Source organism: Anguilla rostrata, chromosome 14 (assembly GCF_018555375.3).
Source record: "Anguilla rostrata isolate EN2019 chromosome 14, ASM1855537v3, whole genome shotgun sequence".
Lineage (NCBI taxonomy): Eukaryota > Metazoa > Chordata > Actinopteri > Anguilliformes > Anguillidae > Anguilla > Anguilla rostrata.
The window spans coordinates 40143619-40285563 of record NC_057946.1 but is presented as its reverse complement, the minus strand read 5'-3'; the positions used below and the strand labels follow the sequence as shown (position 1 = coordinate 40285563).

The 141945-nt window shown below is 44.2% G+C and overlaps 4 protein-coding genes and 2 non-coding genes across 7 annotated transcripts in view; 2 read left to right on the top strand and 4 right to left on the bottom strand.

Annotated features, from left to right (window-relative positions):
- Positions 1–634: 634 nt before the first annotated feature.
- On the bottom strand, positions 635–707 carry trnav-aac (transfer RNA valine (anticodon AAC)). Its single transcript has one exon. It is a non-coding gene; the product is annotated as a tRNA-Val (tRNA).
- A 146-nt stretch (positions 708–853) lies between these two features.
- On the top strand, positions 854–926 carry trnav-cac (transfer RNA valine (anticodon CAC)). Its single transcript has one exon. It is a non-coding gene; the product is annotated as a tRNA-Val (tRNA).
- Positions 927–20414: 19488 nt separating this feature from the next.
- LOC135239260 (uncharacterized) lies at positions 20415–75529 on the bottom strand. Its single transcript, XM_064307803.1, has 21 exons — positions 75167–75529; positions 56304–56391; positions 55810–56007; positions 47994–48140; positions 46209–46360; positions 45178–45295; positions 44794–44935; positions 42701–42846; positions 42177–42319; positions 41110–41250; positions 40652–40768; positions 39380–39530; positions 38622–38733; positions 35996–36171; positions 34225–34454; positions 33371–33455; positions 32026–32202; positions 31364–31400; positions 25150–27777; positions 23026–23168; positions 20415–22810 (listed from the first exon to the last, which is right to left on the bottom strand). The coding sequence occupies exons 2-21, from the start codon at positions 56362–56364 to the stop codon at positions 22713–22715; spliced, it is 5202 nt and encodes a 1733-aa protein (XP_064163873.1). The 5' UTR covers positions 56365–56391; positions 75167–75529; the 3' UTR covers positions 20415–22712.
- Positions 75530–77486: 1957 nt separating this feature from the next.
- LOC135239236 (transmembrane protein 230-like) lies at positions 77487–88791 on the bottom strand. 2 transcript variants are annotated; one of them, XM_064307768.1, is made up of 4 exons: positions 88587–88791; positions 85668–85805; positions 81002–81124; positions 77487–79272 (listed from the first exon to the last, which is right to left on the bottom strand). In XM_064307768.1, the coding sequence occupies exons 2-4, from the start codon at positions 85764–85766 to the stop codon at positions 79132–79134; spliced, it is 363 nt and encodes a 120-aa protein (XP_064163838.1). In that variant the 5' UTR covers positions 85767–85805; positions 88587–88791; the 3' UTR covers positions 77487–79131. The 2 variants fall into 2 exon arrangements, with proteins under 2 accessions (XP_064163838.1, XP_064163837.1); XM_064307767.1 differs by having other exon boundaries at positions 85668–85817; positions 88587–88790.
- A 22602-nt stretch (positions 88792–111393) lies between these two features.
- LOC135239778 (alpha-1A adrenergic receptor-like) lies at positions 111394–136603 on the top strand. The gene is made up of 3 exons (XM_064308730.1): positions 111394–112142; positions 122211–123888; positions 135021–136603. Exons 2-3 carry the CDS (start codon positions 122970–122972, stop codon positions 135488–135490), a joined length of 1389 nt encoding a protein of 462 aa, XP_064164800.1. The 5' UTR covers positions 111394–112142; positions 122211–122969; the 3' UTR covers positions 135491–136603.
- Positions 136604–139498: 2895 nt separating this feature from the next.
- Positions 139499–141945, bottom strand: part of LOC135239961 (dihydropyrimidinase-related protein 2-like) — a 37892-nt gene continuing 35445 nt past the window's right edge. The window contains exon 14 of the mRNA XM_064308983.1: positions 139499–141945. This exon is cut by the window's right edge and continues 1473 nt beyond it. The gene's annotated coding sequence lies outside the window, so the exon portion shown is untranslated.

The window sequence follows — 141945 nt, the reverse complement described above, 5'->3', positions numbered from 1 at the left end:
AAATGAAAAATAATAGTATTTATCTGAAATTTCTTTCTGCAGGAAAACATGCTTGAATCCTTTCACTTTGCACGGCTTATGTACCTTAGCACGAAAAGCAATTAGGCAAAAACTTGAGAAGGCACAGTTTCTGTAGTGCAGCTGTTATCACATCCCTCGCCTGCATCAGGACCCCAGGTCGGCAATGGGTGTAAACACAGGTTTTGGGATTGCCCAAATTACAATGAGGCATACGAGGAGACCTTATTGCTGTGAAAAAAGTCCTTGTCCCCATGTAGGTCTTGGAGCAGTTTGAGCTCCTTGATACGGAATGTCCTCCCCCTTGTCTCCAATATGCTCAACAGCCCAGCATGAGTCTCTATTGAAACACGCTTTCTCATGACAATTGTCCGCAGTACTTGATGCCAAGAGAACATATTTGTAATTCCTATCGATGTTTTCCATACTCTTCGAAGAAACATTCCACAAAAAGTTCAACGCAAGGCTTGTTATGTCTCAGCTTTCAAGCAGGGTCCTTGCATATCCTTTTTGCTCCAATCTTCTGGCGCACGGCTTTCAACCTGAACCTTTGTGTTTATCCACTCGTACTATTTCTTGGTTCTCGCAACTGCGTTTGAACATGTAGCGTAAAAGCTGTTTTTGCTCGGTTTCGAACCGAGGACCTTTTGCGTGTTAGGCAAACGTGATAACCACTACACTACAGAAACTTCGCGGACACCGCCATTTCGGAGATTTTTTTGCACGGGAAAAAGTACTTCAGTCCTATAAGATTGTGCAGTTTTCTTTCCTTAGCCCGAATAACCTTTAAGTCAAGAGCTTTCGACGAAGTGACGGAAAACCCTCCCGAGAACTTGTTTCCGTAGTGTAGCGGTTATCACGTTCGCCTCACACGCGAAAGGTCCCCAGTTCGAAACTGGGCGGAAACACGCCTTTTGGGATTGCACAGAACAACTTGAGGCATCTGTGTTGAACTTCATGGCCGATAATCCCCCATATGGCTCAATGTAGTTCTCAGAACAATTGAAGCATGTTGAAAAAGTAACGTCTTCTCTAATGTTTTCCAAATATGCTCAGCAGTCCCACATGCGTCTCCAACTAACAATCTGTTTAATGGTTATTTGCCCGAATACTATATGCCACTCAAACCGTCTCTTTAATAGAAATCGATATTATCCTCAGTTTAAGAAACAACCTTTCAAAAGTATTTCAATGAAAGACTTGTCTCTTCTCAGTTTTCAAGCAAAGTCCTTGCATCTCCATTGTTATTTTCATAGACTAGCTCACCATTTGCTACTTGAATAACCTTTGCGTGCAAATGCAATCGCGACTACGTTACATAAATGAAAAATAATAGTATTTATCTGAAATTTCTTTCTGCAGGAAAACATGCTTGAATCCTTTCACTTTGCACGGCTTATGTACCTTAGCACGAAAAGCAATTAGGCAAAAACTTGAGAAGGCACAGTTTCTGTAGTGCAGCTGTTATCACATCCCCTCGCCTGCATCAGGACCCCAGGTCGGCAATGGGTGTAAACACAGGTTTTGGGATTGCCCAAATTACAATGAGGCATACGAGGAGACCTTATTGCTGTGAAAAAAGTCCTTGTCTCCATGTAGGTCTTGGAGCAGTTTGAGCTCCTTGATAACGGAATGTCCTCCCTCCTTGTCTCCAAATATGCTCAACAGCCCAGCATGAGTCTCTACTTGAAACACGCTTTCTCATGACAATTGTCCGCAGTACTTGATGCCAAGAGAACAATATTTGGTCCTTGCATCTCCTTTTGTAGCGGTTTTCACGTTCACCACACGCGCCGGGGGCTAGCCACGTAGTGCTGTAAAAGGCTGTACGGTTACTCCAGTTCGAATCCACTCATGGGCAACAAAACTTTTTTAAAATTGATTTTTCTTTTTCCACAGAAGTGTCTCAAATCCTGTTTCTTCTTTTTTTTTAGGTTTTATATGTCTGAGAATTGTATTATGGAGGTGTTAGGTCCATTATTCCTTTCCCTGCAACCCATAGTGGTATATGGTGCTCTATTTTGATGTGTTCATAAATACATATGTTTTTTAAGTACATTGTTTTAACGTAACTTCAATGTCTTTTGCAAGTCTGCAAGAAAAGAGTTTGCACCGAATCCATCAATGAAAAAAAGTCCCTTTTATATAAACCCTTTTCTGCCAGATGCCCTAAGGGATGGTTTAGGAATGGCATAATCACATCTGGTTACCTTCATAAGGATAGGCCCCTACAAGCATTTCCAGTCTCTCCAATATGGCAGTGCTAAAAAAGAATTTTTGAACATACTTTCAAATACATCATTATATATCTATCATTACAGTGAGAACAGCTATTACCTATGAATGCATTACCTTTAGATAAGCTGTTGTGTGGCAAACATTGTGCAAGAGGACTTACAACCCCAATTCCGGTAAATTCATGAAAATAAAAGCAGAAAGCAGTAATTTCACTTTGACTTGTATTCAAACAAAAACAGTATAAAGACAAGGCATTTCATGTTTTACCTAAATAACTTCATTGTTTTTTGAAGATATACGTTTATTATGAAATTTATGCCTGCAAAACGTTCCAAAATTTTTTTGACAGGGGCAATTTAGGACTAATAATGATGTGACAAGTTGAAATATTACGGTGATGTGATACAGGTGATGTTAAACAGGTGAGCTAATCGTGTTATAGTATACAAGGAGCCTCCAAAAAAGGCCTAGTCCTTCATGAGCAAAAATGGGTCGAGGCTCGCCAATTTGCCAACAGATGCGTCAGTGAATAATCCAGCACTGTGAGAACAATGTTCCCCAAAGACAAATTGGTAGGATTTTGGCCGTTTCACCCTCTACCATGCACAATATAATTGAAAGATTCAAGGAATCCGGTCAAATCTCAGTGCATAAAGGGCAAGGCCGAGAACCACTTCTGAATACGCATGATCTCTGATCAGGTCTGTAATGGATATCATGACATGGGCTCAGGAATGCTTCAGTAAACCTTTGTCAGTCAACACCATTCGCCGCTACATCTACAGATGCAAGTTAAGGCTTTATAATGCAAAGCAGAAGCCATGTTGATTCACCCACCTGTACTCTTGCTGCAGACTTCCCTAACTTACTCGACTGTCTTGGCTTAAAACAACATGTTGATACCTCTACTCACAAAGGTGGCCACACACTGGATCTTCTCATAACCAATCACCTTCCTCTAAATAACCTGCAGATCTCAGACCTTGGCTTCTCTGACCACATGGCTGTGTCGGCAGATCTGGCATTTCTCCCACCTCCAAGAAACTGCAAACGTGTCATTCATTTCCAAAACATAAAATCAGTTGACACAGTGCAGTTTGCCCAGCATCTCCAGACTACAGCCTTTCCTCCTATTGGTTTATCTGCCGAGGAATCTGTCTCCCACTACAACAAGCTTCTGGGTAACACACTCAACCAGTTCGCTCCCCTCAAATCACGCACTGTATCCTTCTCTCGCTCTGCCCCCTGGTACACCCCTGAACTACGAAAAATGAAGTCGGCTGGACGTAAGCTTGAACGCCTATGTCGGTCTACATGTCTCACTGTTCACAAGATCACCTTCCATGAACATCAGAGGGCATACTCGCTAGCACTAAAAAATGCACGGTCATCTTTCCTCGCCAACCTCATTGACCGTGACGCTGGCAACCCCAGGCACCTTTTCTCTACAATTACCCACCTCCTAAAACCAGCATCTCAATCCCCTATTGAAGCATCTGAGTCACAGTGCAACAATTTCATTAAGTTCTTCAAGAACAAAATAAACAATATTAGAGCTCTCATATCCTCATCGCCCGTCCTTTCACCCCCCCTTCCTACCCCTCCCCCGCCATCTACATCCTCAACTTTCACTTCTTTCTCTGACATCACCCCCCATGATATTGAAGAAATCATTACCAAAATGAAACCTTCTACCTGCCCACTCGACCCCATTCCCACTACTCTGCTGAAAACCTCCATCCCTGCCCTCTGTCCTCTCATCGCAAGCTTAATTAACATCTCTCTCTGCAATGGTAGTGTTCCTTCCTCACTAAAAACTGCAGTCATTACCCCCCTCCTAAAAAAAACCCAGCCTTGACCCCGAAGTCCTCCTGAACTATAGACCCATCTCCAACCTCCCGTTCCTGTCCAAAGTCCTGGAAAAAGTGGTTGCTGTTGTGTTTTGTGAAATGTCGTTGTGTTTTGACCCTCAGGGCCACCGTACAATATGCCTAGAATAATATATATAAGAAAAGATAAACTAGAAGGCACACTCACTGTAAAAAACAGTCACCAGCAATTGAGTTACAATAAATAAGAAAAGTAAAGGCACTGTATTAGTACTAGGAGAAGCCACCGCAAGCATCGGTCACGCCGCCATCTTCACATGCCCCCCAACAGGAACGGGAACAGAATTCCATACAGGAACGTATGCCATATTCCTGACACTACTGGCCTATGGAAAATGGTCATAACCATAGCATTCTTTAATTTAATGTGGTGAGCTAAGTTAATTTTGATATCAATGCCCTCAGATCACACTTGAAACTACCACGATACCCACGGAGATGACAGCATATGCATGCTCTTGTGCTGCTGGGAGGTGCCTGTGCAACCATTTGGTTGCCTTACTGTATCAGACTGCCCATTTCTGCACACTGGGAATCAAAAATGTTATAGCTGCCCTTGCATGCACAAGCAAGCCTCAGACTTGGCACCGGCCCCGTGCCCAGGTAAAAACAAAAACAAATGGCTTCATAACCAGTTCTTTAGAATGAATGACACTAGATAGCTGACTAGGAGCTCATGCAGTAATTTTTTATGCCATCTCAAAGACAAAATTACATATCTTTCCAAAAATTTGGTTTGTCAGGGCATCAAACCAGAGCCAGCCGATGAGCTTAAGGTGCGCCAGCCTGAAGCATCTGGTGGGAACGGTGTGTAATCCACACTGTACAGAGCATATGGAGGTAATTTTTATCCCAATATTTATCTATCACTACCTAATGCAAATTTACAGAAAAAAACCTTTATTTAAGACCGTTACCGGATCAAGATGTTCTTGCTGGTGCAGCATCGTTGACTTGCCTTAGACCTCAACCACTTTGTGGTGTGGGGATGGCTGGTTTAAGCAGCCACACCTGCCCTGGGTCAAGCTAATTAGACCTGGCTAGTTAGATAATTGGTTATGAATTAGATAATTGGCCAGGCTAATTGGGCCCGGGAACAGGGGTGGCTGCACCTGTGCGTAGTGAGGTAATCAGTGCGCACAGGTTAAATCTGCCATCCCCACCCACACAAGGGAAGCCTCTCTGTCATGACAGTGTTTTACATCTGCTCCTTGGTGGTAACATCTTGCCAAACCTTGTAAATAAATGTGGACTATTTGAAAATCTTCTCTCCTGTGTCTCTGTGCTGGAGGGCCCCTAGGAAAGCCACTTCGGTGGCCTGTGGCAAGCGTGTTTGCCACACACTTATAGCAGAAATTGTTGATGGCATATCTGAAATCAGTCTTGTGCCATCAAAATTTGGCGATGTTCCCAAAGGCTCAATACTGTCCTACCAGTGCCCCCCAGTGTTGCCCAAAGATGTAATTAAACACCCAGATGCCCAGATATTTCCTCCATTGCCTGTGCCACACCACACACTCCCACAATATCACTTTGTGCCTGGAAGCTTAGCAGAGCTCCTGCACATGCAAAGTCTGGAGGTGTCATCTGAGCTTTCTGGGATCATCAAGGAAGGAACCCAGGATCAGTCCAAATGCCCTCTCTGGGTAAGCATGCGGCGTCTTCGTCTTACTGCCTGCAATTTTTTATGAAGCTGCTCATGTGAGGTCAGAGTCCACAGCAAAGTCACTCTCTGTAAGGATAATCAAGGGTATCAATCAGACCAAGGCAATGAAGAGGAGACAACAACTGGAGCCAGAAGTTCTTCGCCAGTATGCCGAGACCTTTAATGTGAATGTCTATCCATGTGGTCTGATCATCCACCCTGTTGCTCCTCATCTTGGAGCCAGTCCTGATGGCAAAGTAGTAGACCCAACTGAGGATCCTCCCTAAGGCCTGGTGGAAGTCAAATGCCCTGATATTGAAAGTGTTGCAGAGGCAAAGCACACTGCACTGTCTGGGGGTCAAGCAAAGCTCAGGAAAAGCCACCAGTATTACTGGCAAGTCCAGGGCCAGCTTGGAATTACTGGCCTTGCCCAGTGTGATTTGGTTACAGATACGAAAAGTGACTTCACCGTGGCGAGAGTGTGGATGGATGATGAGCTCATTGAAGACATCAAGGCCAAGGCTGATGCCTTTTACTTTGGCACTTTCATTAAAGTTTTACTAGAGCGGAAGTAAACACATATGATGGAAGGGAGTGGGGAGGAGTTTTATAAGAATCTATGTATGGTGTTTATTTTGTCTTCTCTTTCTGTAAAGCACTTTGTATTACAGACATGTAAGAAAAGTGCTATATAAATAAATAAATAAGTATAAGTTTTAAATTAACAGTGGGCAACTACAATTAACTAAAACAATTAGTGCTCTCAGTCCCAAAATATTACTGTTGTTAAAAGGAAAGGTGATGTAACACAGTGGTAAACATGCCCATGTCCCAACTTTTTTGGGACGTGTTGAAGGCATCAAATTTAGAATGAGCGTATATTTACAAAAAATAAATAAAGTTGATAAATTAAAACATTAAATATCTTTTCTTTAAACTGTTTTCAATTAAATATATATAAAAGAGATTAACAGATCATTGCATTCGGTTTTTATTTACATTTTAAACACTGTCCCAACTTTTTTGGAATTGGGGTTTGTAGTTGCACCATAGGAGCTTGGCCAGGCTCAAAAGCGTACCAGTTAAGTTTTTTTATGAGCCAGTATAGGCACTTGAACCCAGCAATGATTGCATCAAGCTCCATAACAATGGTGGGCTCAAAGGAAGCCATCACTGAGAAGCCTGTAAATGAGAAAGTGATTAGGAATTAATTTGAATATACTGCATAAGCTAAGTCCATATCTTCTGTTAAAATTGGAATGTCCCAGTTTCAAGAGATGCCTGGCATGTGATGCTGTCCTTCAGCCCTCTTAGAGAGACCTTTCTTCAGTGTAGGCTTGTGCTGCCTTTTTTTAAAAACCACACATACCTGATTATTTATTAATTTTTGTAATAAAAAGTTTTTATTTAAAATTACATACCCAGAAAAGGAGAGGCGAGCCCAGTGTTATTGGCTGGAGAGGTGAGCCTGGTAATCTTGGCTGGAAAGGAGAGGTGAGCCTGGTGTTATTGGCTGGAGAGGAGAGGTGAGCCTGGTGTTACTGGCTGGAGAGGTGAGCCTGGTGTTATTGGCTCGACAGTTGAGCCTGATGTTATTGGCTGGAGAGGTGAGCCCGGTGTTATTGGCATGGAGAGGAGAGCCTGGTGTTACTGGCTGGAGAGGTGAGCCTGGTGTTATTGGCTCGACAGTTGAGCCTGATGTTATTGGCTGGAGAGGTGAGCCCGGTGTTATTGGCATGGAGAGGAGAGCCTGGTGTTATTGGCTGGAGAGGTGAGCCTGGTGTTATTGGCTGGAGAGGTGAGCCTGGTGTTACTGGCTGGACAGGTGAGCCCGGTGTTATTGGCTGGAGAGGTGAGTCCGGTGTTATTGGCTCGAGAGGTGAGCCTGGTGATCTTGGCTGGAGAGGAGAGGTGAGCCTGGTGTTATTGGCTGGAGAGGTGAGCCTGGTGTTACTGGCTGGAGTGGTGAGCCTGGTATTATTGGCTGGAGAGGTGAGCCCAGTGTTATTAGCTGGACAGGTGAGCCTGGTGTTATTGGCTGGAGAGGTGAGCCCGGTGTTATTGGCTAGAGAGGTGAGCCTGTTGTTATTGGCTGGAGAGTGGGGGTGAGCCTGATGTTATTGGCTGGAGAGGTGAGCCTGGTGTTACTGGCTGGAGAGGAGAGATGAGCCTGGTGTTATTGGCTCGAGAGGTGAGCCTGGTGATCTTGGATGGAGAGGAGAGGTGAGCCTGGTGTTATTAGCTGGAGGGAGCGGTGTTATGCTGGAGGGAGCCTGGTGTTGGTGGAGGTGGCCGTGTTATGCTGAGAGGTGAGCCTGGTGTTATTGGCTGGAGAGGTGAGCCGGTGTTATTAGCTGGAGAGGTGAGCCTGGTGTTATTGGCTGGAGAGGTGAGTCCGGTGTTATTGGCTCGAGAGGTGAGCCTGGTGATCTTGGCTGGAGAGGAGAGGTGAGCCTGGTGTTATTGGCTGGAGAGGTGAGCCTGGTGTTATTAGCTGGAGAGGTGAGCCTGGTGTTATTAGCTGGAGAGGTGAGCCTGGTGTTATTAGCTGGAGAGGTGAGCCTGGTGTTATTGGCTGGAGAGGAGTGGTGAGCCTGGTGTTATTGGCTTGGAGAGGAGTGGTGAGCCTGGTGTTATTGGCTGGAGAGGAGTGGTGAGCCTGGTGTTATTGGCTGGAGTGGTGAGCCTGGTGTTATTGGCTGGAGAGGTGAGCCTGGTGATCTTGGCTGGAGAGGTGAGCCCGGTGTTATTGGCTGGAGAGGAGAGGTGAGCCTAGTGATCTTGGCTGGAGAGGAGTGGTGAGCCTGGTGTCATTGGCTTGGAGAGGAGTGGTGAGCCTGATGTTATTGGCTTGGAGAGGAGTGGTGAGCCTGGTGTTATTGGCTAGAGTGACTGTGATTGGCTGAGAGTGACCTGGTGTTATTGGCTGGAGAGGTAAGGTGAGCCTGGTTTGTGAAAGTGTACCTGTCATTGCCTAGAGGATGGTGAGCTTGCATTGCAAGGTGACCTGTGGGTAGAGGTCTGGTGTAATTGCTGACATGGAGCACAGGTGGGAGCCTGTGTAACATCCATCCTTGCCTTTGCACTTCACCTCAGTGGAGACCTGGTATACTGAAACAGTGAATATTGTTAGTCCTGCAAGGATTGGTGAATCCCTGTGGTACCTTCCCTCAATTGACCGTTCAACCAGAATACGGAGTCTGGCAATGGCCTGGGTCCCCTCCATTTCCTCTCTGCTGAACTGACTCTTGTGCTTAAACGGTGGTATGATTTGTTTGGCCCCAACTTCCTGCAAGGACTTTTCAATGATGAAGCCTTTGTCTGCCATAACCTCATCCCCTGGCTCCAATAAAGCCAAAATGCCAGACTCCTTTCTCAACTCCTGGTCAGATATTGACCCAGTGAACAATTTGGACACAAAAGTAATAGCGCCACAGGGTGCAACACCGATTAGAGCTTTGAAGGTGGTATGGCTCTTCGGGAACGTTTCAGTATGCAGAGTAATGGCCTCTGGGCTCTCACATCGAAACTCGGTCCAATCGATGATGACTCTGAGATTTGGGCTGTACTGCTGGAATTTCAGTGGCATGGGCTTCCTCACTTGCTCACGTGTCATCCATAGTGGAACAGATCCCAAAATGAGATACAAGTGGACCATGCGATAATAACACGGCTCACTGTTGATGTGCTCACCCAAAATATCTCTGCCAAAACCCTCTCCAGAAGGCCAGTTGCTACACGTAAGCAGTACATAAAAAATTCATCAAGAAAATGTAGTTTACGTGTGGGGCTTGGATGAATTATTTCCCTCTCCATGTTATCAATGCCAACTCTCCTCACTTTGGACCAATACACAATCTGTGATTCAGATAGCTGAACGGAACCCCAAAACACATAAAATGTGCGCTTTGATGGAAACCTGGTGAAGTACCTGAAGTCTCTCCAGGAGGGGCCCAGAGAGGGTGAGGCGTGAGACCAACCTCCAACATCCTGATCCTCTCCAATGCCTCATCAAGTGCACCTAATGAAAAATAAGCAACTAATAAAAACTCAATCACCTGCCAATTTAGCAAAAATAAAGTTTGGGGCAGGGCATTCTTAAGCAAATGACAGTCACGTTCATTTAATTTGTTTCCTACTCGGATAGAGTAAGCTACTATCCATAGAAGAGTAAAAATCTAAAAGAAATTATTTAAAAATAACTTTGCAGAACAAATGCAGTGTTACAATTACTTGGTCAGTTTCCTGTACATTTGATGGCATTTTCTGATTAAGACTAATTTCATAGTGTATCTGAAAAATGTAAATATCCCTGACATCAATTTCAGAGACATTATGTTTACCTAGGCAAACAGTAGCAAACAACATTAACTTAACCATGCTTGCAGTTTACCGAAGTACAGTGGGGTCCAAAAGTCTGTCACAATTTATTTTATTTAATGTTATTGTCAAACAATATCCAATGCAATGTATCACAGCATTTATAGCATATGCTAATAACCATTATATGCACTACCAAGCTGTTTGTTTTCATCTTTGATAAAAAACTACCCACACATTTTTAAATCAGCTGATATATCTTAAGTTGGCTTGTCGCGATGCCCGTCAGTACATTTTGTAAGTGCAATTAACAACTAAAATAAAAGAGCATCTACAGTTTCAACATTGAATGTCCAAATAACGTAGCTACGTTAAACGTAATTTGCTAATCATAACATAAAATATAGCTAGCTAACTGATTTTATAACATTCTTGAGTAACAAATACCACATAACTGAAACTGCATTAGTTCTTCGACATTTGGACTCGACTGTATGTGAGGAGAAAAGTTTAATATTGAGTTTAATCTAATTCACAAAGCAGTAGCTAACTAGCTAGCTATTGAAATGAGTTCGTTTATGTTAGTTTGCAACATCATAACACAGTCATGCTACCTAGCAAGCTTTTACAGTCTAATTTTCAACACAACTACAGCTATTTGTACTAACCAACCATAGACCGTATAAAAACAATAACAAAAACAAAGTGCAGTCCACACACGTAAGTGCTGTACCTCCTAACAGTGAAATCTTCTCCCTCATCTCTCCTAGTCGCATGAATCCATTTCTTTTTTTGGAGTACATCGGTGGGAAAGCTGTGAAAGGAGAAATAAGGCTGTTTCTTCTTTGAATTGTTACACAGGGGAACGCTACAAAACTGGTTCCTCTTTGTCTCTGCCATTGTTTTGGTGGCATTTAAGATAACCGGAAATGAGAGACCCCTACATCCAGTTTACATACCTGGAAATGTGAAATAGGCCTATCGACAGCAATGTTCCCAAACTGCCACACATAGCTGTTAGTGCAGGTCCACATCTCAGGAACTTGGTCGCACAAAGAACTGACAATCCCAAATGGAAATACCGTTCAAAGTTGTGCAGTCAGCAAACTCAAGCAGAGGGCTCAGCTCTACTCATCGAAAGACAAAACACCACCCATTGCCGAAACCCGGGATTGAACCAGAGACCTTTCAGGGTTTCCCCCAGAAAAGTTGTTAGGCCCGATGGCAAGTATCTTTTGATGGGGGCCGGTGGCCAAGTGTCTTTTTTGATGGGGGCCCGGCGTGGGCCAGTGACAGACTGATGGCAGCATTAAGGTAGGGCCCTATAGTTTCTGTGATAACAGAATCACGTCCGAAATCGCGGAATTGAGAATTTTAAAAAGCTATAACCCAGATTCCATAGGGCCCTACATTAAGTCAGTGCTAAAAGCTGACTGGAGATTTGAAAATATGACTACGTAATGTCAATGTTGTTATAAATAAGTCATTTATTCAATACACAATCAACAACTATGTACAGCATAGCAGAGTCTTACAAAGAATCTGACAACAATGTACAGTCTTGGAATGCTGTGTTTTCAAACACAACAAAATAAGTTAAATTAAATTAAATTAAAATTAATAATATCAAATTTTTTGCACTCTTGAAGAAAGTCCTTATTGGCTACTGATTCTTACAGCCTTGGAATGCTGGGCACATTTCAACAACAACAAAATAAATTAAATAAAATTAAAATAAATAATATAAGTTTTTGCACTCTACAAAAAACTTGTATTCAAGTCCTGATTGGCTACTGAATCTTACAACAAGCCTTGGAATGCTGGGCACATTTAAACATTTAAAAAACTGTCTAAGGTTTTTTAGCTTTTACAGTACCTTTCCTCCTTGGCATTATCCCTAAATGTCACAAAGGAAGTATCTGTGTTACTGACTGTTTGGCTAGCTAGCTACATTAGCTAAATGACAACGTCATAAACTGCCTGACATCTGGATAGATGTGGCTCTTGAGTAAATCTATTGTTGTTACCATCACAGCACAGTCACAACAAAGTGGCACCATACAAAATCAGTGTTTCCCACAGGATTTTTTTAGACTATGGTCGGTGGACCTGGGACCCTCTAGGGGGGTCTGGGGGCATGCTCCCCCGTAAAAGATTTTGTAGATTTTAAAGTTAAATGCATCAATCTGGTGCACTTTGAGAGCAAAATTAAGAGGCTAGATCTATTAAGAACTTTGTGCTCTTGTAAACAATTTTGTGCTCTAGTAAAACAATTTAATCATAAACACGTTGGTCAACACATAAACACAAAAGTCCATATTTCTTGCGTGGGGGCCTTTAATACCGATTTATGATTTATCTTATAGGTAGCGGACATGGTATTCATCAACTCTCATTGCCTTTTGTAGCTGACATTTGTATTGTACCTCTCCAAAAATGAAATGCTTTTTGTCCATTATAAAGCATATAAATGAGCCCCTTATTAAGGTTTACATTGCTATCAGATTAAAAAATAATGCAAAAATGTTGTCACACAAAGCGGTACAGTACCTAAATGTGTAATAATTAACTCTTTTATGTATTTCTATACTCTGTACTCTCGTATGTTTTCTTGTATGGGGATGGGACAATATGAAAACAATTTTCAACCGTCAACCACGTTTTGGCAATGTTCCAACTCTCACGTCATCACCGTTGCATGTTTCATAAAAACTATTACACCACTAACAAACCCTTACATTACAGTGTGAAATATCCAAATTATATAACACCACTAACCTATTTAAAGATACTCAATTTCAAAAATAACGTATATAACCGAAATATTTTCAGCAGTAATTCTAGAAATGATGAAATCTTATCTATGTTCAGTACAGATGGAGACAGAGACAGTAAAGCAATGATACTGTTCTATTCGCTTCCGTTTTGCTCCAGAAAACGATGTCAGCTAGGTCTATCAGCAAACATATGGCTTAGCTATGTTCAGAAGTCCTCAACAATAATAATATTTTCCAAGAAATTTCGAAAAATCGTTGACAAGGTTTCGTTAGCAGCGTCTTTGTTTTACTACTACCACGTGAATGCCTGAGTGAATGCGATGATAAGAAAAAAATTCGGTTATGCTGACCTAAAAAACGCTATTCCAAAAGCAAAATTAGACCTGTTATACATCGTTAGAAAGCTTATACACTCACCTGCTGAATAAATGTATTGTCAATCAAGCCAGACTGTGCTAAAAAGGGCGACAACGCCGTAAACAACAGGTGTTGTGCGCACAGCTACGGGGCGCCACAGTCTAGGTCATTAATGGGAAACACTGAAAAAGTCTACTCACATCTTTCAGGAGCGACATGCGACAAGTAGCTAGACAGCCGGGAATCCGACGAGGAGACTTCTTCATCATGAGACACGCACGTGTGTAGTTGGCTGCTGCTCAGCTACAGCTCCGCTCCAAAGCAATACAAGATCTTCTTCTCTGGGTGTTTTGGCAGGGAAAACACTACTCTGGCGCATTACTGCCTCTCAGGTTTAAGACTGAATTGCGCCTATACACGGAAGTTTGGTTTACTCGTCAAACGCTTCAAATTAAGTCCCGCCTCTGACTGGGCAGATAGCCAATCATAGTTTAGGATAATGGGGTGGCACCTGGAGTGACCAATCATGATTCCAGGCACCCCAGACCACTCCCTGGACACGCCCCTGCAAGAGTGCCTGATCCTCAACCATAGCATTTTTTCCCTAAAGATGGTATTTCTAGATATAGCCTAATTTGGCTGCTGTGTTAACACATTTCAACGGTTGCCGGTCAGGCACTATTCACCCTAATAAGAAATTTTAGGATTTTTCCGATATTACTTGTGTCGAAAGTACTGTGACAGAAACAGCGATAGATTTACTCAGTCGCCACATCTGTCCAAAATGTTAAAAAGTCAGGCAGATTTCATGGTCGGGAAAAATTTTATGAGAACGTTGTCGTACACATCAATGTCATCAAGCTAACGCTATTAATAAACAAGTGAAGTCGTTAATTCGATGGCGATTAATAAGTCGTGATGTTACAATATATCGAACATTACATTCATGCTACTAGTTTAACGTTACCTACACACTGCGTCCGTTAATATAAAAAGAATGTAGGCCTACGTACCGACGAGATGAAGTGATAATGCCGTTTGTAACGAGGTTAGTTAGCCTACTAAAGAAGAAATGGTGGCTTGCTAGGTAATGTTAGCTTGTGATAGTTGGAAGCGTCAAGTGTTGAACGTCACTCTACGCACAATGATGGTAAAGAACACTGATCTCAGACCTGCTGTTTTCCTATAGTGCGTTCACGTTTTAACCAACAGATGTCGCTGGTGTGCTTTCCAACCGAGCCGCCACACTGTAACTGTGTAACTGTAGTTTTAAAAACATCTTTAAAATACATTAATTAATTAATTAATTCCCCGATGCTTAGGCCCGGCGGGGGGTCAACTTACGCCCGGCAGGCCGCTGGGCTTGCAATAAAATGGCGGAAACCGTGCCTTTAGATCTTCAGTCTAACGCTTTTCCAGCTGAGCCATTTCGACCACGAAGCCTGCAGCAACCCTCGGATCTGCCAGGGGTGGACCAGGTAAGATGTACAGAAATCTTCTCCCAAGGCTCCGGTTGGAGCAAAAGCAGCCACATTTCTGCACAAAGCATGCTAAAGTATGACATTCTTGCGGAAGACTGCAGCAGTTTCTTTAAAAAAAAATACTTTACTGCATTTACCCTCTTAACAATTCTTGCACAAATATGAGAATTTGCCATTTTGAAGATATTACACGTGTGTTGTAGTCTGTATTAGTATCTGTTTGCTGTTAGTGTTTGTTTTGTGTTTCTGTGGGTTTATTGTTTTCCACATCCTCCGTCCCAGTGTTTTCGTTCTCCCGGTCACTTGTCTCCCCAGTGCCGTCTCTGTGTCTGTGTTCCCTGAGCTGCTTCACTCCCCAGTATTTGCGTGATTTCACTATTCGGGTGGTTCCGGGTTTTCGTGGTTTCCCCCCTTCTTTCCAGTCTCGTTTTCCTGCTTATATCTAGTTTTACTAATTTCTACTAATCCTTACTAACTTATAGATTGTAAAGTACTAACCTCATTAATATACTAACATGTGAATATTACTAATGGATTAACAAACACTAGTTTTGGGTTTTTGACAGTTTAGATCACTATACTAATACATTAACCATTCTCCCCTTTTCCATGCTGCGCTGTAGCTCCGCCCCTTTTCTTTCTAGTCTGCCCTAACGCTGAGTTCTGCAATTGCCTGCACCTGTCTCCTGCTCTAACTGCACCTCTCTCTCTGCACGTATTTTACCTGCTAAACCCAGGCCGTCTGTTATCATTGTTGTCTATGTGATTCCAGTCCGCGTTTTGTCAGTCCCCTGTCATTTAATTAGTTATTCTAATGTTCTTCACCTGGATGTTGTTTGTTACTCCGCCCTCACTCACGTAACCCCTCCTTGATTGTTACCTTCCCCAGTGTATAAATGTCAGTCTTTTCCACCAGCTCCCTGTCAGAACGTTGATCGTATTCACTGTGCCGATGTGTTGTAAGCCTTTGTTTATCGAGATTCCTGAGACACCCTTTCCGTACGACTTCGAGTTTGCCTGACCCTTTTGTTTGATTGCTTTCTGGTTTGACCTTTGCTTTGTTTTGACTTTTCTTTTACCTGTTCCTTTGTACCTTCGCCTATCTGATCTCCTGGTTTTTGATTTTTTGCCCGTTTACCACTATTCTTTTGGAAACTTGATTTTGTACCGTCCTGTCTCTGATTATCTTTGAACTTTGGACTGAATAAAGACAAGTTTTTTGGATTTCCCTGGTCTGTGTTTGGGTCCTTGCACAGAACATTACAACGTGCGCTGTGTAATTTTCGGAATGGAACGAACAGAGCCACTGTCCTTGCGCGGCATGACTGTCTTTTTTGAGAGCACCATTACCAAAATGCTTGTCTGCTATGCAGTACTTCTCCCTGGTATACATTTGTGCCAGCCAGTTCTACTTAAGTTGCTTTGTTACCCAATGTAGCAAGCTGGCTAGCATCACTTATTAATGGCAGACTTATTCAGCTATTTAACCTTGCTGACAGAATAATTTTTTCCACATTGTACCAAAAACAACTGCGCATACAAATAGGTTAAATGATTTTTAGCTGATATACATGCTTCCATTGTTTACCTAACATGAGCTTTTTGGGGTCATATAAATGTGTGACATTGGTCAGAGATGTTGCCATTAGTTATCTTAAAACTATCACTCAACTGTGTTGTGCTGGTGGCATTTATATCCTTGCTAAGGCTAATATTAAGTGAAACGTCTGGCTGCTTTTAAAGATGAACAGCAATGTTGACACAGCAATGCTACAGGTTCTATGTGTGAAAGGGGCTCATGATTGACAACGATGTTCCCACACTTTCACAGGCTGCTTTCAGTGCATAGAACCTCAGAAATTTTTATAGCATGGAGCAGTAATGTTTTTTTTTCATCTTTCCGAGCCAATGGAAACAGGGAAGGTATTGGGATGGCAGGTATGCCATCCCGCCAAGTTACGCCATGGCGGGGGTATGCCCCATACCTATACAGCACCGAGAGTTTGGCATGTTTCAGGGTTCCCCACAGAAATAACCACAACAGCCACAGACAGTCAGCCCTTAAAAAAATTTAATTCTGTACATTCTCACCCCATTTCAACAGGCAGAATTCGTAAACAACTTCACATGTCCACACAATAAAGCCCCAAACTAAGGGGATATTGCATTTTCTCCTTCTCCTCCTTCTTCTTCTCATTCTTATTTTTCCTGCCACCTATCCCACAAACAAAATGTCTCCCCATTGGACATTTTACCGACACCAGCCAAATATTCACCTACACGACCCAATCAAAAACTTGCATACGCACGCAAAATACCCATACCCATTTTTACTCTGAAACATTTCCAGTTTCAATAGCTAGTCTGCCTGTGGCCTAGTGGGCAAGGTTACAGTCTTAAGAACCTGGTGTCTTGGGTTCAAGCCCACCTAGGAACATGTTTCTTTAACCTGCTTTTACCCTCACTAATAATTGTCTACTACTTCTCAATTATTGCTTTTGCACCATATCTACCCGCCGTTCACCGAACGTATACACTGCATTATGACGTACCGTCTGCACGTTCAGTTATTAACTGGCTACAATATTGCAAAGCCATATGGATTCAACGGGAGCTCTTCTGTACTTACTGGCCTGTGTTCTTCTTTAGAACCATGGACAGGTTTGCTAATGATATTTCACGCATTGCATAGCTGTGTCACGGTGCTGCACTAACAAAGTCACAGACTGGTAAACCTCCGGTTGAAGGATTGAATCCCGCCTCGCCCTCAGGCAGATAATTTCCTCTTTTACACTAACGTTTTCTTACACTTATATTTGCTTTACCAAAACTTACTCACGGCCACCCATATGCATTTCATGACGGCAAATGTATTTTATTAAAAAGTTACACCAGTTCACCACTGTGCCATTTCTACTAACTATATTTCTTCACTTGGCTACTGTACAAAACCTTCTTATCAGCAAACGCCACGTTTCTACATTCATGTTACCTCGCCCTGTTCTCTATCTAGCCACATACAAACAATTACTACGTATGTACGTTCTGCAACTCCCCATTAAAACATTACATTTAAAATCATGACTCACTCATAATTATAACTACTAGTACTGAACATGAGAAAAGCACATCAGTGCAGTAGATTTCATACATTCCTTAACCCTCCACTTTAACAACTAATGCTTTATACCGACTGTTATATATACCGTTCGATAAGGAAACTAAGCTCACTCATGGTCACTTCATTTACTTCGCACTATAGTCTGTGACCATGTCAACCTTCACCTACATGCCCATTCTGCTAAAAACATATTGTTTCAACTACGCAATTTCATAATTTCTCCTAATTTCTCTCACACTGTTGTTATTTTCTCATATGCAAAGCCTGCTGGGACATATGCGTCTACTCCTATTCTCCACTATCAAGTTTTCCGGTTCTAGCTTAGCAAAACAGCGAAGAGGATTCCTACCTGCAGATAAGCCTATCAAAATGCCGTATAAACCTTACAAACACTAAATGCATCTCACGAAATAACAGAACAGGTTAGTGACAGGGTACCATAGTGCAAAGTTGGTCAGTAGGTGCATCAATTCTATGGGCTTGCTGATTCTTTTGTCAATCAAGGCTCGTTGGATGGCCGTCAAATCCGTGAGTACATACGTTGGCCATATTTCACCTGCGTTTCTGATGCATTTACACTTACGCCACCGCACCCTTTGTCACAGCCACTGTTTTACATATATAGCAAACCAAAACTGCTAAACGGTACACGCTCATCGGACTGTACAAATTCACACAAGGATAGCCATAATCCACAACCGTTTCTTACAGGGTCACTTCGCATTTCTCACTCTCATAATAAAACGCTTTGCAAAAAGAAATGATATCTCATAAAAACACGTTTTCAACGTACAAAAATGCCAAGTTACTCACACATACAAGACATACACCATCTATAACTCATTCATTCAGACTGCCAAAATCCAGGCCTGCCATTAAAAGTATTGATATCAAAATGACGCCAAGTTACGGTACTACAAACAATATAGGCTATCTTGCCTCACCGAAATTAGGCTACATAAGATGTATTCCAAAGCAATGCTACCCAATATTTCCTCAATTCTTTCAAGTCACTTGGCCCTGTGTGTATAAGCATGCACTACATGGACAGGCCAAACATATGTGTGGATGGCTTTCTCACAGTCAAGATTGATTGAATAGGGGTCTATATGTCCAATTTGTATTGGTATGTATATATTTCGCTGCCCAGCCTTTCTGTTGCGTGAATGATTGTATGTTTCTTGGTATAAATGTCTGTTCGTAAATGTGAATGTAACATGATGCGAGGGAAATGTTCCCATGGGGATAAAGAAGTTCTCTATGTATGTATGTACAATATGTATTTTACATGCAGTATTTATTGTACGTAGAAAATATACAATCACTTGTACATTTACTCAAATTCAGTTCAGAAGCAAGTATAAACATATGTTTTCTGGAGAAATATGCTTCCTGTAGTTACTCACCAGCAGTTTTCTACATGAATTTCAATGTGTTCCATGAGGCAATTCGAAATATTTGACACTTTGATCTGACACAAAGTTTGCATGACGTTGTAAAATGGTAACATTACAAAACACAGGGCCAAGTGACTTGAAAGAATTGAGGAAATATTGGGTAGCATTGCTTTGGAATACATCTTATGTAATTTCGGTGAGGCAAGATAGCCTATATTGTTTGTAGTACCGTAACTTGGCGTCATTTTGATATCAATACTTTTAATGGCAGGCCTGGATTTTGGCAGTCTGAATGAATGAGTTATAGATGGTGTATGTCTTGTATGTGTGAGTAACTTGGCATTTTTGTACGTTGAAAACGTGTTTTTATGACATTGTATATACAGTGAGCACCATAATGTCGGGGACAAATTCTCAGCTTTTATGAAAGGATATTTTTTATACACTTTGATTTCACCATATATAAATTACAGCATTTTTATACATAGTCCCCCCATTTCAGGGCACCAAAATGTTTGGAAAAAATGGCTTTACAGGTGTTTCTGATTTGTCATGTCTGTACAGTTGGTTCCTTGGTGCGGGCATGAGATCTTTCAGTATCTAATCTTGCCTCTAGGCTTGTGATTGCCTTTGGAGTCTGTGACTGGCGTTTGTAAATATGAGCACCAGAGTTGTACTAATGAAAGTCAAGGAACCCATGATGAGGCTGAGAAACAAGAAAAACTGTCAGAGATATAGGCCAAAACTCACACTTACCAACATCAACGGTATGGAGCATCATTTAGAAGAAAGAGAGCTCTGGTGAGATCAGTAGTCACAAAATAAGGACCAAGGAAGACCTCTACAGTTAACGAAAGAAGAATGCTCAGATTTCTCAACATAAAGAAGAAAAACCCAAAAACGTCTGTCTGACAGATCAGAAACACTCTTCAGGAGGCAGGTGTGAATGTGTCAGTGACTACTGACCTCAGAAGACTTCATGAACAGAACTAGAGAGGCCACACTGCTAGATTAGAACTACTACAACCATAACATTGACTCATTTTTGGATTTTTCGTCATGAACTGTAAACAATGTAAACAATGAACTGTAATCAAAAAATGGTTAATTCTTGAAGAAGCATTAAGAAAAGCCTACCATAATTTTGTAATAAAACGGACAATGCACAGACTGATTGTATTGCTTTATTTAATCCTTTTTAAAAGAAAATATATAAAAATAGTTTTAACATCAATAACAGCAACAGAAAACCCAAACCCACACACAATCAGCAGAGCACAACATGTGCACCTTATTTTTCCTTAAAGCAGACACTAATACATTTTGTATACAGAATATTTTTTCAAAATAAATTCACCCTTTATTTTTATATATAGTTATATATCGAACCTGCATAAAAGTAAAAATATGGTTCAGTAATTTAAAAAATGAAAACATCTACATAAAACATAAGCCATCAGATACAGCAGATAGATTAATCAGAAGACAGTTAATGCATAAACTTGATTGCATCAAAACCACTGCTAAAACCAGACAGTATTGAAAGAAATTAATGGAAAGATCTCATTAATGTGCCTTTCATTAAAAGAGAACAATGGCTTCAGAACCCTGATACCAGCATTTACCGCAAAAGCTAAAACATATGAACAGCACATTCTGCTCCTCATAAAAAATAATCCTCATAATGAACAAGATAGAAGTTATTCTGTGAGTGTGCTAAATGGCTTCAAAACGCACACACAAAGACAGAGTACCACAGTATCTGAAAACTGAAATTATTTTAGCTGAACTGTAATTCCACAAACGTGTCACTACCCTTACTTTCACTCTTGAAAATAATTTGGAGGCAGCATAGGGCAGCTTCTGAAACCCAAAGAGAGGCGGATCCCAAAATTTTGTCATGGAGAAAGACATCTGATCGGTTCTTACAAGTGAGTGATGAACAATGAGCAAACAGTAGTACCATTCAGAATAAGGCTCACGCTGCCAATCTTTCCTCGATGGACAGATTACTTGTGGCTGGATGACATTGTAATTGGGTGATTTTATAGGTCTCTTGTACTAATGTTTTTTCATTCAGTGGGATATGACTGTAATTGCGGAATTTCTGGGACATGGGCTATACATCTCACAGTCCAATCAGCAGTCCTGGAGTCATACGGCATCCAATTAGCCCTGACAGATCAGTGATGTCACTGGTGATGTCACAGGTTTGAAGATCTGCTCCTAGTTTTTCATTTTGAACAGTAATAAGAGAAAAATAGACAGACAGCATACTCAACAGAACAGACTCCTCGCCGTACAGACCATCGCAGGAGTGATCACAGACCAGGGCTGAATCCAAAACAGCACACTTGCCTACTATTGACTATAATACAGTATGTAAGTTGAGTACACTGGATGAGAAAGCTGTTAAGTAGGCAACGTTTTCTCTAAATATAGTGAAGTTAAAATCCCTAGATGGTATACTTCTTTCCGGTGGTTTCAACGTGCGTATTCAGGACCACACTTTTCAGGAAGTAAATCATATTTTTAGGAGGTCCCACAGAGAGGAAAAGGTGGAGCCATCTTTGGGTCCCACATATCAGAGAGGAAGAGGCGGGGCCTTTTTACTACAGGGGTGGGATGTGCTACGACACTTCCGTAGTACCGTTGGAGAATAGGATGAAGGATTATTATATTTTTTTGCATACAGCCTGTCTCATACTAAAAAAACTGTAGGCAGCATATTTAGTAGATAGTACATACTTTGAGGACACAGTAGTTAGGAGGCTGTTATGAACACAACCAGGGTCACCCATGCAGATAGCATACGGTACATACTGTTTCTCATGTCTAATAGCTTCCAAGATGTTATTTTCAAATGATGACACAAATCATTATTTCCACTGAAAATTTATATATGATTTAAATATATATATATATATATATATACACATATATAAATGCATATATACATTTTTTGTGGAAATAATGATTTGTTAAAAAAGCCTCTCAGTCTGAAGCAGGGCATGGAAAACTAGTTAATTGTGATTTTTGCAGGTCTACAGTTCCTGGTAAGTATTTCCATACTGTGGAAACATTGTGCTCTCCCAACATCAATGCACAATTTACCTTTCAATTTCCTCTTGTTTTATTCACAGAAAGCAACTCCTGTCTTTGTTTCTAGTATTATATCAAGCTTTAACATCTGGATCAAAAAATATTTATCTTTAGCTTTGACTTACAAATAGCGTCTTCCTTACATACAGTATGTATAAGTTTTCTTTCATTTAGTTGACTGCAGAGCTCACCAAACCATGATTTAGAGGGAAAAAAATGGCAGTTGCATTTAAATGTGGGTCAGTTAAGGACATCTCCTGACTCAACACAGGAATAAGAGTCTAAAGCTACAGGGATGGTAGAAGGACACGGGTGCTAGCAGGGCAGACAGACAGACACGGTTGGGCAGACGCGTGCGTGTGGGCAGTCAGAATAACACAGAGTCAAGGTCACGAGTTCTGGAGCAGGGGGACCCAGGAGAGAGCTGGTACTTCACCACACAGGACGAGAGGCTCACGCGGTCACCTGCGGATCAGAGGCAAAGCAGCAGGGGGCGAAGGTCAGGGGTCAGAGAATGAGCAGAAGATGGAGGTTAGAAGTTTGCTTTTAAATGTCATTCTTACAGCAGAATAAAGTTTGAGAAAAGGTGTACACACACACACACACACACACACACACACTACTGTAACCAGAAGTACAGATTAAATTGGGACTGTCTGGATATGATGTGACGGACTCACCTTTGCTGTGGAGGTCTGGAGCTCGCGGACAGTCCCACGCCCCGCCCTCCTGGTTTGGGTGGGGGCGTGACGCCTTGCAGGGGTCAGACTCCAGGTGAACATCGGCTGTGTCCCATTCATAATTCTCATCCACTGACACCCTCCTGCAGGCAGAGAACAAACATCAGGCATAATGGTAGGAAATACTTTATTAACCTCTTAGCGCAAAGCCCCTAGTGGTCAGCACGCCGGCGTGCCTAGATTACGCAATTCAGACATTCTGTGCTCCTGCAACCAAATTATGAGTTGAAAACACCAACTCAGTGTTCTAGCTTTATTAGTATACGATTCAGGCAACTATACCGAATACGGAGTTTCGCAGCGCCACCATTGTCGCGCTAGTCGTGCATTTACCAAGCACCCCCTCCCTGCAGCCTCATCTGCAACTACACCCCCCACGCATGACACACTGGACAGTAGTGTTGATCTGGGCATACATGAAAACATTCTTTTACCACTAAAAATGTGTATTCCGTCGTAGCAACAAGATAAAGCCAACAATAGCCGAAGGTGTGCCAGTACAGCTGTGAAAAACGCTGCTCACTGAACACTGAAATAAACAAGATTAATTTTTCAAAAATGATACCACGTCATTCTAGTGCCAATATCTGGGACTAAATATGGAATAAATATACAACCTTATCATTGGTTTTACGCATAGAGATAGAGTGGCCATATATTGACTTGAACAATCCGTTTGTGACATATACGCTCATTTGTGACACCTGGGTACCTTCCAAAATAGCTGTGCATAATACCACATGTTGTTTTCGGGGTTGTCGTCCTTTGTAGTACAATCTGGCTTGATCGACAGTTAATCGATCTAATAGATGACAGAATAAGCTTTTTAACGATGTATAATATGTCTGATTTTACTTGTGGAATAGCGTTTCATAGCTCAGCGTAACTGGAAGTTTTGTCTCATTATAGCTGCAATACGCATTCAGTCTGTGGTAGCAGTAAAAGACACTGCACCTGATGAAATTTTATCGATGACTTCCGTTATTTCTTGGAAAAAACTATTATTCTTGAGAAATTCTGAGCATGGCTAAGGCATATGTTTGCTGATAGACCTAGCTGATATACTGTTTTCTGGGCTAAGTTAGAACTGGGGAGCGACAGCAATGATTCTGTCTCTGTCTCTATTTACTGAACACAGATAAGATTTCATCATCCAAATGTAAGTGTTACTGCTAAAAATATAGTGGACATTGAATATTGTTTTAATGGCATACCATCCCCATACAAAAAAACATTACATACTGTAGCGTACAGAAAAACATACGAGAGTTAATGATTACACATTTAGGTACTGCACCACAGTATGATAATGTTTTTGCATTATTTTCTAAATCTGATATCAGTGTTTCACCTTAAACCTTCATGAGGGGCACATGTATATATATGCTTTATAACAGACAAAAAGCATTTTATTAATTTTTGGAGAGATTGTGTATGTTTCAGGACCCCTAACTATTTTAGACCACCATACTGACGGAAAGCTTGTAATTCCCACTTGAAAATGATGCAACAGTGAGTTACTTCAGTCAAACTGTTGATTTGTAGTGAAATACATGTTTATGTTGTGATTTACAGCAATGCATAATTTAGACATTTTGGATAGATTTGGAGACACTTGGTACACTGCTTACTTTTTGATTCATAAATCTTTAGTAGTTCTGCGTATCCACCCTTCAATTTGACACACTGTGGTCAAGGAGTTTTTGATCCAGGACATGTATAGTTTAACCTGCTGTATATTTGCAATCTCTGAGTATTTCATTGAATACTAAAAAAGAGCAAATTGATTTCAGATTTATTGCCTAGACAGTTGCATTTGTGGCACTTTTGTTTATCGTAATTTAGGAAGAAGTTAGTATTGTAAATGGTACAAATGTCTTGCTTCATTTAAGCCGTTTTTCAAGTCTCTGTGATTCTCACATCTGAAGTTTTAAAAAAGCATTAAATAGGGTACCCCTTAAATGGGCAAGGATTGGCCAGATTTGGCATGTGTGCAAATGGGTTTAAAAAATTACTATTAATAATAATAATAATAATAATAATAATAGTGGAAAGCAGACATACCTTCCTCCTGCTTTGCCCTCCTGAAGGGTGGGTGGTGAGCTGGGTTGGGTGGGGGAGGGGCAGGGGGAAGGGCAGGGGGTGTGACCTGAGAGGGGTCCCAGACTCCCTCTACCGCTGCTCTGGCTGGCATAACTCCCCCTCCCCTCCTCCTCCTCGGACCCCTCCGTGGCCTCCTCCGCACCCGGCTGCGCCTCCCTTTCCTGCTTCGGACCCTGCCGTGTGAGGGGGGCGTGGCCAGGCTGAAGTGGCGCTGGGCGGTCCCGTGCAGAGTTTGGAGGATTGGAGGGGTACCGGGGTGTGGCGGAGCCGGGAAAGGGGGGCGGAGCCTCCTGGTAGCACACGGGGAACCTGGGAACTTCTGGAAGAACGGTTGCCTGGCGACGGGGATCAGGTGAAACTGGGAGTCTCTGATGCCCCGTAGCTGGAGGCGAAGGGGTGAGGGGCAATGAGCGAGAGGGGGGTTCCTCAGAACTGTGGGGCGCACCCCTGAGAGGGTCCAGCCTGGACATGGAGGTGCTGCCCAAACTGAGTGAGCGGACCCACATCTCAGGGCTGGGGAACGCATGGGAGACGGGATGCGGCCTACTTTTCAGACTGGCCCACTTCCTGACCGGCAGGTTTGGTGGTACATCCCGCTGGGTCCTGCTTGGCCCTCTGCTGGCTGCCTGGCCGCACCCCTGAGGTGCAGCATCACACACAGAGGGCAAGGGGTGTGTCCTGCTGGCCTGAGCTCTGGGGCCTCCTGTGGTCTGGGTCAAAGCTGGGTCTGTGTCCTGCCCAAAACTCAAACCCCAGCTCGCTCTCCCCCTGTGCAGGTCTGAGTGCCCGGTCTGGCCCCCCCGCCCGCCCCGCCCAGCTGGGGCTTCCCGCGTCAAGCTCCGTGAGCGTCTGAGCGGCCTGCGGAGGGTTCCGCCTGAAGACCCTGCCCTCCCTCCCCAGCCAGCAGCTCCGGGCTCAGCGGGGTGATGGCGGCTTTCTCTGAGCGTCGCTCCGCCGGGTCTTGGGCCTGGGCCTGTGGCCAGCGGCTCTCCCGCCCGGGTGCCGCGACTCTGACCGGCCGCCCCACCCGCAGGAACGCTCGCGTCCACGGGCTCATCCACGTTCATCTCCACAAACCCTGGGAGGCTCAGGTACCGCAGGACTGGGCTGCTGTGCGGCTGGGACGCTTGGTAGGGGTGCGGCTTCGGGTCCGGTCGTGCAGAACCGGAGGTTCGGCTCACGGAGGAGTCCGGCCGACTGCTGCCGTCGCCACTTCCTGTCGGGCTGGTGGAAGGCGTTTTGCCACATGAACTGTTGCGGAGGCACTGGTCAGCGCTCCAGAGCTGAGCCCTGATGACCTCTTTATCAGTCTCAGGGAATGACGGGGTGCTGCTGCCACTGGGGGTCATTCCCAAACTCTCTGCCCCTCCAGTTTTATGTGTCCCCCCTCCCCCTCCTCTGCTATACGGCCAGGTGGAGCCCGGAGAATACCCCCGATCAACCCTGCCCCCCTCCTCCTCTCCTCCCTGGAGAAAGTGCCGCTGGGACGGGTGAGTAGAATTCTGGGAAAAAGAGTCCGTTTTCCCCTTGTCTGATCTAGCCTCTGTTGTTAGCATAGAAACAAACCTGCCCGCAGACCCCTTAGAAGGGGCCCTCCGATGGCTGTGCCCCGCCTCCATGCCATCTGAAAGCAGGCATGCGCTTTCAAGATTGGTGGGCCCTGCGCCTGGGTCCTCCCACCGGAGATCCTGTGGCCATGCTGTCCCCTGCAGGCGGGGGGCTGGGACGCTGCCGGAGACGGAGGCAATGGGGCAGCTGTCCCTCAGGGTGCAGGACACACTCGGCTCCGCCGTATCGGCCCCCAAATGGCGCCCCCCTCCGGCATCAGGCGGAGGCCAGTCGGTTCCCCTGAGCTGAGAGTCCTCCTGAGCGGAGCCGGTGTCCCAGCATTCCTTGCGCCAGGCCCGTGCACTGAGCCGCGCCTCGCAGAGCTCCAGCTCCCTCTCCAGGGCCTCCCGCTCCCGCGCCAGGGCCAGACACCGGCTCAGGTGTCCCGACTCCCTCTCCCGCTCCATCTGTGTCACCAGCGCCCTGCCGTCCTGGGGCAGGAACCCCGGCCGTGGGAGAGAGGGGGTGCTGAGCCCGGTGGAGCCACAGGGGTCCGCGCCGGAACCCGAATCGGAGCAGGACCCCGTGCTGGCGTCAGGCAGGTCCACTGAGAGCACCACGGCCAGGTCGTCCTGCTCCGAGCACAGCGAGCACGACCTGCTGCAGTCCCAGCGCGACGTACGCCCGTTTTCCAGAACTCCGCCTCCCCCTGGAAATTCTGGGATGTCCTCAACGCAGCTGGAGGCGGAGCCGTCCTCATAGGGCCGGACCACGAATCGGCCGTCGGGCCCTCGCGAGATGGACTTCAGGGCGACGGCAGACGGGACGTCCGGCCCCTGGCCCACTCCGCAGCCCCACAGGCGGCTCTTGGGGCAGGGCCGAGACAGCAGCTCCCTGTCCTGCTCCTGACACTCGCTCCAATCGCCATTGTCCGAGGGGGAGGGCTCAGAGCGGGACGCTGGGAATTTGGGGAAAATGGTGTTCAGCAGGCAGGCCTTCATCTTCAGGACACTGTCAGGGCTGTTTGCCCGAGAGGAGCCCCTTCAGAGAGAGAGAGAGAATGAATTTGGAAAAATCTTTTTGAAAACCTTTATGAGCAAAGTTCACCTAATAATCTAAATTATGAATAAAAACAAATCCAAGAAAAGTTGCAAATCCTTGAAGCAACTATCAAAAACTCAGAACCCACTTGATTACAAAATAACAATGAAAGACAACATTAAAAAGCTAAAACCTGGAAAAGCATGTGGACCTGACAGCATCAGGACAGAGATGCTTAAACACAGCACCCCTGAGCTGTGACAGGCTCTGCTCAAATTGTCCAAGCTGCCTGCTTTCCTGATATCTGGAATCAGGGGCTTATTTCCCCAATTTACAAGAGTGGAGACAAATTTGACCCAAATAACCACTGAGGCATCTATGTGAGCAGAAATCTGGGGAAGATTTTCTGCAGCATTACCAATGCCAGAATACTAGCCTTCCTTATCAAGCACAATGTCTTGAGCAAAGGACAAATTGGCTTTCTATTTGGCAAGAAGGATTATATTATTTATAAGGGGGTAAAGATTATGACATAATGAAATCTATTTATGGCAATAATAAATGTGGAGTAAAAATTGGGAATAAAAGAACAGATTTCCTCACTCAAAGGCGAGGTGTTTTTCAGGGATGCAGCTTGTCACCAATATTAATGATTTAGCGGTGCACTTGCCTCCCTTGGCCTAACCCTAAACAACAAGGTTAACAAAGTTAAATTCTGTATGCGGATGATCTGGTTTTGCTATCGCCCACAGAACAAGGGCTACAGCAACATTCGGATTTGCAAGAGCAATACTGTCAGAACTGGGCACTGACAGTAAACTTAAAAAATCTAAAATAATGATATTCCAAGAGAAACTCAGATCTCAGGAAACTAGACATGTGTTCACTCTAGGAAACACCGCACTAGACCACTCCCTGTTCTATGATTACCTCGAGCTCAAAATCAGTGCCTCAGGAAACTTTGGTCTGCCAGTGAATACACTGAAAGAAAAAGCCTGCAGAACCTTTTATGCAATTAGAAATTTAAAAATAGACATACCAATTAGAATCTGGCTTAAAGTCTTTGACAGTGTAATCCAACCAATTGCCTTATGTGGAAGCGAAGTATTGAGTCCGCTCAGTTATCACGACTAGGTGGGACAAGCATCCTATAGAGGCCTTGCATGTAGAATTTTACAGAGCAATACTAAACATCCAAAGAAAAACACCAACCAATCCAGGGCATAATCAGGCAGATACCCATTGATAATTAACATTTAAAAAGAGCACTTAAATTTTGGATGCACCGCAAATCAAGTCCCCAAGACACAATGTAATTTCAAGCACTGAAAACCCAAGATCTGAAACCCAAAAAGAGTCCTCTCAGTCAGCTGGTCATGAAACTCACTAACCAACTAAAACCAAACACTGACCAAACTGACCAACAGCGCTGCTTTAAAACCAAATAATTAAACAAACAAAAGATGCCTATCTGGAACATTGGAATAATCAAACCAAAACACAGAACAAACTTAATTGTTATTTGGCCCTAAATTGAAAATACATCTTGGCAGAGTATCTCATCTCTGTTATAGATACAAAGCAGAGTCAAATCTTGACCAAGTACAGGCTCAGTGACCACACCTAAGCAACTGAAAAAGGAAGGCACAAAAAACATGGCCACCCAAAGAAGAACGTACAGTGGTCACTGCAAGACAGGAGAGGTAGAGACAGAGATGCACTTCTTGCTGTATTGTGAAAAATATTCACAGAAAAGAAAAACACATTTTAATAATATTCAAAATTCCAAAATTTCCCTCTCTCACAAATTAACAAAAGCCGTGAGTCCTATTAGGAGAAGGTATTTATCGCAGCTAAATATGTTTTTGCCTGTTACAGCCCGAGGGACAGTGGGTAAACTAACAAAAAATCTAACTAATAAAAAATTATTATTATTTTATTGAGAACATTTTTTTTTTTTTCTTTATTAATAGAACATAGCATAATATAGTAACAGTATAGCAGCGTAATAGTATTTAGTAGTTCATTTTAATAGCAAATAAATGTTATGTTACTGTCATTTATGCTGTTGTTGTGGCTGCTTGTTTTTTTTTGTTGCATTTTTTAAATTTTATTTTTATATATATTCTTACTATGGTTCATTCTTGTTATCACTATGCTTTGGCAATATGTATTTTTATATATATATTTTATATATGTCTTGCCAATAAAGCATTTGAATTTGAATTTGAGAGAGAGAGAGGGAGAAAGGAGGGGTTACAGCTGAAAAAGAGAGAGAGGGAAAGAAAGAGGAGGGGTTATGGCTGAAAGGGAGAGGGAGAGAAAAAGGAGGGGTTACGGCTGAGAGAGAGAGAAGGAGAGAAAGAGGAGGGGTTACAGCTGAAAGGGAGAGAGAGAGGGAGAGAAAGAGGAGGGGTTACAGCTGAAAGGGAGAGAGAGAGGGAGAGAAAGAGGAGTGGTTCCGGCTGAGAGAAAGAGAGAGAAGGAGAGAAAGAGGAGGGGTTAGGGCTGAGAGAAAGAGAGAGGGAGAGAGAAGAGGGGTTACGGCTGAGAGAAAGACAGAAGGAGAGAGAGAAGGGAGGAATCAGGGCTGAGAGAGAGAGAGAAGGGAGGATCACATCTGCATGCTTGCGTTTGTTTTACACTTATACTGCGGAGAACATGTAAAAATGAGTCTGCATACGGGTTGTGCAGAATGTGCGGCATGTGCGAAGGGTGCAGAGCACGTCCGCGTTGATGTCGCGTACCTCCCCAAGAATTTAAAAGCATGTAGTTAGCAACCAGAGCCCGCATGCGCCGCACTGGCTGACTGCTGATATGAAGTCACTCTGGCAGATGGCTCTGGCTAACAGGTTATAACAGTTAATTCACAGAACTAATAAGCCAACGTTAAATATGCAGCTAAAAGTGGTTTTATCAGGCAAATGTCTAGCTGAGCATTTTTGTGGTTATTGGTGTAGTATTTAGTAGGTATGGAAATATGAATGTAAGGTAGTCGTGTATTGTATTATCTGTCTGGTTAGCATTATTCTGGCTAATTTTTTGTTTTCAGACACAAGCTACTCGTTTTCTGTAGAACTATAAAGGTCAGTAACAAAATCTAATCACGTGGCCTATGCAATCTGTGCAACATGCCACACAAGTATAAACGATCTGCCCGTTTACGAGTGCCACACACACAATGCAAACTGTGCAGACTCCGTAGAAGTATAAAACAGCCTTTCGTCTTCTCTTTTTATATGAATTAAAGAAAATAAATGAATGATAAATTACAAGAAACTGCAACCAAAAATGTTTTTAAAAGTCCCTAAATGTGATTTTTGGCTGGACCGCAACAGCGGGACCAGCCCTACAAATGCAAATGTCTGTGACTGACTGAGTGAGTGACTGAGTGAGTGATGAAGTTACACCATTGCTCGGCCGGAGAGGTCCAGCCATATACTAGGTTTTGGCCTGGTCTTGTTAAAAAGAAAGCAATTGAAACAGACCCTTTCAAACTGTAATTTAGAGATGCTGGTTTATCCAGTAAAGCCACAGAAAAAGGAGACTGTGTGTGGGGGGTGGGGCGGGGTTGGGGGGGACTTACTTGCCAGGGGGGCATTTCTGCAGGGCATCGGGGATATCTGAAAATAGAGCGATGGGGGGGGGGGGGGAGAGGGAGGGGTACACGTCACATAATGGTGTCACAAATTAAATTGAGAACAAGACCCAGTGCTGACACAAGTTAGAACTGTAAAAGCATCATGGTAACCAAGCTGTAACTACAGCACCTGGCCTGACATGATCCATAGTAACCTATATACTTTATGGCTTGCCCACTAAACGCTCACACTGGGACCCCAGTGTTATGATACCACAGCACATTCCCACAGCTAGCTTTGTATGAAGTTGCATGTATGTTCTGTCTTTTGCTTTGTACTAAGTATATATGTATGTTCTGTCTTTTGCTTTGTACTAAGTATATATGTATGTTCTGTGGTCAATGATTAGGCCAATGCCCTGCCAGAAAAGTTTAATGTTCCTGATGCTGTACTACTTTAAGCCATTCTGTATAACAGTGTTTGTTAATGAACAAATTGTAACTGTAAATTGTAAACTTAGGAACGAGGCAAGACTCCTAGTGTTTTTCTAACACATGCTTTCACAGGCCTTGTATTCCTGTGCATCCTAGTGGAGTTATGTTGTTAGCGGTTTGTAGCTCAGCAGGCTTGTGGCCCCGGGGCCCATAAGCAGGCATGGGTTCCTCACCTCCGCTCTTCTTGCGGCGTTGGTGGCGGCGGTGTTTGCTGCGCTTCAGGAAGCATGCCGCGCCCAGCAGGAGGAGCAGCAGCGCGCACAGGACGCCCGCCCCAGCCAGAGCGCCCGCCAGCTGCGGCTGCTGCTCGCCCTCCAGGAGGCGGGGCCTTGCTGGGAACGCCCCCATTCCTGCAATGACATCACAGCTCTGTCAGCATCACGCCAGGCGCGGTCAGCAGCACAGGAAGAGGTGTGGCTTTCACATGGTGGCAACAGAGAGGGGCGGGGTTATTTAAGCCGGGCTCAGACAGACTGTCAGTCCAGGCATCACTGCCCAATGGGGCGACATAGCTCAGGAGGTAAGACCGATTGTCTGGCAGTCGGAGGATTGCCGGTTCAAACCCCGCCCTGGGCATGTTGAAGTGTCCTTCAGCAAGACACCTAACCTCTAACCCCTAACTGCTCTGGCGAATGAGAGGCATCAATTGTAAAGCCCTTTGGATAAAAGCGCTATATAAATACAGTCCATTTACCATTTACTAAGCAGCTCTAAGCAGCCACTTTGCTCTGGTTTGGCACCAGTATATGGACAAGCCACAGTCTGCCTATCTTATTAAATCCAGGGAGAAGCAGGAAGTGCACTTTCTGTCTGAATCAGCACACAGACAGTCCTACACATGTGCACCAAACTTTGTGTAATTAAAGGGAGAGAGTCTTTTGCTCTGAGCCCTGTGTGCTCCAGCATTCCTTATTTCGGGCTAGTCCCTGTGTAGTTGTCCAGGTAAGGAGTCCTGCTCTATAGTTTTATTGTCCTGGTTGTTGAGCACCTATTTAGTCCTCTTTAATTCAGCTAGCTGGAAGCACGTTGGGCATCTTCCTTATTACATCATAGTACCACACCTTCTTCTATAATGCTGGAATCATCAATGCATAGACAATGAGAGTATGTGAATGAGAGTAAAGAAAATGGTTGGATGACTCAATGAAGACAACTAAAAAGGTATCTGACATACAGCATTCTAGGACATGTAGTTCTGTTACCTATACACAAAGCACTCTGGGACATGTAGTACTATTAGTGATGCACTCTGGGACTTGTAGTACTGTTAGAGATGCACAAAGTACTCTGGGACATGTAGAGCTGTGAGCGATACACAAAGCATTCTGGAACATGTACAGCTGTGAGCGATACACAAAGCATTCTGGGACATGTAGGGCTGTGAGCGATACACAAAGCATTCTGGGACATGTAGAGCTGTGAGCAATACACAAAGCATTCTGGGACATGTAGAGCTGTGAGCGATACACAAAGCATTCTGGGACATGTAGGGCTGTGAGTGATTCACAAAGCACTGACCAGCAGTGGAGACGTTGAGTGGCTGACTGGGGGCACTCATTAGGCCGTCCCGGAGAGACAGCATCCTCAGCTCATAGCTGCGGTCCTGAGGGCAAAGGAGAGCAGGATATCAGCCTGAACTACTGACCAACACAAACAGGGCCCAGCCTTTCCAGCTTTAAAAACTCAGCCTTTCCTGCTTAAAACCCAGCATTTCCTGCTTTTAAATCCAGCATTTCCTGCTTTAAAACCCCAGCATTTCCCACTTCAAAAACCCAGCATTTCTTGCTTTAAAAACTCAGCCTTTCTTGCTTTAAAAACCCAGCATTTCCTGCTTCAAAAACCCAGCATTTCCTGCTTAAAAACCCAGCCTTTTCTGCTTTATAAACCCAGCCTTTTCTGATTTATAAACCCAGCATTTCCTGCTTTTAAATCCAGCATTTCCTGCTTTAAAAACCCAGCATTTCCCGCTTCAAAAACCCAGCATTTCCTACTTTAAAAACCCAGCCTTTCCTGCTTTAAAAACCCCGAGTTTCCTGCTTTAAAATCACAGGAATGTATCATTTAAAGACAAAATACAGTGAGCCAACAGAATCTAAACATCATGCACAACACATGTTAAATCCAAGATCTGTGTGTGACAGAAACATACTGAGATTTGCGCTAAGAGGATAAAGAAACAGACAGCTTATGCTGCCCAGTGTCTGGGCAAGTCTATCCCAGTGGGTGGAGGAATAGACCTGATTCTCATTTCTGCTGAAAGACTAATGAGGAAAGACAAGAGTTTAAATTCCTGTTTGAAAGTCAGAAAGTCACATGGTTGTTGTGGTGTTTATGTGGTCGGTCTGTTTGCGGGATAGTAAACTGTGTTTTACCCTCTGCAGTCCCTGCAGCAGGATCTCACTGTCATTGGCTCCGATGTCCCCTTCTAGAACATTCCACTCCTCCTCCCCTTCCTGTCGTAATTGGAGGATGAAGCCAGAGAGGGGTGGGCCCTGAGGTGGGGGTCGCACCCACCGCAGAACAATCCCATTCAAGCTCTGATTGGCTGAGAGTGATGTGGGTGGCGCCAGTGCGGGAACCATAGTAACAGCTGGAGGCAGGTCTGTAAGAGGTATTGTGAGAAAGTGAGAGGTTATTTATAACAAACACAAAAAGAGTCTTAAAAACACTTATAGCCATACATAAAGAGTCTTAATAAATATTCATAACCACACATAAAGAGTCTTAATAAACATTCATAACCACACATAAAGAGTTTTGAAAAACACTCATAATCATACATAAAGAGTCTTCACAAACACTCACAGCCATACATAAAGAGTCTTTATAAACCATCATTAAGTACACATCCATAGGTTTTTATTTATAGATGTTCTGGTGGTTCAGCCCCACAGAGAACAGATCCTTATTGTGCTGTGAATGAGATAGTACAGAGCCAGTACCCCACAGTGTAGCAGCACTGACCAAGGGTTTGAATGACCCACAGTGTAACAGAACTGACCGAGGGTTTGGATGGCTTACAGCGTAACAGAACTGACCGAGGGTTTGGATGACCCATAGTGTAGCAGCACTGACCGAGCGTTTGGTTAGCTCACAGTGTAGCAGCACTGACCGAGGGTTTGGTTAGCTCACAGTGTGCAGTACTGACCGAGGGTTTGGATGACCCATAGTGTAGCAGCACTGACCGAGGGTTTGGTTAGCTCACAGTGTAGCAGAACTGACCGTTTGGTTAGCTCACAGTGTAGCAGCACTGACCGAGGGTTTGGATGACCCATAGTGTAGCAGTACTGACCGAGGGTTTGGTTAGCTCACAGTGTAGCAGCACTGACCGAGGGTTTGGATGACCCATAGTATAGCAGTACTGACCGAGGGTTTGGTTAGCTCACAGTGTAGCAGCACTGACCGAGGGTTTGGATGACCCATAGTGTAGCAGTACTGACCGAGGGTTTGGATGACCCATAGTGTAGCAGTACTGACCGAGTGTTTGGTTAGCTCACAGTGTAGCAGCACTGACCGAGGGTTTGGATGACCCATAGTGTAGCAGTACTGACCAAGGGTTTGGATGACCCATAGTGTAGCAGTACTGACCGAGGGTTTGGTTAGCTCACAGTGTAGCAGCACTGACCAAGGGTTTGGATGACCCATAGTGTAGCAGTACTGACCAAGGGTTTGGATGACCCATAGTGTAGCAGTACTGACCAAGGGTTTGGATGACCCATAGTGTAGCAGTACTGACCGAGGGTTTGGTTAGCTCACAGTGTAGCAGTACTGACCGAGGGTTTGGTTAGCTCACAGTGTAGCAGCACTGACTGAGGGTTTGGTTAGCTCACAGTGTAGCAGCACTGACCGAGGGTTTGGATGACCCACAGTGTAGCAGTACTGACAGAGGGTTTGGTTAGCTCACAGTGTAGCAGCAGTGACCGAGGGTTTGGATGACCCACAGTGTAGCAGTACTGACAGAGGGTTTGGTTAGCTCACAGTGTAGCAGCAGTGACCGAGGGTTTGGATGACCCACAGTGTAGCAGTACTGACAGAGGGTTTGGTTAGCTCACAGTGTAGCAGCAGTGACCGAGGGTTTGGATGACCCACAGTGTAGCAGTACTGACAGAGGGTTTGGTTAGCTCACAGTGTAGCAACACTGACCGAGGGTTTTGACGGTGGCGATCTCGCTGAAGGGCCCGGTTCCCACTCTGTTGTGGGGCAGGACGCTGAACTGGTATTCGGTGCCCGGGAGCAGTCCTGTGACCAGCAGGTGGGGGACAGGCGGGGGGACGGGCACGGACACCCACTCCGGCTTCTGCCCTGATGTCTGCTTCCTCCTAAGAGAGAGAGAGAGGGGGAGAAAGAGATGTAAATAACAACAAACAATGAGCAGAGAACACTGAGCTTGTCTGTGGTCTATTGCTCTTTTCATGGAAATATACAATCACCGGCCACTTTATTAGGTACACCTGTTCAACTGCTTGTTAACGCATATAATCAGCCAATCATGTGGCAGCAACTCAATGTATTTAGGCATGTAGACATGGTCAAGATGATCTGCTGAAGTTCAAACCAAGCATCAGAATGGGGAAGAAAGGTGATTTAAGTGACTTTGAACGTGGCATGGTGATTGGTGCCAGACGGGCTGGTTTGAGTATTTCAGAAATGGCTGATCTACTGGGATTTTCACGCACAACCATCTCTATGGTTTACAGAGAAAAAGAAAAAGAGAAAATATACAGTGAGCGGCAGTTCTCTGGGCAAAAATGCCTTGTTGATGGCAGAGGTCAGAGGAGAATGGCCAGACTGGTTCGAGCTGATAGAAAAGCAACAGTAACTCAAATAACCACTTGTTACAACCGAGGTATGCAGAAGAGCATCTCTGAACGCACAACACGTTGAACTTTGAAGCAGATGGACTACAGCAGTAGAAGACCACACCGGATGCCACTCCTGTCAGCTAAGAACAGGAAACTGAGGCTACAATTGGCACGGGTTCACCAAAATTGGACAATAAAAGATTGGGAAAACGTTGCCTAGTCCGATGAGTCTCGATTTCTGCTGCGACATTCAGATGGTAGGGTCAGAATTTGGCTTAAACAACATGAAAGCATGGATCCATCTTGCCTTGTATCAACGGTTCAGGCTGGTGGTTGTGGTGTAGTGGTGTGGGGGATATTTTCTTGGCACACTTTGGGCCCCTTAGTACCAACTGAGCATCGTTTAAACGCCACAGCCTACCTGAGTATTGTTGCTGACCATATCCATCCCTTTGTGACCACAGTGTACCCATCTTCTAATGGCTACTTCCAGCAGGATAATGTGCCATGTCACAAAGCTCAAATCATCTCAAACTGGTTTCTTGAACATGACAATGAGTTCACTGTACTCAAATGGCCTCCACAGTCACCAGATCTCAATCCAATAGAGCACCTTTGGGATGTGGTGGAACGGAAGATTCGCATCATGAATGTGCAGCCGACAAATATGCAGCAACTGCGTGATGCTATCATGTCAATATGGACCAACATCTCTGAGGAATGTTTCCAGCACCGTGTTAAATCTATGCCACAAAGAATTAAGGCAGTTCTGAAGGCAAAAGGGGGTCCAACCCGGTACTAGCAAAGTGTACCTAATAAAATGGCCAGTGAGTGTATACTGTCAGCAAGGTGAGGATTAATTGAAATATGTTTCATTTTTCGAACCCAGCATTTTTATCCGTTAAAGGAGTACCATGGTGATTTTCACACTTTCTCGGTTTTATGTGCTATTTGCACAAGAGGCATTGAAGAAACACAATGAGTAAAGTATTAAATATGTCCGTTCTGTATTTTTGGAGCAATATGCGTTTAAAATTTATCGTCCTATTTTCAACCGGTTGAGCAAGTTGTCAACTTGGTGCATCACGAATACAGTAACCATTCCTCTTTCCACGCCCTGTAAACCCATGGATAACTCGAGACCCATAGTTTGCGCCGCTGGCTTACAGGCAAGACAATGCAAATATTTGACTAACGTTAGGTTCACTTAAATTAGAGTGCCTTTTAAGGACTATTAGATCATTTCTGGTTATATTCATTTAGCTAGCTACCTAACGTTAGCTAGCTAGGTAGTTTGCTTTCATAAGGCAATGTTATCGATAACGTTAGCTAGCTAGTTTGCTTTTATGAGGACGTTATAGTTGTGCTTTTATCTTAACATGGCTAGCTTGACAGCAAAAATTATAATTGGATATAAGTCAACGTCCTTACCTTAGCTATCTATCGATACTTGATATAATACTAAGCTAGCTAGCTTGTGAAAATTCAGTCTCCCAAAAAGAGCGCATATCATGGGGGTAGCTATGGTAACGGGGCACAGTCTGTCAATCATAGCTAACTGACAGTTCTCATTACCACACCCAGATGGTTCGGGTGAACCTTTATAGTGGGAAATTTAGGCTTAGAAAAATACGTTTTGAAGTACATTGAAATGACTGAATAATGAAAAAATTATGCACATTTGTTTTGTTGTTGCCTAAAGACAATTGGGAAGTGTCACGTTCAACCACCATGTTACTCCTTTAACATCCTTTTGACGTCTGGTGCTCTGAATACTGAACGTAAGTGCATCAACCGTTGAAACATCTCACTTCACGGCAGTCCTACTGCAGATAATTATTTCAGATTTTATATTTTGAGAAGTGTGCACTTGCCATGACAGCTTTCCATATGGAGACAGAAAGAGAGGGGAAAGTCACAGTCAGTTCTAGTGTCATTCCAGGCAGGCAGAAGTTGTGGAGACTTACCACACAGTGAACTTCTGGGAGTGTCCTCCATCAAAGCCTGGTACCCAGGACACGTTGGCCTGGTTTGTCCCCGGATCAACCGACAGAGTGGAGACAGCATGGGGACTGGTGCCTGGGGGGTGGCAGGGGGGTGGATGTAATGCAAGAGCAGGGGGAGGGCAACAAGTTAAAGCATGTGATAGCATATGTCAGTATACAGGCAGCTTACTACTCAACTTTAATAAACAGCAAGAACAGGCCAGAAAACATGTTTAACAAAACTGAGTGGCTCTTCAATGCCATATTTGTCTGTCAGTTCATTGTGTGTGTGTGTGTGTGCACGCGTGTGTGTGTGTGCGTGCATGTGTGTGTGTGTGTGTATGCGCACGTGTGTGCATGTGTGTGTGTGTGTATGCGCGTGTGTGTGAGTGTGTGTGCATCCGTGCGTGCGTGTGTGTGTGTGTATGTGTGCATGTGTGTGCACGTGTGTGTGTGTGCGTGCGTGCGTGCGTGTGTGTGTATGTGTGCATGTGTGTGCACGCGTGTGTGTGTGTGTGCGTGCGTGTGTGTGTGTGTATGTGTGTGGGCATGTATGTGTGTGTGTGTGTATGTGTGTGTGTGTGCATGCATGTGTACGTGTGCATGTGTGTGTGTGCGTGCATGTGTGTGGGCATGCGTGCGCGCGTGTGTGTGTGTGTGTGTGCGCACGCGTGTATGTGTATGTGTGTGTGTGTGTGTGTGTTTGTATCTGCGTATGCTGGGTTGCAGTGCAGTCTCACCCAGCACTGAAACGCGGGTGCTGGCTCTAATGGTGGCCACGCGGTTGGCAGCGAGGCACTCCCACGCCCCATGGTGGTCCTTACTGAGCGGCTGCAGAACCAGTGAACCGTTAGCTGCCACCATGTAAGGCGAGCGAGGGGCGGGGCCAACCTGCAAACCGACAGCGAGGGAGATAGGGAGATGGAGGGAGAAAGAGAAAGAAAGAGAGACAGGGAAATGTGAAAATATGAATGAATACTGGATATAGGTTACAATGAAGGCACATCAGTTCTGAGGTAATGATGTTAGGTACTCATGATACAGTTATGTGCTTTAACCCTTTGAAGAGCAAGTTTTTTGGAATGTTTTTTTCAAAATTCTAAGTCAGTGTTTTTGAACTCCATTTCATTCAATTACCAGTAGTGATTGTTACATCAGCATTAGAATGTTCAGTTAAGAACATTCCAATCACAGACTTATGATCTTACACCTAAAAGCAGGGCAGCCCAACCCTGTTCCTGAATATCTACCATCCTGTAGGTTTCATTTCAACCCCAATTTGGCACCTAACTCTACTCATTCTATAGATCTCATTCAGCAGCTGAGATCTATAGCTCAGTGGTGTCAATCATGTGCCATGGAGGTCCAGGAGTATGCAGGTTTTCATTCCAACCAATCACTTCAACTGATGATTTCACCAATTAGCTCCCTCCTCCCTGGTTGAAGGTGTGTTAATTAGTGAAATTAGCAGGTGTAGAGATTGGTCGGAATGAAGACCGGCATACTCTCGGCCACCATGTCACATGATTGGGCAGCCCTGCTCTAGCTGTTGAATGAGGTGTGATTTATTAGGGTTGGAATGAAAACCTACATGACAGTAGATCTCCAGGAACAGGGCTGGGCTGCCCTGCTCTAGCTGTTGAATGAGGTGTGATTTATTAGGGTTGGAATGAAAACCTACAGGATGGTAGCTCTCCAGGAACAGGGTTGGGCAGCCCTGCTCTAGCTGTTGAATGAGGTGTGCTTTGTTAGGGTTGGATTTAACACCTACAGGATGGTAGATCTCCAGGAACAGGGCTGGGCAGCCCTGCCTTAATGGGTTAATATGTAAACTGCCGCAAGCCGGTTATGGCCACTAATATAATATATCAGAAGATAAATAGCACGCTTAAGAATATTTTCCCACAGAGGAAAGGGGGATTTCCAAAAGAATAAACAAAAGCCGAATCAGGAGCGCTCTTCAGTCAGAGCTCTGGCCACCTGGCGGCTCCAGGGGACCTGCTCTCTCTCACCTTGGCCCAGGTGACGCTGGGGGAGGGGTCTGCATGGGCATGGCAGGGGATGACCAGCTGGGTGCCCACTTCCTGTTTATACTCCTCCTGGGGGAGCACACTGAACGAGGGGGGGTCCTACGTATGGAGAGGGGAGTTAGAGATGAGACCGCAGCCTTATACAAGTCTACCTCCAAACAAATACATGCACGCACACGCACACACACACACACACAGACAGACACACACACAGGTCACAAGTTTACATCACAAAGGTAGGTCAGCGCATACACACTGAACTTTATGCACAATCAGCCACCAAGAGATTTACATGCCATTTCCCTCAGCTCCAGACAGGCAGGCACAGGAGACCAGACCACTCCCTTGTGGCTTCAGTGCTTGGAAACAGAGCGAGCGAATCGGAGAGCGCCTCCTCACCCCTGTGGGTGTGGCAGGTAGCAGAACCCTACAGGGCTCACCTGGAGGACCACCTGGGTGGGCTGGGAGGGGCCCATGGTCCCATAGCTGTTGTAGGGCGTGCAGGTGAACGTCCCGACCGCATCCTCATTGGCTGCTGCGATGAATATGGATCCGTCTGCCATGAGCATCCAACCGGGGAACTGAATGGGGAGAGAAGCCAATGACCTACGACCTCTGACACACCTCTGCATCAAACATCTGTTAGCTGGATATCTGTCAACAGCTGAAATGCCTACTCAGGTTAAGTGCTCGTTACATTTATAATAAAATAAATGTTGGGTATTTTATTTGTATTAAATGATCATTAATTTTCACCAAGCAGAGGTAAGCATTACAAGTGAAGACCCTGTCTCCATGCACAGATCCTGAATCAGGTCCAGATTTTTTACTCATAATGGGTTAAAGTCTAGATTTGAGTAAAGTAAACTAATCCTGGTATAGCTTATCAAAACACAATTCATTGAAGTGGAATCTGAGAGCGCTCAGAATAGTTCAGTCAGAAGTTAATTACATTGATTCATTGCCTGCTCGCCTCTGCTATTAAACATAAACAACAGTGACCATGACTACCCAGAGCACCACTGTACAGCAGTTATGACAGGTGAATGTGCAGAACCAGAGGAAGGAAATACTGCTGAGATTCTAGAACGTGCAGAACCAGACAAAGGAAACATTGCTATGGTTCTAGAACACGCAGAACCAGAGGAAGGATACACTGCTCAGGTACTAGAATGCACAGAGCCAGAGGAAGGAAATGCTGCTCTTGTTCTAGAACGTTCAGAACCAGAGTAACGTAAAAATGCTCTGGCTCTAGAATGTGCAGAGCTAAAGGAATGAAACACTGCTCATGTTCTAGAATGTGCAGAACCAGAAGAAGGAAACGCTGCTCATGTTCTAGAATGCACAGAACCAGAGGAAGGAAACAGTGCTCATGTTCTAGAATGCGCAGAACCAGAGGAAGGAAACGCTGCTCATGTTCTAGAATGCACAGAACCAGAGGAAGGAAACGCTGCTCATGTTCTAGAATGCGCAGAGCCAGAGGAAGTAAGTACTGCTCAGGTTCTACCGTGTTCAGGTCCAGGACTTGTCCATCTTTGGTCCAGCGAACAGAGAGGAGAGGGGGCTCGGCGCTCACAGGGCAGACGATTCTGCCCCCCATGCCTGCAGGCAGGTAGGTCACCGGAGGCATCTGCACCACCTGGGCAGGGTCTGATAGAGAAGAATAGACTCACCCGTGAAGACACACAGGTGCAATATTATACAATATAACAGAAACTACATAGATATACGGGTATATTTGCAGTATTAAATGCATACACATACACATGCACACACACTCACGCACACACACAGGTACAATATTATACAATATAACAGAAACTACATAGATATACGGGTACATTTGCAGTATGAAATGCATACACACACACATGCATACACACAGACACACGTGCACACACACACACATGCGCACACACGCACACACACATGCGCACACACTCACACACACATGCGCACACACTCACACGCACACACACACACATGCGCACACGCACACACACACTCACACGCATGCACATAGCCACTTACGGTTCACAGTAAGGTACGCTGAGGCAGTAGGCGGAGTCAGTAGCCCATTGGTGGGCATACAGGTGTAGTTCCCAGAATCCTCTGGAATGAGGTTGGGGATAAGGAGGGTGCCATCCACCAAAATCTTCACACGGGACTTCAGTGAGCTGTGACAGACCCACACAGTCAGACAGAAGGAATATATATTATAAAAGTACAATATGACACCTAAAAACTGTAAAACTGTAAAAACTGTTCGGATTTCCACTTTAATATTTTTTTTTCTATACTTTCAAAAAATACTCCACTCAACTGTAATTTATAACGGTCAAAACGGTTAAATTCAGACGTATTGAGACAGTGACACAATTTTGGTTGTTTTGGCTGTACTCCAGCACATTGGATTTGAAATAAAACAATGAACATGAGGTTAAAATGCACACATTCGGCTTTAATTTGAGGGTACTTAGATTTATAACGGGTGATCCCTGTAGGAATCACAGCCTCTTTTATACATAGTCCCCCATTTTAGGGGAGAAAAGTAGACACCATCAGATGCTGGGTCTCTTCCATGATGGTGCATTTTGCCTTCAGTCTTGTGTTCAGCAAGTGAAACACTCATTCGGCTGGATTCAGGACAAGTGACTGACATTCCACTTTTTGGCCCTGAAAAAATTATTTTGCTTTAGCAGTGTATTTGGGGTCATCGTCCTGCTGCAGGGTGATGTGTTGTCCAATGAGTATTGAGGCATTTGGTTGGATCTGAGCAGATGTCTCTGTACATTTCAGACTTCATCCTGCAGCTGCCGTCAGCAGTCACATAAATGAAGGTAAGTGAGCCATAACACGGCCTTCACAAATGGAGGGCAGGGTGTGTAGTTTGGACCATGAGTAGTTCTTTTCTTTCTCCACACTTTCCCCTGTCCATCACTCGGATACAAGTTAATACACATCTCACTTGTCCATAACATTTTGTCCCAGAACTCCACAGTTTGTTAAATGTACTTTTTAAGCAAACATTTGCTTAGAACTCCTGTTCGGTTCCTGAGGTTTACCAGTGGTTTGCATTTTGCGGTGAGGTTTCTGAGGGTATGCGGGTGTAGTCTTCTCTTCAAGGTAGTCTTTGACACATCTATGCCTACATCCTGGTGCTCTTGCTTCCTAACAATGTACCAAACAGTTGATCTTAGCAGACTCCGTGTTTTAGCTCTATCTGATATATCAGCCTTATGATGGCCTGCATTACTGGCATTGACACTCATTTGGTCCTCGTGTTGAGAGACAACAACAGAATTCAAATACAAATTTCACAGCTAGAATCAACTCTAGACCTCTCATTTCAGCTTTCTTGTGCATGAACTAATGATGCACAAAGCTGGCCAAGAAACAGCTGAGCAGCCATTTGTCCCATTACTTTTGCTCCCCTAAAATGGAGGGACTGTGTATAAAAAAGACTGTAATTCCTGCAGGGATCACCCATTATGAATGTAAATAGCCTCAAATTGAAGCTGGCAGTCTGCACTTTAACCTCATATTCAGTGTTTCATTGGAATCGCTGGAGTACAGAGCCAAAAACTGTGTCACTGTCCCAGTATTTACAGACTGCACTGCATGAACTGCAGCAGGGAATACCTAAAGCTCAAGGAAATCTGTAAATAACTTCGCCTGGGCATTTAACTGTATATCAGAGTATATCCAGGTAGCCAGTGTATCCATTTTATTATTTCCTATGCTGGGGCTGTGTTTTTCTGTCTTCTTGGACTTGGACTCTACTCTGTGTAATGAGACCAAAAGCAAAAGATCTGCTGTTGTCTTCATCTGTCTCACGACTGGAATCTTCACTCTTGTTAGTCTTTGTTACTCTTTTCTTAATTATTCATATAATGGAATAACAGCCTGTTCTCTGCCCCTAACTGAAATTCAGAATATATGATAAACGAATTGAATTGACTAGAATTGAAAATCTGCTAACAAATTTTATGTGCTGACGCCCTTTTCGTAGCATATAACTGGAATATCAGGACTAATCTAACGAGTCCAATCAACATAAGGCCAAAAGTTGATTGAATCCCAGCTGACGATGTTTCCCTTAGAGGGGAATGCTTTTCACTCACTCTATGTGGTAGACGTTCTCTCCGTGTCGCCACCAAACGTACGTCATGTTTGGGGGATAAGCCTCCGCCCGACACTGCAGCTGTGCATTCTGGGATATGTTGAGCGTTGTGTTCTTTGGAGGAAGGAGGATGGCTGGAGGACCTGTTTTGTAGCAGAGGAGAGGGAAGTACACTATGGAGCAGCTGTTATGCTACAAGCCAAGAGGCTGACAACCTACAAGCCAAAGTACTGCATGTTCTCATCTGTCCTCATTGCTGCACTTCACAATGTTGCCACTAGGCAGCGCTGTTGTATTCATGGCCTGTGGAAGCTCAGTTTTTACTAGGAGGTTGTCCCCCAGTCAAACAGGGACCCTGTGAGAGGTGACAGGGATGTGGGCTGACCTTTGACCCTGAGCTGAGTTGCGTGAGTCAGACTGCCCTCCGTGTTGGAGACATGGCATTTGTACATGCCCCCCATCCGCCTGGTCACCTGCCCTGCTGTCAATGTGCCATCCACCACCTGAAGGGAAGCAGGGAGAGGGAAGGAGAGGGAAAGATAAAAAGAGGGAAAGAGAGGGAAAGTAGAGAGGAAGACAGGGAAAGAGAGGGGGAAAAGGAAAAGAGAGGGAAAGAGAGAAAGAGTGAAAGAGAAGAAAAAAGAGGAGAAAAGAGGGGAAGTGTGTGGGAGAGGATTTATTTTACATATACATGTATGATCATGATTAGGCTTATCGTGAGGACTTTGATGATTATTACCATTATTGTAGTTGTTACTTTATAGGGTATTTCACAACTGCATTTGAATTTGAACTTGAATTAATGGGAGTGGGAACAAAATTTAATTGTGGTCAAATTATTTTCATGGTGCATTAACTGGTCCTGTTCTTGGGTCTGAAACCAGTGAAATGGAACAAAAGTTGTTTAAGCCGTGCATTTGGTTTGGGTTAAATTGACCCATTTTTGAAGAGGAATTACTTTTTTGGGAGATGTATTTCACAGCCTGCACCTAATAAGTGTACATTTGGATCTTTTTTGTTGCTCATCATCTGCACTTGCTTCATGTCTTTTGCTTTCATGGTTTCGTAGAATATAACAAGATGAAGATGAAAAATCATTGAGAATGTCAGTTCAAAACAAATTTAAATAATCTACTGCATGAAAACTGTATAATTAACATTTTTCAAAGATAAACTTGACTTATGCCCGATGCCTTCATTAAAATTTATTTTTAGAAATATAAATCATGTCTTTCTCACTAATTAATGACACTTTCATTGTTAAATGCCAATCATTAAACATATATATTGAGCATTTATGCACACATTTTATTTCAGTATTCCTTTAAAATCGCAATTCTGTGCATATTTGACCCAGGCTAACAGTTTCACACGTTTAACAGCACCACGGTTAAACGGTCTGGGAGATAGGATTACCTTGGTCTCTTCTGTCTTCCCGACTGGCATGCCATCCTTTGTCCAGATTATGGTTGGTGGAGGGTTGCCATGGGCACTGCAGGTAAGGGTCAGCGAATCACCTTGCATGGCTTCGATGACAGGGGGCGGGGTCTTGGTGAACTCGGGAGGAGCTACAGTGGAAGAGAGTTCAAAGAGTGAGCTGGGATTCAACCGGAAAAAGGCATTGCTGTTTAAACCCAGCAATCACATAGCCAGGACACCAGCCTGGTGCTTTTTAAGAACAATCAGACGTCCTCCTCCTGGGAGAGGGAAAACCTCGGGCATTACACAGCTGGAGACATTTTACGCTGTCTATCTAGACAGCTGGTTGATCACTGATCTTTGCAGGCATCTCAACCTAAAGAACTAGTGACGGGTTATCATGTTTTTTATTATTATATGTTATTGTTATATAAAATGATGTATTCTGTCCAATTCAGCATTGCTTGTCATCTTCTATCCAATCAGGGCTGGCTGAGAAACAGTCAGATGCCAAAACATCACAGGCCAGAATCTTCAGCTCCTACAGGCTTTGAACAGGAAGCAAAAAGGGGAAATACAGTTGGATGATGGGAAACAAAGTTTTATTTACCTACAGAGTGATCAAGCCCACTTATAATAAACACCTTTGCACTTTTTCCCCCAAAGTAGCTTGAAAAAATCAGTTGCAGGTTGCAGTTAACCGCAGCTCAGATCTGTCTGTCGGTCGGTCGGTCGGTCAGTTGGTCCACAAAAAGTGTCCCACCCCGTAGTGGCCACAGTTTTCGCCCCAGGAAAAAAAATGAGGTGTAATATATGATACTACAATAATGGTCATAGGCAGAGGATTCTACTTCCAAATAAATTTAATGCGACTACAACACACTTTGCCCATTTATTTGCGGTTGGCATTTATATTCTGAGCACCACACCCAGCGTTTGAGTGGACTTCTCTATCAGGGAAGTGGGACGACAGAGCTCTGCTCTGTGAGACACTGAACACCAACAGCAAACACACTGGCTTCCTTGTCTGTGTCCTCGTGACCTGAGTGACTCATGTCTAGTCATAGTCGCTGAAATCTGACGCTCCACACCCAGGCACAGAGAGGCAAACACAAACCCTCCATCATCACAGGGTACTGAGAGAGGTGTAATCCTCCCGCACATTCTCACTTCAAAACCCCTTTTATCCTCAAACCACAGCTCACGGTTTGGCAGCGTGCCCGTGGCAGTCAGAACGCCAGCACAGAGTGATTTTGGCCGGGCTGACGGTCAGAACGCCAGCACAGAGTGATTTTGGCCGGGCTGACAGGGTGGGTCCATGTCTGCATCCAGGGAGGTAAAAGCGGACACCATTTATCCTCCTGTTGTGTCACTTCTGTATGTGTGAGCAGAGTGGAAAGGGTTTACAGTCTCTTACACTGCAGATCTGATCCATGGAGACTGTATGTGTGTGTGTGTGTGTGTGTGCTATAACAGCCCAGCCCTGTGTGTGTGTGTGTGTGTGCTATATCACCCCAGCCCTGTGTGTGTGTGTGTGTGTGTGCTATATCAGCCCAGTCCTGTGTGTGTGTCTGTGTGTGTGTGTGTGCCTGTGTGTGTGTGTGTGTGTGTGTGCTATATCAGCCCAGTGCTGTGTCAATGAGCTTGCTTACCATCATGAGCCACTCTTCTCTAAATACCCCAGTACCACACACACCACACACACACACACACACACAGGGCTGGGATGATATAGCACACACACACACACACACACACACACACATACACACACACCCTCACCTGAGACAGACAGGAAGACCCAGGTTCCATTGACAGACCCTCCCATGGTCCTGTTCAGCCGCAGGATCTGACACTCAAACCAGCCCTCGTCCTGCAGTCGCACCTGCTGCACCAGCAGGGCGGCGCCACGGGACAGAGACACACGGCCTGGAGACATGGACACAAAGGAGAGGGTCAGAGAGCATGTCTCACAGCTAAATCAGCACTGACACAGTCCTATCACACAGCTAAATCAGCACTGACACAGAACTATCACACAGGTAAATCAGTACTGACATAGCCCTATCACACAGGTAAATTATCACTGACAGAGACCTATCACACAGGTAAATCAGCACTGACACAGAACTATCACACAGGTAAATCAGCACTGACATAGCCCTATCACACAGGTAAATTATCACTGACACAGAACTATCTCACAGGTAAATCAGCACTGACATAGCCCTATCACACAGCTACATCAGCACTGACATAGCCCTATCACACAGGTAAATTATCACTGACGGAGACCTATCACACAGGTAAATCAGCACTGACATAGCCCTATCACACAGCTAAATCAGCACTGACACAGAACTATCTCACAGGTAAATCAGCACTGACAGAGACCTATCATACAGGTAAATTAGCACTGACATAGCCCTATCACACAGCTAAATCAGCACTGACACAGAACTATTTCACAGGTAAATTAGCACTGACACAGACCCATCACACAGGTAAATTAGCACTGGCACAGACCTATCACACAGGTAAATTAGCACTGACACAGACCTATCACACAGGTAAATTAGCACTGACAGAGTCCTCTCACACAGTTATATCAGCACTGACACAGCCCTACCACAGAGCTAAATCAGCACTGACATATCCCTATCACACAGCCAAATCAGCACTGACACAGACCCACCACAAAGGTGAAACAGCACTGACACACAGTACTACCACAGACCTAAACATTACTACTGACATACAGTATCACATCCAACCCTCCCTTGCATGTGTACATTCACCTGGTTTTCTGTTGAACATAAAAAATCATTTCTGCATGAACAGTACATGTATATTTATAGTGCAACACACACACACAGACACAGACACACAAACACACACACACACACACACACATGCACCCACAAAGCACTTGTTTGGGCTTTGAAATATGATCTCTGGTTGCTTGGTAATTGTAGCCTGGTCTTCGGAGCACTGATCTCCTCCCTCTTCTCCCCCCCCCCCCCACCCCACCCCCCCCCCCCACCCCGTCTCTCCCTGTCTGTGTTTTTTCCCAACCCCTTTCACACAGTCTCTATGATGATAACAACATGTTTTATGTCCACAGAACACAGGTCCAGCCAATGTCAGGGCAGCCATATCAGTTTGAAAGTAAATATGATGTCTCCTCACATCCATTGTTTGTGTGACATGTATAGCTTCACTGCTCAGAAGAGCTAACAGTCGCTGTACCGCGGTCAGGGCAGGTCATACTCCGTGAAGGTTACAAACATTTGCTGCCTGAACCATGAATCTGGGATGAAATAAACAGTCACTTTCGGGATAAAAAGAAAAACCCCAGAAAAATACTGATGGATTACTCGTGAATGATTTACACAGGGAAGATCCACTGTGAACTTTCACACCCAGTTTGAAGTCATAAAAAACATGTGACAAGACAGACACTGACAGCCTACAGAATGGATCTGTACTCACAGATATAAGACAGCCATAATTCTTCTTTAAACTTTCTAATAGTATTTTAAAAGCTGCTTTTATATAAGCCAGTTCTCATTAGCCGAGGTGAGCAGGCATGCGCAGACGCAGGGAGGGGGATTATTAGGCCTGAGAGCTGGTTTTGTAGGAAGAAGGTGGGCATATGAGTTAATGTCTCACACTACAGCTCTTTAGACTGCCATCCTGAGGACCTGCAGCTTCAAAGGGCAGGGAGCGGCATTAAAGTGGCAGGAGCTGAGCTCACTGCCGTTCTCTGGAATGCCAGGGGGTCTGTGCTGATAATTACTGACCTCAGCAGCCAAACCCTGAGCAGGGGGTCTGTGCTGATAATTACTGACCGCAGCAGCCAAACCCTGAGCAGGGGGTCTGTGCTGATAATTACTGACCTCAGCAGCCAAACCCTGAGCAGGGGGTCTGTGCTGATAATTACTGACCGCAGCAGCCAAACCCTGAGCAGGGGGTCTGGCCTGATAATTACTGACCTCAGCAGCCAAACCCTGAGCAGGGGGTCTGTGCTGATAATTACTGACCGCAGCAGCCAAACCGTGAGTGGACAGGGGTCTGTCCTCGCCATGGCAACCAGGAAGCAGGAAGGGCGAGGTGTTGACAGAGGTGTGTCTCTTATCACAGTGAGGTCACCCTCTCTCTAACCCGTTTCCTGCACTCTTTTCCAAACACCCACAGAGTGAGTGACACCCAGGACAGCTCACACACACACACGCTCACACACACACAAATTCTCTCACGCTCACACACACGCTCACACACACACTAAAACACACACAAATTCTCTCACACTCACACACACGCTCACACACACACTAAAACACACAGATTCTCTCACGCTCACACACACACTAAAACACACACAAATTCTCTCACGCTCACACACACACTGACTAAAACACACACAAATTCACTCACGCTCACACACATGCTCACACACACACTAAAACATACACAAATTCTCTCACGCTCACACACATGCTCACACACACACTAAAACACACACAAATTCTCTCACGCTCACACACACACTAAAACACACACAAATTCTCTCACGCTCACACACACGCTAAAACACACACAAATTCTCTCACGCTCACACACTCACTAAAACACACACAAATTCTCTCACGCTCACACACACGCTCACACACTCACTAAAACACACAAAAATTCTCTCACGCTCACACACACGCTCACACACACACTAAAACACACACTAATTCTCTCACGCTCACACACACGCTCACACATTCACTAAAACACACACAAATTCTCTCTCACACACAAACGTTCACACACACTAAAACACACACAAATTCTCTCTCATACACACAAACATTCACACACACACTAAAACACACACCAATTCTCGCTCACACACACAAATGCTCACACACTCACTAAAACACACAAATTCTCTCACTCACACAAACGTTCACACACTCACTAAAACACACACATTCTCTCACGATCACACAAACATGCACAACCGCTTGCACGCTCACCAAAAACACACACAAATCCTCTCACTCTCTGCCACAAACACACCCACACACCATGCTGTGTTGATTTTAAAAGCCCAGCTGCAAGCACAATGCAAATTGTCCAGCCAAGGGGAAATTGTGTAGTGTTTCACTTAACCCTATTTACCTCCTGTCCATCTACACTACCACTACTGACTGCCTCCAATTCAGTGATATTATGTTACTCTGTGTGGCACAGGGTGAGAATTCCCAGGGCTGGGAGTTTGGATTTAAATTCAGTTGCTATGACAGCTAAAGGGGGAGGGGTATCTAGCTGGGGGATGGAACTTTCGTGCCTGTGTTGTGACTTGAAAAACAATATTGTTCAAAAAGGCATTTTTACTGGATGATAGAAAAATTGCTCAAGCAGATAGCTTGAGAAAGACAGCACGTGAGGAGAAACTATGGAGAGGAGAGTGAGAGAGGGAGGTAGAGAGAGAAAGAGAAAAAGGAAATTGTATACCATTGACAGTACAATACGTAACGTCATTCCACAACCTGAGGAGCAGTGAATAACTGCAGTAATTCACAAGTTATTTTCTCTTGCATCAATAGTTAATCATTGTCAGCTTACTGACTCACGACTTAATTACTGTTATCCGCTTTTTTATGATTGTCAGTAAATTTACCTCTCAGCAAAATAAAATCTCCCTTGACATGCCAATTAAGCATAACCAGCACTCTGCATGTCTCTCTCTCTTCAGTGCAGTCAGCTTTTCTGCATGTCTCTCTCTCCTCAGTGCATTCAGCTTTTCTGCACGTCTCTCTCTATCTCAGTGCATTCAGCTTTTCTGCATGTCTCTCTCTTCAGTGCAGTCAGCTTTTCTGCATGTCTCTCTCTCTTCAGTGCAGTCAGCTTTTCTGCATGTCTCTCTCCCTTCTCAGTGCAGTCTGCTTTTCTGCATGTCTCTCTCTCCTCAGTGCATTCAGCTTTTCTGCATGTCTCTCTCTCTCTCAGTGCATTCAGCTTTTCTGCATGCCTCTCTCTCTCTCAGTGCAGTCAGCTTTTCTGCATGTCTCTCTCTCCTCAGTGCAGTCAGCCTTTCTCCATGTCTCTCTCTCTTCAGTGCAGTCAGCTTTTCTCCATGTCCTCTCCTCTCTCACCCACAGAATCCCCAACATGCTTGCAGGTCAGCTGAGAATCTTTGTGTGTCGCAGACTCTGTGAGCCCCTGAGTCCCCCAACTGCTAGCTGCAGAACCTTTTATTCACCTCCTCATACCAACCAACCAACCAACCACCAAATGAGCAAGCGAGCAGGCTCCTCGCCCCAACCAAACACCGAGTGGGCTCCTCACCCCAACCAACCAACCACCGAGTGGGCTCCTCACCCCAACCAACCAACCACCGAGTGGGCTCCTCACCCCAACCAACCACTGAGTGGGCAAGCAAATGGGCTCCTCACCCCAAACAACCAACCACTGAATGGGCGAGCGAGCATGCCAGTTCTCCCAGCATGCCCAGGCCTGAGTCACCAGCACTTGCTGCAGTGATCGTTTTTATGGTTTTCTTATCTTTATGTTCTCTGGAGTCTTGCTGTCTACCAAACATATCAAACATGACACCTGGGCAATACTGCTTCAGCCTCCTATAAATACTGTACTTATACAAGTATGGTTGTATTTATATATATATACACAAGCCCCTGTGGACAAGATGGCTGACTTGTTTGCCTTCTGAATTAGGCACCATCCTGCCTTCAATCCATGCAGGAGTTTATATATGGAGAAATAAGTCTGTTGTGATGTAGGCTAGCAATTCTGGGAAATAAAGGATTCAACTTCTTACAACTGATGTATTATTTCATCACCATATCTCTTTAGACATGAGGGCACCAGACTGCTTCCATGGCTTTGACATTAATTCAACTGTTGTTTCCCCTCTGGGTCTGCTTTAATATGAGCCCTGTTCATAACACGGAGGCTCATAACGCGACCATACGCCCTTCGGCCTTCCTTTTAGAGAGCGCGGCGTGAGAACGCTAATGCCGCGCAATCTGAGACTGCTGCATCAGGCCATTGTCTGAAAGCACAAAGCCCTACCTGCTCAGTGCTATTGTCACAGAATCCGGATAACAGTGACAGACAGAGAGCGAGAAAAACATTCACAAAGAAAGAGAGCCGCGTTTACAACCACATTCTCCTCCCAGCGATACCCTAAACCCAGGGAGAGTTTTACAGAAGCTCAGAGAGCTGTGAAACAGGTTCCATTTTGGGGAACTCCTTCATGCCAGGGTTCAGAGTTTAGGCATTATCAGGGTGAGGTTAGCCTGAGGAAATAACAAGGCTATGGTCAATTCCCAGTGAGGCTGCAAAGAAGCTAAGATTGGGTCACAATGAGGTGGTGAGCTGGTAAGATTGGGTCACAGTGAGGTGGTGAGGAGGTAAGGTTGGGTCACAGTGAGGTGGTGAGCTGGTAAGGTTGGGTCACAGTGAGGAGGTGAGGAGGTAATGTTGGGTCACAGTGAGGTGGTGAGGAGGTAAGGTTGGGTCACAGTGAGGAGGTAAGTTTGGGTCACAGTGAGGTGGTGAGGAGGTAATGTTGGGTCACAGTGAGGTGGTGAGCTGGTAAGGTTGGGTCACAGTGAGGAGGTGAGGAGGTAATGTTGGGTCACAGTGAGGTGGTGAGCTGGTAAGGTTGGGTCACAGTGAGGAGGTGAGGAGGTAAGGTTGGGTCACAGTGAGGTGGTGAGGAGGTAAGGTTGGGTCACAGTGAGGTGGTGAGGAGGTAATGTTGGGTCACAGTGAGGTGGTGAGGAGGTAAGGTTGGGTCACAGTGAGGTGGTGAGGAGGTAAGGCTGGGACACAGTGAGGTGGTGAGGAGGTAATGTTGGGACACAGTGAGGTGGTGAAGAGGTAAAATTAGGCTATGGCCATGGTGGTGGTGAGGATTAGGTGATGGTGAACTACAGTGCAATACTACAGCTACAACGTTGGTCAGAATCAGAGACTCAGCGCTATACGCACTACCTCAGAGGAAGGGCCACTTCAGCCCTCTTGCTCCAGACAATGCAAATTAAACTGCTCCACAGTTCAGAGATAGTGAGTTTATTCAGGGATATAACATCACCATAGTTTACAGTGATAGTGTGTTTGACATGGTGAGCAAACAAAGTGAAAAGGGGCCAAACAACTCCTTCCTATTCAGTATCCTCCCAAAAGGCTTCAGGACTCAAAAGTTCTCAATTCAACAATCTTTCGATTCCCACTATGTCAAAACCCTATGCAAATGCACATTCCCATGAACCCAAGATGCCCACGAACCCAAGATGCCCATAAACCCAAGATGCCCACGAACCCAAGATGCCACCACATCTCCACACACTATCGCGCACGTTGGTCGTAGCCAGTCGTGTGTAAAATGTGATGGTGGCGCCATGTTGTCATGTCCTGGATGTGCCACCAGGAGAGCCAACGGCGCGATACAGCACAAAACCAGCATTTTGCCACCCAACCACCATTCTGAGAGTGTCCAAAAGTAACGATTAGTATCCTGCATTGTTGACTGGGTCCAGGTGAGGATTTCAGCAGAACACAGGAAGTGAGGAGTCTGCATGAAGCTGAACAGTGGAGAGTCCCTAACTTCCCCACCTGACGTGTACCGGTCCCGGAGGAGTGATCATTCACATGGGTCATGATTATAAAAAAAATGTGTGTGTGTGTGTGTGAGTGTGTGTGTGTGTGTGTGTGTGCATGCGTGTGTATGCATGTGTGAGTGAGTGCGTGTGAGTGCGTGTGTGTGCATGTGTGAGTGTGCATGTGTGAGTGTGTGTGTGTGTGTGTGTGTGCATGTGTGAGTGCGTGTGTGTGTGTGTGTGTGTGTGTGTGTAAGCATGTGTGAGCGTGTGTGAGTGCGTGTGCATGTGTGTGTGTGTGTGTGAGTGAGTGTGTGTGTAGGTGTGTGTGTGGGGAGTGTGTGTGCTTTGGTGTGTGTGTGTGTGTAAGCATGTGTGAGTGTGTATGAGCGCATGTGCATGTGTGTGTGTGTGAGTGAGTGTGTGTGTAGGTGTGTGTGTGGGGAGTGTGTGTGCTTTGGTGTGTGTGTGTGTTCTAAGCATGTGTGAGTGTGTATGAGTGCGTGTGCATGTGTGAGTGAGTGTGTGTGTAGGTGTGTGTGTGGGGAGTGTGTGTGCTTTGGTGTGTGTGTGTGTGTGTGTGTAAGCATGTGTGAGTGTGTATGAGCGCATGTGCATGTGTGTGTGTGTGAGTGTGTGTGTGTAGGTGTGTGTGTGGGGAGTGTGTGTGCTTTGGTGTGTGTGTGTGTGTGTGTGTAAGCATGTGTGAGTGTGTATGAGCGCATGTGCATGTGTGTGTGTGTGAGTGTGTGTGTGTAGGTGTGTGTGTGGGGAGTGTGTGTGCTTTGGTGTGTGTGTGTGTGTGTGTGTGTGAGTGTGTGTGTAGGTGTGTGTGGGGAGTGTGTGTGCTTTGGTGTGTGTGTGTGTGTGCTTTGGTGTGTGTGTGTGTGCATAGGGCATGAGTAAAATTTACATAATCATTCCTAATAATGACATCCCGGGGGCTTTAGTGTGAGGTCCGGATCGTGGTGTGGACTCACCCTCAAAACTCGGATGCACGCGGGGGGCGTATGGGCCGAACTTGATCAGGACCGGGACATCGAAGTCTCGCCGCACCCACTCCACCACATGCAGGGGGAAGAGCGGTGGGGGCGTGGCATCCGAGGCCAGCCTGCAGCCCAATTCTGCCACTCCTCCCACCTTAGCATGGACAACTGACTCCTCCCCTCGGGCCAGACCTGGGGGGGTGGGGGATATACACATTTGAAAAATTCTGTTAGCCTGGAGCACGAGTTCTGTTTACTGTTAGCAGCATAACTCTGACTCTGCACTGCAAATGTTCCATCTCAATGATTCATATATTCATATGGTCAGAAGAGCTAAGCTAATATGCTGAATTAACTATAAACAATGTTAGTCAACACAACAGTGTTAAATGGCTGTGTTAGCTTGTCCTGCCTCACATGACCGCTGATAAAGCAAAGTGCTGCATGCACTTCTTCACCCAGGAATGAAATTAGGCGGGGTTACTCACGGAGCAGGCCGACGGCGCACGCCACACAGACGGACAGGAACGGAAGCCTCGCAGACGCCATGGCAACAGCTCACGCGCATGTCCCAACCTGCAGACACAAGCGCGGCCCCCGTCAGCCCCTCCGCCAAACGGCACGCACCTGGCAGACTCGGCCAAGCAGGGTCACTGGGTACGGGGGAATCACATTTACAAACTGCGCTGGATCGAGGACAAGCAGTCCAGGTTCAAGTGCCTCCCTCAGGGTACAGAGACACACCCCAGCTCCGCTCAGTTAAAGTGAACCCATTTCCTCCACAGTGAGGCTTTCAGTGGGGGGGGGGGGGCGGGGCTAACTTGTCAGATGGTCATCACTGTTCTCTCAGGCCAGCCTCCACTTACTCCTCCCTTTGTGACATCATAATAAGGGAAACCATCACGTTTCAGGCAGGTCAGAAGCATGCTGGGTACTAGAATTGGGCAGGGGGAGGTCTAACAGAAGGTCGTGGGGGAGGGACAGATGGGCATCTGTGCTTCAAACATCTGGTCGCTTTAACACCACGCCCTTAAACCTATATGTCCCACTCAACAGCCCAATTCAGTTAGCAAATCTAATCACATAAGAGCTCCTGAGTCAAAATGCAACTGTGGACCAAGGGATGGAGTAATCAGACCCCATCATATTTTTGCATTTATTTTTCATATCATATTTTTATTCAGTCCTTCACTGAAAAAAAAAAGTTTAATTGGATTACCCTTAAAATTTTATTTCATTTTGTTACACCTGTATATTTTAGGCTCAGCCGAAAATTTGAACGAACCTAAAAATTCAATATAGGTTTAACAAACTTTATTCAGTTTAGTTTTACAGGGACAGTGCACACTGATAAACGTTTCAGTAAATGTGCCCGTATAGCCAAACATGAAAGCATGAGTCAAGCTGTAGAGATGTTTACAGAGCATGGGCACACATTTGGTTGTCTTCTACCAACAATTTCAGGTAAGCTAGGTGAGCGATATGTGTTGCAGTTTTTTATGTGTGCAGGAAGTGTGTTCCCAGAGTGAGCTTCCCTCACTGAAGAAGATGACTGTCCAATAGCAGTCCTCCTCTTAGGAATTATACAATCCCCGACAACTGTTTAAATTCAATCTTCGGTTTATCCAATGAAACATTCTTTTTTTTCAGTGCATAGTGGCAGGACTTTCAGGACACATTTGCATTTCAAAACCTTGTGTCTTCTTTAGCAGGATGGTCCCAAAAGTAACTCGATCTGGATGAACTGTATCAGTGCCAGCTGACATTTAATACGCGTCTTTGTGTCCATCACCTGCCATCTGGCAACCACTGACAGCCAAGCACTCTGCACATGACATCACAGGTGGAAGATACCAACTACTTGTTGGGGGTGACAGCCTGTACCATTATGGAACCAGACGCTGCCATGCCTCCCTGTCCTTCTATTGGCCAGGTAACTGAAGCAGTGAGAAACAGATCTTATCTATAAGCTGCTTCACGGTTACAGAGGTTTATGGGATGTTAGGCAGCAAGCCCTGCAGATGAGAGGCCACCTTTGCCTCATGTGTACATAAACACTTTATATAATCCTGCCCAAATGTTTACATGTAGTATGTATTCCTGAAGCGTTCATAAAGCACATATACCACCTTTATTAGCAGGATTTAATATCTTTATAAAGGACGGATATAAAAAAGCAGCACTTTTCTTCAAACGTGTCTTAGAGCAGGAGTAAGTCTCTGAGTAAAATGGCTGCATAACATGCTTCTGAATGATTCAGAGCCATGCATGCACTGTGATAGAGTTACGCACTCTGTGCAAAGTGTAACCCAAACGTGTTTAATAGCTGTGCACATATTAGTGAGGTGCAGTGCTCACGTTTAGCCGTGACTCACCAGGTACGCACAGTGGCAGGACTCTCCCGCACAGCGAATTCTCAGGTGGCCGCTTCCATCAAATTTTGGGGTGCCACAAAATTCTGACCGGTGTCAGCACAAAAAAACATTATAAATACTAACGCTGCATTCAGTGGGTTTCTATCATTAGTAACGGCAATGGCAGCTTCACTCCAATGTGGTGCTGTATGATCATCAGTGCAATGGCGCTATCAAAGAATGAAAAGCTACAGCACGATATGCATGGAGGACAGGATCAGACATTGAGTTCGCTGCGTTCAGAGAGGTAGCCTAAATCCTGGTTACCTTTGGACCCAAGCACATCCAATATTTTCAAAAGAGTTTCCTAAATGACACCCTATCAGATTAATGTTGTCAACCTTGCAGATATGGCCCGTAGAATAACCTATTTCTTTAGAAAGCGAGCTTGTGAGGAGGAGCAGGTGTATAGTCATCATCTGATCATTACTGACTGTTAAAAAGTATAATTGAAGATGAAGTAAATTTGATCACATGATTATGATTATAGAATCACCTCTGCCTCATTTTGGGCAAGAAAGTCCTGGAGCGGTTGTTTTTAACAAATTAACAAATGTCCACTGTGTGGCGTGTGCCATCTGGAAAAAGTGACACAGTGGAGAATTCCCTTCCAGGGTGTGCCATTGTGCTCTGTTGCTTTTCCACATCGGGCTTTACAGAACAGCACAGAACAGATCAGTGGCAATTAGGTATCTCTGAGAGGACCTGTATCATACCCTCTTTCCTACCCTCTCTATCCCTTTCTCCTTCATTTCCCTCCATGAATGCTTCTCCTGTCTCTCCCTCACTCTACTCTCTCTTCTGTGTCTAATTTCCCCTCAAACTCCCTCTGTTAAATTCAGTTTAGTTCAATTTTGTGTTCTTTATTGCCATGAACTTAATTTAGCAAACACTCAAAATATAACAGAGAGATATAATACATGGCGAAACTGTAATTAGGAAAGTGAAAGACAACTCTGAAAATATATTGAATGGATTGTTTTTATCTGCTGATCTAATCTTTTATTTGCTATGTGTCAGCATTGGGCATTCACTCACAAGCCTTCGTTCAGTGGCATTTTATTACTCTCTTTGTGTCCCTCCCTTCATCTCTCTTCCTTTTTCTCACTCTCTTCACACTACTTCCTCATTGCACTGCTACGTCCAGGTGCACTGTCTCACACTGCTTCTCTAGAACTTTCACATATTTATTCTAGAGATGTCTTTCACACTCAGGGTCAAGGTTAAACGCAACAGCGAGCGCCATCCAAAGGCGATGGGGCAACGGCTTGCGTCGCCCAGTTTAACAGCCCCTTCCCTTTGTGACATCATAATGAGTGCCATCATCAGGCAGTGACAGAGAGAGGGGCATCGTTAGACACGAATAGACATCTGTGAGTTTCAGCCACCTAATCACTTTAACACTCTGACCCGCGTGTCCCAATCAACAGCCCAATTCAATTAATGGCTAAATCAAACCTAATTAACTAAGAAGGAACAAAAAGAAGAAGAAGAAGAAAAACAGGTGACACAGCGTGCTCCCGGGAGCGGAAAAACATCCCGGCTGTGCCTGGAGCAGCTGAGCCCACAGCACCGGCGCGTACGTCTCAGCCGGGGAAAGAGAGCAAGAGCAGCTACCCGCAGAGGAGTGAGCAGCATTGAGCAGCTGAAGGGTGAAGTTCAGCAGCATATTACAGATCAGTGATCAGGGGAAACGAGGGGGGCTGGGAGGAAGGGATGGCAGGACAGTAAAATGCTGGTAAATGAACATCACAGAGCCACTCAGACGAAGTCTCTACTGCTGACACAACCAAAACGGTGGCAGGAACCTGAACGGGCTCAGGTGGTTAACCCTCCAGTCTACCTTTACTATCAACAGTGTTGTGCATGAACGCGCTAAAAGAGCGGCGTTCATTGAACGTGCTCATATTTCTGGTGAACGGTGAACTGGACGTATCCTTTTGCAGCTAATGAACGTGAACGTGAGCGTCGTTAACTCTCGCGAGAGTTAACTACGCTCTCGCGATAGTTAACGACGCTCACGCACTGCTTACCATAGACATATATACATTTGTTCATAAAAGTCTTTCAAATATTCATATGAACGGGCTTTAGCAGTACTTGTTGCTGCGTTGCTAAAATTACATCTGGTTGCAGTAAATCCTCGTCGGGTGCCGTAAGCAGCATAGACATAGGCAACCTTTCTCATAGAAAACGTAGTTCGTCCACATTTCACTTCACAGCAGTGGTGATAAAACTAGCAAGAAGTAAGTGCTAGTGTGTTGTTAGCCTTTACTGATCCCTGTATGAGGTTTATATGATATAGCTAGCATAAGCCAATAGCACTAACCCATAAAATTTGCTTTTTAACGGTACTTGGTCAGTCGAGCGATAAAAATGAAAGCATTCGATTACGGGCAACGGCACCGGAAATTTCTGTTGCACCTTCAATAAACGGCAAAAGTCCCACTATAGGATTGATCATAGCACATCTTTCAGCTAGCGACTGTAATGAAGCCAGTGGTGGAGCCTGTACCAGCTCGCTTGGAAGCATATGAATCTATTTTATGTTTTTGAACTTCTGCATAATTTGGTTCATGCAGGCTAAATAAAATTTCCATTGCATCTACAGTATACCTTTACAGCACCTCTTTTTTCACTTTCTGCATAGTATGATGTATTGTTTAAGTGGTACAACATATACTCACATTGTTTTTTCTTGGCTTTTAAAAGTAATCTTGATTCTATAGTAGTATACAGTAATTAATTTAGTTTGGGAAGTGGGCAGTGGCAATGATTGGGGGCTTGGGGTGGATGGGTAGGAGGAGGTTCTACTGAAAAAGAATAGAATAGAATTTAAAAAACGGAAGAAATGAACATGAACTAGTTCATTTTTGGGACTGTGAACTTAGTTCAAAACTCAAAATTGTGAACTATGAACGTGAACTAGTTCATTTTAATCTGTGTGGACTGAACTTTGAGCTTGCTCTTGTGAAGTGTGAACTTGCACAACACTGACTATCAAACCATGGCTCAGAGCAGTCTCAGCTACACGAAAGAACCATCAATCATACAACCGTATTATACGCCTGGGAACTGCAATGCAACACCCAAAAGTAAACATAATAAGTGAAATTCTTATATTTCATTACACACAGCCAACACCCAATGCATCACAAGACTTCTTCTGTCACGTCAAGGTCTTCGCATAAGAAAACAATAAAAACAAGATCATGCACCACACAAAATATATTTAGATCTTTATGTCAGACAAAATCCAAAACAAAACTTTGCTTTACATCAGTCAACAATCAATAAATATTACATTCTGTACAGTCATAACATGGCCCTCCAGGACCAGGGTTGAGTGGCCTACTGACACTGTGGCCCTCCAGGACCAGGGTTTGAGTGGCCTACTGACACTGTGGCCCTCCAGGACCAGGGTTTGAGTGGCCCAACAGAGACTGTGGCCCTCCAGGACCAGGGTTTGAGTGGCCCAACAGAGACTGTGGCCCTCCAGGACCAGGGTTTGAGTGTCCCAACAGAGACTGTGGCCCTCCAGGACCAGGGTTTGAGTGGCCCAACAGAGACTGTGGCCCTCCAGGACCAAGGTTGAGTGGCTTACAGAGACTGTGGCCCTCCAGGACCCGAGTTTGAGTGGCCCAACAGAGACTGTGGCCCTCCAGGACCAAGGTTGAGTGGCTTACAGAGACTGTGGCCCTCCAGGACCCGAGTTTGAGTGGCCCAACAGAGACTGTGGCCCTCCAGGACCAAGGTTGATTGACCCTACAGGTACTGTGGCCCTCCAGGACAAGGGTTGAGTGGTTTACAGGCACTGTGGCCCTCCAGGACCAGGGTTGAGTAGCCTACAGGCACTGTGGCCCTCCAGGACCAGGGCTGAGTGGCCTACAGGCACTGTGGCCCTCTAGGACCAGGGTGGAGTAGCCTACAGGCACTGTGGCCCTCCAAGACCAGGGTTGAGTGGCCCTACAGGCACTGTGGCCCTCTAGGACCAGGGTGGAGTAGCCTACAGGCACTGAGGACCCCAGGACCAGGGTTGGGCAGCCTACAGGCACTGTGGCCCTCCAGGACCAGGGTTGAGTAGCCTACAGGCACTGTGGCCCTCCAGGACCAGGGCTGAGTAGCCTACAGGCACTGTGGCCCTCCAGGACCAGGGTTTGAGTGGCCCAACAGAGACTGTGGCCCTCCAGGACCAGGGTTTGAGTGGCCAACAGAGACTGTGGCCCTCCAGGACCAGGGTTGAGTGTGCCAACAGAGACTGTGGCCCTCCAGGACCAGGGTTTGAGTGGCCCAACAGAGACTGTGGCCCTCCAGGACCAAGGTTGAGTGGCTTACAGAGACTGTGGCTAGGACCCGAGGTTGAGTGGCCAACAGAGGACCTGTGGCCCTCCAGGACCAAGGTTGAGTGGCTTACAGAGACTGTGGCCCTCCAGGACCCGAGTTTGAGTGGCCCAACAGAGACTGTGGCCCTCCAGGACCAAGGTTGATTGACCCTACAGGTACTGTGGCCCTCCAGGACAAGGGTTGAGTGGTTTACAGGCACTGTGGCCCTCCAGGACCAGGGTTGAGTAGCCTACAGGCACTGTGGCCCTCCAGGACCAGGGCTGAGTGGCCTACAGGCACTGTGGCCCTCTAGGACCAGGGTGGAGTAGCCTACAGGCACTGTGGCCCTCCAAGACCAGGGTTGAGTGGCCCTACAGGCACTGTGGCCCTCTAGGACCAGGGTGGAGTAGCCTACAGGCACTGAGGACCCCCAGGACCAGGGTTGGGCAGCCTACAGGCACTGTGGCCCTCCAGGACCAGGGTTGAGTAGCCTACAGGCACTGTGGCCCTCCAGGACCAGGGCTGAGTAGCCTACAGGCACTGTGGCCCTCCAGGACCAGGGTGGAGTAGCCTACAGGCACTGTGGCCCTCCAGGACCAGGGTTGAGTAGCCTACAGGCACTGTGGCCCTCCAGGACCAGGGCTGAGTGGCCTACAGGCACTGTGGCCCTCTAGGACCAGGGTGGAGTAGCCTACAGGCACTGTGGCCCTCCAGGACCAGGGTTGAGTGGCCCTACAGGCACTGTGGCCCTCTAGGACCAGGGTGGAGTAGCCTACAGGCACTGAGGACCCCCAGGACCAGGGTTGGGTAGCCTACAGGCACTGTGGCCCTCCAGGACCAGGGTTGAGTAGCCTACAGGCACTGTGGCCCTCCAGGACCAGGGCTGAGTAGCCTACAGGCACTGTGGCCCTCCAGGACCAGGGTGGAGTAGCCTACAGGCACTGTGGCCCTCCAGGACCAGGGTTGAGTGGCCCTACAGGCACTGTGGCCCTCTAGGACCAGGGTGGAGTAGCCTACAGGCACTGAGAACCCCCAGGACCAGGGTTGGGTAGCCTACAGGCACTGTGGCCCTCCAGGACCAGGGCTGAGTAGCCTACAGGCACTGTGGCCCTCCAGGACCAGGGTGGAGTAGCCTACAGGCACTGTGGCCCTCCAGGACCAGGGTTGAGTGGTCCAGTAAGTGCCTGCACTGAGTAGCTTTGCAGGTGAGGGCCCTACAGGACCAAGGCCCGGAAACAGTCACCGGTGTTAAGCGTGAGTGTAGAGCGCTGCGTAGAAGCCAGGCTGCACTAAGCAACATCACGCCTCCTGGCAACCGCCAATCCCCTTCCTCCTTAAGAAACGCACAGCTGATCCCCAGGGGAGGAGCACCAAACTCACAGGAAACACCCATGGGAGGGGAGAAGAGCTGTGAAGACAAACACCACTGCAGCATGGCCGCCGGTCTGAGGGCTCACGGCCAGCGACACACACAGCTGTGCCCGGAGAAGACATCCACGCCACACATCAGACCCAGAACACTGTGTTACTCCTCTGAACAGTCTGTATTATTATGCAATCGGCTGGGGACCACAGAGCAGCAGCGCCTCTCGGTCACATTTGTTTGCGTAAACAGCGAGCTTTCCCTGAGCGCTGCCGCTGGCCTCCACCGCAGCATCGGGCGCTCAGTACATTCACCCTCACAGATCACATACAGTCTGTGTGAGGCTGTTTCTGTCCGTCTGAACACTAACCACAATCAGCACCACACCTGTGCAACAACTTCAGTAATCTACTTGTATACAGCCACTGATCCACCAGTCAGTTACCTGCAGTCTATATTTTACTTAGCATTCTTTAAAAAACTTTTCTCATCTGTCTACACATGCACGCACATGAGCGTGCGCACGCATGCACGCACACACACAGACACACACACATACCACCTCTATGGCAATGTCTATGTAACAAGCATGAACATGCATGGAGGTAAGGTACAACCTTTAACCTTTGACTTTTCTTGGCTGGAAGGGGACAGCATGAGCCACAAAACTGGCAGAAGAGCTCAATGGTTCATTTCTCATGGTCTTTGTGTGCTCTCAGTAAAGGGTTTGACTCAGGAAAGGGTAGAGACATCTCATGCACACAAAAATTCAAAATGGGGCGAGAAACTCTGACCTCTAACCTTTGACCCAATCATCTACAAACCGCATAGCCTGAAACCTAAAGGTCAGATTTCTCTAACCTTCTGTAAGATTAATGTCTCACAGGTGGAGCAAGGAGTGAGTCATGCACTACCTCTGGAAAAGAGCCCTACGCTGTGTGGAAGCTGGCCGCAGATATTTGCAAGAATTTGTTTTTTCTTTACACTGCAGGAATACGTGCTGCTGGTCTCCAGGAATCAAGGCCGTGGTGAACTAATAGTGAAAAGGGGGTCAAATTTATAGTGAAGCAGAGCATAAACTGAGAGAGAGAGAGTGAGAGAGGGGAGAGAGTGAGAGAGTGAGAGAGTGAGAGAGAGTGGGAGAGAGTGAGAGAGGGAGAGAGAGGGAGAGAGAGAGAGAGACAGAGTGAGAGAGAGAGAGAGAGACATATTTATGAGGTCACAGTCCATTAGTCTGCTCTCTTTAAACTCAGCTATCTCCACCTGCATTGTGGCAGGCTTTCTCGGGCTGAGCGTGGGGGTCACACCGGAAAGGGACAGTGAGGAAATTTTCCAGGCGAGGTTCATTGCCCTGAATCATAATGGTGCCATTGCTATAAATATCTATGTTACATTTTGTATAATCATATTTAATAATTCCGTCATCATTCTCAATGTATAGCTGTCTCCCTTTAGAAATGCCTCTCATTTTAAGTTGGGTAAAAGTTGTTCAGAGGGCTGTGTGCCAGGCACTGGGATAGTCAGTGTAAAAGAACAGGTTTGTTTTAGTCATCTTATCCGCTTTACTGCAGCAGTCTGCAGTTAGGGTTTCTGGTGACTCTCTCAGTACTTTCTCCTTATGATGTTTCCTGGTCTTAGCATTGGTGACATTGCCCGGGTATCTGCTCATCGTGCAGGTCAGTCCTCTACCTTCCTGCCCTGTCAAACCATAACATTCCATTGTGGAACTCTGAGCTTCAACTGCCAAAATGGCAACTGTCATAATTTAACTGTCTAATAGAATGGCTATTACCCCAGTATAGTGAGGTAACCAGCGGGACAGGAAACAGCGGCAGGACTCGCTGTACTGCCACCTACGCAGTCTGATCCAGTCACAGCCTTATCTAATTCAAATGGCCAATCAGGCAGCCTCAAACCACGCGTCAGCCATGTTGGCTCCAAACACACATTCATCACAGACAGTGCACATTTCTCACTAATGATATCTGACCTAAATCACAATGACCACAATAAAACAGTTAGTGAGGCAGGGTAAAATGCCGGGGAAAATATATTTGAAAACCAGGGCGCTTGAGAGTGTAAGTAAATATCTCCATACTCTGGGGACTGCCTCTTCTCCCAAAGCATGGCGTCAGCGCCAGCACAATCAGGAAGCCAGGAGCGTGTCACGGCAGCCTGCACTTGCAGGAGTAGTACTCGGGTGCTCTTCTTACGGCAAGGCTTGTTTACCGGTGTAATTCCACCCCCTGAGAGGGACTTAAGCAAGGAGGATTGGTCAATTATACCTGCCTCTAGGTCTCTGAAGGCTTTCTTCATAGGGAGGCATCTGATTGGCTGTTTTAAGGAGCTATTAGGTCGCACACCTTTGGGTGGAGATGCGATCTTGTGGATCCTGCAGCCACAGAGCAGTTTTGAGAGAGTTTGAGCAGCTGTGAGAGAGTTTGTACATGCTACAGAGCAGCTGTGAGAGAGTTTGTACATGCTACAGAGCAGCTGTAAGAGAGTTTGTACATGCTACAGAGCAGCTGTGAGAGAGTGTACATGTGACAGCTGTAAGAGTGTACATGCTACGAGCAGCTGAGAGGTTTGTACATGCTACAGAGCAGCTGTGAGAGAGTTTGTACACGCTACAGAGCAGCTGTGAGAGAGTTTGTACATGCTACAGAGCAGCTGTGAGAGAGTTTGTACATGCTACAGAGCAGCTGTGAGAGAGTTTGTACATGCTACAGAGCAGCTGTGTGAGAGTTTGTACATGCTACAGAGCAGCTGTGAGAGAGTTTGTACACGCAACGCAAACTGGACTGAATATAAAATGCTTTGTATTTGACAAAAAATATGGCCTTCCAAAGAAAGGCTAAGTCTCAGGAAAACAGACAAAAACTTTAGGAAGCACTGACCAACAGCATACACTAAGTCATGATTACCTTGAACTAAAAATCAATGCATCAGGGAGCGTTGGTCTAGCAGTCAATGCATTAAAAGAAAAAGCCTGTGTATCTTTTCATGCAATCAAAAAAGATTCCAGAAAATAAATTTTCCCATTTGAAATTTGACAAAAATATACGAAAGGTGTTATCTAGCCAATTGTGCTATATGAAAGTGAAATAGGGGGTCAACTCAGTCAGCAAGACTACAGTAGATAGGAAAAACATCAATCTGAAATTCTGCATGCAGAATTTTGTATAAAATATATATATACATATATACACACACACAGTGAGCACCATAATTTATTGGACAGCAACACATTTTTTGTTATTTTGGTTCTGTACTCTAGCACTTTGAGTTTGAAAGGATACAATGACAATGAGGTTGAAGTGCAGACTGTCAGCTTTAATTTGAGGGTATTTTCATACATGTCGGATGAACCGTTTAGAAATTATAGAACCTTTTGTACATAGTCCCCCCCCCCATTTTCGGGCATCAAAAAATATTGGACAGTTTAACATAATGTAGAATAAAGTACTCATTTTTAATATTTGGTCGCATATCCTTTGCATGCAATGACTGCTTGAAGTCTGTGACGCATAGACATCACCAGACGCTGGGTATCTTCCCTGGTGATACTCTGCCAGGCCTGTACTGCAGCCATCTTCAGTTCCTGCTTGTTTTGGGAACTTTTTGCCTTCAGTCTCCTCTTCAGCATGTAAAATGCATGTTCACTTGGATTCAGATCCGGTTATTGACTCGGCCAGTCAAGGATTTTTCACTTTTTGGCCGTCAAAATCCCCTTCGTTGCTCTAGCAGTATGTTTCGGGTCATTGTCTTGTTGCATGATGAAGTGCCGTCCAATGAGTTTGGAGGCATTTGGTTTTATCTGAGCAGATAAAATATTTCTGTAGACTTCAGAATTCATTGTTCTATTTCTGTCTGCAGTCACATCATCAGGGAAGACAAGTGAACCCATTCCACTGGCAGCCATACAGGCCCAAGCCATAACATCCTCTCCACCATGTTTCACGGATGAGGTGGTATGCTTTGGATCAGGGGCATTTCCTTATTTTCTCCATGCTTTCCTCTTTCCATCACTCTGGTACATGTTAATCTTTGTCTCATCTGCCCCAAAGACTTTGTTCCAGAACTCTCTTTAGGTGCTTTTTAGCAAACTGTAATCTCACCTTGCTGTTCTTCAGGCTTATCAGTGGTTTGCATCTTGTAGTGTACCCTCTGTAGTCCTGCTGGTGTAGTCTTCTATGTATGGTAGACTTTGACACATCTTACACATGCATCCAGGAGAGTGTTTTTGATCTGTTGGGCTGTTGTCAGGGGGGTTTTCTTCACCATAGAGAGTATTCGCCGGTCATCCACTACAGTGGTCTTCCTCAGTCTACCGGGTCTTTTGACATAAATTAATTCACCAGTTGTTTTTTCTTGTTAATGATGAACCAAACTGTTGACTTGGGCATGCCCAGGGTTTTTGCAATGTTCCTGATTGATTGATTTTCATTTCTGAGCCTTATGACGGCCAGCTTAATTTGCATCAACACTGCTGTCTTCCTCATGTTGTCACACCCCAACAACAATCTCCAAAGGCAATTGCAAAGTCTAGAATCAAGACTAGACATCAACAGCTCTCTTCTGCATTCACTTACGACACAAATGAATACACCTGCCTAACGAAACACATCTGTGAAGCCAATTCAACAAATACTTGTAGTACCTTAAAATGGGGGGGACCATGTACAAAAGGTGCTGTCATTTCTAAACGGTTCATCCGACATGGATGAAAATACCCTCAAATTAAAGCTGACAGTCTGCACTTCAACCTCATTGTCATTGTATACTTTCACTGTCATATATATATACACTCACCGGCCACTACATTAGGTACACCGGTTCAACTGCTCGTTAATATATCTAATAAAAATATATAATCATCCAATCATGTGGCAGCAACTCAATGCATTTAGGCATGTAGACATGGTCAAGATGATCTGCTGAAGTTCAAACCAAGAATGGGGAAGAATGGTGATTTAAGTGACTTTGAACGTGGCATGGTTGTTGGTGCCAGACGGTTTTGTTTGAGTATTTCAGAAACTGCTGATCTACTGGGATTTTTTAATGCACAACCATCTCTAGGGTTTACAGAGAATGGTCCAAAAAAGAGAAAATATCCAGTGAGCGCCAGTTCTCTGGGCGAAAATGCTTGTTGATGGCAGAGGTCAGAGGAGAATGGCCAGACTGGTTCGAGCTGATAGAAAGGCAACAGTAACTCAAATAACCATTCGTTATAGCCGAGGTATGCAGAAGAGCATCTCTGAACGTACAACACGTCAAACCCTGAAGCAGATGGACTACAGCAGCAGAAGACCACACCGGGTGCCACTCCTGTCACCTAATGAAGTGGCCGGTGAGTGTATATCCCACAGGTACAAACGAACACTCCAAATAATGAATACAGGGCTGAATTAGACACGTTCTTATTCAAAACCACATGGGAACACCCAACATGTGAAGAGTACACGTGAAGTATAAAAATCATCCCATTTATAAGATTAGAGTGGAAAAAGGTAACTTACGCTATTCCCAATCAAGTGTGCTGTTTTCACATGTGACAATTGTAATTCCCAACTAAAAAAGTCACTCACATATGGAAATGTAGTATTTCAAGTAATTTCATGCCACATGTTTTGTTTTCACATTGTGTACATTTTCATGAATAAAGCCAATCACGTGACAAATGTCCAGTTCAGATATGACTTTTTTTCACATATGAATATTTTAAATCACACATGAAAAAGTGAAATTCACGTGACATTGTAATTTTCACATGTGAAAAGGCAAATTTCAAGTGTTATTTTGTCATAAGGTAGAGAAGGGCACTACATTTTATTGAGGATCTAAAACCTAGCCCAGAAAACTCAATACAATATACAATATAAGGCCCTAAAAATGCAGTCAGCTGGGTCTGAACCTCTCACAAACTGAGAGAAATACACTGATATCATAAAACATTTAAGAAAATTTTCCAAATTAATAAACATATTTCCTTCCCTATCCTTCTGGGTAAAGGGTCGACAGCCCCACTCATAGCAGACTATAGCCGCGTTTCCACCGCAGGAACTATACCCCGGAACTAGGAACCTTTTGAGGAACTCAGTGCGTTTCCACCGCAGGAACTAGGGTCTAAATTTAGTTCTGGGGGCTTTGTTTTACCCCCAAAACGTTCCTGCTCGGGGGGTAGTACTTTCCGAAAGTACAGGAACCTTTTGGGTGGAGCTTGCAGCGCTGAACATTTCTGATTGGTCGAGTACTCGTAGCATTTGTGTTGTATTTATTTTCCGCCATTACCCGCCATGTTTGAAAATATGCAGCGGCAAACCAATTTATTTTCATAATAACTTCAAATCAAACTTGTATGTTATGCGGCGCAGTAGCCTACTTTTGGTTATAGCCTGTCAACGTCTTGGAATTATAACGTGTGCTCTTCTGTTCTTTTCTTGCTTTAGTATTCGTTTTATAAAATGCTAAGCATTCGTGCTGGGACAGCATATTACGTAGGCTACCAAAACATTCAAACGGATTAATTCGGTTGCTGAATATTTTATTCCGGATTTTCTTTGTTAGGCCGTTGTAATTGACTCAAAACGTTTGATACAGTTATGTGAGGTATGCGGTAGTTCTGCATAATTAACATTGGTGATACAGTACAAGCAAACTGGAAATCACCTTCCGCACTTTTTATCCGGGTAAAATAACAGGTTAATTCTAGTAATCTTCCCTTTAGCTTTTTCAGACTGCCGTAATTTCACTCAATTTTACTGCCATTTTTCAATTCCACGAAAAGACCAGGAAGACTATGGACTCATTTATGGTGCATGGTTCGCATCTGGAGGGCACACTTCGCTGCTCGGCTAGCAGTAACTTTGAAGGAAAGCAAACGGTGCTGTACCACTACTAATTTACATTTTCACGCAAGTCCGAGTTTTCGTTCTATTCTTGTCATTTTGCGATTAGCCTATATGGGATTGACGACGAGAAAGTAATAAAACAGCAAATTGTTTACAAGGTGTGCATGTTTTCTGCTGTTAATGAATGTGTTTGAGAGGATATATGAAAATCAATAAATACAAAAGTAACCATATATAGTCATTGTTGGTAACCCGTTGTATATAAGTGGAATAAACCCCTCCGGGCTGTCCCGGTTATTAGAAAATAATGTAGGCTACTTCGGTGGTAGTATGGGGTTACAGAAGAAATCATATGACAGATGGACCGACGACAACGTCAGTGGGCTAATTTGCCTAATCTTCGCGGTACTTTAGACCCCGGTGGAAACGCAGACAACCATTGGCTGAAGGAACCTTTTAGTTCCTGGTAAAGTAGTTCCTGGGACTGAAAGTTCCGGGTAATTTTGGTGGAAACACGGCTTATGTTTCAGCCAGTCACAACCTGACGAGCAGTAAGTAACCATTCAGCAAGAGTACAACCACTGTGCAGATAAACCGTACAATGTGTCACCATTTCAACCTGCAAAAAGTATAACTGTAGTTAATAAACAAATGCTTTCAATAGTTTTTTTCCCTTCTTTTGAGGGACCAAGCATCTATTGTAATTGTTAGAATTTTACACTATTATAGTTTCTGCCATGGGAGTCTATTGAATCCCACAGAGCTACTTGGTGGATATTTGTGAAATAGAGGACAGGCCAAGATATCCAGTCACCAAGTTTGGGGTCATTTCTTCCACCACTCTAGTGCCAATAAGCCAAATTTCATGCCAGATTTTTGCTAGTAACATTTAAATTAGGTATTTATCATCTAGGGAGAGCTATGAACAAAAGCTATCAAAAGATAGTTGCAAGGTCATACAATATGGCCATCGTAAGCCAATAAAAATTGATGTGTGTGTGGCTTGCCACAAAAATGCAAGTATCTCCAAAACAATTCAGTGTTTCCCATACAATTAACTTATTTGGGCGGTCCACCCAAATCGATTTCCCCCTGCCCAAAAAGATGTTTTAGTTGCTTATTTCGAAACGCAACACACTACTTTTGTGTCCGTTGTTTTTTTCTTTTAAATGTCAAAGTGACATACAGCCGACTCTCGTTTCACTGCGTGAGCTGGCCCACCCCCCTCCCCCCTCCCCCCTCCCTCTCATAGCCGGTGTATGGAGAGCACAGCAGGGAGGACAGTGCCTGAACATGAACATAACTGGAAGTACAATTGTACAACCGTATCTTTGCCAGGTAACAAAATATTTTATGTTTGAAAAAATCTGTAAAATTTAGTCATTGTTATGCATCGTTTCTTCAAAAGAACGTGTCTGCTGCCCTAACCAAGACTACAAAGTTATCAATGTTCTTTAGATGAGTGTTTGCTAGCATTAAGCAAGCATCACCATTCACCCAGCTAATGTTAGCATACATAGCTAATGAAAACATTAACTTTTCACTTTTGACAGAGATGAGAATAGAAAAATTATTTTTAAAAAGAAGGCTAGAGGAGGAGGAGGGAGAAACTGCACCACAGATAGGTTGCCATACCATTACTGTTATAGTAACAGTTAGAATTAACAGATAGGCCTACTTTAATTGAAATTAATGAAAATTATTTTGGATATCAGGCACCAATGACTTTAAAGCCTTTAACGTATGTTTAGAATTTGTATGAGATTATATCATCCTGATAAAGGTTTGTCTGAGACCATTACTGCAAATATGTTTTTTGTTTGGGTTCTTTTATAATTCTGGTCATTATCTCTGTTGCCAGAACAACTTGATGCGAAAAGTTCCGTATAGACTTTATTTTCATCTGAAGACATGAGAAAAGTAAAAATGAAATTCCCCTAACACAAAAAATAAATAAAGTGCCCAAACACAAAATGTGAACTCTGTCTGAACAGACAGATTAATAACCTCTTAATAGTTGCAATACAATTTAATGAACAGCACAAACAACTGCCCCGAGGTACACTGCTACTCACATCATGAACTCAACCCTAATGTGTTTCTGTCATCTTGAAGTGCTGCCGTTTTGGAAATGCTATTAGCCATTTTCCTCCATCCCCAGTTTTGACCTAACCATATAACTTGACACATTCATGAAGGGCATGTCCGTACAGCCATAAAGTTATTTTGCCCACTCGGTGATGCTATCATCATGATTTGAATTTTCAATATTCAAACAATCATAACCCCGTCCCCTTTTGAACAAGAGACTTGAATCCTACCCCACAATACTTCTTTCCTCAGGGACAACTCAAATGCTCCAGAGACATAATGTCCTCCAGTTCAGATTTTTTGAAAAAAACATTCAAGACATCTCCTATAGATCACCACAAAATTTTGCATGGTTCATCTTGAGAGAATTGTGCAACCAGCAGAATTAGTCACATGGAGGCGCCTTAGCGCCTGGTCCTTAAAATTGCTACATGCAGCTATATTTTAAATTGTTTTAATATAATGCTTTGGGAATACTTATTGTATGTATTGCATGCTAATAAAGCATATCGAATTGAACTGAATTGAGAAAATTGCGAGAGATTGAAACAGGTATCAGGTATTAGTATTCGATGGCCAGAGTAATTTCTGTGATTCTACAGGTACCATTTAAAAACCTGTCCCAGCAGGAAGCGCAGAGGCATCCGGCATGACTTTACCAGCATTCAGAGGGACCTTTGATCGTAAACACCGGCTGTCGGTTCAGCAAACACTGGCGTTGTGCACAGATAATCTCGGAGATCAAACATCACCATAGTGCCGTTGATTTCAATCAGGGCGGTCTCACTCTTAAAATTAACGCAGCTCCGCATGGAGGCGGCTCTTTAGGAAATACCAATAAACGATGTATAATAGGCTATCACTTGATTGAGCAGAAAACTACTACTAGCAATGGCTGACAAACCCCCACCTTAAGCTATTTAACTTTTCTGAAGAGGGAGGGTGGGTGGCAGAGTTTTTGTTTCCTCGGGCAAAGTAACCGTTCACGGTTAGCGAGACACCTGCCATACTCACTTGGCAACCGGCTAAGGTTTCACATAATCAACGCATCACAACTCAAAGGTTTCTTGCCAACGTTAATGAAGCTTCAAGTGTCTGTAGGTTAGCCACCTAGGCACCGTCTGCGCTACTACCCCGCACAGCATAACAGCCCGGCTATAGGTGTACTGTAACATGTGGGCTTCTTAACAGTCCACTCCATTTGCAACCCCCCACAGATGCAACGCAAGGAACAAAGACTCGGATCTTGAAAGGAGCCAAGCCACATGAATGGACAACAAGTCTTTCTTAAAAGAAAGAGTAACTACTTTTGAGAGAGAGAGAGAGAGACAGAGAGAGAGAGAGCGCTTTAATAAAATTACCCATCGTGTAAAACACAAAAAACGGCATATTTCAGCGAATAGGCGTATTTTCTGATACAAGCTCATTTATGCACTCATATTTAAAATATATGCGGTTTATAAAAACAAGTTCACATATGTTTAAAAAAACGCATACAGTGTCAATAATCAATTGTCTAGATCATGTAAAAAAAAGTCGTACATTTTCACATAACCAAGCCAATATCCAGATGGTGATTCCTCACTTTTTTATTTACAGTTCATCATATTCATTCCTTTCTCAAGTGTGCTGATATTCACATCATGGAACTTAAAACAGAATGAACGGATAAAATAAAAATACACACTACCAAGCGTACCCCGTGCTTTTCTGTGCCGGGACGATCCAAGACCAGGAAAGGTGCACGTACACCGACAGAGTATGTCGTTTTCTTCCTTAGACTATTCTCTCTTAGAATATACTCTTTCGTCATTGCATTGTATCTTCGTGTAACCTAGGCTGTAGAAATCATGCAAATTAAAAAATTGTTATTTTTTAACAACCACAATATATTCTAAACTTTCAACCTTTAGTCCAGCAGAATGTGTTTGTTAATTGGCAGTGATATAATTTAAGACCCAATCTGTTTTTTTATTATTTTTTTATTTTTATTCTCGTTAACATCTCCGCGCTGCTAAGCAACATGGTTATAGCCTATATGAAGTGCATGGTCACCTATAGTTTTCACACATCATGAGATTAAGATAGAAGTTAATATTAATTATTTGCAGCCAGCATGTATTTTCTCTATTGCTGTTGGATTTCCTCTATTTGTAGGACATTTACGATAGATAATATACAAATGTTGCTAACTATATTCGTCTTTCAACTTAAAATGGTAGTTGTGAGAGACATGGAAATCCTAGTCTCTGTTAAACAGTCAACCAGCTACCTCAAAGACTAAAAAAAAGCCGAAAGGATAAACTTACCTATAACGTAGAGGCGTAGAAACAAGTTTTAGCCGAAAGATGAAAAAAACCTTGTTGGATAGCGTGACATCCTAGGGCACTGTCGATCCGGTAGCCTACTAAACGGCTGATTAACAGGTTGAAAGTTGCAGTTTACTCCTTTCAGTACTAAGCAGCCTACCACAGAGTCCAAAGTAAAAGTACAGCTGCACCCCGAGAAGCACCGATTCACACTGACAATCTTCAATATAAAGCGATATTTTTTTCGTGTTTAACGACGGAGCTGTCCTCCCTCGGTCCCTCTGAATCCACAGTTCCCTCGTCCCTTCCTCTTCTGTCGATTAACCAACCACTTCACAGCTGAGTGTCACACACACGCGCACACGCACACACACGCGCGCACACGTACACGCTCACACACGTGCACACTCACACGCAGCTAGGCGAAAACTTTGAATTTTTTTTTTGTTGTTGTTCGTTAACGCTCTCTGAACTGACTTTTATTTAATTATTTATTTATTTATTTATTTAAACACAAAAGAACCAGGACAGTGACAATATATTTGTTTTGCTCTGTACTCCAGCACGTTAGAGTTGAAGTAAAACAACGAATATTACGTTGAAGTGCAGACTGTCAACTATAATTTGAGGTATTTACATCCATATTGGGTGATCCGTGTAGCAAAAGTCATGGAACAAATTAACAATCTGAGATGAAATTGTCATGTTTAGTACTTGGTTGTAAAGCCTTTGCATTCAAAGACTGCCTGAAGTCTGCAACCCATAGGTATCATCAGACGCTGGGTATCTTCCCTGATGATGCTCTGCTCGGCCTTACTGCAGCCATCTTGAGTTCCTGTTTGTTTCTGGGGGGTTTTGCCTTCAGTCTTGTCTTCAGCAAGTGAAACGCATGTTTAGTCGGATTCAGGCAACCAAATTGAATACTAGTATGAAAGATGAAATACTTAAGAGAACCTCTTCAAGCTTAGTAAAAGGAGACTCAAGGGTGATTTGATTGAGGCTTTTTCATAAAGGAGATGAACACAGTGAACTACAAGAGATTCTTCAGGTTGAATTCTGTTAGTAGAATGAGGGAACATCAATGGAAATTAGCAAAAGGTAAACTCCGTACTGACATTAGGAAGAATTTTTTTGGGCAGAGATTAGTCAATGTGTGGAATAGCCTACCAGGTCACGTAGAGGAGGCAGACACGCTGGGGATTTTCAAGACCAGGCTGGATAGTGTTAGATACCATCGAGTCTGTCGATAATCAAAGCACTAAGTATTTAGTTTGGAAAATGGTGCATTGTTTGGCTAAATGGCCTGTTCTTGCTATGATGTTATGTTAGGCAAGATTTTTCTGTACACTTTAGAATTCATCTTGCTGCTGCCGTCAGCAGTCACATCATCAACAGAGACAAATGAGCCAATTCCAGTAGCAGCCATACATGCCCAAGGCATAGCACTATCTCCACCATGTTTCCCAGGGAAGGGGTGTTTTGGCTCATGAGCAGTTCCTTTCCCCACACTTTCCTCTAGACTATCGTTCCTACAGCAATAACCTATTAGGAGTGTAAATAGCCTCAAATTCTAGCTGCCAGATTGCATTATAACCTCATATTGTTTTATTTCAAATCCAATGTGCTGGAGTACAGAGCCAAAACAACAAAAATTGTGCCACTGTCCAAATACTTCTGCATTTAAGTAAGCAAATCTTATTTTCAGTAATTAATCATACTGCATACTATCTCAAAACGCATTAATGTAAATCAAGTAAATCAAGTTGAGAAACGAGTATTGGTTTGTTAAAATACACCATATATCATACAGTAGTGATTCATTTCTAAATCTGACTCAAGTCAGGTTCATTTATGTGTTCAGTAACTCCACAGTCCTCTCAATGCAACGCAAAACTCAATTCCTTTTATTACCACAAGAGGGTAGGAGTTTACAACAATTTCATAAAATATGGGAAACGTTTCAAATGTTTAATAAAATTGTTCTGACTTCCGTTACTAGTTACTACCCTTTGCACCAGATGATGAGGCCACTTAGGCTCACCTGCCTGAAAAGGGTGAGTGTTCGGGTACAGTGGAAGCTCTATGCATCATTGGTACGAAGTCACGCAGTTATAAAGACTGCCCATTTGAACCCACATGATCTAAGGTGTTAAAATGAGGTACCTAAGGTGATTAAATATTTTTAAAAATGTAACACCATTCTAGTTCGCTGACATCAAACCTCATCCACCTACTAGCAAAAGAGGCTTTGGATGTGTCCAAAGAGGCATGTTCTAGAAAGTGCTATTTTGTCAATGAAACAGACAGAAACAGAGAAGACTTCAGTAAATCAATTTTTATTTACTTCCACTCTTTGCCCCACACTTAAACACTCCCAACAGACCAGTGTAAACTGCAAAGTGCTCCATTTTAAAACAACGCTAATACACAGAGAATGCCTCCAGCTGAATCTGTACGTCATCGCATCGGATGTCCTTTTTAAAGTAAATATTCAGCTGGCCTGTTTAATCTCATAGCATATATAGGCCTGCTGAATAATTTGGTCTTCTGGTTGCCATTGACGCTTTTGCATTTTATTTGCATATCAGCATATGAAGCAGGCTACTAATCCAATTCCACATCCTTAACTCTGTTCCAGCATGCGCAGTAGGTTCCCTAGGACTAGGTACTGAACCCATGCGATAAAACAGTCTTCATGCAGGAAGTGCCTGCAAACACCTGCCCAAAAAGAGATACCACTGCCGTTTCAGAAACACACCCGCCTAATTTTCACACATAACCTCAAAAAAGCTGTCTGAATTTTGGTTCCGTTCTATAAATGTCACATCTTATAAATCTTACAGCACAGGAAGGTTCCATACATTACATTAGTCAGCGGTAAACACACCTGTCTTGGCCAGAATGTCTTTTATTCTTTTTTGCTTCAACTTAAAATTCACCATGACGTGCATCAGTGTTTTTATGAATACTTTTTAATAAACAAAAATTGCAATCATTCACTACAACACCAAATGTTGCGCATTGATTTATATACGAACCCCTGACCAGGTGAAGATTAATGCAGCCTGTCTACTCACTGCATTACTCCGCGGAAATAAACCCAAATCGCGACAGGCTGCCTGTCTCTTTCACTCATGAATGGGCCATGCGAAGGACCTTTATTTGGTGCCTTTTTTTTTTTTTTTTTGGTGTACCAGGCCTAACATATCCTGATTTTTTTCAACCCTCATGCAGTTGTTTCAGCAAGCTTGATAGGCTACAGCTGCTGATGCTGAAATACAAAACAACAATAGTATGATTGACTGATCAAGAATTTTTGTATAAATATCCATGGTGTGAATGTGTGAAAAGCGATCACCGAACCAATCAAATCAACATGCACCATTCCAGTCAAAAGACCCGCCATCAACAATACAATACTCAGGTTTCTTTTTTGGTTTTGGTTGCTCAGACTAGATTCTTTTACAATACATAAATGTATAACAAAATCCAGACAAGTAATCAAAATCTGAAAGCCAGACATTTTTCCATTAAGATAAACAATTGTCTTGTTAAAGCTATTAACAAAAAAAAACATGAAAAATATGAAGTTACTAATTCAATACGGAATAAAAATGAATAATATAATAAAATAAATAAGCAAAACATGCTGAAAACTATACACTTGTAAACCATATGGAAAAAATAGATATAGCAGTTTTCACTGAAAGGAAAAGCCTATTTCACTTTGGATGAAACACTTCACACCGGTGAGTGAAATACAAGTCCTAATTATCTCAGGTTCAAAATGCTGTTGTAGAAATACTGTGGCAGAAAAAAATGCATGACTGTTGTTTAACTTGGTGCATTGTGAGTACGGGGCAATTTCTTTTCTTTTTGTACAACTGGCAGCATAACATGAGGAACAATCAAAGACCTCCCTCTGTGATAGGCTAAGAGCATAAAGACACTCGTCTGCGGTTGGTTCAATCGTCAAAATCCGGGATGTCCTCATAGGAGTAACCACGGTAACCCTTGGAGGCATAGTAGGCGATCCGGAGGTGGTAGAAACCAGGAAGGAAGACGAGGATTCCGATGATGAGGACAGGTACGGTGCGGTCAGGGTGCTGTGGGGGACAAGCACACGCCTGTGTTACTACTCAGTGGTCACCAGTGAGGGGAGGGAGAGGCTTCTAGAACCCCCAAAATATGCTGGAAAAATGACACACCATCAGTGACTCAGGGAGCTGAACCAATCACAGTGTTTGGCACAGAGATGAGTGGAGTCAGTAACTCAGGGAGCTGAACCAATCACAGTGTTTGGCACAGAGATGAGTGGAGTCAGTGACTCAGGGAGCTGAACCAATCACAGTGTTTGTCACAGAGATGAGTGGAGTCAGTGACTCAGGGAGCTGAATTAATCACAGTGTTTGGCACAGAGATAAGCGGAGCACCTGCTGCTGGCATTACAGGTTGTGTACACTGGACAGCTGGATATGAAGCTAAAATGGAGGGTAAGTCATTAATGGTAGGTGCTCCTGGACACTGAGGACACACCTGTGTGGAATACACCTGCATGATGACCTCAGTCTCCGGAGCTCATTGGGGGGGGGGGGGAGCATTGTTTGGTACAGGGTCGACAGGTCGGCCCAGCCGACAGACCCACATGGTGAGGCACAGCCGGCCCTAACATCGCCCCAGGATGGGAGGGTTAGGCCAGACCCTTACTGCTCCATCAGGCACCCGCAGGTTCACCAGAGGAGCTACACCTGATGTGTCTTCCTCTGACAACTGTCTGCTCAGGCGCGGCTGGCCTGCTACAGTAGGGGAGGATAGGTATGACAAGCAGCAGCACCCGATATCACATGTACTGGATGAAAGCATACGATTGGGCATTCTACACTGGGAGAAGAAAGGGGGAGAAGCATCAATCAATCAGTCAATCAGTAAATAAATAAATAAATAAATAAAGCTCAACTGGGCATATAGCATGCTCAGCGAGACTGAGAGAAGTGAGGATATGGAATTTCACTCACGGTCATATTCAGACTCCACGTGTGGGGATACTGGCAGAGATAACTACATTCAAAATGGCAAGACACTGCTTGCAGACCAGGCTCAGATACATGTTAAAAATACTGTAACTCTTTAGCTACGGGGGAAATTTGAAAACACTCCTGCAGCACCTTTAGAAATTTCAGTAAAACACGTTACCAAAAAGAAGACCAATCATGCTAAATAAGAATTAATTTTGGAATATTCATAAAATAATTATTATTTGACCAGAGGGGGGTTGGTTGCCAGATAAAAGGAACAAAGATACAGACAGGTGGCCTGCATGGGGTGAAAGAAGAATAGCTAATTTTATTGTGATGTGTCAACAAAGCACAACATAGAATATGCAGGTGATGCTCAGAACAAACGGACAGGGAATAAGCAATCAGCTGTACGGTTGTGTGCACGCGGTGTACTGATGGTGATGTCATGTGCGTGAATTCTGCTCACGCAAAAAAAACCAGGAGTTATCTTTAAAAAAATACTGCATGTAGACTACAACACTCAGCTGTAGAAAATGTTTTTTTATTATTATTAAAACATGATTTGGCTGTCCCAGACGACATCAGACAACCAATGGCCATTACCGGACAGCGAAAAAAAAGTGATGTGCAAAAAACGAATAATAAAATAGCAAAGGCCGATGTGGGATGTAAAACAAACTTCAATTTTCAAGATCTACGAGAAAAGATTATTTGATTTGAGGCCAGCACCCCAAGTTTTGTACAGTATTTACTCTTTGCATCACTGAGTGTAGCATTGGTGGAGGACACCAGGGGGCGCTCTTGGCTTTCCACTTACCGAGACTTGAATGTACCCTGTCAGGAGGAGGGTTCCGATAATAATCAGCAGAGAGCCAATCAGGAAGAGGAATGCAGCCAGGGCAATGGCCTTATAAGGAACTTTGGGCGGGCTCCTCTTGAACTGAAACAAGAGACAGTAATTGAATGCCCAGGGCTTTTGCGCAACATCCTATTGTACAGGAACTTTTTTTTAAAAATGAGTGTACTGCAGCCTGACCATGTGAAATGCTGAAGGCCCCTGGCACTGTTGGATCACTCATGCTGATTAGGCACTGGATAACCACACATACAGTTGCCTCGTGGTCTGCTATCAAACCCTGTGTTCTGGAGCAGCAGTCCGTGCTTTGAAGCGGCAGTCTGTGTTGTGAAGCAGTGGCCTGTGTTCTGAAGCAGAAGCCTGTGTTTGAAGCAGTGTCCTTTGTTCTGAAGCAAAAGTCTGTGTTTTGAAGCAGAAGCCTGTGTTTTGGAGCTGTAGTCTGTGTTGTGAAGCAGTGGCCTGTGTTCTGAAGCAGAAGCCTGTGTTTTGAATCAGTACCCTGTGTTCTGAATCAGAAGCCTGTGTTTTGGAGCAGCAGTCTGTGCTTTGAAGCAGTACCCTGTGTTCTGAAGCAGTGGCCTGTGTTCTGAAGCAGAAGCCTGTGTTTGAAGCAGTGGCCTGTGTTCTGAAGCAAAAGTCTGTGTTTTGAAGCAGAAGCCTGTGTTTTGGAGCTGTAGTCTGTGTTGTGAAGCAGTGGCCTGTGTTCTGAAGCAGAAGCCTGTGTTTTGAATCAGTACCCTGTGTTCTGAATCAGAAGCCTGTGTTTTGGAGCAGCAGTCTGTGCTTTGAAGCAGTACCCTGTGTTCTGAAGCAGTGGCCTGTGTTCTGAAGCAGAAGCCTGTGTTTTGAAGCAGTGCCCTGTGTTCTGAAGCAGTGGCCTGTGTTCTGAAGCAGAAGCCTGTGTTTTGAAGCAGTGGCCTGTGTTCTGAAGCAGAAGCCTGTGTTTTGAAGCAGCAGTCTGTGTTTTGAAGCAGTACCCTGTTTTTCTACGTTCCTCATCATTCATGGAGGAGCTGAGACTAACCCAGACGCACAGCGCCACACCAGGCCCAGCTCAGGAGCTGAGACTAACCCAGACGCACTGCGCTACACCAGGCCCAGCTCAGGAGCTGAGACTAACCCAGAAGCACTGCGCTACACCAGGCCCACCTCAGGAGCTGAGACTAACCCAGACGCACTGCGCTACACCAGGCACAGCTCAGGAGCTGAGACTAACCCAGACGCACTGCGCTACACCAGGCCCAGCTCAGGAGCTGAGACTAACCCAGACGCACTGCGCTACACCAGGCCCAGCTCAGGAGCTGAGACTAACCCAGACACACTGCGCCACACCAGGCCCAGCTCAGGAGCTGAGATTAACCCAGACATGCTGCGCCACACCAGGCCCAGCTCAGGAGCTGAGACTAGACTGAGTGGGATCAGACACTAAAGGCAGGGGGTCGACAGCCTGAGGATCCGTCTGGGACATTTTACATTTGAGCCATTTAGCAGAGTCTTATCCAGACACAGGAGTGACTCACACTGCTTACATTTCACATGCACTCCATTTATACAGATGGGTATCTCCCTGAAGCTGTTCAGGTTAACTACCTTGTCCAAGGTTATGACTGGCAGTGCAGCAAACTGAGGTCATGTTCACAAGTTCAGTTACCTAACAGCTATACTACACTGACAAATAGCTTTGCTTCAGTATGCACTGCTCCAGTGTAAGATAGGGTCCTATCCTGAGAACTTTGAAGTGAGGGTGCTATAGATGAGATATGGTGACAGCACATACTCCCGTATAATAAACATTTATCATCAAGGCTGGCTGTCCGTTGCAATTTCACACACTGGTGATAGTAAGACAGCAGATGGAGTCGAAGAACTTAAGTGTAAAAAACGTAACACCAGCAATATGATAAGGTCAAATCCCAGCTCCAATACAATGCTCTTTGAAAAGCTCATTCACTGAAATGTCATAAAACTGCTATGAATGGTAATACACCTTCAAATGTTCTGTTTAGAATCTGAAATAATTCAATACATGATCAGTGAAATACACAGTTATTTATGTTTTTTAAATTTATTTTATGGAATCTAGCCTGTGTATTTTTAAATACACAAAAAAAATCAAATCTGTCATTCAAGTTAACTCAATTTAGTCCCATGGAGGGAAACTCATTTGGTCTAGATGGATGGATGGATGGACGAACGGACGGACAAATAGATAGACAGATAGATAGATAGATAGATAGATAGATAGATAGATAGATAGATAGACAGACATTATGCACCGACTATAAATATGCTTAAGATGGAAGTAAATTAATTAATTATTTGAAAGTAAAAAGATAAAAGCAGTTAAGTAATTTAAAAAAACACTTGCTCAATATATCCAGCTTGCATTAACACAACTGAATAGATTCATTCATAAAGCACCTCTGTGTAGTGGTATTTGGATGTGCAGTTATAGTTTTCAGAATTTTCTCTAGGCAGCTGTCAGACTTCTCTTCTATTAAGAGCTCCAGCAATACTCCAGTGCAGACAGAAGTCAAAGTCAAATTTATTTAAAGTGCCTTTTCACCATCATATGTCTCAAAATACTTTACAATAAAACAAGGAATAGCATAAAATGATATGCATACACATACACACATATTGCAAACACAAATATACACACACTCACGCAGGTGTAAAAGAGAGAAAATAAAAGAATAAACCTGGAATGACCAAATTAATGAATCAAAAAGAGCCAGACAATCATGCTCAGGCACGACATATCAATGTTATTAAAACCATACAACACTATGACAGGCTCTAACAGCATGAACAAAGGTGGGATTTTCGTTCTGATTTAAAAACTGTGCCTGCTTCTCTAATCAATGCAGGGAGGGCGTGCCAGGGGTAGGAGCACAGTGGACCAATGCTCTGTTTCCAAACGACTGCCTATTAACCCATGAGGTGACCAAACAGCCTTTCTCCAGAGATTGGAGAGGGTTGCATGGGTGTATACAGACTGATAATGTCGGCTAAATATGACGGTGCTATGCTAATCCATTTAAGGCTTTATAGGTGAGGAGCAGGAGGACGATGAAATGAGCCCTGGACTGGTAACCAGTGGAGAGAGGCCAGAATAGGTGTCACATGATCAAATTCTCTAGCATTGGACAGGACTCTCACCACTGTATTCTGGGCAAGTTGGAGGTTTATTTTGGAAGGCCAGAGAAGAGGACGCTGCAACAGTCCAGCCTTGAAGTTACGAATGCATGTACAAAAAGGCATACAACGAAGGATTGTTTTAGCCTTATTTTGATCAATGCTGTGGAGTTTACAGTCAAAGAAGTCTCTTTCTCCGTCTTCAACCCCACCCATTCACCCCCGAGTTACTGACCCATTCACCCCCGAGTTACTGACCAAGTCACCCCCGAGTTACTGACCCATTCACCCCCGAGTTACTGACCCATTCACCCCCGAGTTACTGACCCATTCACCCCCGAGTTACTGACCAAGTCACCCCCGAGTTACTGACCCATTCACCCCCGAGTTACTGACCCATTCACCCCCGAGTTACTGACCAAGTCACATACACGCAAATTCAGTAGAAACTACCGGTAAATTTATTCCATCAATCACTTGGACTGGACATTACATTGTATGGTTGGGACCACGAACTGGACATGCACAGATAATCTGAACACCGGACATTCCGGTCAAAAAAACCACAATCTGGCAGCATTCAGAAATAGCTAGTCAAACTACTAAAATGTCAGCTTTTTCTGCGTTCAAGAGTAGGAGTAAAAAGACATCCATTTCTTAATCTCAGATATATTTGTAAATTGAGAGAAACTGAGCGGTTTAAGCAGCACATAGAGCTGCACGTCATCAGGACAGCAGTGAAACTCAATACAATAATTTCAAATTACAGTACTGTGCAAAACTCAGAGACCACCCTTTCGTTTATTCCATTTCCAGTCAAATCCGCCACTGAGTGCAATTTTTTTGTGTAATACAATAATGCAGAGAACACATATTTTACAGAAATTTACAGAAAAGCCTCCACCACTACATATAATATCAAATCAGTAGTTGCCCTCTCTTTCTTTTGAGCACCCAACTCGCACCTTAAGTCTTCCATCCTTCCAATCAACTAACATGTTACAGCTGTGTCCTCCCAACAAATTTTGTTACCGAAACTGTCAATGACAGACCCAATGACAGACTCTAACATTTAAACATACAACCACCAAAACACACCTCACCTGCCTTGCATATTTCTTTGTCATGTGCATCTAAAATGGCTAAAGGAGATATTTCTGATCACTTTAGATATAAGATAATTCAACTGCATAAGGAAAGAGAGAGTCAAAGGAAAATAACTGCAGTGTTGTTTTTTTAAAATCCAGCTTCAGGTAAAATGGTCCACTTGACCAACTGCAGTCAGAAGTGTTCTTGCATTGCAGGATTACTGAGTCGTGGCCAGAAATCAAGATGATATTGTGACCATAGATCACCCTGACTGAATGCCAATTTGTAATGTGACAACCAAGGGCAATACATATATAATGTAAAAAATAAAACTCATTTAGATCACATTGTTGGATGTCTCCTGCAAATGCAGTCGTGTGAATGTAGGGGTCTCCTTCACCTGCAGATCGATGTAACCGTCCTCGTTATCCGCCACCCTGGAATATTTAACTTTGCCCAGCGGCGTCGCCGCGGCCGCACTGCTCCGGGAGGGCATCATTGCCACGCGAGGCCTGCTTCACGCTGAAAGGGACTGGGCCTGAAACCACCACTGAAGTTGACAGGAGCATACCAACAGAACACAGGAAAGTTTTTTATTTTATTTAATTAGTTGTGTTTAATCTCAGAATTTAAGTGAAACATTTTTTATCTAGAGCTCTATGGCTGTACTGCAGGTCTGTTTACATGTTTGTGGCAGAGGACTTTTTATACATGTCACAGATGTCATGTATTTGTTGATTATGCTGAATATAGTAATACATATTGTGTATACTGGACTGTACGTGCTGTCTGTTGTTATGTTGACATCTATTGAAAAAGGTCATGGTTACTTACTTGTATTACTAGCAACATTGTTCACATTAAAAATAGCCTTGTACATATATTAGTATTATGTATCTGCTTTAGTTTTGGGTCAATATAGCTAGTTATTTTATTGGATTTTATAATATACTGCACTACTGTTGCACATATTGCATATTAAATAGTTCATCAAACATGACGCCAAAATATCACAACGAATTAAGACCTGCAACCAATGTAACATTAACTTAGTTTCAGTGATACGACAGAATTTAGCTGGTTTATGTGCAAAAACAGCTGCGGGTAAAAAATAAAAAATAAAATAATTTTTTTTTTTAATCTGTTGCTTAACGTCCAAGAAGTACAGGACGGAGGACTTGGTGGAAACCCGTTAGCTACACCAGTTAGCTCCCTAGTCTTGCTGCATTCCGAAAATGGGGCACAGTGTCATAAATGTTTTCCCTACCGTAAAAACTGCATGACTTGTTTTCATTGTTTACAACAGATATGGCGCGTGAGTAAATCTATCGCTGTTTCCGTCACAGCACTTTAGACAAAAGCAATATCGGAAGCGCTATCCTAAAATTTCTTCTTACCGTAACGAGTGCCTGAACCCGCAACCGTAGAAATGTGTTATCACAGCGGCACAATTATATCGAGAAATACCATCTTTGTGGAAAAAAACGCTAGGCCTATATTCTGTAAATTAATTTAGATCAAATTTACCATGCATAAAAACATAAAAACGCTCGTCAGTCACCCACTCTGTCTATTTATAATGCCATCATAGTGCGGGTGTTTAAAACCATAAAATAACCCCTTACCAAAAAATTTAGTTAAATTAAAACTGTACCTACACGTTAACGTTAAATTTGGACCCACTAGTCTGACTTTGCAACTCGTTTTAGTTAATAATACTAATAGTAACTTAAACATCCACTGAGCACTAATGACTTACTACTAGTAAAGTATTTTAGTATTCTTTCTGCAGCCTACTTGAGAATGCTTGGTGTAGGCTACTAAAGGTTGCAAATAAATTCAAGTGTAAGCTTAAGTATGTTTTCCTGATGTGTATACCAAGTAGTTCTTATTTTAAGAAAGTATGCTATAATAGTGTGCTTATAAAAATTTATTGGGTCCATCTTGTTAGTTCCCTTCAGTCTAAAACTGTCTATAAAGGTAGCAGAATAATAGGAAAGCACCTTATTCCCAAATTCCCCTCCTCAGACACTGAGAATAATTTTAAGAGCCCCAATCCTATAGACAAAATCCACAATGCATTATGCTATATCCTCCGCTTGCTTAGATTTTAGTGGATATGCTTAGGCCCACTTTGTATTTCAGTCAATCATATGTACATATTGCCTCTTGGAGTTCCCGTCAGTTTCCCCGCAAGATCCATCCCGACCAGTACATATGGTTCAGAAACCTAGGCAGTTCCAAAAAGATTTAGGAGTGGACAATGACATATTGGTAACTTTATATACAAAGAGGTGTGAATACATGAAGCTTATTTAAACTGGGATGTATTTTTTGGTTGTCTGATGTTCTTCTGGCACTGAGGGGAGTTCAGGAATAAGGTTGTCCTATTTCCATGCATTTTCAATGATTTCTCAATAATAACATGTTCGCCTGTGCAGACAGTTTCATTAACCCAAGAACATGGCTGGTGCTCACTTAACTTTTCTTATGTACTAACTACGGATGAATTATGCTTGAAATTGTAGTACATCAAGTATAGCTACTCATGTAGGCTCCAGAAAATGATACTAAATTACAGAACTAGTAGGCTATTAAGCCACTAATTCTGACTGGATGTTTAATTAAGTTAGTTTTGAATTTTATTAACTAAAACATGAGCCAGTTTATGCCCAAAGTTGTCAAAGTCAGACTAGTGGGTCTATATTTTAAATTCACATGTAGCCAGCTTTTCTTTTTTTCCCTTTTATTTCTAAGGGGGTGCAGCGCAATATGGTTTAAAACACTCCGTGTTATGAAGGTACTATAAACAAATTGAGCGAGACTGACTAATGTTCTTTTTTTTCTGATGCATAGTAGGTTTGATCTAAATGCAGTTGTAGCATAGCCTTTTTCCAATGGTGGTATTTCTCGATATAATTGTGCCGTCGTATTAACACATTCTACGGTTGCGGGTCAGGCACTCTTCACGCTATGAAGAAATTACAGAATAGCGCTTCCGACATTGCTTGTGTCGAAAGTTCTGAAACAGCGATAGATTTACTCAGTAGTCGCATCTGTCCAAAATGTAAACAAATCAGGCAGTTCTCACGGTCGGGAAAAATTTCATGACAACGTTAGTTTACAACAGGCTATATAACTTACCATATAGCTAGCTAGCAACCATACATTCAGTGACTGCTTGCTCTACACCAAATTAATCGTTTATGCCGAGGGGACAAGGGCATACTGCTAGCAAGCTAGCAGACAGTGTTTCCTGAGCAAACTCGCATCCTAGCTGAAGTCATTTACAAGATTCATAAAGCTAATTCAACCTTACCTGTAGCTAGCTAGCAAATGTTAGTACACTGAAAGTGTCTTGTCGACCGAAACCTGTTCCTGCACCAAACGAGATGTTATTTATGTAACGGGTAAAATTAGAAAAACTAAACCATGTTTAATTACAGCTTGACACGTTACAGAGTTCGCTTGTGTTCGCTGGAAAACTTCTGTCATGTTGTCAACAGTGTATGACGTAATCAGCAGGCAGCTGTAAACCTACCCAAACACGGAAGTCAGCGGTACTTCCGGCTTGGTCAGACGTTCCCACGAACACAGCAGTGTTCGCGGATGGGAAGCCGGTGAGGGTATGAAGCCGGGCACCCACCGCACGCGTATCGGCCGCGAGCGCACTACGCGCGTATTACGCGCGTAACTGAAGCGTAGTTGAAGTACTGTTATTACAACGGCAGCGGGCGACGTCGTCTCCACCAGATGCGAACGCGTCGCGTACCGGCTGCGAAGCTCGCGCGACACAAGCGAACTGAAGCGTAGTTTTTCGCTTCTGTTCTATTTTTTCGGCTTGTCGCGCGTCACGTTGGCCTGTTTATACACAGAAATATGCTCTAAAATGCTAGGTATACATGCTCTGATTTATATTTCATTCTTATATTACTGGGGGTGTGTCCCTAGTTACCTCCCAGATATTTTTTAAGCAGCTAAAAAAATACAAGCCTTTTCGTTTTGTAAAAATAAATAAATAACTGGAACCTGGGGAAAGGCAAACTTAGTTTCGCTGTCTTATTTTGCGGAGGGGTGGGGTAAATTTGAAAATACACCACAGAAAGACGTAGGCTATTGAGTGACGTAAAAGGGAATGCACCGAGCAGCGGTTTGTTAGCTCGAGTATTGGAAGATAGTTTTTAACCAACCATTGCTCAGCCTATTTGACTTCTCCGATGTCTTCGTTCGCCGTGCTTTCAAAAGGGCTTGTTAATAAAAATCAGATAATCCACAGAGCTTTAAAAAATCAGATTATTTAGTGGTCTTGCCGATGAAAATGCACCTATTTTATAAATGAAGTTGTAAGCAAGCCTTTATTGCACTTGTACTTCAAAGCTTCCGGTGTTCATGGCGTTGTGGTGTTCATATCCCTTCAAGATTAAAACTGTTACTGACTTTTTCATGATTAGCTGATTTTACTAAATCTGATCCTATAAATGTTTTGACGTGAATGGCAAGACAACACGGGAATTCCCAATGGTTGATTACGGATTATTTATTATTATTATGATCATTACATATTCTTCATGAAATTGGCACGCTTGTTAACCAAGCAAATAAATTAATACAGTTTGAGATTGATTGTTATGCAGGCTACGTTGCGATTTAAGTTTATGGTACTTCTTGAAAGCGTTTACTTTCTCACGTAGGCTATTTACGAGTTAACGAAATATTACCAAATTAACAAACTGAAAAAGGTCTCTCACCAAAGTATTCACTTAACCCATAATCAACAGTCGTGAACAAACGTGAAATACACGATGTAAAAGCCCACTGCAGACTGCGAGAGCTACTAGGAATATATAGCTTTTACGCAAGCCTTTGCGCGACACAAACGGAACCAGTGGAGACACCCTACGCGTCGCGCCGTGCTGCTTCGCCCTGCTGTTTACGCGACGCATACGCGACGCGTGCGGTGGGTGCCCGGCTTGAGTCCTGGTCGTTGCATTAGCGACTCGTACTGTTTGGTCGGGGCGCCTGTTCAGCAGGGAGGGGATCTGGCCCGGTCCACACCGCTTACCTCGCGTGTGCGTGACGGTTGCAGAACCTCTTGCTTTTCATTTCGGCGCCCACGTTAACAGGGTAGAACAGCCACACAGCCTGCGTGAGACGCGCTTGTGCTGCGCGTCATTTGTTCTCAGAAAAAATAGACAGTGCAAAGAGCTGTTGATAGTCATATTGAGGTCATACCAGCAACATTACATAACTGACACCTTTCACTATATTTCAATGTCAAGGCTATATATGAATGTCACAGAAATGAAAAAATGTAAATACTATTTTTTAAAAACCATTTTAGCAATTTTTATTTATTTATTTTTATTATTATTATTTTTTACAATTGAGCACACACTGCTTAACCTTTTTCTGTCTAAACTAAATATAAATTAAATTTATAATGAAATGAAATCAAACATTCTATTATTGATGGCCATTATCAAAGGCAAACTCCGTGTAGAAAGACAGGGCTGGCAGTAGCAGCGCCGCAGCAGCAGCCCTGGCGGTGTGGACACACACATGCGAGCCGCAGCAGTTCGGCGAGGTAGCCGTCACGCACAGGCAAGGTAAGTGGTGTGGACCAGGCGTCTGGGGGAGACAGCGTGAACCTCCGCACGTGTTACGCTCTCCCAGTGAAACTCCTCACTGTCAGGTGAAAAGAAGCGGCTGGCGACTCCACATGTATTGGAGGAGGCATGTGGTAGGGCATGTGGTAGTCTACACCCTCCCCAGACCAACAGATGATAGCGCATCGACCAGGACCGTGATTCACACGGGGAATTGGTATAACGACTAAATTGGGGAGAAAATGGGTGAAAAATGGCAACAAAAAAAAAGAAAAGAAAACCCATACACAGAAGTACACCTTGAAGGAAGCTAATCAGCAGCCATATTGGTAAGGGACACATTCAAAGAGAATCGTATGAATCAATTTCCTGTTTCCCCTGTGGCCCCTCCAACAGCTGTTGTCAGGCTGGTAACAGTGGATAACTCCTGCCTGTGAATAAAGGCATGGTACATCCTTACAGTGCTCTCTCATTCTCACATACATTCTCATTTCAAACGCATTGTTTTCCCTTCTAATATATTTATCAGTGAATAATGATGTATCTTCTGATCTCTGCCATGGTACTATCCCTTCTCTCTCAAAGACATTAAAGACTCACAGATATGCATGTTAGGTGCGCTCCTGTAGGTGCCCTTGACCAAGGCACTGGCCTCAGAACTGGAGTTGGTCCCCGGGCGCTGCACTGTGGCTGCCCACTGCTCCTAAGTAACTAGGATGGGTCAAATGCAGAGGACAAATTACCCCACGGGGTTCAATAAAAGTATATCTTCACTCTTCTCCCCACCCTGAGTTCACAGACTGCCCTTGACCCTCTTATGGTTTCTGCATATGCCACAATGAAACCTGGAGACCTATGCAGTAAAATGTGCCGGTTTTACTCTGTTTCACTCTGACAGAGTAGATTTGATCCCTGTTGGACTCATGTAAACTCTGTTAGAGTTAACACTTAAACAATGTCATTGTGTATATGTTTTGTCTTCTTCCACCTATTAAAATGCACTTCTTCGCAGTCTCTTTTTCACTACCTAGTCTTACACCCTGGGCTATAGTAAGTAGCCGGCTGGCTCTGGGCCAGAGGATGGGCTCCCTCTCTCAGCTGGGGACCTCATTTCTCCCCACAGGGCAGTTTTTTTTGTCTTGACAGTTTGAGTGTTTTTTCTTCCCATTTAAGAGTTTTCATTTTTACCTCTTTGCTGTCTTTTGGAGTTTTCCCCCAATTGTCCTATGTTCCAGTAAAGCATCTGGGAGTGTCTCAGTAAAAAGTGGATGGAATTTGAGCTTTATTTCTTTTTATTTAGGCCTGTGGTTGAGGTCTCGGCTGTGTTCCTTGGCTTTTAAATTAAACCCGACAGATAAATTTCATGGTATTGCTCAGCTACAGGGCTGATTTTCATCTTATCCGGAGTGCTGTGTTCTGCAGAGATGACACGCCGTTCTCTGAAGGACACCATAAACACAGGCTGTGCTTCAGCTCCTGCTATGTTTATGGTGTTTGGAGCGAGATCCGAGAAGATGGGTTTAGTCTGTTCCTCCTGTAACCTCCAACACCCATCTTCTGGCAGAATTAGCAAAAAAAATGACTGAAGCAATTAAAGGCTTGCTCATGTCTGCATAGAAAGGCTAGTGGTTGAATTATAATGTACAAGAGCTGGCACTTGTGATGTGGCAGACTGTCTGTGCATGGGGGCAGGCATGTGGCAGACTGTCTGTGCATGCGGGCGGGCATGTGGTAGACTGTCTGTGCATGGGGGCAGGCATGTGGTAGACTGTCTGTGCATGGGGGCGGGCATGTGGTAGACTGTCTGTGCATGGGGGCAGGCATGTGGCAGACTGTCTGTGCATGGGGGCGGGCATGTGGTAGACTGTCTGTGCGTGGGGGCGGGCATGTGGTAGACTGTCTGTGCATGGGGGCAAGCACTTGTGATGTGGTAGACTGTCTGTGCATGTGGGGCAGGTATGCACAGTTCTGAGGGGAGGGGCTCCTTAATTGACCAAGCAATCTGGCTGAAGTGTAAAAAAGACTGCACTGGACAGTTCAGCATAATGCAGATGTAATTACTTGCTCACTTAGTGCATGCACGTGTGCCCGCATGTGCATGTGTGTAGGAGGCGCTTTTCAAAAAGCTGAGGCTGAAACACAGAAATGCAGCCCTTTTCCCCATGGAATGTTGCAGGATTGCAAAAGCAGCCTTTCCCTTTGTATCAGATTACAGAGATGGCATTTATAGCCATGCTTTCTTGTCTACACTAAGACCATTAGATGCGGTTTATCTTTTGCTATTGAGATTTATAACAGGTGACATATATGGTAGGTTACCCACTGTATTTTGTATGAGTTGGCCCTCTTTTATTTCAGAAGAGAGCATTTGTGGCTGCATATGATCGGTTGATTGTGTGTAATTGACAAATAACCACATACCAACATATGCCCTGTTCATTTCAAAGTCTAATTCGTAATTAAAGCTCAAGTTAATGTCCCTGAGCCTCTGCATTGTGTTTTAATGGTCACCCAGAGGCCAATCTCAATATATCTACCCAAACTAGGCCAAGCTCTCGATCCATCTATCTTACAGGCAGAGGTGGCTTGGGTTCATTCATAAGGCCATTAGTCAGAAAATCCCATCGCATCTCCACAGGCTTATTAATTTATCAGACTCGTTCTCAGAACTGGTTACAGCTATGGGCGCCTGCAGTGAACACAGACTTAGGGAAAACCTTTTAGACACTGTGCACTGTACACGTGGAGGGAATTATGTCTTTGAAGCTCAGTGGTTTGGTTCCTATGGGTCCTTTCATGGATCTAATGAAGAATCTAATTACATTTAATTGTGAATGTTTTCATTCATGTTGCATGTGGTTCTTATGTTTTGATAAACGTCTCACCTTCTGATTGTTTTAATTTTGAGTTTTGCGAATAGCATTTGTTTTGTCTGTAAACTCTGTCTCTTGGGAAAATAAGGCTTTGATCCCTGACTGTTTCAGAGTACTAATGAAGGTGAATGAGTAAATATGCATGTCTGTGCATTTGTGCGCATATGTTTGTGGATTCATACTGTCATGACCTTGGATCAAAAATGCCATAACATGAAGGGGTCAGGCACAATGGGATTGATTACCAATGGGTTTATTAAAGTATCAAAATGCAAAGCGTAAAGACAAGGAGAAAAGGAGATGGTTAGTAGTTCTTCCAGCATCCTCCTGGTTGAGAGACAGAGGGACCAGAGGGATGCAGGACAGGCCTTTTTATTGAGCTCCCGCCAGGTGCTTCTGATCAGCAATCACAGCCGATTTTACACACACCCACATAGGCACACCTGAAACCTGAGACTAAGCAGATGGAGTAAGACAAGACTGTCAGGGCCATAACAATATGTAAACATGTTTGTGTGCATGTGTAAATGTGTGCATGTGAAAGAGACAATGCACAGGCAGAGACTGGTTGCTTCAGGAGCCAGCACTAGAGAATCAGGAGCCCGACGGATAATTACAATGAAAGAATATTTTGCACAAGCTCATTTCTCTGCTGCGGCGAGCACTGTCGCATTATTGAAATGAAAAAGATGAATATCCGACTAAAGCATCGGTGACAAGGTCACTCTCCCAACCCCCAGGCAAGAGCTGAGTCAGTAGAGTCGTGTATAAATAGAGCGTTTCCCAGAATAGGGGTGGGGGTGAAGGGGCAGGTGAACAGGACGATGGATGCACTAGGTGTCGTTTTTTTGCAGAGCTAGAGAGTGCTGAACAAGGTGCAGTTTCCGGTCAATTAACCTAAAAATCGTCACCCACCCACATATCCCGAGTGAGTGCAGCATGCCAGCACAGCGATTGAGGGCCGTAGGGCCTGTGGATCTGCCTCTGCCATGGAGCTGCACACACATTTCACACTGCCTTAGCAAGCATTAGCAATGCTAACGCAGCTAACTTATGTGTTCAGTCAGCAGCACAAATCTCCTACCTCAAAGCCACATGTAACAAAAAATGTGAGAAGCACTGACCTTCCTATTTCTTCATCATCACATTCCTCACCAAAATGATTATAATGAGCCGAGGCTACAGGTACGCAATTAGCGCCCTCTGCTGTTGTAAAGATGTAATTTGTACCGTAAATAAAATTGGGGTGCACCATGATTGCCTTTACATTGCTGCAAACTAATTTGCAAAGCATACAACAGCTTGTTAAATTTCAGAATTCGTTTTTCCTACCTTCCTGTCAGCAGCTGGTTTTCATTAATCTCCGTACGATACAAAAATCAGCTTGTAGAGACTTGAAAGTTGCTTGAGATAGGCAATCCATCATCGTGCAAATGACGTCCAAATTATTTTTTATATATATATATGCGTTATATTAAAAGTGCTTTTTCACAATAAACGCATTTAAACCGCCGATTGAAATGAAAACTGGCCTGGCTAACTTCCAAGTAGTAAAGTCATTCCCCCCCCAATCTGGAGTTGCGTTGGCAGGGAACAGTATGAATTCTTTCTCCTTAGTAAGTACTCTTTGATTGGATAAGCAGGGCAAGAAAATGTAACTACAGTACGGAATTGTAAACTGATGACATACTCTGTAATAGTGTTGTGCTTTGTTAACTGCCAGCCACAACACAGTTCTTGAATGCAACGTCATAGAATGTTTCTCCACCAGAAATTAGTTGCTGGAGTCTGTTTCACAAACTTCAAACATGCATGACTTAATCACAACGTGACTGTTAGCAAGAAATTTGTAGTAATTGGGCTTTAACATCCAAAACACTGCTATGGTCCTTTAAACAATTTATATGAACTTTCAAATGTACTGTGTTGATTGGCTGCTGACCGGCTCCAATGGAGTTGTGGATTACAGGGATGAAACTAATGTTGAAGTTTTGTTTGGCTGTTCTTTACTCGTGCTCTGGCTGTTTTTACATTTTTGCAGTAGCATGTGATTGCAGCAATATAGCTATTGATAGCCACCTGAGCCAATGTTTGCCAAGTTAACAGTTCAAACAGACAGACAATGTAAACATAATTAAAACAATTTTATCGGTTGCTAAGTCGGCCTACACTGTATGTCCATGACTACTTTTCCTTTTTCATTTTTACTGTACGTGCTTTTTCACCTGATGCCTGGCGAGCATGCATGCAATGTTTTTTTTGTTTTGTTTTTTTTTACTGTGAGAGTTGCAATTATAACTATATATGACAAATTTATTTCAGATTATGTTCATTTGTCCCTCTACTTTCGCTCCCCTAAAATAGGGGCACAATACATGAAAAGGGGAAAGGGATGTAAATTCTGTCAATTTAGAGCGGGCAGTCTGCATTATAACCTCATTTTCATAGTTTTACTTCAAATCCAATGCGCTGGAATGCAGAGCTAAAACAACACACTGTGTCATTGTCCCAATACTTTTACATTTAACTGTAATTACCATATTAATTATGTACTGCAAGCATTTTATGGCCACAAAATCCCCCTTTTTTGTCAGGAAGAGCACATTTAAAATGTTTTGCCCAAAATGCAAAGTACATTTTTTTGCATGACATGCTAAACACATTTAGTCCATAAAAAGTCAAGTGCATTTTACATTTTGTGCATGAAATGCAGTTAGTAAATTTAACATTCAAATTTAATGTTAAATTTGAATGTTAAATTTACTGTAGAGGAATCTACTGAAAGAGGAGCACGTCATTATTGTAAGCACTAGAATGTGTGTATGTGTGCTGTGTGTGCATTTCTAAGAGAGTGTGTATGTGTGTGCCTTTGTGTGCGCGTACATGTGTATGTATGTGTGTGTATGTGTGTGTGGGTATATGTGTGTGTGTGTGTGTGTGTGTATGTGTGGTTTTTTGCATGCGCACGTGTGTGTTTGTGTGTGTGTGTGTGTATGTGTGTGAGTGTGGGTTTGTGTGTGTGTGTGTGTGTGTGTATGTGTGTGAGCGTGGGTTTGTGTGTGTGTATGTGTGTGAGTGTGGGTTTGTGTGTGTGTATGTGTGTGAGCGTGTGTGTGGTTTTTTGCATGCGCATGTGTGTGTTTGTGTGTGTGTATGTGTGTGAGTGTGGGTTTGTGTGGTTTTTTGCATGTGCATGTGTGTGTTTGTGTGTGTGTGTGTGTGTGAGTGTGGGTTTGTGTGTGTATGTGTGTGAGCGTGTGTATGTGTGGTATTTTGCATGCGCACGTGTGTGTGTGTGTGTGTGAGTGTGGGTTTGTGTGTGTGTGTATGTGTGTGAGTGGGTTTGTGTGTGAGCGTGTGTATGTGTGGTTTTTTGCATGCGCACGTGTGTGTGTGTGTGTGTGTGTGTATGTGTGTGAGTGTGGGTTTGTGTGTGTGTGTATGTGTGTGAGTGTGGGTTTGTGTGTGTGTATGTGTGTGAGCGTGTGTATGTGTGGTTTTTGCATGCGCACGTGAGTGTTTGTGTGTGTGTGTGTGTGTGTATGTGTGGTTTTTTGCATGCGCATGTGTGTGTGTGTGTGTGTGTGTGTATGTGTGTGAGTGTGGGTTTGTGTGTGTGTGTGTATGTGTGTGAGCGTGGGTTTGTGTGTGTGTATGTGTGTGAGCGTGTGTATGTGTGGTTTTTGCATGCGCACGTGAGTGTTTGTGTGTGTGTGTGTGTGTGTGTTGTGTGTGAGTGGGTTGTGTGGTGTGTAGTGTGTGAGTGTGGGTTGTGTGTGTGTATGTGTGTGAGTGTGTGTATTGTGTGTTTTTGCATGCGCATGTGGTGTTGTGTGTGTGTGTGGTGTGTGTGTGTGTGAGCGTGTGTATGTGTGGTTTTTTGCATGCGCATGTGTGTGTGTGTGTGTGTGTGTGTATGTGTGTGAGTGTGGGTTTGTGTGTGTGTGTATGTGTGTGACTGTGGGTTTGTGTTTGTGTGTGTGTGTGAGCGTGTGTATGTGTGGTTTTTTGCATGCGCACGTGTGTGTGTGTATGTGTGTGAGTGTGGGTTTGTGTGTGTGTGTATGTGTGTGAGTGTGGGTTTGTGTGTGTGTATGTGTGTGAGCGTGTGTATGTGTGGTTTTTTGCATGCGCACGTGTGTGTTTGTGTGTGTGTGTGTGTGTATGTGTGTGAGTGTGTGTTGTGTGTGTGTGTGTGTGTGTGTGTGTGAGTGTGTGTATGTGTGTGTGTGTGTGTGTGTGTTGTGTGAGTGTGTTTTGTGTGTGTGTGTGTGTGTGTGTGTTGTGTGTTGTGTGTTGTGTGTGTGTGTATGTGTGTGAGTGGGTTGTGTGTGGTGTGTGAGTGTGTGTTTTGTGTGTGTGTGTGTGTGTATGTGTGAGTGTGGTTTGTGTGTGTGTGTGTGTGTGTGTAGTGTGTGTTTGTGTGTGTGTGTGTGTTGTGTGAGTGTGTGTGTTGTGTGTGTGTGGTGTGTGTGTGTGAGTGTGTGTTTGTGTGTGTGTGTGTGTGTATGTGTGTGTGTGTGTGTTTGTGTGTGTGTGTGTGTGTGTGTGAGTGTGTGTTTGTGTGTGTGTGTGTGTGTGTGAGTGTGTGTTTGTGTGTGTGTGTGTGTGTAGTGTGTGTGAGTGTGTGTTTGTGTGTGTGTGTGTGTGTGTGTGAGTGTGTGTGTGTGTGTGTGTGTGTGTGTGTGTGTATGTGTGTGAGTGGTGTGTGTGTGTGTGTGTGTGTGTGTGTGTGTTGGAGTGTGTGTTTGTGTGTGTGTGTGTGTGTGTGTGTGTGTGTGTGTGTGTGTGTGTGTGTGTGTGTGAGTGTGGGTGTGTGGGTCCTCTGTCATTAACACCTCTCCTGCCTGTAGCCATGTTCCCTCAGACTTTAAGCTGGCTCGTTTACCCCCATTCTTAAGAAATCTACCTCAGACCCTCTGATGTCTAAGGTAGAACAATCTGCTTGACCCTCACCAGTCTGGCTTCTGATCTGGGCACTCAACAGAAACTGCCCTCCTGGCTGTGACAGAGGCACTCGCCACTGCAAGAGCCTCACACCCCTCCTCTGTCCTGATCCTCCTAGACCTGACTGCAGCATTCGACACGGTCAACCACAAAATACTCCTCTCCACACTGACTGAGATGGGCATTTCTGGGACTGCCCTCTGTTGGTCTCGATTTACACCAAATCTCTAAGCTCAGTAATTAATGTACATGGCTTTTCTAATCATTGCTATGCTGATGATACAAAACTCTTCTTCTCTTCCCCCCCCTCTGCCACTCATGGTAATGAGAGGATATCCACATGCCTGGCTGATATCTCAAGGTGGATGGCCAGGCATCACCTGAAGCTCAGCCTTGACAAGACTGAGCTGCTCTTCATCCCTCACAAGACCTCTCTACTGCGGGAGCTCTCAATCACTGTCAATGGCACTACAGGGACTGCCTCTCACTCTGCAAAGAGCCTGGGGGTGGTCCTGGATGACCAGCTGGACCTCAAGGGGCAAATCGCAGCAATGTCACACTCCTGCAGATTCCTATACAACATCAGGAGGATTCGACCATACCTGACCACGTACTCCACCCAGCTACTCATCCAGGCTATGGTAATCACCCGTCTAGATTACTACAACTGCCCTCTCGCAAGCCTGCCAGCCTGTGCCATACAGCCACGACAACTCATCCAGAATGCCGCTGCCCAACTTGTCTTCCAGCTTCCTAAGTTCTCACGTGTCACTCCTCTTTTGAGATCACTCCACTGGCTACCGGTCACTGCCAGGATCAGGTTCAAAGTCCTGACCCTCACCTACCCTGCAGCCAACAGTACAGCCCTCGCCTACCTATGGGACATGATTCAACCCTACACACCAGCTCGACCACTCCGATCTGCTCAGCTGTATCAGGGTGACTTGCAGTCCCTCCCATCCGGGTGACTGGCTCTCACTCGCCCCGACCATGGATCTTCTCCACCGCAGCTCCCCAGTGGTGGAACTAACTCCCCATTCCTCCACAAACCACTCAGTCAGTGCTCATTTTTATTTTTCTGCGCTTTTTTATCGGATGTCTTAGGGTGGAGACGAGCATGCATTAAATGTTTTTTATTTATTTATTTTTACTGTAAGTGCTGCAATTATAACTAAATATAACACATTTATTTCAGATTATGTTCATTTGTTCCACTACTTTATCTCCCCTAAAATGGGGGGACAATGCATAAAAAGGGGAAATGGGTGTAAATACTGTAAAATTAAAGCTGACAGTCTGCATTATAACCTCCTTTTCAGTGTTATAATTCAAATCCAACGTGCTTGAGTACAGACAACACAACTTTGTCACTGTCGGGTCACTGTCTTATATCACTTGTACCCTTGTATCCTGATCTTCTAGAACTTTCATGTTACACTTGTGTCTTCATCTTGCACTTTTGTGTTTCACTTGTACTATCATCTTGATGTTGTAGCTCTTTATCATATCTCTTATAATCGTACCTCACTTCTAGTTTGACTTGCCATAACTCTACCGACTTGTGTACTGCATGAACTAGACTTGATGTTCGTGGCTGTGGCTGACACTTAATGAGAATAGTGTCTTAGCAGACCTGTGTTCTGTATTTGTTCCAGTGTTCCAGTCTTTGGTGTGCATGGTTAATAGAATGGACTGCATTTATATAGCGCTTTTATCCAAAGCGCTTTACAATTGATGTCTCTAATTCACCCATTCACACACACACCAACGGTGAAAGGCTGCAATGCAAGGTCACCCCCTACACTGATTGTATGTTGCTTTGAATAAAAGCATCTGCCAAATAAAATGTAATGAAATGTGTGTGTGCCTGTGTGTGTGCGTGGGTGTGTGTGTGTGTGTGTGCGGGGGGAGGGTATTTGAAATTGAAGTACAGGTATGTTTGCCTTTTGTTTCTGTGTTCAGTTATTTATGTGAAAATAAATAATGAAATAAACTAATCACAGAGGGGCCAGGCTTTCCCACCAATGAATGCATTATCTCCCTTCAGCAGATAAGAGGAAATAGTTTTCCCTCTTTAAAGCCTGTCCAAAAGCTGTTTGCCCACCCCAATCATGCACGCACACACACACACGCATGCACATACACACGTGCACAAACAAACATGCACACACACAGACACACGTGCGCACACACACACACAGACACACATGCACACACACATAAACACACACACAGACACACACACACACACACACACGCACGCATGTACGCCCACCCCAAGCTTGCATACACAGACACGCACGCATGCGCACACACATGCAGACATACGCACGCATGCACGCATGCACGCACACACATACACACACACACACATACACACACGCACGCATACACGCACACACACACACACACGCACGCATACACGCACACACACACACATACACACACACACACAAACCCGCGTGTGACATGGGGGAGCAGACAAGAGTCCTGCCCTTGTGTTATGAGTCATGATGAAGACACAAGGGCTACAAGGGTGAGCTAGACTCGCTTTAGAAATTAGCAGAACAGCACAGCTCAATGTCAGCCTTTGTCTCTGCTCAGCTGCTCCCTCCCTCCCTCTCCACTTCTCCATCTCAGGAGATCCTGTAAATAATACAGACATTAGAGAATAAATATATACACGCTACATGGCCAAAGGTATGTGGACACCCAGACATCATACCCATATGTGCTTGTTGAACATCTCATTCCAAAACCATGGACATTAATGTGGAGTTGGACCCACTTTTCCTGCTGTGACAGGCTCCACTCTTCTGGGAAGGCTTTCCACTAGACTTTGGAACATGGCTCTGCACATTAGCTTCCATTCAGCCACAAGAACATGTGTGAGGTCTGGCACTGATGTTGGGCATGAGGCCTGGCTCGCAGTCGGCATTCCAATTCACCCCAAAGGTGTTGAATGGGGTTGAGGTCAGGGCTCTGTGCAGGGCTATGTGCAAACCATTTCTTTGTGGACTTGGCTTTGTGCACAAGGGCATTGTCATCCTAAAATTGGACTGCTGCCACCAAGTTGGAAGCACAGAATTCTCTAGAATGTCATTGCGTTAAGGTATCCCTTCACTGGAACAAAGGGGCCTAGCCCAAACCATGCAAAACAGCCCCGGACCATTATTCCATTATTCCTTCAAACTTTACAGTCGGCACTATGCATTTGGGCAGGTAGCCTTCTCCTGGCATTTGCCAAACCCGGATTCATCCGTCAGACTGCCAGATAGGCAAGCATGATTAATCACTCCAGAGATTGCGTTTCCACTGCTCCAGAGTCCAATGGCAGTGTGCTTTACACCACTCCAGCCAACACTTGGCATTGCACATGGTGATGTTAGGCTTGTGTACGGCTGCTCGGCCATGGAAACCCATTTTATGAAGCTCCCGATGAACAGTTCTTGGGCTGACGATGCTTCCAGGGGTAGTTTGAAACTTTGTAGTGAGTGTTGCAACTGAGGACAGGTGATTTTTACACGCTACGCGCTTCACCACTCAGCGGTCCTGTTCTGTGAGCTTGTGTGGCCTACCGCTTCACGGCTGAACTGTTGCTCCTATATGTTTCTATTTCACAATAACAGCACTTTCAGTTGACTGGGACAGCTCTAGGTGGGCAGAAAATTGATGAACTGACTTGTTGGAAAGATGGAATCCTATGACAGTGCCACGTTGAAAGTCACTGAGCTCTTCAGTATGACCCATCCTACTGCCAATGTTTGTGTATGGAGATTGCATGGCTGCATGCTTGATTTACACACCTGCCAGTAATGGGTGTGGCTGAAGTAGCTGAACCCACTAATTATAGAAGGGGTGTCAACATATATATTATATATATATACAGAGACACACAGAATGTCATGAAACAGGGCAGGCAGTCTGCTCAGGAGACACAGCTCTTGCGGAAGTGCTTCTGGCTTGTGTGTCCTGCTACAACACTAGTGTACATGCGAGTGACCATGGGGTGCAGATATCCTGTGCTCCGTGTGTGTGCTGGGACCCTAAAACTGCTGCTTGTGCAGTAGTAAGAGTCAAAGAGGAATTGCAGGTTCAGGTGAATGCAATTTATTCCACAGTATGCTAATAATGGCAGGATACAATGTTGCAAAATGTATGCACAGTGGAATGGTTATACGCATAGGCATATGTGCAGGAGACTATGTTGACGAATCTCCCCGAATCATTGCATTGTTTTCCCTTACAATAATAAACAAAAATATTAAAACCTCCAAGTCATCAAATAAACACACAATCATAACATAAGAGTATAGATCAATAATCCTGCTTGCATTATCTCTGTAAGCATATCACACTGGGTTAACCTTTGCATCTGACTGGGTGCTGACCAATAGGTATCCATATCTTTAATAAGCACCCCACCACCAAAGATGCCAACTTGTTCCCCATGACATTAGCTTTGAACAATACAAAACATGATCACATTGAATTGTGATGAACCTAAGTCTTGCATAACGGTGATTTAGTAGGATGTTTTGCAACTCAGCACTGTCTTTATGTCACACCCTGCTGACTCCCTGTCTGCACAGTAAACAGCCTGTTTTCCTTTGGGGGAATTCTGTGAACTGCCCAACAAGCTGTTCAGTGGGAAATGACTATAATGAGCCAGCCTAGTTCCAGCTCTACTGTGGGAGAGGGCTAAAATGAGCCAGCCTGGCTCAGCTCTACAGTGGGAAAGGGGTATAATGAGCCAGCCTGGTTCAGGTCTACAGTGGGAAAGGGCTATAATGAGCCAGCCTGGTTCAGCTCCACAGTGGGAAAAGGCTATAATGAGCCAGCCTGGTTCAGGTCTACAGTGGGAAAGGGCTATAATGAGTCAGCCTGGTTCAGGTCTACAGTGGGCAAAGGCTATAATGACCCAGCCTAGTTTAGCTCTACAGTGGGAAAGGACTATTATGAGCCAGCCTGGTTCAGGTCTACAGTGGAAAGGCTAAATGAGCCATGTCCTTGGAGTGATGACAGCTCTACAGTGGGAAAGGAGCTATAATGAGCCAGGCTGGTTCAGCTCTCAGTGGGAAAGGGCTATTATGAGCCAGCCTGGTTCAGCTCTACAGTGGGAAAGGGCTATAATGAGCCAGCCTGGTTCAGCTCTACAGTAGGAAAGGGCTATAATGAGCCAGCCTAGTCCAGCTGTACAGTGGGAAAGGACTATTATGAGCCAGCCTGGTTCAGCTCTACAGTGGGAAAGGGCTATAATGAGCCAGTCTGGTTCAGCTCTACAGTGGGAAAGAGGTATAATGAGCCAGCCTGGTTCCAGCTCTACAGTGGGGATGGGGTATAATGAGCCAGCCTGGTTCAGCTCTACAGTGGGGATGGGGTATAATGAGCCAGCCTGGTTCAGCTCTACAGTGGGGATGGGGTATAATGAGCCAGCCTGGTTCCAGCTCTACAGTGGGGATGGGGTATAATGAGCCAGCCTGGTTCAGCTCTACAGTGGGGATGGGGTATAATGAGCCAGCCTGGTTTAGCTCTACAGTGGGAAAGGACTATTATGAGCCAGCCTGGTTCAGGTCTACAGTGGGAAAGGGCTATAATGAGCCAGCCTGGTTCAGCTCTACAGTGGGGATGGGGTATAATGAGCCAGCCTGGTTCAGCTCTACAGTGGGGATGGGGTATAATGAGCCTGCCTGGTTCAGCTCTACAGTGGGGATGGGGTATAATGACTCATATGATCATGCCCTTTTCCCTGTTTCAGTAGGCTGGTATCAGTGGAGAAGCTGTGTGCTGAGTGGTTATTTTATTTGTGCAGGAGAGCAGTGTGGAGGAAGTGGGGGAATGAGCTGCAGCATTGCTGGTCATGCAGCTGGGGACTCGCCCCACTGCACAGAGCAGCACCCCGTTAAATATGAGGGGGTGTCACAGCCACGCGCTCAGGGAATGTGCTGGAGACACACAGCGTGATCTGGAATGACACGGGCCAGAATTCTGCATTCTACCCCGTCTTTCCACCTCTCCTCCCTGTCTCCTCCTGTTAATGCCTCCTCTAAATCCCTCCCTTTAATTCTTATCGCTTATGTTTTAATCTTCATTCTTTCTCTCGCTTTCATCCTTCCTTCTCCTTTGCTTTAACTCTTCTATATCTTTGATTTGTAAGATGTGTGAAGGATTTCCTAAAAAAAACAGGGTGATAGGGATCAAAAAAGCTGCGCTTATGCGTTTCTCATTATAAATCCACATCCCAACATCACCCCTGTACCCTCATGTTTGATCAAAGCTGTCCTTTGTGCCCTTGCTTCACAGGTCATTTCTCACATTTCTTTCTCCTCTCCGCCCTCCTCCCCAGAGCATGCTGGGCCATGAGCTGAACCCCTGGCCTGCCTTCTGGCTCCTGGGCTCAACAGCATCCATTCTGTTTGGACAGTTTTCCATGAAACCTGCAAAGATATACCATCAGCAAGAGAAGACATACAACACGTGTGCTCAAAAGGCAAACTTTAACACAACAATCTGAATTTAAATGTTCCTGTTTGTCACTGGAAAATATAAACCTGAGAGAGTCTGAATATTCTCTTTAGCTCTAGCTTCTAGTGAGTGAAATGGTGAATGACTCAGGTGAATGACTTAGCTGAGTGATCTCAGCTAAGTCCAGAAGTGATATGGTGGATGACTCAGCTGAGTGACTCAGGTGAGTGATTTGGTGAATGACTCAGGTGAGTGACTCATGTGAGTGATCTGGTGAATGACTCAGGTGAGTGACTCAGGTAAGTGATCTGGTGAATGACTCAGGTGAGTGACTCAGGTAAGTGATCTGGTGAGTGACTCAGGTGAGTGATCTGGTGAATGACTCAGGTGAATGAGTCAGGTGAGTGAGTCAGGTGAATGATCTGGTGAATGACTCAGGTGAGTGATCTGGTGAATGACTCAGGTAATTAACATTTCCTCTGATCTGAGAGGCACTAATCCAGGCTGAAGGCTAATTCCCACCACTTGTGTTTTCTCTCTATTAATGAAGCTGACATGACCTTTTCCCAATGCCCCTGTGTGTGTGAGTGTGTGTGTATGTGATAAATAAACAGCATGCACAGTCACTCTCTGATACTGCCGTGGCTGGAAAGCAAGGTCTCAATCAGAGGCAGCTGAAATTTAAGCTTTTGCTCTTGAGCTAGCGAGATGGGGTCAGTGGAATTACATAAACATTAGATGTCAGCAGAGTGGATTGCGCATTATTCATTCTCTGCAGCGTTAACTTCATTTTCAGGGGAACGATCCGCAGCATGGGTCAGTGGGTTTAATGCGGGGGTCCCTCCGCAAATTCTGATTTACACCCACCTGCATGACAGGAGTAGCGCCTCTCAGGAGTAACTCATCACCCTGCTGCACGGTCCCTTTAAGCACCTCTGCACTGCACACACAGCCACGGTTAAGGATCAGCGCTGATCAGGCTCGTCCCATTCTCAGCCTCACAAGCGCAGGAGTGACAGCAGCCAAAGCCACGCCCCCTGCTGGTCACTCGGTCTGGCTGCTAAAGCTGCCCACAAAGCATTTTCCTCCGGCTGGTGTCTGTGCAGCTCGGCTTGGGGGCTGCATTGAGAAAAGAAGCAGCTGGTGACATCACAAGCTTCAGAGGAGGGTGGGTGATTGTCATTGGCTGTGGAGACTACAGCAAGAGCACGGCTGCATATGATTGGACATTTTAACAGGAATAATACTAGAAGACCAATTTGCAGAGTTCTGTGTAGTGCTGTTCAGAGGGGCCGGGTGATGTACACTGTATGTATAAAGTATCTGAACACCCTTGGTCTAGGGCTGTTTGCATTAAAATTTGGCTTCACTGGAACTAAGGGGCCTAGCCCCAAAGCAATGACATTTTAGATGATTTAGTTTGGGGAAGGCCCTTTCCTGTTTCAGTGAGATCCAAATATTAATGGTTTTGTCAAGATCAGTGTAGAAGAACTTGACTGGCCTGCTCTGAACCGTGACCTCGACCCCATGCAACACCTTTGTGATCAATTGGAAAGCCAACTGTGAGCCAGGCCTAATTGCCTAATCAGGGCCTGACCTCACTGATGATGTTCTGCCTGTTTGGAAGCAAATGCTCCAACATCTAGTAAAAGCCTTCCCAGAAGAGTGGAGGTTGTTATAGCAGCAAAGGGTGGACCAACTCCATATTAATGCCCATAATTTTGGATGAGATGTTGGATGTCAGGCGTCCACATATTTTGGCCATGTAGTGTATACATAAACTGCTTCAGGTGGCAAACAAATGCTTCAAGGAGCTTTAGCCTGGCAATAGATGCTCTAAGGTGAAAGACCGTTTGGCTTGAATTCCAATCCTGCCCTGTGGAAACAGCATGTGGATCTCTCTGACATACCCTGATGCCCAAAACAAGGCCCAGCAGAGGCACTTACATAAGAACGCACTGTGAAACCTTCTCAGGGCTCATTCACATGCACCCAGATAGCCTCCAGGCCTGACAGGCCGGTCCCTTTCATACTGCTAGCCAAACATGGGAGGCCACACTTGAGCACCACCTAAACCAGTCAAACCAGCAGACACATCTCTCCAGACAAGGACCCTCTGGGCCTTCTGATGCTACGCACATGGGCCTGAACATATTGATGCAATCTTGCACTGAAATAATGGAGCGAGAGAGAGAGAGAGAGAGAGAGAGAGTACATCGCCACTTGCCACAAACCGAGGGACAGTGAGTAATGTTGACACATACAGTACAACACATATATCGAGTCTACCCCAGCCCATTACAGAAGGTTCTATATGTTCTCTTCTCAACCACTTTTCTTTGTACAGTATATTCTTTTCTTAAATATTGTGCAATGCAACATTCATTGTTCACCTAAAATACACATGACATGACATTACACAAGATAACAGACTCAAATACCACACACACATGCACAATTTGGAAATAATTAACTATGCACATTATGCCAATAAAGGTAATTTGAATTTGAATTTGAAAGAGAGAAAAAGCATTGTCTTAATTGTTTGATTTTTTTTTCCAATCTGAACATGTACTCCCAGGCAACACAAGCGTGAAAAATGCTATGCCAGATCCAATTAACGGGCTGATTCTGTGTGTGTGTGTGTGTGTATGTGCCTGTGTGTGTGTGTGTGTGTTTTGCGTGTGTGCGTGTGTGTGTGTATGTGTATGCACGTGTGTGTATATGTGTGTGTGTGTGTGTGTGTGTGTGTGTGTGTGTGTGTGTGTGTGTGTGTGTGTGTTTGTGTGGTGTGTGTGTGTGTGTGTGTGTGTGTGTGTGTGTGTGTGTGTGTGTGTGCGTGTATGTGTATGCACGTGTGTGTGTGTGTGTGTGTGTGTGTGTTTGTGCGTGTATGTGTATGCACGTGTGTGTGTGTGTGTGCGTGTATGTGTTTGTGCGTGTGTGTATGTGTGTGTGCGTGTTTGTGAGAGAGAGAGACAGTGACAGAGAGAGAGAGAGAGTGACATAGGGTGCTGCGGCACTAAATTCTGGAAATGAAACTGCAGAAGTTGTCTTGATGTGGTAAAAAAAAATGAAATTCCTCCCAGAATGATCTCCTCCATCTCCACCTATGTTTCTGCTCGCACCCCCCTTCTGCCCCCTGCCCTGCTGCACACACCCACACAACCTCCACCCTGCCCCCAACAGCACACACCCACACAACCTCCACCCTGCCCCCAACAACACACACACCCACACAATCTCCACCCTGCCCCCAACAGTACACACCCACACAACCTCCACCCTGCCCCCAACACCAGCACACATCCACACATCCTCCACCCTGCCCCCAACAACACACACCCACACAACCTCCACCCAGCCCCCAACAGCACGCACCCACACAATTGTCACCCTGCCCCCAACAACACACACCCACACAACCTCCACCCTGCCCCCAACAACACACACCCACACAACCTCCACCCTGCCTCCAACACCAGCACACGCTCACACAACCTCCATCCTGCCTCCAACACCAGCACACGCTCACACAACCTCCACCCTGCCTCCAACACTAGCACACACCCACACAGCCTCCACCCTGCCCCCAACAACACACACCCACACAATCTCCACTCTGCCCCCAACAACACACACCCACACAACCTCCACCCTGCCTCCAACACCAGCACCCACCCACACAACTCCACCCTGCCCCCAACAACACACCCACACAACTCCATCCTGCCCCCAACAACACACACCCACACAACCTCCACCCTGCCCCCAACAACACACACCCACACAACTTCCATCCAACCTCCAACAAAACACACACACACAACCTCCACCCTGCCCCCAACAACACACACACCCACACAATTGTCACCCTGCCCCCAACAACACACACCCACACAACCTCCACCCAGCCCCCAGCAGCACACACCCACACAGCCTCCACCCTGCCCCAAAAACAACACACACACACAACCTCCACCCTGACCCCAAAAACAACACACCCACACAACCTCCACCCTGACCCCAACAACACACACCCACACAACTTCCATCCTGCCCCCAACACCAGCACACATCCACACATCCTCCACCCTGCCCCCAACAACACACACCCACACAACCTCCACCCAGCCCCCAACAGCACACACCCACACAACCTCCACCCTGCCCCCAACACCAGCACACACACACACAACCTCCACTCTGCCCCCAACAACACACACCCACACAATCTCCACCCTGCCCCAACAGCACACACCCACACAACCTCCACCCTGACCCCAAAAACAACACACCCACACAACTTCCATCCTGCCCCCAACACCAGCACACATCCACACAACTTCCACCCTGCCCCCACAACACACACCCACACAACCTCCACCCAGCCCCCAACAGCACACACCCACACAACCTTCACCCTGCCCCCAACAACAGCACACACACACACAACCTCCACCCTGCCCCCAACAACACACACCTACACAACCTCCACCCTGCCCCAACAGCACACACACACACAACCTCCAACCAGCCCTCAACAACACACACCCACACAACCTCCACCCAGCCCCCAAACACAAGTAACAAAAATGTTAGCAGTCCCCTGCATTGTTTTCTCAGTCAGTGAACCTGTGTATAATTTTGTTTTTTGCCATTATGGCTTTAATGCATAATGCAAAATCCTTTTCTAATGATTGTTGGGACATTTCTGAAATATCATTGATATATACAACAAATTAAATGGTAGGCGCATTTAGAGGGTGTATTTTTATAGGCCATACAGCAGATTTTAAGGTAATCAGTTGATCGTTATTAATGGGCGCTGATGATCGATTAAAATAATTGCACAAAATTTGCATCTCTACTTCCTTGACTGTCATTGTCAGAACTCTGGTCGTATTTCGATCAGTTTTTTTATTTGTATACGCATTGTCCTCATGAAAACTTTATCTGAGGAACAGGTGCTAGGAAAGAAAGTCCACTGAGCAAATTCACCCACTTCAGAAAAGCGGCATTCAGCAGAGAGGCTGGCCCTCACGCTCTTCATGCGTAGGGCGGTTTACAGCAGTCCGCTCTTAGCAGGCCCCCCAGGGGAAACAGACTGTTTACTGTGCTGACAGGGAGTCAGCAGGTGCCATAAAGAGACAGCGCTCCGTCGCAGAACATCCTACAGGATCAGCGCTATGTAAACCTCAGCTTCCCCGTAATAGTCTGATCGTGCTTTGTACTGTTGGAAAGCCAGCATCAGTCTTTGGTGGTCGGTCGCTGACTAAAGATCTTGATACTTATGGGTCAGTGCCCAGCCAGATACTAAGGTTAACCCAAAGGAGAAATGCTTGAAGAGACGAGCAGGATCACTGATCTGTACTGTTTTGTTATGGTTATGTGTTTATTTGATGACTTGGGATTTTTCTTTTACTTTTTGTATATAAGGGGAAAAGGGAAATGGTTTGGGGAGACTCGTCAACACGGTCTCATGTGCATCATATGTGTACAGCCATTCAGCTGCACACACACTTTTGCACCACTGTATATTTCCATTATTAACGTACTGTACAATAAATTGCATTCACATTAACCTGCCATTCCTCTTTGACTCTTACCACTGCACACCTAGCTGTTTGAGTTCATAACATACACACAGAACTCAGGATATCTGCACCCTATAATTCGTCTATACACTAGTGTCGTAGCAGGCTACACAATTGTATCTCTGCAGGCAACACAAGGCAGAAGAATGTCCATGTGTGCCAAGATAGATAGCGATCCATATAAAGCCACATTACTGGCGGAAATCAGTCTCCTCCATTTATACATAACTATTAACACAGAGGAAAGGTTAAACTGCTATTTTGGAGTCAGATAATTGAGACAACATTAAATTAATCCTGTTACAGTGTTTCTTCACCACTCCGATACTTGCACTGGTATCTTGTTAAAAAGTTGGATACCCATATGAGACAGAGGCTCCAATACAGCTGAAAAATAGATAGAGTGAATACAGTCAACATTTAAATTAAATGCAACCAGAATGTCATAAAGGCAAAGACTTCATTCAACACCCACATAAAGATTCAACAAACATGTTGAGATAATTACATTTCAACCACATCCTGTTTCAGCAATAAAAAACAGTGAATCCTGCCAGAGAGGGTGTGAGTCAGTCATATAGCTCAGAGAACCTATCACCTTGATGAACCTCCTTGTCTTTTGTAACCGCAGGCTTCTCTGCTCAGGGGTGTAAACTCAGCCGTAAATCAACTGGGCGTCTGCCTCGACTGTCCATTGGGAATCGCATGTTTCTGTCACATTTCTCTTTAAATTAGTTGTTGCGGAGAGAGTAACATAAATAGCATGTGAAATGATTCCAATTTCTTAAAATAATATTGATTTGTTACTTTTTTCATGTAATGTACGAATATAGTATTAACGAATTTGCTCAATAACAATAGGTGAAAAGGACTCCAATCGTATTTTGAAGAGTGCCTATAATTTTTTTAAAATAGTTGAGGAATATTTTGCTAACCCAATGGCTCGGGTCACATATCTGAACTGCAAATGTGGATTAAATAATTAAGTGGTGGGACACGATATCTGGCATGTTTTGACAGTCATATCAGACGGCCGTGTCAGCGGGAGAGGGAGGGGAAAAGAGACAGAAGGTTGAGAGAGGAGAGAACACTGAGGGAGCTCCCGTTCTGAGGTATTCAGCTGTATTCGTGAGGACTTGCGGGCGCTTTACAGAAATAACATTAGTTCTTTAGCCAGGGCACAGCACGAGCTTTCGCGCTCATGACCTCGAATCTTGGGGACCAGGACGCGCTGACGGACACGAAATTATCCTGCGATGTTTAGCAGTCCTCACGAATAGACAAGTTCCCATTTTCTGTAAATACAATCTGTGCTTTTCCATGCGGAGCAGTTAATTATCCAGATATCAAGGCATTCACCGCCTGTACTCCAGAGGCAAGGAATCAGGTAAGTGCCCGCAATGCTGGCGCAGAGTTGATGTTTGCAATGCCTGACTGGTTGCGGAGAATTTATACAGTTACGCATATTTCAGTTAAATTAGATTTCATAATGACTCTTAGCCCGTAATAATAAATGCGTTAACATGGTATTAATGTGCACATCGTGTAAAAGCTGATTTAGAACTACTTCGCCTAACAGGTGTCAAAGAAGGGGCGCTGGTTTTGGTCATTTAGTAATACCGCTAATTGGATTTTTTTTTCTTTCTGTAATGCTCGCTGTAGCCTACTTTGCAATCGAAAGCCTAACCAGTTTTGACTATATAACAATTCCATGTCTAGAAAAAACATAAAAAACGCGCACTCAAAGTTAGGTTTATATTTAATGAAGTCATTGGTCATAATGGACTGAAAAGACTTAAGATCATCTGAAAGAGTACGTTTCCAATATGTTTACAACATTTATGCATTTACAACATGCATAAGTTCTAGCCTACAACAGCAATAGTGTACAGCACCAATATATAACTGTCAGAAAATATGTACATTTTAATTAATTACAAAATGGCTGTGCTATTGTTAGGTGCATTTGTGGTTGAGGTTGAAGAACTATGGTGTGTTGGCTAATTGGCATGCATACTACACAGTGGTCTCGACGCGTCATTAGCATTACCAATTTACGCGGACCGTTTATTTTTCATCTTTTGGTGGGAAATAACTCAAAATACAATTTTCTACGTTATAATCCGTTGAATTACTTCCGGAACTGCCTTTGTCTGATAAAGAGGGCAGAATTGTTGCGCCCTGAAGCTGTGATCACCAGAGCGACTGTCGGCATGTGAAAACGGCTGGGTCAATTTGTGTGTAAATGAGCTAGTTCAAAAATCATAAAATAATTTAGACAAAATAAGAAAATGTATTTAAGATGCAGCACTTTGATTTATTATCTACTCTTATTTAAAAAAAATACCTCTGGTTTTACTTCGAATAATAATACACTATTTTACGTTAACGTTTTTTTCCTATTCATTTATTTTGGATGTGGAAATTGTGGTCTGCTTTTAGAATTATGTGACTATCATTTTTCATTTCTCATGTTTCATGTAATGGATGCATTCAAGTGACTCATCTAAATTTAATAAGTTAAGCACCATAATTTTATTTACCTATGGGGTTTTTTTTTCCAGTTCGAATCCATTTTTGGCTTACACTCGGCCTTGCCACAAAATAAGAGGTTTTGTTCCTGATTATGTTGTACATTCACAAAGCAGTTCTTGTGCAAGTTCATAGTTTGTTCGGTTATCTGAGAATTTCCAGATTAGCTTCTTAAAATTTTTTTTGTTTGTTTATATTGCTGTGAAAACAACACCAAATTCACCATTTACCAGGTCATGGGAACTGATGACGATACTGATTCAGAATGCAAAGATCCGTGCAAAGGACAGTCCTTCTGTCAGGGTTTTCCATTTAAAGCCTGGACAAAGGAGTTCAGACCCAGCCGTATAAATGGAGGATATGTAAGAAATGTTGCCAATGAATGAGGGCATGTATCAATCAAAAATTGTTTAATCTTTGTGAGGCATGGTAACACTTTGGGTGCTACTGCAGCAAAAGCACTAGTGCAGTGTTTCCATATTGGACAGCCCAGATCCAGAAGACAAGCAGAGAAGAATCTGACCCCCTTTTCATTTAAACAGTATGACTGCTCTTTAATTTCAGTCCTATGCCTTTGCAAGCTTTGCAAGTTTTACATTTGCGGATTCAAACCCCTGACTCGGTGCTATCACCGTAGCTATGGATTCAAACCCCTGACCTGGTGCTCTCACCGTAACTACAGATTCAAACCCCTGACTCGGTGCTATCACCGTAGCTATGGATTCAAACCCCTGACCTGGTGCTCTCACCGTAACTACAGATTCAAACCCCTGACCTGGTGCTCTCACCGTAGCTATGGATTCAAACCCCTGACTCGATGCTCTCACCGTAGCTATGGATTCAACCCCTGACTCGGTGCTATCACTGTAGCTATGGATTCAAACCCCTGACTCGGTGCTATCACTGTAGCTATGGATCCAAACCCCTGACTTGGTGCTCTCACCATAGCCCCACAACTTTCTACTTCCACAATCTCTGGAACCTGTTACTGTAACTCAGTGCATATATAAGACCAACGCAACAATGAGTTTAAACTCAGTGCGTATATAAGACCAATGCAACGACTCAGTGTGTATATAAGACCAATACAACGATGAGGTTAAACTCAGTGTGTATATAAGACCAACACAACAATGAGTTTAAACTCAGTGTGTATATAAGACCAACGCAACAATGAGTTTAAACTCAGTGTGTATATAAGACCAACGCAACAATGAGTTTAAACTCAGTGTGTATATAAGACCAACGCAACAATGAGTTTAAACTCAGTGCGTATATAAGACCAATGCAACAATGAGTTTAAACTCAGTGCGTATATAAGACCAATGCAACGACTCAGTGTGTATATAAGACCAACGCAATGATGAGGTTAAACTCAGTGTGTATATAAGACCAACTCAACAGTGAATTTAAAGAAGCAAGGCAGGTAAAATGATTTAAAAACAACAGGAAGAGGAAGGGCAGAGAAGCTCTGGTCAACAGTGAGCAGCTGTCCGCTCTGTCACGAGCCCTTTGGTAGGAACTGAAGAGCCAACGCCGTGTTGGCGCTTGGAAGTCTCCTAATCAGCTGGTCACGGCAGAGACACAGGCTGCCAGCCTCAGCGGCCTGGCAGTTTATCATGCGGCACTGCGCATTTCTCAGCGGCATGTCTAAAGCCAACGCAGGAGCGCACAGGTGTGCCTCCCCCAGCGGCGAGCGCTTGGGTGATGTGACGGTCGGGCGGAAAAGAGAAGGAAATGAATCCAGAGGTAGCGGATAAAATCTTGTCCCCAGCTACCCGAAAACACCAGCGGCTGCACCGACCTTTAATGTAAACCTGCTGATAGACCCAGCTACCAGAAAACGCCAGCGGCTGTCACGGTAGTGGGGGGTGGGACGCAATTGCGGACCGAGGGGATCTAAAAGTTAACCCCGAGGGGTAAACACAAAAATCGCCAAGCGATTGAAAGAGACGGGAAACACCAAATAAAGAGCTCTAAATAATCTCTCCCTCTACTCACTGAATCTTCTGTCAGTGGACTCAGAAAACTAAAAACTAAACATCGCCGCAGCATAGCTACCTAGAAAGTAAAAACCCAATAGGAAAACAGAGTGGAGTAACCTACTAAAGAAATTGACACTCGCAGCCAGATGGGTTGGAAAAGGTAAACTAAAGAGACGAGGGCAAAATGTCCTCCACAGCGCTAAGAGTGAATCAGCTCAGAGAAGAAACTAAATGGTGGCCAAATCCTGCAGATAGGATCGATGCGGTAACTTAGGCGAATTCTTACACCCCTACACACCTAGAGCACGATACAGGAGGAAGCTCTCTCTACATCTAACACTAAATCTGCGCTGAACCCCGGAAACCAGGGGTTAGATATAGGACTCCCACACCTGCCCCTCATCAGGGACAATTAACTCAAGGAGCCAATGAGTGAGAGGTGCCACCACCTCACAGCACCTGCACTGCCCTTTAATGTAAACCTGCTGATGCTGGGTTAGCTCTGGGACAGGAGCAATGTACTGTAGAAGCTGCCGAACTTCACATGAGAAGTTAAACTCAGGTCATGGTTCACTGTGGCCATTAAAGATCCACAGACAGTTTTTGAAAGAATAGGGATGTTAATCTTGGTGTTTTGGCCCAATTCCCCACAAAAATGTCCATCTACATCACCTATCCATTTATTGATCTACCATACATCTGAGTGACAACACAATCCAGCCCTTTGATTTCCCTGGTGAGAGGCCTGTTGATTAAAGGGAAATAAATTAAAGTTCATGTTCGCTGCCACACACCGCTTTCTACCAGCCCTCCTGACTGAAGGCCTTTGCGTCTGCTTCACCTTTTCAGGGCAAGAGGCAACATAAAGTTGTTTTAGATAAAGCGAGGCTGCCGTCCCCCATCACGACCTTTGACCTCATCTAAATGTCAGCCGAAACACCGGCCGATTCGTTTTTCTTGAGATGGGCAAGACGCAAAGCACCATTTGCTGGAATTTTCTATAAATTGTTTTTTTTAATTAATCTTTCAGCTGACTGCTCCATGTGATGCTTCTCCATCTGTCTAAGGGTTGGGGGGTAATTGGGGTTAATGTCATGACAGAGATAGAGCCAGATTACATCATATATTCCATTACTGTCAGAAATGGGCACTGGCAATCAATATGAATCAACAAGACCATGCGACCCTCAGAAAGAAAGAGAGACTCTTTTATTAAGACAGAGTGTGTGTGTGTGAGAGAGAACGAGAGAGAGAGTGTGTTGTGTGTGTGTGTGTGTGAGAGAGAGAGAGAGAGTGCCCTGAAAAAGCATGGGAACAATAGAATGACATTTGGAATTTTTGCTGTACACTTAAGGATTTTAAATCAAAAGATAAATATGAGACAAACAGATAGATTTTAATTCTTGGTATTTGCATACATATTGATTGACATAATGTTTGGCACAAATAAATATTTCTTCTTGATTTGGTTCTGTAGTCCACAATTTTTTATTTTAAATCAAACAATTCACATAAAACACTTTAATAAAAGAGAGTCTGCAATTTATCTACACATTTTGGTTTATCCATGATAGAAATTACAGCACTTTTTATACATAGCCCCCCCCCCCCCTCCATTTCAGGGGACTATAATGTTTGGGACAAATGGTGTTTCAGATTAGTCAATTGCTTCCTTGGTACAGGCATAAGAGAGCTTCCAAAGTCTGCAACATGGTGGTGGGGGTGTTATGGTTGGGGCATGTATGGCTGCCACAGGTACTGGCTCACTGTTCTTCAATGATGATGTAACGGTGGATAACAGCAGCAGAACGAATTCTGAAGTGTATAGAAGCATCTTATCTGCTTAAGTTCAAGCAAATGCCTCCAAACTCATTGGATGGTGCTTCATCCTACAGCAAGACAATGATACCAAACATACAGTGAAAGCAACAAGCAGCAAGGTTTTTCAAAGCCAAAAACTGGAAATTTATTTACTGGCTAAGTCAATTCACCTGATCTGAATATAACTGAACATACACCAATAAAGAGCAGTCAGATTCACTCTTCTGATTCACCCAGAGAGAGCAGTCAGATTAACTCTTCTGATTCACCCAGAGAGAGCAGTCAGATTCACTCTTCTGATTCACCCAGAGAGTAGTCAGATTCACTCTTCTGATTCACCCATAGAGAGCAGTCAGATTCACTCTTCTGATTCACCCATAAAGAGCAGTCAGATTCACTCTTCTGATTCACCCATAGAGAGCAGTCAGATTCACTCTTCTGATTCACCCATAGAGAGCAGTCAGATTCACTCTTCTGATTCACACAGAGAGCAGTCAGATTCACTCTTCTGATTCACCCATAGAGCTGAGACTCATCTCACACCAATGACTTCTGGTAGGCTGAGTGGCAGGGGAGTGGACGGGATGATTGTGCTCTGTGAACCTGAGGGGACGCTGACTGACTGCACTCTGTCCGTTGTGTGAGGAAGCCAATGCTCCTCATCACTGCAGACGCTTGGACACAGTCAGCTGAAGACCCAGCCCACACTTTAATGTACAGTGGAGTAATGGGCTTGGTAATTCTGAGGCAGTAAGCAATCTTTTGATTGGTTCTGTGAGCCAGTAACGGATGGCACCATGGCACCGTGGGCCTATTTTATAGCCTGGTTGTGCCGCTGGTCATGACCATCACTTTGTCCTTCACCACCTGAGAGAGTGAGAGCAAAAAGGCAAGGGACAGAGAGGTAAAGGGAGGGACATAACATTGAAAGAGAGAGAATAATTAAGAATGATTTGTTGATTTTGAAGCTGGCTCCATTTTACTTGGAATAATTATTCATACACCCTGCCTGAATCACATTCATATACTCATTGTATCAGTGAGCCCATTTTCAACCTTCCAGCAAGCATTTCTGACCCTCCATTTTGAGCATGGAAGCATCCTTACAAAGAAGTTCTGGGTAATGGCAAGTAAGGCGAGTGGGTGTCATTCATCGCTAATCAATGCTGTCTGAATTTTGGCACGGCAGTTTTGAATCATGGGACTAGAGTTCTCTTTTTCTTTTCAGGAACACCTCCAGATGTTCTGTTTTAAAAAGGTGAGATAAAAAGCCATGTCAAATGCAAATGGCGCTTACTGACAGCTGAAAGGGCTTTCTATCTGGCCTGTGAGGACTTATAAACGAAGCTGCATTTGGAGTTAATGGATCAGGCTAACACTTGTGTGAGCATACAGCCTCATGCTCCCATTGATTTCTAATATTTTCATTAATTTATTTCAAGCATGTCCACAGGAGGGAACTGTACCAGGGCTCTGAAATACGATGCTGTGCACTTAGATGTGCTTAAGAAAAGCCCCTTCTGTGCATTCTGTGCACTCCTGAAACTGCCATCATTTCAGTATTCCAACATACAGCTTTTTTGTTCTGGTGGAAATAAATTGCGGAGTGAAATTTCCTACTTCCCCCCTTTCCACATTCACACAGGCCTCTCCACTGCACCTTCCACTATAACCTCTCCCAAATCATTAGACTGATAAGATCGCTCATTGTGAGCTGTGTCCCAGTGCTCAGATGGGCATGTGTCTTAATCTCTTTTGCAATGTGTTTGGGATTGAGGTGGTTCATCCGCTATTACTTTGTGGGGTGGGGGGTGGGGGGGTGGAAGGGGTAGTAAAAATGTTTAAACACTACCCAGAGTGGAATTGATTAGAACAAACTGCAGAAGGCAAGATGGACTGTTTTGTTCATACTGAACAGCTGCCACACATGAAAATTTGTCTCCTGGGAAGACGTAACTTTTGCGTTCATGTTGACCTTTCTGTATTTTATTCCTGCCCCTATTGCTGCTGTCTGTTTATCCCTAGAGCACCTCACTTAAAATGACATCTGGAGCTGCTTTACTGAGTGCTTTAATAATGCTGCTTTAGTGAGTACTTTAAGAATGCTGCTTTACTCAGTACTTTATTAATATCACTTTACTGAGTACTTTAATAATATCACTTTACTGAGTACTTTAATAATGCCACTATACTGAGTACTTTAATAACGCCACTATACTGAGTACATTAATAATGCCACTATACTGAGTACATTAATAATGCCACTATACTGAGTACTTTAATAATGCCGCTATACTGAGTACTTTAATAATGCTACTTTACTCAGTACTTTATTAATATCACTTTGAGTACTTTAATAATGCTGCTTTACTCAGTACTTTATTAATATCACTTTATTGAGTACTTTAATAATGCTGCTTTACTCAGTACTTTATTAATATCACTTTACTGAGTACTTTAATAACTCCCTTTACTGAGTACTTTAATAATGCCGCTATACTCAGTACTTTAATAATGCTACTTTACTCAGTACTTTATTAATATCACTTTATTGAGTACTTTAATAATGCTGCTTTACTGAGAACTTTAATAACACTACTATACTGAGTACTTTAATAATGCCTCTATACTGAGTACTTTAATAATGCTACTTTACTCAGTACTTTATTAATATCACTTTACTGAGTACTTTAATAATGCTACTTCACTCAGTACTTTGTTAATATCACTTTATTGAGTACTTTAATAATGCCGCTATACTGAGTACTTTAATAATGCTACTTTACTCAGTACTTTATTAATATCACTTTATTGAGTACTTTAATAATGCCGCTATACTGAGTACTTTAATAACTAAGGTCTTAAAAGCTTACTGAGTACTTTAATAATGCCTTACTATACTTTATACTTTATATAATTATAATGCCCTTTACTGAGTACTTATATATATGTCTGCTATTAACTGAGTACTTTAATAACACTACTATACTGAGTACTTTAATAATGCCTCTATACTGAGTACTTTAATAATGCTACTTACTCAGTACTTTAATAATGCACTTTACTGAGTACTTTAATAATGCCCTTACTGAGTACTTTAATAATGCTACTATTACTGCAAATCAGTACTTTATATATAATCACTTTATTGAGTACTTTAATAATGCTACTTTAACTGAGTACTTTAATAATGCTGCTATACTGAGTACTTTAATAATGCCTACTATACTGAGTACTTTAATAATGCCCTTTACTGAGTACTTTAATAATGCCGCTATACTGAGTACTTTAATAATGCCTCTATACTGAGTACTTTAATAATGCTACTTTACTCAGTACTTTATTAATATCACATTATTGAGTACTTTAATAATGCCGCTATACTGAGTACTTTAATAACACTACTATACTGAGTACTTTAATAATGCCTCTATACTGAGTACTTTAATAATGCTACTAGTACTTTAATACATGCTTACTGAGTACTTAATAATGCCACTATACTGAGTACTTTAATAATGCCTCTATACTGAGTACTTTAATAATGCTGCTTTACTGAGTACTTTATTAATATCACTTTACTGAGTACTTTAATAATGCCACTATACTGAACACTGTAATAATGCAGCTTTACTGAGTACTTTAATAATGCCGCTATACTGAGTACTTTAATAATGCTACTTCACTCAGTACTTTGTTAATATCACTTAACTGAGCACTTTAATAATTCCACTATACTGAGTACTTTTATAAAGCCACTTTACTGAACACTGTAATAATGCAGCTTTACTGAGTACATTAATAATGCCACTATACTGAATACTTTAATAAAGCCACTTTACTGAACACTGTAATAATGCAGCTTTACTGAGCACTTTAATAATGCCGCTATACTGAGTACTTTAATAGAGCCACTTTACTGAACACTGTAATAATGCAGCTTTACTGAGTACATTAATAATGCCACTATACTGAGTACTTTAATAAAGCCACTTTACTGAACACTGTAATAATGCAGCTTTACTGAGTACATTAATAATGTTGCTATACTGAGTACTTTAATAATGCCACTTTACTGAGTACTTTAATACTGCTGCTATACTGAGTACTTTAATAATGCCTCTTTACTGAGTATATTAATAACGCTGCTTTACTGAGTACTTTAATAATGCCTCTTTACTGAGCGTATTAATAACGCTGCTTTACTGAGTACTTTAATAATGCTGCTATACTGAGTACATTAATAATGCTGCTATACTGAGTACTTTAATGATTCCACTATACTGAGTACTTTAATAATGAATGCTGCTATACTGAGTACATTAATAATGCTGCTATACTGAGTACTTTAAGAATGCCACTTTACTGAGTATATTAATAACGCTGCTTTACTGAGTACTTTAATAATGCCTCTTTACTGAGTATATTAATAACGCTGCTTTACTGAGTACTCTAATAATGCTGCTTCACAGAGCATTTTAATAATGGCGCTTCAGAGGACGTCCTTTCAGTGTAGCCAGGTCAGACTGTAAAAGAGTGGATTTCTGGTCCCGTTTTTAGTTTTTCGTTGCGTGAATGCAAGTTATGAGATCGGAAATCTAATCCTTTTAGACCGGCGGGATGAGAGGATGAGTGACGTGTTTATGAGGTGCTAGCAATAGATGCATCCACTGCGGTGTGACTGTTTTACACAGGAGGTTAAGTTTGAAACAGGGTGTGGTCTGCCTGCGCTGTGTGAAATGGGGTGTGGTCTCTCTGCTCTGTGTGAAACGCGGTGTGGTCTCTCTGCTCTGTGTGAAACTGGGTGTGGTCTCTCTGCTCTGTGTGAAACGGGGTGTGGTCTCTCTGCTCTGTGTGAAACAGGGTGTGGTCTGCCTGCTCTGTGTGAAACGGGGTGTAGTCTGCCTGCTCTGTGTGAAACGGGGTGTAGTCTCTCTGTTCTGTGTGAAACGGGGTGTGGTCTCTCTGCTCTGTGTGAAACTTGGTGTGGTCTCTCTGCTCTGTGTGAAACGGGGTGTGGTCTCTCTACTCTGTGTGAAACTGGGTGTGGTCTCTCTGCTCTGTGTGAAACTGGATTTGGTCTCCCTGGCTGACTGCTCTGTTTCTGTCTGTTTCAGTGGCAGCTGCTGATCCTGGTCCTGGACCTGCTGGCTGTGTTCTCCCATTCCTCTTTGGGTACAGGGGTGGGAGGGGTGCTCAGGAATTAGGGGTCAGGACCCAATCTGCCCCTCCCAAACTTTTGAAAGTCCATCATACTTTTTTATTTTTATACAACTTTATCGATCAGGACTGGAATGAGTTGTTATGAGTTGGATAGGTCATAGAGATTGATAAATGTCCCAGCATCCTTTGCTCCACAGCTACAGAAACCTATCAATATTTGTGGGGAACATTTGTCCTCAAATCTGGGAAGGGAGAGTTTTCCTGTAGCTGCCTACAGGAAATACCTGTGTTTGTTTTATCTAAGAGTTCTCCTGGCTGGACTGCCCCCTACTGTTTAAATCTGATACTGCAAATAACATCCTTTCAGGCATCTAGTTTAGTCTTCTCAACCTCGTTTCTAATCTGTCATGTGTATTGCAATAGGTGTGAAATGGATCCTGTTTCTGTTGTACTCTATTAACTGTCTGTCTGAAGTAAGATTCACTGTAGGAGTGACTCTGCTGTAATCTGAATTGCAATTTCCTTTATTGGAGAAGTTGGAAGTCTTATAGCTGATACTTGCCTTCCTTACCTTCCTGTCAGCGTTGTGTCTGAATTGTTTGTGGAGCACTGGCTCCAACCCTCCAGCAGAAAATGGCCCCAGTGTGTTATCTGGGGTAGCCAGGCAGAACTTCCAGGACGGTGCCTTGCGTGTCAGCCCCCTTTGAGCCAAGATGGTTCCCCCAGGAGTGAACATGACCTTGAACTTGTCCCTGCCTCAGGACTGCCTCAACTGCACCCAGCCCTCCACCCCGGAGCTTGATGTCACCAAGGCGGTGATGCTGGTGCTGGTGATGGCTGCCTTTCTTGTTTTTGGGGTGATGGGCAATATCCTGGTGATCCTTTCAGTGGCTTGCCACCGGCACCTGCGCACGCCAACCCACTACTTAGTGGCTAACCTAGGGGCGGCCGACCTGCTGCTGAGCCTGGCGGTGGTGCCGTTCTCCGCCATCTTCGAGATGCTGGGCCGCTGGGTGTTCGGCCGGGTGCTGTGTAATGCCTGGGCCGCGCTGGACGTGCTGTGCTGCACCGCCTCCATCATGAGCCTGTGCGCCATCTCGGTGGACCGCTGCATCGCCGTCACCTACCCGCTGCGCTACCCCGCCATGGTGACGCACCGCCGGGGGCTGCTGGCAGTGGTGGCGGTGTGGGGCTTCTCCGGGGTCATCTCCGTGGCGCCGCTCTTTGGCTGGAAGGAGCCCGACCCGGAGGACGAGTCCATCTGCGAGATCACCCAGGAGCCGGGCTACACCATCTTCTCGGCCGTGGGCTCCTTCTACATCCCGCTGGCCGTCATCTTGGCCATGTACTGCCGCGTGTACGCCGTGGCCCGCCGCGAGCTGCGGGGGCTCCGGGTGGGCTGCAAGACGGACCCGTCCGACCCCGACGGCGTGACGCTCAGGATCCACCGTGGCCATTCGGCCCCTAGCCAGGAGGAGGGGGGCCCCGGCGAGGAGGCCCAGTCCAACCGAGCCCACTTCACCCTCCGCCTGCGCAAGCTGTCCCACGAGAAGAAGGCCGCCAAGACCCTGAGCATAGTGGTGGGCTGCTTTGTGCTCTGCTGGCTCCCCTTCTTCCTGGTGCTGCCCATCGGTGAGTTCCGTCCCACAATCCTCCTCTCTCCTTTTGCACACTCCACAGATGGTCAGCTCCCTATTCTTCACTTCACAACTTTTGTGTTGGCTTCACATGGAATTGTTTGTAAAAGCGCCTGGATAACCATTGACAAAAAGAATAAAGGCTTCATTGTTTCAAATGCATTCGATTTGTACGGTCATAATACAAACATGGCAACGCCAAGGATTGCTTGCGGTTTACCCAAGTCAAGTCTACCTGAAACATACTCTGATCATGATCTTACTTAAAATGTATCAGGAATGGATTCCTCTCTTTAATCTTGTTGGCCCAGGAGTTCAAAACTTTTTATCTCAATCAGATCCAATCGGATTTTGAAATCCCATATTTTGTGATCCAGAATCAGGAAGCTCAGCCAGATTTTGTCCTGGTATTTCAAAGCAATTCAGGATAGGATCACCCTGATCCAGACTGTTCAAGGTTACCAGATCCTGATTATCAGTGCTTTAAAGCACTGGAACATTACTGAGAAAGATCACGATTTTCTAACCTTCAAATTATACATAATATTCAGGGGGCTTTCAAGGTGCAATATGTTACTTTTTGAGTGTCAATTTTTATGGCCCTACAAATGTGAACAACCTTTTCTTTTCTTTTTTTTTTTTACATCTAAAACTATCTTTTAGCTCTGACAGCTCTTGATACAAAGAATAGCAGTTTGTAAGTGCTAACATTTTTGTATTTGATTTAAAAGCCATAAAAGGTTTGTTTGTAAACATTAAAGCAAAACAGGCTTGTATTTTGATAAACTTATTATTTGGCTGAATGCACTGTTCTGAGAGGTAGGCTAGAGGCCACTGTAAATGTGACAGAAAAAAGTAAATAAAACCATTGAGCCTACAAACAATGTATTATTTTAATTTACAAACTCTACCATCTTTTTAAAATTGAAATGTATTTTGAATGAATTGTATACTATATTTTTTTCTGGTAATCCACTCTAAATCCACCCTTCTACTGGGATCAAGGTAATCCTGATTTTTTGGATCAAAATGATCCCAATCCTATGTTAAAATTTTGAACTACGCATTTTGAAGATTTGATCCTGATTAAAGCTAGGATTCGATTACCTCGAAACCAACTTTTTTGGTTTTTTGGTTTTGAACTACCCATTTGCAGGATTTAATCCAATCCGATAGTCAAAATCTGATCAGATCACTTTTGAACTCCTGGGCCGTTGTCATCATGCTGTAATCCTAGAGTTCTGTCCCTCTGCTGTTGAAATGTACTCATTAGCAGGATAGCATGACCAAAGTACAATACTGGCTGAAGTAGAAGTTTCCTCGGGCACCTCTTCAGGACTATTTGAAAACTGTAAACCACAGCACTGGAAAGGCCGAGCTAGAGTAAGGAAGGAGGAAGGGTTACAGAAAGTGAACATCAGGTTACTGTAGAGCAGGGGTGCCCAATCTTATCTGCCAGGTTACTGTAGGGCAGGGGTGCCAAATCTTATCTGAAAATGGCCATTGTGGATGCAGATTTTAGCTTTAGCCCTGCGCTACGACAACAGATTTGACAAAATAATCATGATCTTTAATCCAAGACCTAGGATAAGTAGAATCAGGTGTGTTAGTGTTGGGCTAGAACATAAACCTGCATCCACATGGACCCTTTTTGGATGAGACTGGACACCCCTGCTCTAGAGAATCAGTGTCCACCTTTTCTCTAATCATATTGTATGAAAAATTATTATTCTGTAAAGGACATACAAACATGCATTTAGTCTGCAGTACTGCACAGCATTATGTAGCCTGTAGCACTGTATTGCATTATGTAAATACTGTAACAGGGTCATGGTCAAATTTGTTTCAATTCAGTCAGCTAAGGAAAAGATAATTTAATTAATTAATTCTTTCTTATTAATGAACCCCTTAAAGCCCATGTAAAACCTGGGGCTTTCTATAAGATTACCTAGTCTTAAATAAACCCTGTTATCTTCAAAATTATATACAGTACAGGCATGGTTCACAGCTTGACATAAAGAGCACATTTGTACCAAAATGTCCAAATCCCCTGATCCTATGGGAGTCTCACTCTGTGAGCATATTTTATTTACATATTTATTCTGAAAAATATCAAATAATCCAAAAAGTGTTTTGTATTTTCTTGGTCCTATAGTGATTATACTGTATATACTTCTGATAAACCAGATTTATTTTTCCAATCATACAGCAGGGTGTATATAGCACCAGGATAAAAGTTTGGAGGGGATTGAACACAGCAGTAAAATCTGATATGCGTTTTCCCAAAGGTGGGTCCAAATGTCCCCAAAACCTCTTCAAATGGCACCAAACCTCTCAAAATTGGAGGATTGTGCGTATATTCCAGTTCCAGAGGCAAATTTCATTTACGGTGCTACCCTCCGGAACTCTTTTTTTTACCCATTCTCTCTTTCTATCCCCATCCTCTTTCGCACCACTCCAAAAAAAGTTGTGTAGATAACTAAAAGTAGTGATATTTTCTCAGTATGTGCCAAAACCTCTCCAAATTGCACATTTTGTATGATGTTTTGTACACATAATCTACACCCCAAAAACAAATTTTCATAACTGAAAATCACAAATCACGGGGGTTCTATCTGCGGTGGGAAATGAAGTACCTGGTACCAACAGCGAGTAGAGTCGGGTCGAGTCGAGCCGGTACCATGCGGTGGAAAAGCGGCTAAAAAGAGAGATACGGTTTGTAACAATAAGTGGGTTTACATGATGTTTGAAAAAGTGGATTTATTGTCTTAGTCCGGCTAAAACTGGACTTTTAAAAATCATGTGAACATTGTAGTCCGACTGAAATCGTACGAAGTCGATTTTTTCATAGTCGGACTAACATAGGCTACCTAGATAATGCGGCTGGGGGTCGATCTACTACGGCATGTATACGCTTCAAAAGGCCAATACGCCTAGGCGTTCTGCGCATGTGCCGTAACTTACATAGCAACTATACGCTCACGGTTGCCAAGCAGAATTGATAACGTTTCAGAAAATATATAACTTTAAAAGATTTAATTCAATCTTCTCCTGGGACTTTTGCCGTTTATTGAGGGTGTGACAGAAACTTTCAGTGCCGCTGACTATAATCGAATGTTTTTCACATTTACAGTTCGATTGAGCAATTCAAAGTACATTTTTATGGGTTAGTGTTGTCCGATTGTGCTAGCTACTTCACATTAACCTTGTACGGCGATCAGTAAAGGCTAACCGCACAGTACCACTTAATTATTGTCAGTTCTATCCCCACTGTAATGAACAAAAAAAAAAAAGGCAACAAACAACCTTTTCTGTGAGAAATGTGTTGTCGAGCTCACGCGCATACACTGTTGGCAACATTCTAAAGCTCCGTTTTGCCCTCCCTAGTATCATGGCGAAAAAAAAAAACATTTCTGGACGGATGAGGAGACCAACTTCATGCTATCGCAACTAAAGGAGTTAAATATCATAAAATACATGGATGGAGGAAAAACGCGGAATGGCGAACTATTCAAAAAAGTTGTGACAAAATTGGAGGAAGCAGGATTTATAAGAAGCCTTCGTCAGACACACCTCGGTCAATAATTCGATTCTTTCCGAGTCATGTATATTGGGACAATGACAATAATCCAATTGAATCTCATCTTTGGCCTAATCAAGCTAAAATATAGATTGATTTCGACTGTGCATGTAAGCGCACTGACTGGCAGCAGCGGCGGCAGATTGTAGCTTGCATCTGCAAGTGTGTTGTTCACATTCCAAACATGCTAATCAATGGGAAATTATCCGATGTGAAATCATAAACATTTAGAGAAAATGTCTGTTCTATTTGCTTAACAACAAAAAACACAAGCAACTAGTTAAACTACTATCCAAACTTGCTAGGTCTTGCTGACCCCACCTTTGAGTAAACCTCTGTGTTATAAACATGAAAATGACTCCTCTAATTGAGATCCGCTATTCAAATACTTCTGTCACAGTTTAAAACCTTTTAATAATTATAAATACAATTTATAGTACAACGGCAAGTTGATAGGAGAACTAGCTGGATTTTCAGCTGTGTGCATTCGCTCACTGTCAGCACAGTCTTCATGACGCAGAGCCCCACTGGCAGTACACAAGTACATTATTTGGGAATGGCTGGACCCATTGACACCAATGAGGGCTCATTTTTACATTACATTTACATTACAGGCATTTGGCAGACGCTCTTATCCAGAGCGACGTACAACAAAGTGTATAACCATAACCAGGAACAAGTATGACGAAACCCCTAGAGAGAAGTACCGGTCCAAGTACAGGGAACAACCGCATAGTTCAACTTGGACCCTGATGGTTAAACTGATTAACACTAACAACGAGAACGGCAACAACGCAATCTATGGAAAAATAAAAATAAATAAAAATACAAGTAGTCGTTAAGACAGGCGCATCAACTAAGTCACCTATGAAACAGCTGCCTAGTTACAACCCTAAGTTTAGTCATTTACAGGGGGGAAGGGAGGGATGGGGAGAGGTGCAGCCTGAAGAGGTGGGTCTTCAGTCGTCGTTTGAAATGGGTCACAGTCTCAGCTGTTCTGACCTCCACAGGGAGGTCATTCCACCATCGTGGGGCCAGAACAGACAGGAGACGTGTTCTGGAAGTGCAGGTGCGAAGAGGGGGAGGTGCTAGGTGTCCTGAGGTAGCAGAACGGAGGGATCTGGCTGGCATGTAGGGTTTGAATATCTTGTGAAGGTATGCTGGGGCTGATCCCTTGACTGCCTCTCATTTGAGATTCTACAGTCTTGTTTAATTGGTTCTGTAATTTCATTGACTTAAAAGTAAACCTATCGCTGTTCAGATAAGCAAACATCTCCTATACAATATACTACTGTACTAAAAAGAGTATGGGGTAGTCAGATAAACCAGCCATGTTCTAAATGGATTCTTGTCAGTTTGAGTTGAAAATGGCGCCTGACCTAGCTGACAGCATTAGTTTGAATACAAGCAGAGGCATTGTGGATTACAGACACATGTAAATAGACAAAGGAGCCAGTATTGTATGTTCTGAAAGTTAAAGCAATTCACATACATATAGACATTTTAAAAAGGGTATACAATTTTATAATACAAAAAATAAAAAGAAAATGAGACCAGGTAACCAAGAAAAGTTTTATGATTTGGGTTACTGTGTAATAAGAGCTTGGGGGATGGGGAGGCTCCATTTATTTTACTTCCATTGATTGGCCTGAGTGCTGATAAGGGAACGAGTGGCATTGTTGGCCAGAAAGGAGTCTGTTGCCGGCGCTGACCTCAAATTTGCGTGTTTGTGGGCCATATTTTAATAAAATTGTGGATATTTGCTTTATTATCATTCTGTGGATGCCGGCGTCCATACCACTATGAGGCAGGAGGGATAGGGCTACGAGAATGCTATTTTTAGATGTTCATCTAATTGGGGCTATAAGGGATTAAAACCCCCATGTTATGGACATTTTAACAGTTCATAAACAGAATTTCAATAAAATTGCATAACTGAAAGAGAAGTGACCCAAACCTTCTCTTCATTAAGCGCCCAGTTGAAGCAGTCCTTATCTCTGATTGAAACAGCCTTGCTGTCCAGATGGGAGGGTTTAAAGAGGTGGAAATGCTCCAGGCGGTGTTATGTGTGTAGCCACTTCCTCTGCTGGCTGCACAGCCCAGGGCTCTGTCTGCTGCAGGCTGTTTGTGCAGGCTGTTTGGATGGGCTGTTTGGACAGGCTGTTTGGATGGGCTGTTTGGATGGGCGGTTTGGACAGGCTGTTTGGATGGGCTGTTTGGACAGGCTGTTTGGATGGGCTGTTTGGATGGGCGGTTTGTGCAGGCTGTTTGGACAGGTTGTTTGGATGGGCTGTTTGGGCAGGCTGTTTGGATAGGCTGTTTGTGCAGGCTGTTTGGACGGGCTGTTTGTGCAGGCTGTTTAGACAGGCTTTTTGGACAGGCTGTTTGTGCAGGCTGTTCGGACAGGCTGTTTGTGCAGGCTGTTTGGGCAAGCTGTTCAGACCGGCTGTTTGGATGGGCTGTTTGTGCAGGCTGTTTGGATAGGCTGTTTGTGCAGGCTGTTTGGACGGGCTGTTTGTGCAGGCTGTTTGGATGGGCTGTTTGTGCAGGCTGTTTGGATAGGCTGTTTGTGCAGGCTGTTTGGACGGGCTGTTTGTGCAGGCTGTTTGTGCAGGCTATTTTTGCAGGCTGTTCGGACAGGCCATTTCTGCAGGCTGTTTGGACATGCTGTAAGTGCAGGCTGGTTGTGCAGGCTGTTTCCAGGCAGTTTGTGCAGGCTGGTTGTGCAGACTGGTTGTGCAGGCTGGTTGCAGGCTGGATGTGCAGGTTGTATGTGCAGGCAGTTTGGGCAGGCTGTTTTGTAGGCTGGTTGTTCGGGCTGTATGTGCAGGCTGGTTGTGCAGGTTGTTTGTGCAGGCTGTTTGGGCCGACTGGTTATGCAGGCTGTATGTGCAGGCTGTTTTTGCAGGATGGTTGTGCAGGCTGTCTGTGCAGGCTGGTTGTGCAGGCTATTTGTGCAGGCTGGTTGTGCAGGCTGTATGTGCAGGCTGTTTTTGCAGGCTGTTTGCAGGCTGTTTTTGTAGGCTGTTTCTGAGCTGTCAGCAGGCACCACATAAAGAGAGGGTTTGTGATGCTTACTAATGACTTTTTACAGTCCGTTAAGCGTCCCCATACTTTAGATGACCCAGGGAGTAGTCTGATGCTTCCTGGGTCTCAGAAGGCTTGCAGCTAATGCTTGGGCTCAAGCACAGCAAGCGTCTGATGATGCACTTAAGATTCACAGGCAGATTTATGTCATTAATTCTGTCAAAGCAGAAACTCCTTGAAAGGACACTGGAGCTCTCTGTGAAGTGCCATCCCTGTTAAATTAGTGGAGTGGCCGAGAAAGCATGGTTTAAAGAAAAAGGTGGAACCATCGTTGAATGCAGAGCAGATAGTGGGACACAGTAGTCAGGAGCAGCCTTATAAGTTTATGGTTTCTTTTTTAAGGAATGGCTTTGGGTCAGAATTCAGTGTTCTGATCTTTCTTAAACCCATAGCATTATTGTGGAGTATAGAGTATGTGTATAGGAAGAATATAGCCTAGATAAAGACATCAGTCTTGTTTGTGGCCATATGTTCAATATTTGGCCTAACTGTTACAGAAAAAGGGAAAAATGTCTTTACAGTTTCAGTTCTTGTACACATGTAGTACTTGGCCATCTAATAATGGGAAGCAGGAATTTCTGAAATGAAAGTGGAGTTTTCCTACAAGAAAGGCTTATACGGATATAACATTTTCAACTGATTATTACAGTTACAAAGGGAAAAATCAGACTTATGTATCGTTATGTATTTAAAATAACAAACGTAAGTTTCACCCCCCAACCTACATGCTTTAGGATAGCATTATTGCTGTACTGTGTGGCAGGGTGTTAGCCTTTATGATTCACTTTTTCTATATTAGCAATGGTCATTTACCATTAGCTAGCCTCTTTGGCTATCATTCCTCACCAGGCAAGTCTACACGATAACCCTACAGGCACCACCATGTGTGAAAGCCATCAGTCGATAAATTGCCAGATCATCCTTGAGTGAGCAAGAGCAGCTTGATTGCTGGATCTGTAAATTTGGAACTGTAAATGCTGCAATTTCCCATGATTTATGTGTCAAAGCGGCTATAGACACTTCCTTTTCAAATTACTTTCAAAACTAACCAAGATCACAGCCTATGAACTGAAAAAATAAAGCATTTCCCCTTTGAAATGAAACAAATTAACATATTGAAAAGACAGATTCCTTTTCTGCTGTTGATGAATGGGCACCATTACCTCTGTCCTGAGTCACCCAGAGTATGTCAAGTAAATGCAGCCATGCATTCATTTTGATGAATATGAAAACCATTACATTGCCCTGCTGTTTCACAATTACACGGGGTGGCCGAACCATAATGCCACAGACTGAACTTAGGCTGAAACCCCCCACAAAATCCCATCTCCAGTTCGTAGACTGCCTTCACTGGTCTCCACCTTGAATACAAAACCAATATGATGCACAACACCAAATCACTCAACACAACCCAGGGTAAGAACACTTCTGTCAACCCAATTACAGTTTTTACTTCCCACCATAAAGAACAAAAATTTCTAAAACTCCCTTCCACCGCCCACCTTGCATTGTCCACACAGGTATTTCACAAATTGTTGCACTGCTGAACTTTTGTCTGTCGGTTAATAGACTGCCAGCTGCATTAAGTTCCAATGATGAGTCAACTTACTGCAGTTGTGCCTGATTGTCCCAGCAATTGTTGCCATCAACAACCCTACTGGGGAAGCCTCTACAGTCCAGTACCGCCATTTACAACCCTACTGGGGAAGCCTCTACAGTCCAGTACCGCCATTTACAACCCTACTGGGGAAGCCTCTACAGTTCAGTACCGCCATTTACAACCCTACTGGGGAAGCCTCTACAGTTCAGTACCGCCATTTACAACCCTACTGGGGAAGCCTCTACAGTTCAGTACCGCCATTTACAACCCTACTGGGGAAGCCTCTACAGTTCAGTACCGCCATTTACAACCCTACAGGGGCACGCCTCTACAGTTCAGTATCGCCATCTACAACCCTACTGGGGAAGCCTCTACAGTTCAGTACCGCCATTTACAACCCTACAGGGGCACGCCTCTACAGTTCAGTATCGCCATCCTCAACCCTACTGGGGAAGCCTCTACAGTTCAGTATCGCCATCTACAACCCAACAGGGGCAAGCCCCTACAGTCCAGTATCTCCATCCTCAACCCTTTCTGTACTTGGTCTTCAGAGAGACTGGCTCTCTCAGCATGGGTTCCCAGTCTCAGCTTCCTCACCATAGCGAGTGAGCACACCTCTAAGCTCTGGGCTGATCTGCCATCACAACCTAGCTGTGTGTGTCCCATAGTGTGTGCCCAATCAACGAGCTGAGCCCAACTCAGGTGTGTGTGTGCCATGGTGTGTGCCCAAACAACGAGTCAAGCTCAACCCAGCTGTGTGTGCCATTGTGTGTGTCCAATCAATGAGTCGAGCTCAACCCAGCTGTGTGTGTCCCATTGTGTGTGCCCAAACAACAAGCCGAGCCCAGCCCAGGTGTGTGTGTGCCATGGTGTGTGCCCAAACAACGAGTCAAGCTCAACCCAGCTGTGTGTGCCATTGTGTGTGCCCAATCACGAGCCCAGCCCAGCCCAGGTGTGTGTGTCACATGGTTTGTACCCAATCAAGGAGTCGAGTCCAACCCAGGTGTGTGTGTGCCATGGTGTGTGCCCAATCAACGAGTCAAGCTCTACCCAGGTGTATGTGTGCCCACTTAATGTGCAGGGTGGGCACCAGCCTGCCACACCCAACATTGAACAAAAAAATGATAAAAAATTTTTTTTTGTTTTAAAGCAAAGTTTCTACCAAGGGATAGATAGTACCCAACAGATATCCATCCCTTGCTGTTTAGGGTGATGGTAGGTAGGGGTAACAGGTACGCTTAATGTAAGCCTGGGTGCTCCAGGCTGAAGGATTGAACGACTGAGGATGTTGCAGCTATGGAATGGATATGGGATAAATAAATATATGGATACACATTTGTTTTAAGAAATGCACTAAGAGGTTAAAGCCCTCACTGCACTTCTTTCTGTTGGAACAGTTCACCATTTTACCACTCATTATTTCTTTGCCCACGTTTCAGGCAAGCTAATAATTTCAGAGATACAATAAGTGTTCAGAGATGTAATGTGTTCAGAGATGTAATAAGTGTTCAGCAGATCTCTTGAATATTTAATCAGGGTATCAGGTGTTTCAAACAGAAAATGATACCCTCAATAAAAAGATGACAATGATGAAATACAGTATTTAAACCCAAAAAGTGCTTTTATGCAGGAGTGTCAGACTTACAAGGATTTTATCTCCTGGTGTCAGTGTAGTTAGGATTCTGTATTTTCTCTTGTTAGCTGTGGTGTAAACATTAAAGGTGTAAAAATAACAAGCAACGACTCATTAACAGAGTTAATAAAATTCATAAAATACAGTAGCTCAGGACGTCATGCTAGGATACTGCAGCTCATGGAGTAAAACCAATAAATTAGAGTGTGTCCGTTCATCCATAACAGGGGTTTGAACAGCATGCAAAATCAGTCCCAAGAACACACACAAGTGTGTGTTCATAAAATCACTTTAGACTCTGTCCATCTACACTCAGACAACATGCAATGTTTCTAATAATTATATATGATCAGAAATACAAGAGATATAGACTTTAATGTCACAAATCTGGCATGAAATATTTCTCTTGGCTTGGATTATTTCTTTATTTTTGTCATTGTCCTGGCAGTGGAGACTAGTCCTACTTTTCCCTGGGAGAGGAACCAAAAGCTAATAAAATAATGCAAATGGCGACAGCCCCTGCGTGTATGGAGAGATTACGCAGCCTACGGTGAATGCACTCTTTGTAAATTAAAAGCCCCGGCATTGTTCCACCAATACATTCAGTCTGAAAACAAATAGTTCTTGGTGTTTATGCAGCCATAAATAGAATTAAGACAGCCAGGCGGTGGGGCTGTAAATTCCCATCTCATCTCATCTCCAGCCTCTAAGAAGTGAGTCTTCTCTAAAGAGTCTTCTCACTCGCAGAATCAAATAGCCGACCGCCACTCCGTGGTTTATGGAGTTTGTGGAATGACTCGTTTTTACTGCGTGCTGTTATTTCAGAAGTGCATTTGACACCCGCGCTGAGGACATCTCAGAAACATATTCACTGAACGGAAGCACACATATTGCTTTTCAGTCAAGACGACCGTTTTCAATATGCCTGTCCTGAAAAAGGTCACCTTGGCAGTAGCCTCAATTATGACCTCACAGCCATAAACATGCTACTAAACGCAGTTGCATGTGTCTGATGCTGGGAAGCCATCACCTCGTTTGCACAACTGCTGCTAAATTGTTCAAGTGTGTCTGTATTGAAATATGTTACTTCACCCAATAGGCATAGAGACATGAGCAGCTGCTCTGGACTCAAGATACTCAATATGTTACAAGATATGACTCAGTAATAACACACAATGTGTGTGTGTGCGTTTGTGTGTGTGTGTGTGTGTGTGGATCTTTTTCCAGGTGCTATATTCCCGTCCATCAGACCCTCAGATGCTGTGTTTAAAATCACTTTCTGGCTGGGCTACTTCAACAGCTGCATCAACCCCATGATCTACCCCTGCTTCAGCAAGGAGTTTAAGAGGGCCTTCCAGAACCTTCTGCGTCCCCGCTGCCTGAAGCGCAAGGCCCCCGGCCCGGCGAAGCTGCACCCAGAGGGCCGGTACCCTCCTGCCTCCAGCGGCATGCCCCCTAAATCCCGGGCCGCCCAGCCCGTCCCCTCCCCACCGCGCCCGTCCTACACACGCTGGGGGGTGTTCCTGGGCCCCCGCCCCTCTCGGGCGCGCGGGTGTGGTAAGGGCCTGCTGCGGGCGTGCTGCCTGGCCCAGGAGGAGCCCCTCGCTGCCCCCTGCCCGCCGCCCGGTGACGCCCACGCCCTGCCCGTCCTCAAGGTGCACCAAATGTCCGTGTGCCAGGGCGGGGACGCCGTGTGACAGGCTCCGGCTCAGCTCCTCCCCCTTTCAGCACGGAGAGACCACGCCCACTTCAGCAGCGGGGGCGGGGCTGGAAAAACACTGCAATGACATACGGATCTGCAGGACTTTCACATTTACATTACACTCCATTACAGTAACTTGCAGAGGCTCTTACCCAAAGCAACATGCAGCAGTGGAGAACACCAGTGTGACTCTCAGGAACACAAAGATACAGCATCACCAAGAAAGCACAGAGGCCCGATTATGAGTGTAATGTTAACCTAACAACCAACTATTTGCATTGCAGCTGAAGGAAGTACAACTAGACAGAAACTTTACATGGCTGTCGCTGTAACATAATTCAAAGGTAATTACAAAAAAACTGAGAAAAACAAAGGCTAAAGAGCCATGTTTTTTGAGAGCGTGACGCCCGTAACTACTCACATGCACTGTGAGGTCCCTCCAGCCTTGATGACAGAAAGGGACTCTGGGATGTCTCTAATATCGCATTTCTGTAGGTGGGGAGCCACGGGTTGGACTGATGTGGAGGGCTCAGGGGCGGGGTTGTGGTAATGTGACGCATATTGTTCTGTCTGTCCTGTTTGATGAGATATACTTGCGAAACTGCTTCATAATTGCATGCGGGGGAAAACTAGAAATGTGTTAAAAGAAATAAAGGTAAATATTTTTAAAAACCATTTTATTACAACAAATGGCAGGAGTCATGCCAGAGTACAGCACACACAGGGTATTATCGTGGTCTGGTGCATTTGTGTTTGTGTATGCTTGCATTACTGAACATTAAATTGTCATGTTTATGAATTCAATGAGCAACCTGGACCCCACACCTATAGGAAAGCCATAAAATAAAGGTAAAATTATCCAGGTGAAAAATCGAGCAGCTTGGTATCAGCTCAGGCAGCCAAGGGGTGACAGGTGATATTGTGTGCTACTGTGTAAAGTGTCTTTGTGACAGTTCTCTGTAAAAAAACGCTATACAAATAAAATTGAATTGAACAGGAAAATGGGACTGAACTAGAGCTCCCTCTCTGTTCAGTGTACTACCGCAGAACACAGAAACACAAACACACACATGCACACACAAACACACGCATACATGCATATGCACACACAGGCATGTACGCACACACACGCAGATATGTATGCACACATTCATTCACAGGGATGCACAATCATATACAAATATACATACAAACGCAAACCTGCACACACACCAACACACCCACGAACACACATACACACATGCGCACATACACGCACGCACATACACACACACACATACATACATACACGTACAAACCAGAGGAAATAAATACATTTTTGGTTGGTCTCTCGTCTTAGCTGAGGCTGATGCTAAAACACAGTTCAGTGGATGAAGACAGAACCCCTGCTGGATCAAACAGAAAGCCTGAAGATCACACTGGGCATTTCCACACAGTAAGGAAAACTCCTGTTGCCAGTTGAATGTTAACGTCTTCATGAAAGCAGTGTGTGATCATGATCTAATTAAAGCTACTGTGTACATCAGTGCTTCTCAAACTCAGTCCTGGGGCCCCCTGTCTCTGCTGGTTTACATTCCAACCACAATCACAATTCCAGAATGTTAACAAGCTGCTAAGTTCTCTTAATTAGGTGCTTTTCATGTTTAGAGGGATTATTTACCCTCTTAAGTCTCATTATGTCAGAAATAGCTATGTATGCCATGAAGAATAAATTTCCCTTTCTGATGTTGTGCTTAGCACTTATTAAGAAAAATGAACAGCTTGTAATAAAGCTGGGATTGGAACGGTGGTTTAAAGGACAGCCAGCATACACAGGGGTCCCCGGGTCCTAGTTTGGGAACCACTGGTTTATATGAAGTTGAGACTTACAGTGTCTATTGTTTGACCAAAGTGAGTGCTCAGGGTTTATTTAGTTATGGCTTCTTTATTGTTTCCTAAACAACGACATTTTGAAAAACGCATTCCTATGCAAAGCTCTGCTGAAATTTAATTTACTGGTTTTTAAACTTGTGTTTCACATTGGTGTGTGGCTCCACCTAGTGTCCATTGAGCCTAACTGCCTTTCATTCAGTCTGAGTCCTTTCCTGTTTGCCATTCAGAGACCCTTCACTGTATGTACAGCGTGGACTCGGATCAGATCGCTAACATTTCACTGCTTACACACAGACCAAGTGCACTGTGCTGTCTTTCGGTTAAATGGCCTTGGGGCTCAGAAATATTAAGGATAACCATCCACAGAAAAGTTGATTATGGGCAGGTATGAGAACGTTACATTGTTCACAATGTGAATAAACATTTGCCTGCTGTATTTCCAGAGGAGAAGCAGAGTGGAGACAGTGGGCAATTTCACTTCTTTTACAAGGTGCAATTTGAAAATTCCAGGTATAGTGAACCTGGAACAAAGACATATTTTTTTCTTGATATGGCTCTGTGCTCCACAATTTTAGATTTGTAATCGAACAATTCTCATGTGGTTAAATCGATTTGTAAATAGATTTTGGTTTCACCATGTGGAAATTTAGAGTACTTTTTGTACATAGTCCCAGCACCATAATGTTTGGGACATATTTATGTCATGCAAATGAAATGTTTAGTACTTTGTTGTATATCCTTTGCATGAAATGACTGCGGACCCACAGACATCACCAGGTGCTGACTATCTTCTCTGGTGATTCTCTGACAGCAATAATGTGAATGAATGAATTAAATTTCCAGTTTTTAGCATTGAAAAACTCCTTTGTTGCTTCAGTAATTTGTTTAGTATCATTGTCTTGGTTTAGGATGAACCCCTATGAATGAAACTCCAGTGAGTTTGGGGGCATTTGGTTGAATTTGAGCAGATAAGATGGTTCTGTACACTTCAGAATTCATTCTGCTGCTGCTATCAGCAGTTACATCATCAATGAAGACAAGTGAGCCAGTATTTGTGACAGTTCTCTGTAAAAAGCATGATACAAATAAAATAGATTTGATTTGACAATGATAACATATTCCCATACCTGCAACTATGATAGCCAGCTAGTGAGTTTTTAGTACCTGTTTTTACTTTAGTACCTGTAACTATTTTAGTACCGGTGTTTACTTTAGTACCTGTGTTTATTTAAGCACCTGTGTTTATTTTAGCATCTGTGCTTATTTTAGCACCTGTGTTTACTTTAGTACCTGTCTTTATTTTGGTACCTGTGTTTACTTCCGTACCTGTGTTTGTTTAAGCACCTGTGTTTACTGTAGTACCTGTGTTTATTTAAGCACCTGTGTTTATTTTAGCATCTGTGCTTATTTTAGTACCTGTGTTTATTTAAGCACCTGTGTTTATTTTAGCATCTGTGCTTATTTTAGTACCTGTGTTTATTTTAGCACCTGTGTTTACTTTAGTACCTGTGTTTACTTTAGTACCTGTGATTATTTAAGCACCTGTGTTTATTTGAGCACCTGTGTTTACTTTAGTACCTGTGTTTATTTTGGCACCTGTGTTTACTTTAGTACCTGTGTTTATTTAAGCACCTGTGTTTACTTTAGTACCTGTGTTTAAGTACCTGTGTTTATTTTAGTACCTGTGTTTACTACAGCACCTGTGTTTATTTTGGCACCTGTGTTTATTTTAGCACCTGTGTTTACCTTAATACCTGTGTTTACTTAGCACCTGTTTATTTTGCTACCTGTGTTTGAGTACCTGTGTTAATATCTGCTTATTGAAACACGCTTCCCTGTTTCTTCTGCATCTGTGTCTCTGCACTTGGGTCCAAACCTCAGTCTCCCGTAGCAGTCTTTCTGAAGGCGATCCCAATAATTGACACTTTTTTATGGTCATTTATATTGTAGAGGAGTGCCCACATTCCTGGATCAATGAGTTTAGTTAATTTACTGTGTCCTGCATAGCCACACCTGATAATTACATAGACATTATAAGCAACAGATCTCATGCTTTGAATACTGATGGGATGAACTGTTGACATGCAATCATGACATTTATACAGCTACCCTCAAATAAACAAAATGCAACTCGTTTTTTGTTTGTTTTTTATTTTTGAAATTATTTAAGTAACCATCAATGGGATTTGATACTTTTCAGAGAGACAGGCATCCTCAAAACCCCACAGCCTAAGAGAACACACATCATCAACACTTTCACTTTTACAATGGGGGAAGCATGACATCACCTTCAGACCAAAAGAATTTCTCTCAGTGCTGCACTTACATCACATATGAGCATAGAGTTACACAGCTGGCCAAAGCAGGGGGGTGAGAGGTGGCAGTGGGTGGGGGAGGGGGCAAGCATTACTGCATATTAGTAGAGAGTTGTATTGCAAGTACTTGGACCCAGCATTCTGCCACGTTGCATTGTGGGTACACAAAGTGAGCATCCTGGCACACTGTATTGTTGCCACTTGCATTCTCTGGAGGGTCAGCTGCTGCAGTAATTCAGCTCAGACCACTGCTTGTCCTGACATGTTCACTGGAATGGAAGGGAGCTTTGTGCAAGATTTAGGGCTAACGGTGCCCCTCCGTGCACCTGCACCTTCTGGGACCCCAAAGCCCTCAGACTGAGCTGGAAAAGTTGTGCAGTCTGCCAGGGGGTGTGCCTGTTTGGGTGTTCCGTTGCTCTAACAGCGTCAGGGCCCAGAGGGGTCGCCAGGGGCAACTGCAGTTCTCATAGGAAATAAAATGCAGGGCGAGAATGACTAGAATCACTAGCCCATGTTGTCACTATGGCATGGAGCGATACAAAGCCTCCAGAGGGGGAGATAAAAGCAGGAAAACATTTCCCCTGCTGCCAAACTCTACTGGTGCACACTTTCCAAACTGTTTCTCTAAGAACACTTCCATCCAGCTGACAGGAATATGCAGGGGTGTAGGGTCTTTCTGTTCTTTAAGGCCCTGTAAGCTGACAGGAATATGCAGGGGTGTAGGGCCTTTCTGTTATTTAAGGCCCTGTAAGCAGACAGGAATATGCAGGGGTGTAGGGCCTTTCTGTTATTTAAGGCCCTGTAAGCAGACAGGAATATGCAGGGGTGTAGGGCCTTTCTGTTATTTAAGGCCCTGTAAGCAGACAGGAATATGCAGGGGTGTAGGGCCTTTCTGTTCTTTAAGGCCCTGGAAGCTGACAGGAATATGCAGGGGTGTAGGGCCTTTCTGTTCTTTGAGGCCCTATAAGCAGACAGGAATATGCAGGGGTGTAGGGCCTTTCTGTTCTTTAAGGCCCTGTAAGCTGACAGGAATATGCAGGGGTGTAGGGCCTTTCTGTTATTTAAGGCCCTGGAAGCTGACAGGAATATGCAGGGGTGTAGGGCCTTTCTGTTATTTAAGGCCCTGGAAGCTGACAGGAATATGCAGGGGTGTAGGGCCTTTCTGTTCTTTGAGGCCTATAAGCAGACAGGAATATGCAGGGGTGTAGGGCCTCTCTGTTCTTTAAGGCCCTGTTCCCTCCCCTCTGAGATTCTCAGCATTCTAACAGCAAGCAAGCGAATGGGAGACCCATGCTAAATTCACACAGCCATTAGCATCGGTCTGCGTTTCAGCGCGGAGGCAAAAGGAGAAAAACACAATAAACAAGAAACAAACAAACACAAAATACTAATAAAATCACAACAAAAACAATCATAATAAAAATCACTGAGATTATAAGTGCATGGATGTAAAGAGAACAAGGAAGATTAAAGTGACCACTGAGCTCAAAGGTGTAAAGACTAAGTGTGTGAGGAGACAGAAGGAGGTCATAAGGTACCAGGCAGGAGTCCTCAACGCCGTCATGCACCTCCTCCTGTAAAGTCCTTACAACATGGCATACACTACATGCAAGAGCAATGCTTCTGCACTAACACTTTCACAGGATGCCTAGGGCTGTTTTGCGAAGAAGAAAACAGTTCCTCTCATTCAGCAGAGTGACCTTGAAACTTTTTGCACATTGATCTCTAATTGGAGCAGTTTTATTTATCCCGTAATTAAGTTTTACGCCCTGGGGGGGAGGGGGAAGAGATCAGTTGGACACACTGCCCATGCATGCCGACCAAGGCAAATTAACCAAGCGAATCCAACTCAACACTTCCCAGGGGTTTGAATTTGTCACTTGACATCCCCAGGTACCGTTTACAGGGCTAGCACACAGCCAAGCGACTGAATGTCACGACCACAAACCAGAGGAAGGAACCGGGCTGACGCACTTGTCCCGTGGAGTTACACTCGCACCAGCGAAGGGAGAGGGTTCAGCGCGGGTCAAGACACGTGAAACGCGCGGAGGACGCGAGGACAGCGATGGGATTACGTTCTTAATAAGAAGCGGCCTCTTGTGGCCACCATTTTACTCACTCTGCATTGGGAGCGATCAGCGTGCAGCTGGGCCCTTTCCCCAGACACGAAAACGCCTCTAGTGTCAGGAATGACACACGTCCATTTAGATGTTTAGTCCGTGGGAGGTGAATCAGAAATACAAATAACACTGCGTAAAAATGC

Excerpts from the sequence above, each read along its gene's own strand:
- LOC135239260 (XM_064307803.1), bottom strand. The coding sequence starts at position 56,364 with ATGGCGTCTGCGAGGCTTCCGTTCCTGTCCGTCTGTGTGGCGTGCGCC. Across the intron at positions 42,847-44,793 it reads GAGAACGTCTACCACATAGA|CTCACTGAAGTCCCGTGTGA; the intron begins GTGAGTGAAAAG and ends GGTCTGTCACAG. Across the intron at positions 33,456-34,224 it reads TGCTGCAGGGACTGCAGAGG|GACCGCAGCTATGAGCTGAG; the intron begins GTAAAACACAGT and ends CTTTGCCCTCAG.
- LOC135239236 (XM_064307768.1), bottom strand. The coding sequence starts at position 85,766 with ATGATGCCCTCCCGGAGCAGTGCGGCCGCGGCGACGCCGCTGGGCAAA. Across the intron at positions 81,125-85,667 it reads ACGGTTACATCGATCTGCAG|TTCAAGAGGAGCCCGCCCAA; the intron begins GTGAAGGAGACC and ends CTCTTGTTTCAG. Across the intron at positions 79,273-81,001 it reads CAGGGTACATTCAAGTCTCG|CACCCTGACCGCACCGTACC; the intron begins GTAAGTGGAAAG and ends TGTCCCCCACAG.
- LOC135239778 (XM_064308730.1), top strand. The coding sequence starts at position 122,970 with ATGGTTCCCCCAGGAGTGAACATGACCTTGAACTTGTCCCTGCCTCAG. Across the intron at positions 123,889-135,020 it reads CTTCCTGGTGCTGCCCATCG|GTGCTATATTCCCGTCCATC; the intron begins GTGAGTTCCGTC and ends ATCTTTTTCCAG.